Source organism: Heptranchias perlo, chromosome 29, assembly GCF_035084215.1.
Source record: "Heptranchias perlo isolate sHepPer1 chromosome 29, sHepPer1.hap1, whole genome shotgun sequence".
In the NCBI taxonomy this organism is placed as follows: Eukaryota; Metazoa; Chordata; class Chondrichthyes; order Hexanchiformes; family Hexanchidae; genus Heptranchias; species Heptranchias perlo.
This window is the reverse complement of record NC_090353.1, coordinates 28,151,101-28,292,133: the sequence shown is the minus strand read 5'-3', so window position 1 is coordinate 28,292,133 and position 141,033 is coordinate 28,151,101. Positions and strand designations below refer to the sequence as shown.

The 141,033-nt window shown below is 41.3% G+C and overlaps 1 protein-coding gene across 1 annotated transcript; it reads left to right on the top strand.

The window, feature by feature from the left end:
• The first annotated feature begins 25,408 nt into the window (after positions 1 to 25,408).
• On the top strand, positions 25,409 to 132,903 carry hcn2b (hyperpolarization activated cyclic nucleotide-gated potassium channel 2b). Its single transcript, XM_067968719.1, has 8 exons — positions 25,409 to 26,079; positions 39,794 to 40,217; positions 70,332 to 70,493; positions 81,983 to 82,201; positions 118,599 to 118,745; positions 120,316 to 120,556; positions 123,615 to 123,779; positions 131,975 to 132,903. The coding sequence occupies exons 1-8, from the start codon at positions 25,409 to 25,411 to the stop codon at positions 132,901 to 132,903; spliced, it is 2,958 nt and encodes a 985-aa protein (XP_067824820.1).
• The last annotated feature ends 8,130 nt before the right edge of the window (positions 132,904 to 141,033 follow it).

Below are 141,033 nucleotides of genomic sequence, written 5' to 3'. Positions count from 1 at the left end.
AAAGGTTCTCAAATCGCATATCTTATACTATGTTGGGACACCATCACACCAATCAAAAGGTGTCGTTGTTATTCAAACAGGCCAGTCACGGAGAACAGCACGTCCCAGTACACTGGATATACATTGTGTCGATTACACAGGCTGTATATCCAGTGTACTGGGACGTGCTGTTCTCCGTGACTGGCCTGTTTGAATAACAACGACACCTTTTGATTGGTGTAATGCTGTCCCAACATAGTATAAGATATGCGATTTGAGAACCTTTTCACTCATTCATCTGACGAAGGGGATAATCTCCGAAAGCTTGTGATTTTAAAATAAATTTGTTGGACTATAACCTGGTGTTGTAAGATTCCTTACATTTGTCCACCCCAGTCCATCACCGGCATCTCCACATCATGGCTACCATTAACAGAGTAGGTCCTGGCCCGATTCGATCTACCAAAATGCATCACCTCACATTTATCTAAATTAAACTCCATCTGCCATTCATCGGCCCACTGGCCCAATTTATCAAGATCCCGTTGCAATCCTAGATAACCTTCTTCACTGTCCACAACGCCACCAATCTTGGTGTCATCTGCAAACTTACTAACCATGCCTCCTAAATTCTCATCCAAATCATTAATATAAATAACAAATAACAGCAGACCCAGCACCGATCCCTGAGGCACACCGCTGGTCACAGGCCTCCAGTTTGAAAAACAACCCTCTACAACCACCCTCTGTCTTCTGCCGTCAATCCAATTTTGTATCCAATTGGCTACCTCACCTTGGATCCCGTGAGATCTAACCTTATGTAACAACCTACCATGCGGTACCTTATCAAAGGCTTTGCTAAAGTCCATGTAGACCACGTCTACTGCACAGCCCTCATCTATCTTCTTGGTTACCCCTTCAAAAAACTCAATCAAATTTGTGAGACACTTGATCTGACACTCACATCCACCAGCTCAGATACTGACACTGTGCGTCCTTTAGAGGCTAGGTGAGAGGAGAGATCTGCATGTGGTGAGAAACCGGGCATTAGTGTGCAGGAGCTGGGGTGGGGGGAACGAATACCATAGGTGCCAGCTTGGTGGAGGGCGAGGTCACACAATGGTTCTGCTGCCAAGGAGTCAGATGATGACTTCGATGGGCCAGGCTACAGAAGAAGGCTGATGGGCGTACACAACCAAATGCTTGGTGCACTGGAAAGCCAGCCAGAAAGCCTGCACACAATGTCATGGGGCATGGAGGAGTCCAGCTCCAACTTGGCGCAGAGCTTGGAGCCCATCATTACCCACATGGAGCGGTCGGACACCTCCATCAGCACACCTGTGGAATCCACCATGATGCAGCTCCTGGTGACTGTTGTCGCGGCTTCCATTGCAGCACAAACAGCTGCCACTGCAGCACAAACAGATGCCATCAAAGGTCTGCATGCTTCATTTGGAGCTCAGGTTGCTGCTTTGGAAGCTCAGACTGCTGCATTACAGGCTCAGACTGCTGCTATCAAGGTTCTGGGTACCGATGTGGAACGCGGTTTCCAGGGCGTCACAGCACTCCAGCAATCTATTCTCCAGCAAATCACCAGGATTGCTGAGGCGCCACCCCATGCGCGTGGCAGTGGTGCCATGGCAGTCGAACCTGCTGTCTTCTCTCAGGATGACAACATTCCTGCTCCCACCCCTGCCACTCTGCCAGTTCCCTTGCTATTGCTTGTCAGCCAGCCAAGCCAAACTGCTGCAGCCCTTGCCGAGATAGTGCAGTCTGAAGCCGGGCCCTCCCGGCCCAGAGCTGCTCGAGGTCGTCCTCCAAGGCCATCTGCACATTCCTGAATTGAAGGTCAGCAATCTTCCACCACCCATGCTCCAGCCACTGGGAATGCACCTTGCAGGAGCACTAGGAAAGGAAAGGGCACACGAACGATAGGCACTAAAGGAATGCACAAGGGTGAATAGTGTAATGTTGTATACATGATTTCATGTGTTAGTTTATAAATTTGTATTTGAAGTCGCAGTTGGTGGTGGTTTTAATTTATGCGATGAGCTGTGGAAAGAAGCAATGTGTAATCATAAGGAGGACGATTTGATGGTCATGTGGGAGAGGAAAGGTGAGGAATGTAGGACTGTTGTTGACTTCGGAAGTGTCATTGAGGTTACTGATATCGCTCGTGAAAAAGATGAGCACACAGAGCTCTGGCAGACAGGGCCTGTGCACCTTTTTGCCTCCTTGCCTCTTCCTCCACTCCCTCCTCCGTCTCCTCCTCCTCCTCCACCTTCGTCTGCCTCTGGTTCCGGGTCTTGCCAGATAGGCGGTGGCAAGGGCTGTCCTCTCATAATGGCAAGGTTGTGCAGCATGCAGCATACAACGACGAATTTCGACATCCACTTAGCGGAGTACTGCAGGGCTCCTCCGGAACGATCCAGGCAGCCGACCCCTAAGGTGTGCTCAATGACGTTACGTGTGGTCGCATGGCTCTCACTGTAGGCCTGCTCTGCACGTGTGCGTGCGTTCCTAACCTGAGTCTTGAACCACGTCATGAGAGGATAGCCCTTGTCACCTAGTAGCCAGCCTTTGACTTGCCGCGCTGGTTGAAAGATAGGTGGGATGTTGGATTGCCGCATAACGAAGGCATTGTGACTGCTGCCAGGGGAACGGGCACTGACATGCCTGATGCGTTGCGTGTGATCGCACACCAGCTGCACATTGAGGGAGTGGAACCCCTTTCTGTTCATGAAGATGGCCGAGTTGAGATGTGGAGTACACATGGCAATATGCATGCAGTCAATGGCACCCTGCACCATGGGGAAGCCTGCAACGCAAGCAAACCCTCGTGCTCGCTCATAGGTTAGATAGGGCTGGTTTGGGTTCCAGGAAACCCTCAGCTTCTCTCTGTCAAGCGGGAATGTTATGAATCTGTTGCGCAGCTCGTACAGTGCCTCAGTGACCTCCCTTAAGCAGCAGTGCACTGCAAACTGCGAGATGTTGCACATATCACCTGGTTCTAGATGCCATTTTGGGTCCTTAGAGGGCCGTGTAGTGCCTACAAAAAACAGGTGCTACATGGCCTAATTTATAACCCCACGTGTTTAGCTACCCTGGACAACATGTCCAAGGCTTTATCCCAGTTTTCAGCTCCTTGTTATCCCTGTCTGAGGACTGATATAGCTGCAATGTCTGATCGTGCAACCAATTTGGGCTTTATTGCTTTCAGCTCCAAAGTGTCAGGTTGGCTCCATGGTAGGAGTCGGGAGGTTTTGGTTCAAGCCCCATGGTTGGAGTTGAGCATATAATCTAGACTGACATTTTGGTGCAGTACTGAGGAAGTGCTGTCTTTTGGATGTGATGTTAAACTGGGACATTATCTGCCTATTCAAGTGGACATAAAATGTCCCCTGGCACTATGTTGACCTGGAAGTTCTCCTGGCCAACATTTATCTCTCAACCAACACCACCAAAACAGATTAACTGGCCATTAACTTGGGGACCTAGATCTCTGCAAATTGGTTACTTTGTCTACATAACAGCAGTGACTACACTTCAAAAGTAATTAATTGGCTGGAAAGTGCTTCAGGAGGTCCTGAAGACATGAAAGGTACTATATAAATATAAGTTCTTTTTTGTGTGAATGTGAAAGCAAGCAGATAGGGCTGGTTTGGGTTCCAGGAAACCTATGTTTCTAATTGATCTAACTTGCTAATTTGTACCCCAGTACAATTTTACCTGTTTTCTCTGTAGTCTTAGAAACCACCAGGGTAAAGTTAAGGCAATATCCATTCTTGTTTCAGTTGCTTTTGATATGTTGATATGCGATTTTATTAAAGAATGGCCTGATTCTAAGTGCTAATTTTATCTTTCGGCGGTGGTGAAAAATAACAGATTGCCTGCACATTATGCATCCCAGCCGATATTCCTTTCCATTGCCTTCGAGTGGGGTGTATGAGGAGTGGCTAATCCATTACCACCTGTTTTCGCCAGTGCCCAAAAGTTAAAATCAGCCCTAGTCTAACGCAAGAATCCTCATTCAGAAGTGAGCCTTGGAAATGGACAACCTTTGTTTTTCTGAGACTCCTCTTCCTCTTTCAGCTCCAGATTCTTGCCTCAGCTGTCTGGTTGGAACGCAGAGTAATGTTGTGCAGTCTAAACTGTGGGCAGTCCCTGCCTGCAAGATTTGGAGAAAATAGGAAAGAATTAGGATTCTTCAGAATTCTGTTTAATTTTATTTATCATTATGCTGAAAACGTGTTCAGAATAGTAACTTAAAAAAATGATATAAGTAGCAGAAGTGCAGGTATTGATTTCTATCCTGGTGAAGGCAAAAACTACTGATGGGTAATATGACAGCTGGCGTTTATTTTTAGGGTCTCCAAGAGGCCCTAATTTATTCCATGATGTCGCTACCTCCTGTCTTTTGGATATCGGTCTAGGCCTGTGGTAATGAGTCTGCAAGGAAGTCACTAGATAAATAAAAAGAATGAGCTGATGAAACTGTAAAGAGAGCTTCTAGTCACAACTACTTAGTCAACTCCAGTCAAACCAGGACTATAATGAACAGTAAGACATTTTGTTGGCAACATTCCAAATTCTGTGCATTTACTTCTATTTTTAACACTTTCACTATTTTTCTTTGTGTGTGTGTCTGGAGGGGGCTGTAACTTTTTTTGCCAATTTTCTCCCTTCTTTGCTGAAGGTGATGCCTTCTCCTGTGATAATGGTTCAATGAGGGCTGGGCACTCTCCAGCACCTCACCCATTGTGAACCTAGACTGGGAGTGTTGGCAGGGCATTAGATTGACTTGGGGGGTTGGGGGCACATTAGAGCCAAACCCAATCCTGTCCTCATCTGACATCTGCACATGTGTAAGAGTCACCAGATAAGGACCAGGAAAGGGGACCTTGGCTGTTTTTTCCCTTGCTAGCCCAGGGACCGTGAGGTTCCACTGCCATCTAATTAAAATCAGCTAACTCAGCACTGACCAGAGATCAAATCTGGTATCTTCTGGTCTAATTGGCTTGTTTGCTCACCTCTTTTCCCATAGAGCCATTGAGGGAGCTACATCCTTTATGTTAATGATAATTTTCTCTCTCTCCTATTGAGCTCCTCAAGCCACATATTAACTGCATCCAAGTCATCTTTTAAGAAGTGGATGAGAGCGGCCTAGTGATAACTCTTGCTCTGATTTTCCCTTCTCTTGTGGGGAGGTGTCTGACTCTGTTTGACACCTGCCCACAGGGGTGCAGATGAGATTAATATCTTAATCGAGTGACAAGCATAACTCATATCTCACATCTCCATGGCATTACATACTGTGCTACAAATGAAAGCAACCCCTTTATTAAAGGTGTTATGTCATCTTTCAAGATAAATGTTCACCTGCCCAAATTGAGAGTATTCAATACGGTGGTGGCAGGTGAATCTATTATAATTTTGACACATTTTTATATTGATTCAAAGATGTTATTTGAGGTCACAAAAATCATTACCCTTAATTTACTTCCAGGATGATTTTATTCTACATCGTACTTTGGCAAAATGAGGCAGCCATTTAAATTTCATGTTCTATGTTGCCCTACTGATTGAAAATGCAGTAATTTAATCCTGAACAACAGTCTGAAAATTTGCAGACGTTGCAGTTAAAGAATGAACGAGTATAATAGTTCAGTTGGTAAAGGTATCTTGCCCAAATTGAGGGTCTCAGCTTGGAGCTGGCTGTTGAATCTATTGTAATTTTGAGACTATTTTTTAGTTTAGTTTCCAAATGTGATTAAGGTCATCCTTAGGCGAGGCAAAAAAATTATCCAGGCTACTGGTTTCTGGTTGCTATCCAGTGATACTTGCTGGAAAGTATGTGGGTGTTTCGTGAGATCAGGGTCAGCCTGGCTGTGATGCCCACCATGGTAAAATTGTCTGCTGAAATTCAGTATCTAGGGTCACACATGAAGCATGGTCACCTGGTCAAGGTATTGGAGGGTGCCTGGTACCTGTGGAGTCATAGAATCATAGAATGATACAGCACAGAAGGAGGCCAGTCGGCCCATCATGCCTGTGCTGGCCCAATGGAAGAGCTATCCAATTAAGCCTATGCCCCTGCTCTTTCCCCATAGCCCTGCAAATGTTTCCCCAATTCCCTTTTGAAAGTTGCTATTTATTCTGCTTCCACCACTCTTTCAGGCAGTGCAGTCCAGATCATAACAACTCGTTGCGTAAATTTTTTTCCCTCATGTCGCTTCTGGTTCTTTTGCCAATTACCTTAAATCTGTGTCCTGTGGTTACCTTCTGCCACTGGAAACAGTTTCTCCTTATTTACTCTATCAAAACCCTTCATGATTTTGATCACCTCTATCAAATCTCCTTATAACCTTCTCTGCTCTAAGGAGTACATCCCCAGCTTCTCCAGTCTCTGCACATAACTGAAGTCCCTCATCCCTGGTACGATTCTAGTAAATCTCTTCTGCACCCTCTCTAAGACCTTGACATCCTTCCTAAAATGTGGTGCCCAGACTTGGATACAATACTCCAACTGGGGCCTAACCAGTGATTTATAAAGGTTTAGCATAACTTCCTTGCTTTTTTACTCTATGCCTCTATTTATAAAACCAAGAATCCTGCATGCTTTTTAACAGCCTTCTCAACTTATTCTGCCATCTTCAAAGAATTGTGTACAGGTCTCTCTGTTCCTGCACCCCATTTAAAATTGTACCATTTAGCTTATATTGTCTCGCCTCATTCTTCCTACCAAAATTATTTTCGTTAAAATCATGTCTAACAAAATCACCTTAAAACTTGTTCGCTATTTATTTCATGGTTTGCTCATTGGAAAATTCACAAAATCACTTGACTTTTTAAATGACACTGATCTTGCCAGCCAACAGCATGATGGTGGAGGATGTGGACAGATTTAATTTCCATCACTGTCAGTAGTTGGCTGCAGTCTTGACACAGACTGCAGTCTATTTGTCTCACAAATGCTCATTTAAGAAAAACACAGTCCCAACTCCAATGTTTACAGGTCATTACACATATCTACAAAATCTGTGGTTGGGATAAATAAATATAGTATCTTACTCTCTACATATCTTATTTCTAAAATTTGTATTGTGTATGCTTATAGGTAAATCATAGGATAGAAAATTTGAGTGTGGATACGTACTTAAACATGCCTGTGCATCTTAAGTGTACCCAGTAGGAAATTTAATACTGAAGATAAATCTTTTAGAAAGGCTTCTGGTGCATGTGTACTTCGAGTGTCAGCTTGGCTCAACCAGAAGCAGTTGTGCCTCGGAATCAGAAGGTTGTAAAAGGGGCCCCCACACCAAACCTCGAGCATATAATCTAGGCTGATATTTCAGTATGGTACTTAGAGAGTGTTGCATTATCAGAGATACTGTCCTTCAGATCAAACACTGAACTCTGACAGTTCAGGTGGATAATAAAGATCCCATGACACTATTTGAAGAAGAAAAGTGGGCTCTCCAAATATCCTCATTGCCCTCAACCATTACCACTGAAAGAAAAACCAGACTGCTGCTTGTAGTGATGCCCTCTGGATAAAATATCTTGTCATGTGAAAAATGGCTGGTGTGTTTACCCACATAACAGCAACTGTTCACAATATAATTTGTTCTATGAGAATTAAGGTACTATATATAAAAGCACATTTTTTCTTCTGATCAAACAAAGAGGAATTTTTCCTGGCCTCAATTATTTCTAATACACAAATCCAAATGTAGGATTCAGCAAATTGCCGCCCAAATGGCATTAGCAGTGCCATATATCTCTTTAATAATATTATTGTTTGGTTGTAATTGATTAAAGTCAAATTTAGGCCTAATGTTAGAAAATCCTTCTTCAAGCAAAGAGTGATCAACCTTTGAAATTGACTCCTGGTAGGGTAGTGGAGACAAAAAATGGGAGTTATTTTGGAGATAGTTGGATGCTGTGATGGGGGTGTTATGTTTTGGAGTATTATTACTCTATTTTACTTTAGATTTTTTTGCGTTGAGCATTGACCATTCCCATGGACGAGCTTTTGCTCCCAGACAGTACTTTCATTTGTTTGGATAACCAGGTAAATTTGCAGCATGCCCAGAGTTCGAACACATGACAGTTTTTTTCAGCTTACTAATTTCATCATATGCCCTCGTGTGATCTTCCTAGACTTAAGAAGGTGGCAGATTAACAGCACACTAGACCATGACTTAGGCTTTAATTGCCCAAAAAAATTATTAAACATAAGAGAAAGAAACAGTAGCAATGACACAGCATCTCCTCCAGAAAATAGAAAATAACAAATAGCTGAAACTGCTGCACTAAACTCTGGCCCAGAATTTCTTGGAGACTTGCATCATTGGAATGGCACATCTACAGCGTTGGGTCCAATTTACATTGTAACAGTCCCAGGAAATTATTATGTAAGAGAGTTTTGCCGCTATTTATGTCGCAACATAATTTTCTGGGACTTTAGTGTCGATCTGCCAATACCCTCGCTGAATCTGCAATGATTATCATAGCTCCGCCCTCCCCACCCCCAAGTTAGTCAGTGGCGATTGCAAATTTCCTGGATTTATGCCAGTTTTCTCACTGCTCTCACTTAGACTGAAAAATAATGGGACAGGTGAATGCATTTAAATTCATGAGTTCAAAATAATTGATTAAAGTAAAATAAAATCTCTGCTCTTCCTTGATATTTTTAATTCTTAGCTCAAACCCATAAAAACACTTCTTTGTCATTGTCTATGTTGTATGTAGAGTGTGTAAATTGTGTGCACGGTGTGTATATTGTATGGATATAATATATCCAGAGCATGCCTGGCATATGCTTTGCTCAGTTGCTGACCAATTTCAGTGAGGGGTTGCCCCTCCCTATCTCTGTAACCTCCTCCAGCCCTACAACCCTCCAAGATCTCTGCGCTCATCCAATTCTTGCCTCTTGTGCATCCCTGATTTTAATCGCTCCACCATTGGCAACCGTGCCTTCAGCTGCCTTGGCCCTAAGCTCTGGAATTTCCTTCCCAAACCTCTCCACCTCGCTACCTCTCTCTCCTCCTTTAAGACGCTCCTTAAAATCTACCTCTTTGACCAAGCTTTTGGTCACATGTTCTAATATCTCTTTATGTGGCTCGGTGTCAAATTTGTTTGAAAATCATTCCTGTGATGTGCCTTGGGACGTTTTACTATGTTAAATGCTATACTATGCTATATAAATACAAGTTGTAGTTATAGTAGGGGTCCTTAACCTTGCGTTAGGCCTCTCATCAGCATATGCAAGGGGCCTAACATCAGTTTAAGGCACCCTTAGGGTGCTGGACATAGCCCCAGAAATTGGATCTTTGCCCCCATTTCATGTCTAAGAAACAGGCAAAACAAGATCCAATTTTGCTCGAGTTTGTTTAATTTGAGACTTTTCAGGTAGCTTAAATTACTAAAGTCTTCCTTTAAATAAATGGTACGTAGTCCCATGGGGAAGGGGGTGACCAGGTCAGGAGGAAGGGGTGGCAGGGGGAAGGTAGTGGCACTGATCAGAGGGGAAGGGAGGCGAGGTGGCTGGCATCGGCCTGCGTTCTTTGAATGTGGGGTTGGGAGGAGCACTCCTGCTTGCACCCGTCTTCCACATACAGGTAATTTTATTTTATAAACTTACCTTGTTAGTTGCGGCCCAATAGGTAGTCCCTATTAAGGACCGCCGATGAGACCGCATTTTCCTGCCTCAGGGCAAACCAAGCTTGCAGTGGGGGCCTCAAACAGGCGTTGGGCCTGAAAAGGTCCTAATGCCTGTTTCAGGTGTCGGCACTGCCCACTGATTTTCTGGCCTTTACCAATATGACGGGTAGGATTTCCAGCTCGTAATGAGTGTGCGCTTCCTGACTGCCATATTGGAGACTTCAGAGCCTGTTCTGCGTCCGAAAATGGGTGCTGCATGGCAAATTTCTAGGTCCTTGATTTTAAGTTTAGTAGTCTGTAAAAAACGCATTACATTTTTAAAAGACAAACCAAAACTTATTAAGTAATTAACAGATGGCTTATTGATATTATCCTAGGCGTTACATTCTTTTGATGTAAGAGAATATCTCCATCTCTGTGTTTATGAATGAACTATTAATACACATTTTACAGCCTTTTCTTTTAATTGACTTTGGATCATTAATGAGTGGGTAATGATCAGGGCACCATGGATAATTGAAAAGAACTGTAGCTGGAAAACTACCAGAAATAAAAGCAGAAAAAATAGACTTGCATTTATATTGAATCCACTCCGATCTTTCAAAAACATCTTAAAAATGCTTCATTACAAAGGTGTAGGCTAATGCTAAGAATGCACCTTCAGACAATCAGTTTAGTGCCATGTTTTTTAAAGCAGTTCTCCCTGGCTTTCTTTCTGGTTCTTTGCTTTGTGTGGACACCAACCAGAACTCCAAAGTTTGTAAGGGAGAGGAGTTAAAGGCACATTTCTTGCAAGCTTTTACTCAAGTGTATAACAATTGTTATAAAAATGATAATATTCAACATAAATCAAAACTCATAGCACATAGCACATATTTCTCCCCGTTCATTGATATTTCCTGGCAGCTATAAATGTAGGTGTTTTCCTTAGGGCAGATATAGAACTGAGACATATTTCCACAAAAATTCTGTTTTAAAAATTGAACAGCTATAAAGAACTATAATAAAAGGTGCCACCTTTTCCACTCTGTTTTGGTAAATATCTATCTACATAATTTAAAATCTTGAATGTAACATGCATCCACAGCATCACACCTGAAAACATGATCTTTTGGGAAATCACACATCTAAAGCATCACATACCTGTAGGGTAAAAAATTCTGAATGGCTCAAAACATCACATCTATTAAATGATCAAATATCTGAGTGACAAAATAAATATGAATGAATCAGAAAGTAGCAAAATATACAAACGAGGAAGTAGTAAGCAAACGAAAACTAAGCAATCAAATTGGTGAATTGTTTTTCAAACTATAATTGACAAACCAGCAAGTACCATCATTTGACCAGTCAAATTGCTTAATAATTTCTTCAAACTGTTTTCAATCACAATATTCCTTCTTCACTCATGATGGTGCATACAGCTAGAAATAATATTTAAAACATAACAAACACATAAGAAGGTGTGTGTGTGTGTAGGTATGGGGTGGGTGTGTGTTGGACGTGTGTTGGTTGTTTTTTTTTGTTTTGTTTTGTACTCCTGCTCCTACGGGTCCTTCAAGGAAAGTAAAATGGAGTTTTTAAAAACTTACCTCTTCTGGTTTCTTCTGGTCTAGCTCAGTTAAAATTGGGGCAAAAAGCAGGACGTCAGAGGGCAAGTCTCCTGGGCAATTTTAACTGCCTTTCTGCTGGGTGGGCAGCATTAATATCGCCCCATGTGAGTTAGGCATTTGTGTTGTAAATGGGACGATCATTACGACTAGGAGATGCAGCGAACAGCACGTTAACATACTTTTAACAACGATGGCAACAATTTGTATTGATATAGAGCCTCTAATGAAGAAAAAAGTCATTTCCATGGAATGGTAGCATGTGCTTCCTCCTCCCAGTTCCTCCACCTCCTCTGATTTTCCATTTGGACAGACTACAGCTAAGGCGTTGGAAGGCAACGTTGAGGAAGGTGCCACAGCTTCATCCTAAGGAATGGAAGAAAAATCAGAAGATGACTTACCTAATGCTGCTTTCATGTACCTTGAGAGGCCAGTCTTGAGAGGCATTAGCAATGTTCACTACTTAAGATTAAAGAGTGCTTGCCTTATTCAATCATTACAGGATTGCAACTTTTGTTTTCTTCCTGTTGTGATTTATTTACTGTTATTATTTTATTAATAAATGTAGTTGCATCTAATCTACCACCAATCTTAAGTATACAAAAGAGGTAACCTGCAGGAAATGAACAAATGTAAAGTTTGAGGGGGTTAAATTGGATTAGTTCATAAACCGGGCATGGGTACCGTGATCCGTCCCTATGTTTACAAACTGTTGAGTTATGTTAAAACATTAAATAAAGGTTGCGCACCACTAAATCCCACATCCTCCAAGCGGCATGCCAGATCTCACCAATCTGCTGGTCCAAGTTGGTACCAGGCCTGCGAGAGTACGTGCACCAAAGTTCTCTGCTGATGCACTAGGGGCCTTGGTGCAAGTTGTGGACAGAAGGAGAGGCTTCCTATATCCACGTTGGGAGGGGGGTGTGGGGGGCAAGATGCCCTCCAGACATATGCTCAAAAGGCAGTCGGAGGCAGTAGGGGACACAGTCAATGCTAGGTGCATAGCACCACAAACATGGATGCAATGCAGGAAGAAGTTCAATGATTTGACATGGTCAAAGTGAGTGAGGTCAACTGTCAAGTGACATTGCCTATCAACTGCACCATTCGCCACATCCACTGCTCCACACACTACACCCCCCATCACCCACCTCCCAACAAACTCTTTCAATCAGTACTCAACTTTTCCAATCAGATGCTTCTTCTCACCCTCACACATTACCACTGTTGCAAGCCACACACCCACAACTCACAGGCCACACATACTGGCAGCTATTCAACCATGACAAGTAGATCACCCAGTCACACTTCTCACTTTTTTGCTGGAGAAGGTGGTGGATAACAGGAGGCAGCAAGTGGCAGTGGTATTTAGCCCTCGAGCCTGTTCCGCCATTCATTAAGATCATGGTTGATCTGTGACCTAACTCCATATACCCGCCTTGGCCCCATATCCCTTAATATCCTTGGTTCACAGAAATCTATCAACCTCAGATTTAAAATTCACAATTGAGCTAGCATCAACTGCCGTCTGCAGAAGAGCGTTCCAAACTTCTCCCACCCTTTACGTGTAGAAGCGTTTCCTAACTTCATTCCTGCACGTCCTGGCTCTAAATGTTATGCTATGTCCCCTTGTCCTAGTATTCAAGTATAGGAGACCTCCAAAAACAGGTAGAAATGTATCAGCAGCCAGAAGCAATAATCCAGCAACTAACCTGTAAATCCTGCATGGTCCCTTTAAATAGCGCAGGTGGGGGGACCTCCAGGCATTCTAAAATATGTTTAGATGGTTGTGGTTAAGACAGTGCGTTGAGTGGAGCGTTAAGTCCCAAAATTGTGTCTATCACTTTAAATCAGCGTTGCACACTGATCAAACGCATATTCTCCCTACTTTGCATGCTGCCGGCATTCGTTATTTGCACACGTGCTAAACCCTTTATCAAGATGGCACCCGGCGCACATCTGCGTGCGCATCCAAGAAACCATCTTGGATGATCAGGAGACCGTGTAGCGCCTCGGATGCTAGACATCTCAATTTCTAGCCCAAAGTTTAATGTCACTTTATATTAAAAATATGAAACTTTATTTAATATAAAATAATTATAATTTGGAGTAACATTTCAATATAACTTAATTTTAAATATTTAAATATATTACAGAGAAATCAACTCCAATCTGGTCATTCATCTCGTTGCTGTTTATGGGACATTGCTGGTATTAAAAGATTGCTTGTTAGCCTACGTAATAACGATCACTGCACTTCAAAAAGTAATCCATTGTGTGTCAAGCTTTATGACATTTTGATGATGTGACAAGGCGTTCTATAAGATCAAGCATCTCTATCTATCAAACACGTTGGGACAATACGTAAACATCTTACCTCACTAGAAGTGTATTCTTTTACCATTGTTGTAGAGTGTTTAATGTGTCACCTCAGCACTAACTCATACTAGAATCTGTGCTTTGATATAAATCCAAGGGGCTTTTAAATTTTAAGTGTACATACAATATATAAGCACGATAGCCTTAAGAGTGACTGCCAAAACCAAACTTAGATTTGTTCTATACTAAATATATGGAATTTTTGGCATCCTTTTTTTGTACAGCAAGCTCAAATTTGGGAAGAAATTAAGTGAAATTGTCCTGCTTGTGCCAAAATGCTGATAAATGTATTGTGAACTACTGCGGTTTTAGAGAATAAAATCCATGTTCTGAAAATAAGTACGATGAAGCATTCTCAATATTATATTTCTTTGACTTGTCTCATTGTAAAGTCTAACAATTGGCAGTTATGCTCATAGTAAACTCCCTAACCTATGAGACAAGATTTTGAGTTTGTATCAAAAACCCAGGCAATTCCATTCGGAATTTTGCTGGTTCTTAGCTCTACCACTAGATGGTGGAGTTCAGGACTGTGAAAGGTTTCAGTCAGGAATGAGGAAAAGCTCGCCAGAGGTCTTAGGGGCTATTTTTCTCCCATCTATGACCAGGGAATGCTGGGAAACAAAGCAGAGGAAAATGGGGCAGACACCTATTATGCCAGGTCTCTGACCTGTTATAGAACCATAGAACCATAGAAAAGATACAGCACAGAAGGGGGCCATTCAGCCCATCGTGTCTGCACCGGCTCGAAGAACAACCAGGTGCCCATTCTAATCTCACCTTCCAGCACCTGGTCCATAGCCCTGCAACTTACAGCACTTTAGGTGCAGGTCCAGATACTTTTTAAAAGAGTTGATGGTCCCTGCCTCTACCACCAATTCGGGCAGCGAATTTCAAGTTCTTCCTCATGTACCCTCTAATCCTTCCGCCAATCAGCTTAAATCTATGTCCTCTATTTCTTGAACTCTCCGCTAGGGGAAACAGGTACTCCCTGTCAACTCTATCTGGTCCCCTCATAATTTTGTACACCTCAATCAAGTCACCCCTCAGTCTCCTCTGCTCCAAGGAAAACAACCCCAGCCTATCCAATCTCTCCTCATAGCTGCAATTTTCAAGCCCTGGCAACATTCTTGTAAATCTTCTCTGCACTCTCTCCAGAGAAATTACATTATGCTGGCCAGGGATTTCCTGGAGATCTCTTGAGGGCAGCGCAGGGTTGCAGCAGTCACTCTCCAAGCAAGCATTGGCATTCAGATATAATGGTGGGGTGTAATTAGCCCTCCTGCCTCATTTTTGTTGTTGTCAGACAACCAGGTGGGTGCCTATATGGAGGGGCTTTCGGCACTGTGCTTAGCCCCATTTAGATCAGGATGTATGAGGGGGCGGGCAGCAAGAAGACAGAGTTGGGAAACCTTTTCTTTACAGATACTGGTTACCTACTTCAAGTTTGGAGATTTTCTGACTGCTCTTTTTGGACAGGAACCAGAAGGTCCTGCAGCTGGTGGCCTCTTAGGTCTGCAGTAGTAATTGGATTTCCAGGTGTAAGGACCTTTCAGAGGGTGAGTCTGTGCCAGGGGAGTGACTGAATGCAAAAATCCAAACCCTACTAAGTCTTGTAGAAGCATACCTTCTGTCAGTTAAATACACTACAGCATTCAGACTGGCAGTACAGATATCTGTGACCCATGACATCCATGTATTCTGGCTGAAGTAAATTAGAGTGGCAGGGATGTAAAAGAGATTTAAAAAAAGAGAAATGTATCACAAGACTTACAGCTGTATGTTCAGAAAGGAGAGTACTAGAATGTAAATGGTTCCCATGAAGACTGTTGAAGTCATCATCAGCACCCCTTTTAGAAATAGCTTGCATCAAGCTAGCATTAACTTCCTAAAACGTTAAAGTGCATGAGATGGTGGGAATGAGAAAAAGTTTTCAACCTATTCAACCGATCCTGTCATTCAGGTACTTTTTCAGGACCTGCAAATATGTCCTTCATCACTTTCCTCCACCTCCACTCCCTGTTCAATTAGGAATCTGTCCATTTTTTAACATTTATTTTCAAGAGTTTACACTGTAGTGTATTAATCCATTCCGTATTTTAAATCTGACATTAGTGCAGTCTGATCAAGGACTCCAATAATAGGCTGGAGGCAAGAGGAAAGGAACACCTGTCTAAATAGCTGGCTAACTGAGGTGAGAGGTCAGGAGCAAAGGCAATTTGAAGAAGCTGCTCAGTACAGGTGGTGCTGTGATAAGTCTTTAACAATAAGCTTCTGTTATAAACTACACTTCATTAGTGTATATAATTTATGAATGCACTGTAGATTTTGGTTACATGGTGCTTGAGAGAGGAGTGCATTGATACATTAAGGTTTCTTGGTGTGATTGCTTTTGCAGTAGGAGCAATGCAGGTTTATGGGCTGAAGTAGTTTGATTTTTCCTGGACTCTGGAGTTGGGTTGGATTGGGGAATGGAGTTTGAGGGCTCCTGCCTACTAGCAGTATTCTTGGTTAGATGAATGCTTCAACTGAGTTAGTGTATGTCTGTTGATTTTTAATATTTTTTTAAACTAAGGTTGATTATATAATTAGGAGCACTTACTTTTGTGTAGTTCTGGAGAATGATAGAGTAAGGGAGCAGAATTTACATCAGCTGCTGTATTAATTAACTCAGGGTGCTTTGGCTATTTTCTCATTTCAACTGTATTAATTCAGCTCTGCCTCACTAGCAAACCTCAAGTCAGTATCCCTGATAATTTGTAGTCTAACACCAGAAAAAATGACCACAAAAGCTATTGATTGTTTTAAAAACACAACTGATTCACTAATATCCTTCAAGGGAGAGAACCTGCCACCCCTACCCAGTCTGGCATACATGTAACTCAATCCCAAACTATATGGTTGACGCTTGCTTAATGCCCTCTGAAGTGACTTAGCAAGCCACACAGTTGCAAACAATGGCTTGTCAGGAAGAAGGCCTACAGTCACCTTCTCTGGGTAACTAGGGTTAGGCAATAAATGCTGGCATTGCCCATATCGTGAGAACAATTTAAAAAAAAATATTGGTAATATTAACAGCACATACTAATTAAAGAAATATATCTACCCCCCAAATGAGCCAAGAAAAGACAAAAGACTATTAAGATTGATTATAATAGTTTGATTGTTTAAAAAAAACAGTTGCTAAGAAGCAGATTGTTCAGGGAAACAGTGGAGGTGGGTAATGTCATTCACTTTAGACAGATTTGGATAGTTTTTTGGAGAAAGAAATACAAGGGATTGAGTACAAGATGGTATTTGTTTGAACTCTGGGACCAGCCACATGAACTTCAATGGCCTTTTCCGGTCCTGTACATTCCTATTTTCCTATTATAGTGACACTCCATATAAAACATGATTCATACATAAAGATGAGTGATATTTTTCCAAAGTCGTTTTTGCTCTTGTCAGGAGTGTATATTTGACCTGTTAATGTTGATCTATAGCTTTGTACATAGCAACAAATTAGTCTCAAGCCATTTGTTTGCAGGAAAAGAAACTTGAAGGACACAGTAGAGTGTAATAAATGTTAAAAGGAACCATTATTTAACAGCTGAGTTACATATTTGACACATAGGTCCGAGGTGCTTAGTGTGTAGAGGTATACTGAACCTAATCAAACATAGTTGTTTATAAAAAGGAATAGCTTACTCTTTTGTTCCATTCAAACCTGGTCCACGTTGCTCAGTTTTACACTGTGCAGCATATTTACCATATGATCAATCAGGGAAGCCTAAGTTACTCTTAACTGAAAATTAGTGCTGGAGAAATGAATGGGGGAGAAGATTTTGTTTGTTCAAGAAGATTACTACCCAGCAGCACATACTTTTTTTAGACTTGCTGCTGAGTTAATAGCCTGCAATAACGGCCTTATCTCACAGAATTAACATATCTGTTTTACATGCATGTGGTCTTTTTGATCTGCTAGAAAGGTATTTAACCAAATAGCACTGAGAAGTTCTAATAGGAGAGGGGGGACAAAGGCATATTTTCAAATGCCTATTACATCTGACCTAAGGAATGATGGGCATTTCAAAACATCCCCAATAGGACAGAAGGCAAAATGTTGAGAAGTTTGTAAGAAGTATTACACACATAAGAGGCATGCAATTAAGAACTGTTGATCATACACTGGCATTTTAATTGCAGACTGCTTGGTGTAAAAAGACATTAGAGGGGCACAGTACAGTTGAAACTGATGCATCCTATTTGCTTTAACTAAATGAATAACTTTTTACCATCAGTTGTTTTCCTTGAGGGCTTAAAATGAACTAGACTCATGAAAATGTCAAGTGCATGAATTGCAGGAACATATTTCACTGTTTGATTATCATCTTTTAAAAGATACTTGAGTGTTAGAAATATTTTGGCGATCCGCACCTTGTTGTAAACAAGTTGGGGTATGATTTCCACGAGGGCTCCCCTGGTCATCCGCCATAATCTTGGCAGAAGATCCACGGAAACCCCAGAAAAATTGCAGAATATAGAGTGGAAAATCAATCAGGGTTCCTATCCAGCAACCCCTGCTGTAAGTGTGCATTTTGGATGTTGGGTGAGGGCAAGATCGGATTTGGCTCTGAGTTGAGTAATTTGCCAATACTCTCCGTCAAGAGTTACACTTAAATAATGGCTGCTTGGGTGAGGAACTAGATAGCACCCAGTGGCATGGGATCTTATCCTATAAAGGAGGCAACACTTTCAGGAGGGGAGGAGTGGGAAGAAATACATTCTACTCCAACTTCTGATCCAAAGGAGGCATATATACTTATGTTTGTTCTAATGTCCCTGCGACACAACTATGAATCATCTCCTTTACATTACTAAATTCATCTACTTCCTCTATCATTCTCCTAACCTTGATAACTTTCTAGAACCTTTCATCTTTTTGTCAAGCAAACCAAATCCATCAAGTCTAATTTCTCCTCAATGGAAATCACTGTTCATTCCACTTCTCTGCTACTGAATGGCTGGCACTTTAGCTATCCTGGATTTCCTGTTCAAATCCATTCAGTTCAGCTTCTGTCAGAGCATTCAATTCAAAATCCTTGCCCTTGTATATAAGTCGCTCCATGACATTGCGTTACCCTATTCTGCAATTTTTTCCAGCCCTATGTCTCTTCCCAAATGCTCTGTTCCTTTGACTTCAACCTCTTGTGCCCTTCTCATAGCATCAAAACAGATCTAGCCAAAGACATAAATGACATTCCTGTGACTATGACATCGGCCTAGGTGCATTATCCCTCTGAATTACCCTAGACCCTTCTGTTCAGTTATATATGATTGACCATATCATCCTCCCCTAACATCTCTCCTCTCTTGTCCAGTTCCATGGGACTGCTCTTACAGGGATCCATTCCTACCTATCTGAATGCAGCCAGAGTATCTCTTAAAATGCCTTCTTTCCTTCCCCCCACACAATCACCTATGTATTCCGCCCCCAACCCCCACTCTCCAAGGATATATCCTTGAGCCCGCCTCTTCTTTAACGACATGATTTTACTTAGTTATATCATCTACAAGCATGAGGTCAGCATTCACATTTTTGCTGCTAGCTCTCCACCACTTCCCTCAAGTGTCTCTTTGTTGTCAGAATGCTTGCCCAACAGCAAGTCTTGGATGAGTCTAAACTTCCTCCAGGTTAATGTCAAGAAGACACAAAAGAACTAAATAATATTAACACTGATATCTTTGGCTTCCAGCCTTGAGGTGGAAATTTTATGATAGAAGAAGCAATAAAAGCAGGAATCTAGACATCCCATCTCCCATTCTTTCACTTTGTTCCTTTTTGGCATCTTCTAGTCCTTGTGTGTTCCTCTAAAGTTGAGGACATCCTAATGGATTATCTAATAATCCTTGTAATCTGCAACCAAAATATCTGTTATTGATTATGTTGATTACAGTTACACAGTTGACTGAAAAATTAAAGCTTTTCAGTTCCAACTTGATTTTGTTATACAGAGTGCATGGTTCAGAGATTGGTTAACTTTTGTATTTTCAAACCAGATAGCTTGTTACTGTAGTTCCAAAATGTACTTTTCATGTTAACTTATTCAAAATCCACACTGGACTGTAAAGAATAAAATGTTTGTACTAATAAAAAAGAGCCAGGTGGGGCATTTTTCATTCTTACATTGATATATGAACTAGCTGTGTACCTACTTCATACTTGTCCCTTGCCAAAGACTAAATAGTCTTTCAGCAATGGTCCAGTGAGCACTCTAGTGATGCCTATTTTAGATTGAAGATGCTGAATGTTGGACTATTATAGGATGCACATAAAGCTTGCAATAGCCTTAATTTTACAGTCTTTCTTAAATAAGCTGATCAATCACAGAAATATAGCAGTTGAAATTATGGTCATAAACAGTACCACCAACATTAGGTAAACTATTCAGAAAAGTGTTTATGCAAGTGTATACTAAATAATTTTGTGTATAATATTGAACCAAATATTAGTAAACAACATCAGTGAAATTATTCATAGAACCTATGTGAATCTCGTTCACTCTACGAAAGGCACAGTTAAAAAACAGACCGGCATTCCTGTAACACCTTATCTCATGCTTCACATGTAAGGAATTGCTTTGAAGTGCAGTGACTTTTGTTATGTAGATAACACAACTTCAGATTCCACATGTACGCTGACGACACTCAGCTCTACCTAACCACCACCTCTCTCGACCCCTTCACTGTCTCTCATTTGTCACATGGCTTGTCTGGCATGAGCAAAAATTTCCTCCAACTAAATATTGGGAAGACCGAAGCCATTGACTTTGGTCTCCGCCGCAAACTCCGTTCCCTGGCCACTGTCTGAGGCTGAACCAGACTGTTCGCAACCTTGGCGTCCTATTTGACCCTGAGATGAGCTTCCATCAACATATCCACTCCATTACCAAGACTGCCAACTTCCACCTCTGTAACATTGCCTGTCTCCGCCCCTGCCTCAGCTCATCTGCTACTGAAACTCTCGTCCATACCTTTGTTACATGTAGACTTGACTATTCCAGTGCTCTCCTGGCTGGCATCCTATCTTCCACCCTATATAAACTTGAGCTCATCCAAAACACTGCTGCCCGTATCCTAACTTGCACCAAGTCCCGTTCTCCCATCGCTCCTGTGCTCGCTGACCTACATTGGCTCCCAGTCCGGGAACACCTCAATTTTAAAATTCTCATCCTTGTTTTCAAATCCTTCCATGGCCTCACCCCTCCCTATCTCTGTAACCTCCTCCAGCCCTACTACCCTCCGAGATCTCTGCGCTCCTCCAATTCTTGCACATCCCTGATTTTAATCGCTCCACCATTGGTGGCCGTGCCTTCAGCTGCCTAGGCCCTAAGCTGTGGAATTCCCTCCCTAAATCTCTCCACCTCTCCACCACGCTCTCCTTCTTTAAGACGCTCCTTAAAACCTACCTCTTTGACCAAGCTTTTGGTCACCTGTCCTAATACCTCCTTATGTGGCTCGGTGTCAAATTTTGTTTGATAACGCTCCTGTAAAGCGCCTTGAGATGTTTTACTTCGTTAAAGGCGCTATATCAATACAGGTTGTTGTTTTGTTGTTGTTTTTTGTTGTTGTAGACAATCACAGCAGCCATAAAGGAGAACTCTCTGCTCTTCAAATAACACCATGAGATTGTCAACCTCTACCTGAGCATGATGTGGAGATGCCGGTGATGGACTGGGGTTGACAATTGTAAACAATTTTACAACGCCAAGTTATAGTCCAACGATTTTATTTGAAATTTACAAGCTTTCGGAGGCTTCCTCCTTCCTCAGGCCACATTTACCTGAGGAAGGAGGAAGCCTCCGAAAGCTTGTAAATTTCAAATAAAATTGTTGGACTATAACTTGGTGTTGTAAAATTGTTTACAATTGTCTACCTGAGCAGGCAGACAGGGCTTTGGCTTAATGTCTCATTCAAAAGAAAGCGCCTTTAACAATGCAGCACTCCCGCAGTACTACATTCAATTATGTGCTCAATTTATGGAGTGAGATTTGAACCCAGAACCTTCTGACTCAGAGGCAAAAGTGCGATCAACTGAACCAAGCAGATAATCAATAAAGTACACGTAGGATAGATTCTTCCTATTAAACTAATTGAGCCAACAAAATAATTCCATATAACTCATATGCTTCCAATGGATTGTGGTCAAAGAGTTGGTTAATCTTGAGGCCATTTGCAAAGTAGCATAAACTACAACTCTGTCACTCTCATAACATATTGCAAGTAGATACAACTCCAGTGCATGATAGTTTAAAAATAATCTGGCTCTGAATTTCTGCTGGGCCAGAAAGTCCTAAGCCGTACAGGAGTGCAATATGGCCACAGGTTGGCTCTCGAGCAGCCTGCCAGCACCACTTTTCCTCCTCTGCCAGGCACTCATATTGATGTGGGCATCTGGAGGATATATTCAAATTACGTTGCCATGAGTGCTCCAGCAGGGTCATTGGCATCTATTCTGCCGCACTTCCACCAGCTGAGCAAGGCTGTGGAATTTTGTTCCCTCTGTCTTTATCTTTATTGAGGCATCAAGTGGGGCTCACAATTATTTTCTGGAGAACTCAACTTTTCACAGTTAGAAAAATATACTGTAATCACTGTCCATTTGAGTCATGTACAACTAAAAAGGATCTAATAAGTCTAGCCTTGCTTAAGGATTTGAAGGAGCGTTGTCTTCATGACATAAATACTTGGCAATCCTTTTTGTTATTTAACAGTAATAAAGATCCAAAAGAATTATTGCTCATCTTTGGCATGATGGCATCACCCCTAAGTGACATGAAGATGTGTTTCAACATAAATTGTATCACTTTGTTGCAAGTTTATAAAGAAACAAAAACAATTCTAATCATTTTCCTGTAAATTCTAAATATTTTCTTTAAAGTAAAAAAGCAATTATTGGGAAAATAGGTCCAATCTAAGTAACTGACTAGATAAGGTGTAAAAACAGCTCATTCCAGAGTTTCATTAGGGGGGAGATGGTGGTAAAAGTGAGCAATGTTGTGACATTGGAAATAGGGGGTCTTGGTGGTATCTAGGCTGTAGAGTTTGAAGCTCAGCTCAGGATCAAACAGAACACCAAGGTTGCTTCCATAAAGATCAGCCTGAGTGAGCTGCCAGGAAGAGAGATGGAGTCAGGGCTGAGGTCCTGGATTTTTGATGGTTGTTGAACACCATGGTATAAGGACATTCTTGCTCATTCAGGACTTGAAATTGGCTAAGCAAAAGGCAGCATACATATGGTGGAAGAGTCAAGCTTGGTAGCAGAGGGTTCAATCTAGATGTCCTCAGCATATATGTGAAAGCTGACCCCATGCCTATGAATGATGTCACCACAGGGCAGCTTGTAGATGAGTTAGCTGATCTTGGTCAGTGTAGAGATGGAGGCAATTGGGCTCAATGTTTGAGCTACAAAGAACAATTAATGAAATTAGCCAGGATTCCTATTCCTGAGCACTTTTGGAAATTATTAGTGTGTGAAAATCAGGTTGCACTCAGATTGTACTCAGCTGTGATGTCCCCACGGTAAAACAGCCTATTAACATTCACTGTCTAGGCTTACATATGCAGATTGTCCAGTTAGATAAGGTACCAGGGGCTCCTGGCACTCATAGAATCATTCTCCAACACAAGTCACCATCTTCAGGACAAGAGGGAGGAAAGGGGAGGAAATTAGGGGAAAAAAATCAAATTGGTTCACAGTATTGTTGGAAATTCAATAAACCAATTTACAATCAGGTCTCAACTCAAACTGATAAGTATCCAATTCTTATGATTTTTCTACTTCACAGACTGGAAATACCTGATTGAAATATAAGATCTAGCTCAATTTTTGGAAAGAAAATCAAGCCTAAATGTATAAATTTTATCTTAGTTCAAATCCCAATTGGTTCTTGGTATATTTCAATTCAAAAACTGTTTTCTAAACAACATACTATTTTAAAATTGTCATATTAGTTTTGATTATATTCCAAAATTATTTTTGAGTACAGTATTAAATTTTACAGAATATGCTTTATTCTACAATAATGTCCAAAAATTAGATTTGTTATTTTAAAATTATCTTTAATGCAAATTTAGATTTATTAATTTTATTTGTAAAAAAAAATGACGATAAAAATTCCTATTTGATTTGAATCACAGAATTACAAAAGTAATAATTAAGTTCCACAAATATAACTTGCTTTTTAATTTTACTTTACTTGAAAAACATCATGATATTACTATTCTCTAAAATCCAATATATCATAGAACAATGTAAACTCCTTGGACATTCTGACACATCCTATTCCCGTGGCTTTGAAGCACAACATTAACCCTATAGATAAGAGGCATATTTGCATAGATATTGCAAGTCCAATAGTCGATGTGGGCATATAAAATTTATTCTGTGACTATCCAATATGAATTGAAGCCAGAAAGTAGAGTTAAACATAGCAACATGAGAAAGCAAGAAAGCCTCAAAAATGATTAATAGAAGGAAATGAAAATGACTACTGCATTTAGGATTTTTTTGCATTCCAGTGGATGGGATAACCGTGTTGGCTATTAACCTGCAGCAGGTATAACATTTTCCTGGTCTAGTGTAACCAGTAATGTAGAAGTTAGAGAATTACAAAACTAATAAGTAACGCGTCGCCCTGGCTAAGAGTGGAGAGGTCAAGTGGACAGTCAGTCAGTCTGTCACCTGACGCTACTGCAGTGCACATCAACAGGACTGGGCGAGGTCACCCTCAGAGGCATGGAAAAAATATTCGTTTGGAAACGACTATAGCAAATTGTGTAATTTTAAGATAGTTAGTACTTTATATTAATCCTTAAAGTATAATGCTGGATCATTTCAGAAATTGGTTTAATTTTTGATGGGCACAGACTCCAGGAGGATCTATTACATTCACCCAAAGGTGCCTTTGACCTTTGCTGTAGGTGCCCTCCAGCGACTACTTTGTAACTTCACACAGTATGATTTTTAAGTCAAGTTTCTGCTAACCCGTTAAGCTGTCTCCTACCTACGCGATGTCACACTTCTGCCAACTGTTGTAGCCCAAAGGCAGAAACTGCGTTATCCAATTGAGATTTTACCTATGTACTGTGTATGAATTAAAAATTTTAAAAAGGCTGCAGTAACATTACTATTCCAGGTGGATGCACAGTTTTAGCGGCCTCTATAACGTTTGGGTGGCGGCTGGTCACGTTTTTATGAAGCTTTCCTTTCCCTGCCATATTAAGAACTGGAGTTGTGGACTAAACACATACATTGATAAGAAATGTCTAAGCATTACATGTAATTGAAATGTATTTCCTTTTGTAGATGCATTTAAAAGGCAACCAATGTCAAACAGTCGCGCGAGGGCGCTAAATAAATAGTTCTTTGTTTTAAAATATTTTTCTACGGGTAAGCTTAAATTCTCCCATGCAAAGTATTGTAGGTGTTTTACTTTAATTGTACAAGGGCACCATCCGCAAGAATGCCTCAACAATAAATAAAAAGCACAAAAAAATGTCAATGAGTTTTCACATCTAAATATATTTTTAAAAAGGGACATCTTAAGGTGGACGGGGGTTGGTTTCGGGGAGCTCCCTCTTAAAATACACCTTAGTGGGTCGGTTAACCTTCTCCAAAAGGAAGGACTAGGACACCATGTCCCCGGCTCCATGCGCCGTTTAAGTAAAAATGTCACGTACACGAAGCTCAGAACACGTCAAAGCTTACCTCTCCAACCATTTGAGCATCCATGGACAAATTGCGTCCTGCCATGCGAAGAAGGCTGTACAGCCTGCCCCAGCATATAGGTCCCAAAACAAGCATCATGGACGAAGACGACGAGACTGAGGAGGACACCCGCAGCAAAAGCATTAGGATGAAAGCGATGCCATCCCCCCCAGGAGGGGGAGCCGGCCGAGGATATAATAATAATGACAATAAGCAAGGGGAATCGAACCAGGGAGAGGTAGAGACAGTCGTGAGCATGAAATGCAACACGAACGGGGATTGTAGGATGACCCAGGGAAGCCAATCTTCTATCAATAGGGCAGAGCACGAAAGGAGCGAGGAGAAAAAGGCTGCCATGGAGGGAGGAGGAGGTTGCTCCCACAACGAAGAGAAGAAAGAAACCAAAGTGTCTTTCTCTGCGGCGCCCAGCAGAAAATCATCCCAGCTTCAGCAGCAGGAGAGGAATTCTGTCGGCTTCTTGAAATCGGAAGGTGCTGAGCAGATACTGCCCGAGGATGGAGAGCAGGGATCCAGTCAGGCCAGCTTTATGCAGAGGCAGTTTGGGGCCATGCTCCAGCCGGGGGTTAACAAGTTTTCCCTGCGTATGTTTGGGAGTCAAAAGGCTGTGGAAAGGGAACAGGAGAGAGTGAAATCGGCCGGAGCATGGATTATCCACCCTTACAGTGACTTTCGGTGAGTGCTGCAATAGAGGGCACTAGCTCTCAGGTATTAAAAATGATATAAACATATATCTGTATATAAGTCTGTACCAATTGAGTCAGTTGTTACTTGTAATATCGAAGGTCGATGTTTTGACATTAATATGTTCAATAGTTCTTTGGTAACAATCCCCCAATATGGAAATTAAAGAGATTATTTAATAAGCAACCTTTAAACGAAAACCAACCAAAAATCTGGACAGCCCCATCAATACACCCAGTAGTGCTGGAGGTTGTGTGTTTTTTAAGAGTGGATCTGGTTTTGTTCTCTGAAAGACGCCGCAGAGCTGCAATGGACGGGGGTTGTCGTCTATTCCAAAGGAGCAACATTTTTATGCTTCTGCCGAGTTATCAGGCAGTGCAGGTGGTCCCAGCGACAGTAAGATTACTGACTTAACTTCTCGGGAGCCAATATCAGTGAAACAAATCACATATTAAGACTGGGCCATGCTGCAATTGTACAATCGTTTCCTTTCAAAGTATTTATACCTGTTAATAAATGTGCACAAATTATAGTATAATAATAAAAATCGTGCGTAACAAATTAAATATTTGTATGAAGGGATTAAGCACTGTAGATACAATCTGAGGAGGTGACCTAGCGTTTTGTTTTTGGCACGGAAACATTTCCGAGCGTTTGTTGCGTCTATGTCCTTAGGCAGTGTTATCCACATCATCCCGCCCCTTTACAAGATGAGGCATTTTATCACCACTACTTCAGGATGGGGGTGGGAATGACGTGTGTTTGTCTGTTGGGGAAGAAGAAGGTGCTTTCTGTTATCACCATTACAGGCTACTTAAAAAAAAACTTTGTTTTATGCAGTCCTGGTCCCTGCGAACAAAACAATTTACCGGTTTCTAGTCCAATGGGGAAGAAGTAAATCTTTATCAATTCGTGGACTAAGCTTGGAGTTATACTGCAACTCAAACCGGTGTGAGGTGACCCCCTCCCCCCGGAAGATCCTACACCTTACTTTAGAGGTCTCCGAAATTTTACTGTCATTTTTCTATTGCACACAATTTTTTTAAAAAAGCTGTATAAACAATTCTCCCGTGTCCTGGTTCAAAAAATATCGTCTATTTTGATAGATCTCGCTCAAAAGATAAACACATCACCACAAGTTTAAATAGGGTTGCAATCTTTCACTATTTGTGATAATCAATGTCACTCCTAACATGTCCTGGTGTTAAAATTAGACTTTCATTTTCATCTGAAAAAACCCAACACATTATTGTTCACTCTTTCTAGACTTTCTTAGCATAGTTCAATTCTTATTCATATTTTAGTCTATTTACCTAACACTTGTACCTATGAAAGAATGGCTTACTTATGGCTGTTACCACAATTATTAATGATTTCAGACCATGCAATGTCATCAATTTCTCCGCTAATTTAATTGTATTCATTTTGGTACTTTCCTTCCCAACCCCCACTAAAGTATGGTACAAACCAAGTCATGGACTTCTGAGTGGTGAATTAACCAATAAATTGATGAATTTGTGTAATGTTATCCTTTAGACTCAGATTACTTACTTCCCAGCAAAAATCTTTGGGTATTTTCTGTAAACCATCCTTTGTCCTCTTTGGGTCCAGTAATACATATTAAGTATGCTTGTTTCCAGTTGTGAGAATTATTGAAACATTTCACACACCTCATATCCACGACTGTAGTGTCTTGCACATGTTTTGCACAGATATAGGAATTCCGTGAGGATGCTTTTTCTCCCCTTCTTATCTCATTGCTTCTTTCTATTAATAATCTCTAACTCATCCGAGTTATAACATGTAAAATGCTTTCTAGGCTACCATCCTTTTTTTCTTTCCATATGGAGAATATAGAGAAGATTGTGTGGGAATTATATATTCAACAAATACTGTATTCAGTCATTTACAGATTCTCAACAGTTGGTAATTAATTTACCATACTAATTATTTCACAAACTTCATTTGCATTATGCTTTTATAAATGATTCAGTTGTTCGTCTTTTTAAGGCTTAGATGTGTTGCTGGTAGAGCAGTATACCATAGTCTCACTTAGATCTGCTGTAACTCATGCTTCTTTGATGATGATTGAGCTGTGGTCATGTTTGATTGGAAAGCCGGTTTCATAGACTGAGAGAAAGCAAGGGCGATCACATAGAATTGAAGAGGGAGGGTCAACTGGTAATTACCAAGGTATGTCGTCTGAAAACTAATAAGGAAGATTTTATCCCTTTTAGAAGGTTGTCTTTTAGTATAGGATTGAGATGTTTATTCTATATGTTATGTTTGTTTTTGTTTTGATACTCAATAACATCAATTAAATATAATTTATTTGTTGCCATCTCGTTTTGGTAACAATGAGTGTAGGGAACATTCTCAAATATTGAGGGTTATGCAGTGTGTGTGTGTGTGTGTGTGTGTGTGAAAGAGAGAGAGAGAGAGAGGGACAGATGCACGCTGAATGCAACTTTGGGCCCTAGTGAGATCTCAGTGGAGTTGTTGCTGGCATGACATACTGCAGCAATGGGAATATTTTACTAAAGCCACTGAAAAATAATAACTGCTAAGTGTTCAATGTATGTGGTGCGTGATAAATAGTTGCATGGGCGACAAATATGTTATGGCTAATTTGTCATGATTTTGCTTTTCATATAGAATCATAGAAGCATACAGTACAGAAGGCCATTCAGCCCTTTGTGCCTGTGCCAGTTCTTTGAAAGAGTTATCCAATTAGACCCATTCCCCTGCCCTTTCTCCATAGCTCTGTAATTTTTTTCCCTTCAAATATTTATCCAATTCCCTTTTGAAAGTTACTATTGAATCTGCATCCACCTTTCAGGTAGTGCATTCCAAATCACAACAACTCGCTGCATAATTTTTTTTTCCCTCATCACCTTAAATCTGTGTCCTCTAGTTACCAACCCTTCTGCCACTGGAAACAGTTTCTCCTTATTTACTCTATCAAAACCATTCATGATTTTGAACACCTCTATCAAATCTTCCCTTAACCTTTTCTGCTCTATGGAGAACAACCACCAGCTTCTACAGTCTCTCCACATAACTGAAGTCCCTCATCCCTGATACCATGCGAGTAAATCTCTTCTGAACCGTCTCCAAGTCCTTGGCATCCTTCCTAATGTGTGATGCCCAGAATTGAACACAATACTTCAGCTGAGGCCTAACCAGTGTTTTATAAAGGTTTAGCATGACTTCCTTGCTTTTGTACTCTATGCCACTATTAATAAACCCCAGGATCCCATATGCTTTTTTAACAGCCTTCTCAACTTATCCTGCTACCTTTAAAGATTTGTGTACATACACCCCCAGGTCTCTCTGTTCCTGCATCCCCTTTAAAATTGTATCATTTAGTTTATATTGCCTCTCCTCATTCTTCCTACCAAAATGTATCACTTCACACTTCTCTGCGTTAAATTTAATCTGCCATGTGTCTGCCCATTTTAACAGTCTGTCTTTGTCCTATTGAAGTCTGTTACTATCCTCCTCATTGTTTATTACAGTTCCGAGTTTCATGTAATCTGCCAACTTTGATATTATGCCCTGCATACCCAAGTCCAGGTCATCAAAATGAGCAGTGGTCCTAATACCGACCCTGAGGAACACCACTGAAAACTTCCCTCCAGTCTGAGAAACAACCATTCACCACTGCTCTCTGCTTTCTGTCCCTTAGCCAATTTCATATCCTTGCTGCCACTATCCCTTTAATCCCATGGGCTTTAAGAACATAAGAGCATAAGAAATAGGAGCAGGAGTAGGCCATACAGTCCCCTGAGCCTGCTCTGCCATTCAATAAGATCATGACTGTCCTTTGCAGACTCTTTGTGTCCTCCTCACAGCTTATTCTCCCACCGAACTTTGTATCATCAGCAAACTTGGATACATTACACTCGTTCCCTTCATCTAGGTCATTAACACAGATTGTAAATAGCTGAGGCCCAAGCACTGATCCTTGCGGCACCCCACTAGTTACAGCCTGCCAACCTGAAAATGACCCGTTTACCCTACTCTCTGTTTTCTGTCCGTTAACCCAATCCTCTATCCATGCTAATATATTACCCCCAACCCCATGAACCCTTATCTTGCGTAACATGTGGCACCTTATCGAATGTCTTTTGAAAATCCAAATATACTACATCCACTGGTTCCCCTTTTTCTACATTGCTTTAATTTTGCTTACAAGTCTATTACATGGTACTTTGTCAAATGGCTTTTGAAAGTCCATATACATAGCATCGACCACATTACCCTTATCAACCCTCTCCGTTACTTCATCAAAGAACTCAATCAAGTTAGTCAAACATGATTTGCCTTTAACAATATATTTACATTAAATGTGACTATTAAGTGTCTGTGAATCAAAATTGAAAGTTAATCTATTACACTACATTTTTCTAGAATAAAACTGACCACAGAACATCTAAGGGCATAATTGATCACGTACAAAAATGTTGAACAAATGAACAGTTAGTGACATTAAAATTTCAATCACTGTTTTGTATTATATCCTTATTATATTCTATATATTAATTTGTTCAACAGAAACAAAGTAGAACCCTTCTGTAATGAAATTATATGTCACAATAAAATGACGATTGTACTGTAAAGGGAACATGTCAGGTACAAAACTGACATTAAATCAGAATCAGACAGAGATGAACAAGATGAAGAATTACATTCATCTTAATGATTTGGATCCCCACATTTTGATCTTTGTTCAACATAATTCTATGGCACTTCCAAAAATAATTCTAATTTAAGAAAGTGTCCTCAGGAGATTCAACAATGCATTGAGATTAAATGTTTTATTAAAAGCGGCATTTCTTTCTATTATACCAGTAATGAATGTTTCAGCATTTTAATGCTGGTATAGGGGGGCTAAGAGATGATTAAAGATATAGGTGTAAAGTGCAACCCCCTATTCTAGCATAAACACACTGAAGCTCTAATTATCAACATTAATAGATAATGGCTGTTTAGCAATGCATTAATCCCTGTCAACTCATAAATTGTTTCATTTATTTCACTAATGATCTATGAGATACATTCTAGTTTCTAGAATATTGCTAAACAATGAAAGTATTTCACTAGCTTATAAGGAGATTTTGATTAGAACAGTAGCTGTTGCATGCCCAATGAATTGGAATGTTGGAATTTTTCACTGTATCTAATTCTGGTAAAAGGAAATTCAACTATAATATGTAATACTTCACTTGATTAAGAGCAGTATGGTGGCCCGACATGTTAGGGAAGGAATGCATTCTATGACACAGTACTAAGGTCTTCCCCACAATTCCAAATCTCAGGTATGCTACCAGTAAAGACAAGAAGTGCAGGCAAAGTGCTGCAGCAAAGTGAATTGTTAAATTTAAGCAATCATAGCCAGCTTGGTTAGTGAGTCTAAGCATAGAGCCATCTAGAGCATAAGATGAGCAATTACCTATATATAGCCCTAGCCACTATGAAATGCTGGAGAACAGTGATGAAACCGGTAGATACTTATTGTAAATAAAGGTTAAGATGGATTTCCTTTTTTCTGTGTATAGAAAAGTTGTCAACATGCTTATAAAGAACGTTTTGTTGGTTTTAGCACTCAAAGGAAATCTACCCCCATTCTCCTAGAGAATTAATGTGCAAGGGGCAGGACACTTAGAGATGGTTAAGGGAAGATTGTTTTAATAACTTGACTGCACATGTGTGTGCATGTATATAAACACGCACACCAATCAAAGTAAACTTCAAGACCTTCCAACTAATCTATAATCTCACAGAGATCTTAAAACATTCTTCAACCACAATTGCTGTTCAGCATTATGATAATGCTCTTTTATAGTTTGAGCTTAAATCTTATATATAAAGTGTAATAGTACTGATTTAATGCCTGGGTACTATGGGCAATGTATAGTAAATATTCAAACAAAGCCTCTTTTGTCAATATCAGCCTGTGACCAGGAGAACATATTTTAAAACTCCACAGTTGCTATGGCTTTATTTCTCTGTAGATTGGCATGTTTGGTCAGAAGCAGGGTGCCATGTAGCCACAGATTTGTAATTTGAAAAGCTAATACAAATAACATCATAATGGTGCTCCTTCAAATGTGTATACTTTCCACAATTATAGTAAACTATTAGAACAACAACAAATTTCATTTATATAGCACATTTAATGTAGTAAAATGTTCCAAGGCGCTTCACAGGAGTGTTATCAAACAAAATTTGACACCGAGTCACATAGGGAGATATTAGGACAGATAACCAAAAGCTTGGTCAAAGAGGTAGGTTTTAAGGAGCGTTTTAAAGGAGGTAAGAGAGGTAGAGAGGAGGAGTGGGAGGTTGGAGATGGGGTGGCAGTTTGCAAGGACAGGGGGGTCAAGGGCGGGTTTTTTGAGGAGGGGGGTTATGACAGCAGGTTTGCAGGGGAGGAGGACAGTACTTGAGGAGAAGGAACCGTTAACACTATCAGCTATCATGGGGGCCAGGAAGGGAAGTTAGGTGGCTAGCTGTTTGGTGGAAATAGGGTCGATGGGGCAGGAGGTGGACAAGATGAGCTCAGAGAGGGCATAAGAGGAAATAGGACAGAAACAAGAGTTAGATGCGAGTTCAAGGCTAGGACAAGGGGGAACATTGGGGAAGTTGGGCTTGATGGGCTAGGGGAAAGGAGGGAAGAGGCAGAGGCAGCTGAACTGATGGTCTCAATCATGGTGACAAAGAAGTCCATGAGCTCCCCGCACTTGCTGTCGGAGGTGAGGGTGGAGGGGGCAGGGGAGAGGGGTTTAAGAAGATGGTTTGTAGTGGAGAAGCCAGGGATTATTTTTATATTCCAGGATGGTCCTGGAATAGTGAGCAGTTTTGGCAGAGGACAGCACAACCCGATAATGCTTTATGTGGTCCAAGCAGATCTGGTGATTAGTAGCTAAAGCACTTAGCTCCAGCTAGGGCCACATACTCCAGCTGGGGCCTAACCAGTGTTTTATAAAGGTTTAGCATAATTTCCTTGCTTTTGTAGTCTATGCTTCTATTTATAAAGCCAAGGATTCCATATGCTTTTTTAACAGCCTTCTCAACTTGTCCTGCCACATTCAAAGACTTGTGTATTTACACCTCCAGGTCTCTCTGTTCCTTCACCCTCTTTAAAATTGTGCCATTTAGTTTATATTGTATCTTCTCATTCTTACTACTAAAATGAATCACTTCATACTTCCCTGGGTTAAATTTCATCTGCCATGTGTCTGCCTGTTCCATCAGTCTGTCTATGTCCCCCTGAAGTCTGTTACTATCCTCCTCACCGCTTACTACATTTTCCAGTTGTGTATTTGATGCTGAAGCTCGGTGCCTGAAATGAAACGTATTCCATTCCTCAGCGTTAACATTCTTCACCTTGATGAACACGAAATTCGCAAACTATGTATAAAAAAGGTCTCCTTGGAAAGGATAGGGCTTTCCTTCTCCTCTAAGTCACTCTCCTCTGAGTGAAGCTTTTTTTTTTGGTTTTTAATTTATTTTCTGACTAGGTGACAGTCGCCCATCTTCTGGGACAAGTATAAAGTTTCCCACTGTGATAGAAAGACTAAGCAAATGTAAGAGTAAAGGGTATTTAGAATGTATTTTTATTAAAGTGCTTCACCTAGAGACAACCTTGAGACCATTATGCATGTTAACGCGATTTTAGCGTTGTAGGTTATAGCCACATATTGGTTTTCATTTATAGTAGTAGCAGTGAGGCATCTGGGAATTAATTATAATCTTGCCCTCGGTGTTTTATTTGTTTCATTTACACGTTTCATCACAGGAATTGCCTAAGGAATAGTCTAATCTGGCTGGGGGGCTTGGGACTTCCGAATAGCTCTTCAGGTGGGATCTCTTTCTGGTACAGCAGTGCACTGACAGTTGGCGTCTGCTGCAGGAACCTGGGATGTTTGGAGTCTGTACCTACGTGGAGCTGTTTGTGGTGCTGAAACTTGAAGTGCCATCCACTACAAAACTTATCCCTCAGTAGGCTTTTCTCTGCAACGTAAATACTAATACGAATACTGTAGCATCCACTTGGCGATAACAGCTGCAGCTAAGGTCCATAAAGCTGAACAATTCTACTGATAAATTACATTGTACTATTTGAACTGGAGAACTCCATTGCCTGCTGTGTACTTGTCTGACTTTTAAACATAACGGCAATACCAGGGAGTAACTGCAGTGTAATAGTTGCAGGAAATCAATCAAGAAAATTCACATTTGATGTAAATTTGAATATAGGACTCGCAGCTCAAAGCATTGATACTGTGACTGTGTATATTTAATGACTATTTCTATAATGGGGAAAATAATCTAACGCATTTATTTTCTATCGTCTATATACAGTAAAGATGTCCTTTACTGCTCAAGTCTCCTTGCTGTTTTAATCAATGATTTTTTTTTTGTCCTGACGATTAGGCATCGCGACAAAAGAACATTTATGATATAGGATTCAGCGCAACTGGTTTGACCTGAAAGCCCCACATTCGAAGACCAGACACATCATATTTTATAGCTAATTCAAGCCAGCAGAATACAATATCCTTGTGATACATTTCGTTCTTCTGCCGATAGTTATTGGTATTATGTTCTTCGGAAGAAAGCCTGCAGATGTCCTACCAGTCTATCCCTTCTCGGTGAGCTTTACCCGCAGTCAGTCTCTCCTTGAGGCGACCTTGCGGACAAGGAGACACCATCACCTGATCCAGCACAGCTGTAGTAGCTGGAGTACATTGGAGGGTGACCTTAAATCAACGCTGTCAACCACAACCTGTTAAAGATTCATTGCTGCTTTAACCCGGTGATAGGCAGTAGTTCTGTTGTGTGGCATGATTTTCAATATTATATGTATCTTTTAATCATAATTAAGGATATTTCCGTCGGCGTCTCATTACAGTATTTCTGATTGTGGATCTAATAAACGACCTGTGAGTTCTCTCAGTGGGTCCTACTGAATCTATTTTTTTCATGGAAGAATTGATTCGTTCATCTAAACAATGTCATTTTTATTCTTTTCCTCATCATTTCCCCTCACTCTTGTTCATTTACTTTCTTTTATTCAGTTCCCTTTTATCCAGTATACCGTTTACTAATAATTCAAAGTATTTTTGAGCCACAACATTTGAATAATCACAAACATAATTAAGAACATAAATAACTCAGGAAAGTCTAAATTTAGAATTTAAAAAAAATATTTATCAGATAATTTAATTAATGAACTTTGAATTGAGATGAGCACTGATATATTTAATTCTTTATTTTCCCATCAGGTTCCAAACATCCCTATCTCCCTATTTTATATTTTTTTCTCCTTTTCACTTTGATTAACTGTCTCACTTATTAATTATTTTTCTGTTTCCATGATTCTCTTTAATCCTTCTCCATTTTAACTCCATTCATAATTTATCTGCCTTTTATAATTACTATTATTTTTTCCATTGTCGCTGTGATTTGCAGGCCAGTTATATTTGTGTAATGCAAATATGTTTGATTTCACATTGATGCAAAATGCACTGAATAATTTGATGTGAAGTCACCCAAACTGTGTCTAGAAGTCATCTTCAGGAGGTAATCTCACATGATCAGTTTCACACTGGTTGCGGTCTGATTGTAAGTGGTAGAAAATAAAAGTTTTAAGAAGTTCCCTGATGGCCTATTTTTAAAATTAGTTTTAAAATGTTTTAAATGTTAACCAAGAGCCTACAAAGCAGCTGACTCTTTGCTGTCAATTGGCTGAATTAAAGTGACATATACATATACACAAGTGACACATAAGCAGTATAATTTTGGATTACTTGCCTCATATCATTTTTAAATCTTATACCTGTAGTATAACAGTACCCCTTTCTGTCTTTTTTGTGTTGCCCCAGAGATCTCCTGGGTCTGTCTCGAGAATTTTCTGGCTTCTCTCCATTTTTCGGAGCTGGATCCTCACAATATCTTGTCCTGGACACCATAATTTCCTGGTTTTGTTCTCTAAATCCCAGCTTTCGCCCAATATTCTCCTCACTGTGTCTTTATTTTCTGTTGCTGTTCCTCTAAGAGTGCCGTACCTCCCATATCTTTGTCTTAGGTTTGTGCTTTTCTGCCCTGTATGCCCTGCATTAACTCGCTAACATAATCCCACCATGTTGTTGGGATATGATATATACAAATGATGACATTCCCTTTAAACATGCATCAAGATAGATCTCCAGATTACTGCTGTTCAAATCAAGTAGCACAATACCTTTCCTGTTCAAGTCATGTGATTCAGTTGGGGGCAGCCAGCCATCCATTGTTATCAGTCATTCCACCCCACTGGCATTAATAAGATAAAAATATAAAACTGTAAGTAATGTTACTACATATGTTATGTAGTATAACATTTTGCAATGTATGCCACACCAGTAATGCTTTTCAAGTATGAGATAGCAATACACTAAGTTTGCCATCATTGTTTATGATGTCAGCTCAAGCCCTTATATTTTGCTGCCTAATACTGCAAACTGTGTGTTATATGTATGTTAGATGTGCTCACACTTCTAATAGATTACATATACTGTAGAGTTTACCATGCATTTTAACTCTATTAAAAATGGTTGGAGCTGCCAAATTGCTAACAACAGTAAGTTTTACATGGCGTACACTGAGATAAAATTGCAAGGTGGTCTTTGCACAAGCTATGCGAAACTTAATGATACACAATCCACCTGGCAGGGACTGCTAAGTCTTTCATATTTTGTAGTCCTTATATTTTTCAACAAGAAAAGCACCAGCATACCAAATGGATGTAAAGTGTGCAAAAACTTTTCTTAATACTAGTTTTCAACATTTTTTTATTCATTCGTTTGAGAAGAACCTTGCATGCACTTGAGAGGAGGTAATAACATTGTCTGATGGAAGATGAACTATTGTATTTGGAAAATATTTTATGTTTAAATAAAATGATAGATGTATATTGCTTAAAGAGCTAAGAGTATAATAACTACTTGATGAAGTATAATTGGTGCGAGTACAATAACTATGCTTCAGGAGATGAACAATTAATAGGTTGGGGCCTGCAATGTTGATAATGACAGCAGAAAATTGTCCACATTAGACACACTTAGCAGAAACAGTATTCCACAGAAATTTGTGAATTTTGGGTTTCAATAAACCATTGAAGGATATAAACTTAGAAGAGTGTATATTATCTAGAACTTCATTTAAAAACAGTTCACAGCCAAAACATAAAATACATGGTTTCTATCTGTGGGGCTGGTGCTTATGTGATTACATGTATCATTGCAGGTAATAATTCATCTGCTGGCCTGACTGTTCAGAGGTTTGGTAGTTTAATTGATAGTTCACAAAGCCCATGCAAAATATGTTTCATGAGAAATTCCATAAATGTTACTCAGACAGTGTATTTTAACTTGAGCTATGAATTTTATTCTAAAACAAGAATGGGCCAGAAATCACTCCCAAAATAACCATGGAACTCATCAGCGCTCTCAGTTTTTAGTGGTGAATTGAAGAAGCAAGTTCCCGCGTTTGCACATGCGCAGTAAAATGCGAAAATTGTGAATTTGCTCCTAGCGGTTCGCCGGGGATATGGCAGCTTCGAATTAAAGGGCAATCGCACGCTGCAGTCAGATAAATCATTGAAAAAGTGCAAACTTGCTTATCTGCCCAGTGGGAACATAACTAATTATGCCACCAGTTACACTTAAAAATACCAAGTCTAAACCAAGTTTTAAAAGTGCGGTCAGTCTTAATGACTCCCAAACAACTAAAAATTAAATTTTAGAAATGTAGAGTCTCTTATTACTCCTTTTTTTTTTCTTTTTTGGTCATTAAAAAAAATTAAATTAAAAACTGATTTTTAAAAAATTTTCCTTCTGTCTCTTTAATTCAATTATTTCTTTGTTTTTTTATTTAAAAAAATTAAAACTTTTATTTACAATGACATCCAGAATACTAACTTTAAATGAATGAAGTCTGCTTGCCTGCTTGAGCAATGCAGCCTGAATCTGTGGGCGTGACTTCTCTTCCTGACAGATTTTGTGGGCGTGTCTTCTCCTCACAGACGTTTCCAGCCGTGCGGTAACTCACGCTGCGCAGAGGCTGGGTTGATAGCGCACATTTTGTTTAAACTTCAAATTCAAGCAATTGGACGCCACAGAACCCGCAGTAAATATTTTCATTAATTAAATTCGCAGGAGCTGCAGTGAGCATTGCTTTGCCACTCTGTGCGATTTCTGGCTCAATACATTTTAAAAATGATATTCTGCATTTCTTATCGGATTGCGTCTGCTGAAATTATTTTGTGCATGTTTCATGTATAAAGGGGGACGCATGGTATACTGAATTGTACCATAAACCTGAACGTAATAAACTTTTGCACTTACTGGTGTGCCTCAATCCACCTTGTTGCTGTGATTTAGAACTGTTGGTTAGAGACCACCTGGACTATGGGCAGCAACACCTATTCCTCACATCACAAGTAAAAATTTCAATGTACAGCAAGGATTTCTACGCAAAATGGCTGCTCCCAGGATACCAGTAACCAGCACTCTAAAACATAAAAGAAGGTAACGGGGTGACAAGAGAGACCCAGAGAGTAGACACATTTCTCTTCTTAATATTTAGAATAATGGTCCAAATTAATAGAATATGGTCATCCCTGTTGTTTCTCATCTACATAAATGACTGGGATGCATAAACCTGTTGTGAGCTTCTTAAATTTGTAGTTGGAAGGAAGGATACAGTTAAAGTTTTGAAGAAAGACTTCGATTTGTTGTACATTTGGGCAGAAAAGTAGCACATGGGAATAATACTAACAAATGCAAACTATTCCATATTGGAAGAAAGAATGACATCATAGGTATACAACGGAGGGAATTGAATACTTGGACAGGAGACTTTGAAAGGAAACAATGAGTGACATTGCTTTGAATGTCAAGAAAATGTGAAGACACAATTAAGACACATAGTGGTTATGCTGAGATTTTATAATGCACTGTACAGACCTCATTTGGAATATTGTGCACAATTTTGATCACTACAGTTCAAAAGGGACACCCAAGAGAGAGTGCAGAGGAGAGCAACAAGTATGATTCCAAGGGTAAAGGGGGTGAGCTCTGAGGGAAAATTAGAGACCGTAACAGTTCAGAGAGATGAAGGTTAAAGTGTGACTTTATTGAGGTACATAAAGGATTAAATGATAAAGACAAGATAGATCGAATATTACTTTAAGGTCAGTCGGGCCAGTAGAACATGAGCACAAAATTTAAATGAGTGAAAAGCAAATTTAACAAAGTTCTTGGAAAAAAATGTATTTATTCAAAGAGTGATAAAGGTTTGGAACGACGTACCAGGTAAGGTAATGGAATTAAAGTGGAGATCAAAATGCAAGTTAGAGCTAGGTTGGGTTATTTGAAATACTGGAGAGGTGAGCTTGATGGGCCAAATGGCCTTTTCTTGTCCTTGATTTTTTTTAATCTTGTAATAGAATTATAGCATAGGTGAAACATTATAACAATTCATCATTAGTACTATGTGCAGTGTTGAATAAATAATTTTGTTTAACTTGATGTAACTATGTTTCAATGACTCTTTAAGAAATGCCTACAGACTCTCTATTCATAACACTCATATTAAAAGGATGGTAGAAAGGATTTGTTGAGGCTTTTAATTAAATTACTATCTTTCTTTACAGGTTTTACTGGGATTTCACAATGTTGTTGTTTATGGTTGGAAATCTCATAATTATCCCGGTAGGAATCACCTTTTTCAAGGAAGAAACCAGCACTCCATGGATTGTCTTTAATGTCGTGTCTGACACTTTCTTCCTTATGGATTTAGTCCTAAACTTCAGAACTGGAATTGTTATAGAAGATAACACACAGATCATACTGGATCCACAGAGAATTAAGAAGATATATTTAAAAAGCTGGTTTATTGTAGACTTTGTCTCCTCAATCCCCGTGGATTACATATTTTTGATAGTAGAGAGAGGAATCGATTCAGAAGTTTATAAAACTGCCAGAGCGCTACGAATTGTGCGTTTTACAAAAATTCTCAGTCTTTTACGATTATTGAGACTCTCAAGATTGATTAGGTATATCCACCAATGGGAAGAGGTAAGACTATTTTAAAATTAATTTCTTTTACTCATATTCTTTATCATAGTGATTCATCTTTATAGTTGTAGCAATTTAAACATGATGGGGTAGAAATTCAACATCACTACACCAGTTGTACAGGTATTAAACGGGCACGACAATGACAAATTTAGCAATGGGAAGGTCCGCGTCCGATTTGTGTGTGCGCCCGGGCCACGGCTAAATTCGGCAGGACCTTTTTTTTAAGCGGCATTGGTAGCCACCTAGAATGAAGGCATGACCTTATTTCAATATTAAAAATGAGGCTCCTGCACCCATTCCCGAACCCGTTCACAAAATTGGTTTGATGTATGTATCAATTTTTTGTGTTTGTGAATTAATTTGAACACATTTTGCGAGATATTTTTCTATAATAAATCTCAGTGCCGATGAGATAATATGGATGTCCTTCCTACTTAAGTTTGAACATTGGCTTTTGATGAGGGATAGTAATGGTAGAAAAGCTATTTGGAAATAATTTTGATGAATGGCTTCAGGATGTTTAGCAAATTGATCTTGTGAAATTAATCACATTAAGATGATATCATTATCACATGATATATAAGGGATAACACAAAGGCCGAAATGGGCAGTAAGGAAAGTATTTGCATTTATATAGCGACTTTCATGACCTCAGGACATTCCAAAGCGCTTTACAGCCAATTAAGTACTTTTGAAGTGTGGTCACTGTTGTAATGTAGAGAAAAGCGGCAGCCAATTTGTGCACAGCAAGGTCCCACAAATAGCAATGAAATAATGACCAGATAATCTGTTTTAGTGATGTTAGTTGAGGGCTAATATTGGCCAGGACATTAAGAAAAATCCCCTGATCCTCTTCGAATAGTGCCATGGGATCTTTTACGTCCATTTGAGAGGGCAGACGGGACCTCGGTTTAACATCTCAGCTGAAAGACGTATCACATATCCCATTACGTAAGAATTAAAATAACATTGTGAATGCATGCATGAAGATTGTTTTTGTTCAATGAAATTACAATAATGCATTTAAGGGGAACAAGAGGGAGAAAGGAACAGAAGGTTATGCTGATAGGGTTAGATAAAGAGGGGTTGGGAGGAGGCTCGTGTGGAGCATAAACAATGGCATGGACCATTTGGGCCGAATGGCCTGTTTCTGTGCTGTACATTCTACGTAATTCTATGTATAAACATTTTCTTTTACAACATGCTTACAATTTCATTGAATATCAAACAGTGGAAATGTTCACAAATGCATGTACAGTATCACTGCAAATAGTAACTGGAGGCTTTCCTACCCCATAAACCATGAAAACAAAATTCAAGTGGTTTATCAATTTCTTAGTATGCTGCATCCTTGAAACACATTACATCCTGGTGTCACTCTATATAATATTTAGAGGTGTAGTCCAGTTAGGTGGTTTTATTCCATTATTTTTCTCAGCTGTAGGTGCCTGGTTGGAACATGATAGGTGGCAGGCTCCCACAATAAATAGCTGTGATGTAACTTGAACTGATGTCCGATTGTTCCATGTGACTTGAACTCCTGTGATTTGGAGTTTTATTTCATATATTTCATTTATTTTATAGCTTGTTACAGGAGAATTACATACCCTGTAGTATATAACAATTAGTATCTTTATGATGAATATGTAACAAAACTATCCAAACCTGATATCAAATAGAAGAATGGGACTCATTTCCCTATACTTATGTATGCAAAATGTTCAAATAGTGTACTGATCATATAATGTAAGGTAACAGCCTTGGCTCAGTGGTAGCACATTCACCTCTTACTCAGAAGGTTGTGGGTCCAAGGCCTACTCCAGAGCGCATGATGTAGTCTGATACTTCAGTGCAGTACTGATGCCACAAATTCCAGATCTCAACTAGGTGCTCAGGAGTTCATTAGAGGTTAGCTGATTTTCAATATGATTGGATGGAAAATCGGAGGAGGAGTCTCCTTTTGTACACCTTTGAACAGACTCCTGGAGACTGGTTTGTTGCCTGCGCTAGTGGCTGGGAATGGAGTCTAAAAGAGAGGAAGTAAATAAAGTACTTTAAAAAATGAGGATTAAAAATGATAGGATTCATTCCTATGTATAAATCTATAAATGCTAAGAGTGCTCACACTGCACTAGAAGACGAAGATTGAATGTAGTGTAACTGGATTGATAAAGGTTCCTGAAATTCTGCACTTTTAAGCAGGACCGTATTAATTTTATAGAATCATAGAATTTTACAGAAGGAAGCTATTTAACCCATCATACCTGTGCCATTCTCTGAAAGAACTATCCACTTGGTTCACATCCTCTGCCTTGTTCTCATGTCCTATAATTTTTTTCTATTTCAAACACTTATTCAGTTCCCTGGATAGCAGACTAAGTAACTTCACACAAAAGTACAGTAATGTTGCACCATGTAATTTCTAGGTATTGTTTTCAATTGTTTCCTATCATTTTTCTTACCAGATTCATAATGTAATCTCAGATAATAACATTAGCTCTTGCATTCCAATATTAAAAGCATGGTCTTAGCAATAGTACAGACTATATAAAAGTTAAAATAATATTACAGTGAAACAAGTTGGCTGATTATAACAAAAAGTCTTACAAAAAATGTAGCATTCAGTTTGATCTATTTATGGTTCCTTACCTGTTTGACAGTTTAGGAAATACATTTTTATCTCAAAAATATAAGGGTAGAAATCACTATCATTGATGATATTGTACAAATGCTTTGTGTTCTTGTATAAAATTCCTCTTCCTGCTATTTCAATGAAGGGGTTGATCTGTTTATTTTAAATTATTTTATTTTAAATAGATAATGCCCCCATAAAATAATGGACAGAGGAATTTGATACCAGCATTTTTGTATAATAATATTGGCAACAGTAAATTTCTGTCTTATAGTTTTTAAAAATTAAAATTAATATCAAAAAGTAATTATGGGAATATATGTTCAAACACAAAATTTAGCCAACATGAAACTTGTTGTAATTGCAAGTCAGCCTAGTGATTTAGGGGTAGAAGACATATTTATATTTGACTTTGGGATGAGTACATAAAGTTACTCGTGTGTGTAACACATACAAGCTGTGATACCTTTTGCATAGTATGTGGATACAGCTTTGTAAAAAGAAATGATTGCGTGATGGTTGTTTTACTGGATTTTGATGTGAAATCATGAACGATAAACATAAAGTGTAATGTTTTTAAATAAAATGGTGAAGTTTGTACTCATCAAAGTGAGCGATGTTGGAACAGTGAATGGGAACCTTTCTCAATTTGTACATAGAGTATCAGCTGTAGCATCAGTTGGATGCCAAATTAAGGTTCCTCTACACTGCTGCAACAATATGCATTAATCCCAAATTCAGAAGTTTTTCCCTTATTGATATTTCCAGTTCTCACACCAGGTAACCTTGTGACATCTCAGAATATCAGTTTGAGTCAGTTATTGCTTACTTAGGGGCAGTTTTGCACCATGAGCCCAAAAACAAAATTGTCAAAATTTTCTTCAAATGAAACCTTTATAGCTGGCAGGGAGAAGAGACTTACATCTTATCATTCTGGCCTGGATTCAGATCAAGAGGTGAAAAGACATTATAAAGACCCACTGCATCAGCAGTTTATCAAGTTGTCTCTGCATCCTGCCAATCCCTACAAGGCATTGTCAAAGGCACATCGGGTACGGTAGCATAGTGGTTATGTTACTGGACTAGTAATCCAGAGGCCTGGACTAAAATCCAGAGTCATGAGTTCAAATCCCGCCACGGCAGCTGGCGAATTTAAATTCAATTAATTAAATAAATAAATAAATCTGGAATTAAAATACTAGTATTAGTAATGATGGCCATGAAACTACCGGATTGTCGTAAAAACCCATCTGGTTCACTAATGTCCTTCCTTCAGGGAAGGAAACCTGCCGTCCTTACCCGGTCTGGCCAATATGTGACTCCAGACCCACAGCAATGTGGTTGATTCTTAATTGCCCTCTGAAATGGCCTAGCAAGCCACTCAGTTGTAAAATCTCGCTAAAAAAAGTCACAATAAGAATAAAACCGGACGGACCACTAGGCACCGGACACGACAACGGCAAAACACCAAGCCCAGTCGACCCTGCAAGGTCCTTCTTACTAACATCTGGGGACTTGTGCCAAAATTGGGAGAGCTGTCCCACAGACTAGTCAAGCAAACAGCCATACTAACAGAATCATATCTTTCAGCCAATGTCCTCAGACTCTTCCATCACCATCCCTGGGTATGTCCTGTCCCACCGGCAGGACAGACCCACCAGAAGTGGCGGTACAGTGATATACAGTCAGGAGGGAGTGGCCCTGGGAGTCCTCAACATTGACTCCGGACCCCATGAAATCTCATGGCATCAGGTCACACATGGGCAAGGAAACCTCCTGTTGATTACCACCTACCGTCCTCCCTTAGCTGATGAATCAGTCCTCCTCCATGTTGAGCACCACTTGGAGGAAGCACTGAGGGTAGCAAGGGCACAGAATGTACTCTGGGTGGGGGACTTCAATGTCCATCACCAAGAGTGGCTCGGTAGCACCACGACTGGCCGAGTCCTGAAGGACATAGCTGCCAGACTGGGCCTGCGGCAGGTGGTGAGCGAACCAACACGAGGGAAAAACTTACTTGACCTCGTCCTCACCAATCTACCTGTCACAAATGCATCTGTCTATGACAGTATTGGTAGGAGTGACCACCGCACAGTCCTCGTGGAGATGAAGTCCCGTCTTCGTACTGAGGACACCATCCAATGTGTTGGGTGGCACTACCACCGTGCTAATTGGGATAGATTCAGAACAGATCTAGCAGCTCAAAACTGGGCATCCATGAGGCACTGTGCCCCATCAGCAGCAGCAGAATTGTATTCCAGCACAATCTGTAACCTCATGGCCTGGCATATTCCTCACTCTACCATTACCAACAAGCCAGGGGATCAACCCTGGTTCAATGAGGAGTGTAGAAGAGCATGCCAGGAGCAGCACCAGACGTACCTAAAAATGAGGTGCCAACCTGGCTGAAGCTACAACTCAGGACTACATGCATGCTAAAGAGCGGAAGCAACATGCTATAGACAGAGCTAAGCGATTCCACAACCAACGGATCAGATCAAAGCTCTGCAGTCCTGCCACATCCAGTCGTGAATGGTGGTGGACAATTAAACAACTAACGGGAGGAGGAGGCTCTGCAAACATCCCCATCCTCAATGATGGCGGAGTCCAGCACGTGAGTGCAAAAGACAAGGCTGAAGCGTTTGCAACCATCTTCAGCCAGAAGTGCCGAGTGGATGATCCATCTCAGCCTCCTCCCGATATCCTCACCATCACGGAAGCCAGTCTTCGGCCAATTCGATTCACTCCATGTGATATCAAGAAACGGCTGAGTGCACTGGATACAGCAAAGGCTATGGGCCCCGACAACATCCCAGCTGTAGTGCTGAAGACTTGTGCTCCAGAACTAGCTGCGCCTCTAGCCAAGCTGTTCCAGTACAGCTACAACACTGGCATCTACCCGACAATGTGGAAAATTGTCCAGGTATGTCCTGTCCACAAAAAGCAGGACAAATCCAATACGGCCAATTACCGCCCTATCAGTCTACTCTCAATCATCAGCAAAGTGATGGAAGGTATCGTCGACAGTGCTATCAAGCAGCACTTACTCACAAATAACCTGCTCACCGATGCTCAGTTTGGGTTCCGCCAGGAACACTCGGCTCCAGACCTCATTACAGCCTTGGTCCAAACATGGACAAAAGAGCTGAATTTCAGAGGTGAGGTGAGAGTGACTGCCCTTGACATCAAGGCAGCATTTGACCGAGTGTGGCACCAAGGAGCCCTCGTAAAATTGAAGTCAGTGGGAATCAGGGGGAAAACTCTCCAGTGGCTGGAGTCATACCTAGCGCAAAGAGAAGATGGTAGTGGTTGTTGGAGGCCAATCATCTCAGCCCCAGGACGTTGCTGCAGGAGTTCCTCAGGGCAGTGTCCTAGGCCCAACCATCTTCAGCTGCTTCATCAATGACCTTCCCTCCATCATAAGGTCAGAAATGGGGATGTTCGCTGATGACTGCACAGTGTTCAGTTCCATTCTCAACCCCTCAAATAATGAAGCAGTCCGAGCCCGCATGCAGCAAGACCTGGACAACATCCAGGCTTGGGCTGATAAGTGGCAAGTAACATTCGCGCCAGACAAGTGCCAGGCAATGACCATCTCCAACAAGAGAGAGTCTAACCACCTCCCCTTGACATTCAACGGCATTACCATCGCCGAATCCCCCACCATCAACATCCTGGGGGTCACCATTGACCAGAAACTTAACTGGACCAGCCATATAAATACTGTGGCTACGAGAGCAGGTCAGAGGCTGGGTATTCTGCGGCGAGTGACTCACCTCCTGACTCCCCAAAGCCTTTCCACCATCTACAAGGCACAAGTCAGGAGTGTGATGGAATACTCTCCACTTGCCTGGATGAGTGCAGCTCCAACAACACTCAAGAAGCTCGACACCATCCAAGATAAAGCAGCCCGCTTGATTGGCACCCCATCCACCACCCTAAACATTCACTCCCTTCACCACCGGCGCACTGTGGCTGCAGTGTGCACCATCCACAGGATGCACTGCAGCAACTCGCCAAGGCTTCTTCGACGGCACCTCCCAAACCCGCGACCTCTACCACCTAGAAGGTCAAGAGCAGCAGGCGCATGGGAACAACACCACCTGCACGTTCCCCTCCAAGTCACACACCATCCCGACTTGGAAATATATCGCCGTTCCTTCATTGTCACTGGGTCAAAATCCTGGAACTCCCTTCCTAACAGCACTGTGGGAGAACCACCACCACACGGACTGCAGTGGTTCAAGATGGTGGCTCACCACCACCTTCTCGAGGGCAATTAGGGATGGGCAATAAATGCTGGCCTCACCAGCGACGCCCACATCCCATGAACGAATAAAAAAAAAGAAAAAAAAAACTATTTCCCTTTAATACAGAATATTTGAATATCTTTTTAATGCATTGTTTTCTTAATATGTACTAAGAAAAATAAAATTGAAGAAAATGTCATGTAGTGGGATATTTCAGTCACAATACAGTTCATCGTTGAGAGCTATGTATTTATTCAGCTATAAACATAGAAAATAAAATTAAAAGTTGATTATCTGCAGCAATTTAATTTGCCTCCAAATATCACTATTATTTACTGAGCCATAACACAGAATATCATAAACTGTCTTGACATGTGCTGCATACTTTTGGTTATATAAGGTCAATGGCATTTAGTAGTTAAAGTACAATATGAAGTGATCAGATTGGAAGGATCAGAGGATTTGGGAGGACAAATATCAGCAAAACTACCTGATGAAAGATCTTTTCATAAGAACTATTTATGCAGAAAACAACAGTCTCAATCTATACAATGCATAGATCATTGTCATTATTTTTGCTGGAGATAGATATTTATGCAATTACAGCTACTATTTTTTAAAAATGCATGGACATAGCATACTGCATTTAGCATCTAGCTGGTATGAATTTTGAAATGCGATCACTTGGGTTATCTTTAATAGGTGGTTGATCCTCTCTGGTTGTCTGGGACTGCACCATTGGTGCTTTTCATAGACAGTGCTAAGTTCCAGAAGGATGGTATAGTGTCCTTTTACATTCATGCAAAATTTAGCAGTGTCAGTGAGAGATTACTGGACTCCTTTTTACTGTCTCGCCTTCCTCCTCTCTACCTTTTCTGCCTCAGTCTTGTAATGAACCCAGCCATTACCTTCTATTTACCTTATCTTCTCTACCACTCATTTCAACCTTGGTGCGTCCCATCGTATAAGCCTGGCCCTTCACCTGTGTTTCTCAATAAAACAAATGCAAAATAGACCATATCAGTGTCGCCCTTCTCTATTTTGCCGTTGATATAAGGAATGAACTTACATTTTTTCAGTTTCACATCAAATGAAGCTCTCTAGAAATATACTGGACAATAATCATAGCAGTGATTAGTGGATAGACCAGCCAGTGGATTGGTCTAATAGTTTTCTAACAAACATAAGTCACATGCTTGACTCAGTGTTTCAAATGCTGGTTGCTTCAATGAGCCATAGAGATTAGGAAGCTTCCAAGTTCAGTTTATTGTCTGTGTCTAGTTAACCAATTTCAGCTGGGCAGCAGTAGAGATCCTATCATTGGCCTCTGTGACCTTGGGCTGGATTGCTATTATAGAAGATGTGATCATAGAGGTAGGCCAATTGTATTATTGCAACTTGATCAGAATTTAATTTTGAAATTTCAAATTAAATTAGATTGACCTCACTTCTAGACTATATAAATTCCAGGAATTGTAAATTCGGTTGTATTGTACCTTAGTATATAATATTGCCACTTAATTAGGACTTCCTATCATATGACTTCCCAGTAATCTTTAACTGAAAAATGCTCTGTAGTTTTAGCAAACTTATTTATTGATATTCTGCTCCCCCCAATAATGTATATCAAAGGAAAGCAGTGCTTCGGTGGATTTGAATGTTCAAGACATATTTATGTCTTGTCTACCTATAGAAATCTGGAGTTGCAAATGTCAAGGTCTTGCAGTAGTTCATTGGGATCATAATTGATATCATCTTGAACAGATAGAGGAGTGACGGAGTATATTCATTTTTGTTATGCTTTCTTTACCCAGAAGCGATATGGGTAGGTTGTTCCATCTGCCTGAATCAGAGACTATGCTGGCCAAGGTGGGAAGAAAGTTTTATTTTATTGTTGGTCAGTGATTTTGGTGTCTACTGTTACCCCAAATTTGAAACCAAATCCTAACCATGCAAAGGGTTAGGTCTTGTCTGGATGTCTTGTCTGAGGAGCATCCCTCCCATCTTGGAGAGGTTGAGCATAGAATCATAGAATCATACAGCACAGAAGGAGGCTATTCAGCCCATCATCCCTGTGACAGCTCTTTGAAAGAACTATCCAATTAGTCCCACTCCCCTGCACTTTCCCCAAGTTGATGTTGAGCATGTATCCTGAGAGTTGGCCAAACTACTTGATTCTTTCAGAAGATGTTGAGAAGTGAGGTGGAGACGTTAGTTAATAAAGTTAGACGTTATCAGCATGCAGTGATATTTTGTGTTTGGTTCCTCCAACCTCTACTCCATGGACTACTGGGCTCATTCTGATGCTTGCTGTCAGGGGCTGAATTGACACTGCAAAGAGTTTGGGGTGGGGGGAAATAAAGGGTGCACTCATTTAATCCTTCATTGGAGGTAAAATGCAGGATAGCTGAGGACATTGGCACATACTGGATGTGGCATTAGAGGATAGGATTTTAATCCACTTCTGGAATGTATTACCGAAGGCCATTCACCTGAGTACTGGAATTTCCACTCTACCCACTCAAATGCTTTCTATGCATCCAGGGAGCATATTAGAGCAGGTACGTTGGTCTGTTACAGTGATGCACAGTGTTGAATAGGCATCGCGTATTGTTACCTGAATGGCAGACCTGCATGAAGTCTGTTTGGTCAGCATGGACTAGATGAGGACTAAGACTGCACTCTTGTGGTCAGGATCTTGGCTAGTATTTGAAGTTGGTGTTGAGTAGGGATATCGGCCTGTAAGCTGATCAGAGGATAGGGTACATTGAAAGTGTTTGGAAGGGTGGAGGACTAGTCAATGTGATGGAAGGGTTTCAGGCTGAAGGCTCAGGGACCTGGATCAGGTAGAACTTGCCTGGGTAGCCACAGGCCCAGGGATTTTCCTGGATAGGAGTCTTCATAATACACTCAAAGTTAGTGGTGGTAACAGACAAACACTTCACTAATGATTTCTGCTAATCTTCTTGATCTGCTTACTCGCCTTTATTTTCATTCATGTAAATATCCACACCAAAATTTATCCCTCAGCTGTAGTTCTCCAAATATAAATCCTAATAAGTAATAATAAATCTTAAAACCTAATACAGATAGACATAGTCAATTAAGGTGGGTCAGATATATTCAGCTTCAAATAGCCTGCTTATAATTTTGGTTTTATTGAAGTTCTAAGAAGTCTAATTTCTGCACATGAGCAGTATATGGTGGACAAAAAGCACATCTTTACTGCCCTGAAACATTGTGGTTCAAGAAGCAAAACATAATAGTCCCTGAAACTGCAATAAATACACCATAAAATGTGACACATAGAACAGCACCATTACTGCAGCAGAAAGCTTTTATCACCCTGAATCTGCCTTGAATCTAATCCAGAGGTTAAATAAAGCAGAACAGATGATCGTGAAATAAAAATCCTTGTTTATCTTCCTGTCAAACAAGACTGAAAGACTCAGAATAATTAAATGTAGATTTTTATCTGGTGTCTGTATTATTCTAATAACTCCATAATCAACAAATATTATTACTGTGTGCCAGAAACTAGATACTGACATCTGTTATTAACGCCCCTTTTTCAAAAACAAATATCTGATTTATGTGTATTAGCAATTTAACTTCATTTTTCTTGGGTAGACCATTCACTGTTAATGTAATTGGAAGAAAGAAACAACTTGCATTTATATAATGTATTTCATGTCCTCAGGATAGTCCAAAGGACCTTATAGCCAATGAATTACCTTTGAAGTACAGTCACTATTATTTTGTAGGCAAACACGGCAGCCAATTTGCACACAGTAGAGTCCCACAAACAGCAATGGGATGAATGATCAGTTAATTTGTTTTTATTGAGGGATAAATGTTAGCCAGGACACCAGATGAACTTCCTGTTCTTATTCGAATAGTGCCATGAGATCTTTTACATCAATCTGAGAGGGCAGATGGGTCCTTGGTTTAACGTCTCATCCGAAAGACAGTTCCAACAATGCAGAACGCCCTCCTCAATACTGCACTGATGTGTCAACCTAGATTATGTGCTCAAGTCCTGGAGTGGGGCTTGACCTCACTTCTAGCTCAGGCACTGAACCAAGGCTGGCATTTCAGTGCGGAACCCCACAAATTCACTGCTGACATAATTACCAACTTATGTCGGACACTGAGCAGCAGGAATGAGGTGAGTGCACAGTTGGATTCAATGCCAACTCTGTTGACGTGTAGGCCTGGTTTGGTTGTTCATTGGAAATAAAAGTAGTAAGTTTGCTTTTACAGAGTGAACTTTCAACATCAGGACGAGCAGAACCAATTTTACAATGACACTTTCCCTTTATTATTTACAAATAGATCAACTATTAAACCTACAAAGTAAATTACTCTTCTAAACAGCATGTGAAATACAAGGCCTCATTACAGTTCTCATTTTCTGTAATTTTCCACCATGTACTGTACTCGTCATTACAGAGTCTGAATGCGAACTACCTTGACAAATCAAAACTAACTTTATGACAAAAAAAATAACATAAAGGATCTTACAGTCACTGCATCTAAAACAGTTTAGCTAAAGGTGTTGCTCGAGATGAGATTTCTTTTTGAGTTGCTGAAGGGAACCGAAGGAAATAGTTGTGAGGTGCCTTGATATTGAGATCAGACATGTGGATCTGAGTCAGTCAGTCAGTCAGCTAGGCCCAATCCATGGCAATGATTACCTGTTCAAAGTCCTTGGAGAGTTGACAGTGGGAAATTCCTCCCTGTAACAGTACTATACCAATAACAACTTGAACGGGAGCCACAAATCGATTGGGCAAAGAAGAGAAAAGTAAACTTTTATAATCCTGTAAACAACTGAGCAGAAAGGTATTGGGAAAAGAGGAGGGAAGAATGAACAAATAAATAAAATACTTGAATCTTAAGCAAAACCTTTGTGTGATAAGATTTTACATTATGTAATATAAATAACTGAGAACAAGATGCTTTGGGGAGAGAAGAACAAAGTTTTTTGCATTTTAAGCAAGTTTTATAAAGTGAAGTGCATTACAGATATATCTTTGATGCTTGTTTCTTTCAGTATCATTGGCATGTGTCATTTTTTATCTTGTATCAATCATGTGAAATGTTGCTTCCGTATATTTACTGTATTGCAGCAATGGGTGAAGTACTGTCATATTTAGGTTGTTTCAGGACAATCAGAAGCCACAATGTCCCCAGGTCTTGGACTACCTGTGAGCAACAACATGGGAGATCTATTAGTTCCATATATTTATTTTTAAGCTGAAAACTGTGCTAAAGCAATTTTTTTCTAGTTAATTCCAGGATTAGCTTTCCCAATTATAAATCGTTTGTCACGATAATGGGAAGATTTCCTCTGTGTCCTATGTGTAATAAAATTGTAAACTCTTTCTTTATAAAAGGATTTAAAAACTCATCAAAAGTGACACACAGAGGAACTCTTCCCCTCAAGTGTCTGACTCTGTGTAGTAACTAATTTTAAATAATATTAAGGAAAAAAATAACAGGTATCAAAGTATCACACTGCGTTATGAGCAGGATGGGCACAAAAAAAATTCAGAACTTTCAGCAAACGTGTCAACATTTCTTGTTAAAGAAACTAAAAAGAGTGAAAGAGATAGAAGACATTGATACAGACATCATAGACACCTGTTACTGCAGTTCATAAAGGACCCATCACTTGGATAATTTTCAAAATGGCAGGGGAGGGCTTTATAAAGTTTTGGTCTATAAAGCCTGTCACTGTTAGAATCATAGAATGATACAGCACAGAAGGAGGCTATTTGGCCCATCATCCTTTTGATGGCTCTTTGGAAGAGCTATCCAATTAGTCCCACTCTCCTGCTCTTTCCTCATAGCCCTTCAAAAGTTTCCCCTTCATTTATTCAATTCCCTTTGAAAGTTACTACTGAATCTGCATTCACCACCCTTTCAGGCTGTGCATTCCAGATCATAACAACTCACTGCGTAAATTTTTTTTTCCTCACGTTGCCTCTGGTTCTTTTGCCAATTATCTTAAATCTGTGCCCTTTGGTTATCGACCCTTTTAAAAAATTCGTTCATGGGATGTGGGCGTCGCTAGCAAGGTCAGCATTTATTGCCCATCCCTAATTGCCCTTGAGAAGGTGATGGTGAGCCGCCTTCTTGAACCGCTGCAGTCCGTGTAGTGAAGGTTCTCCCACAGTGCTGTTAGGAAGGGAGTTCCAGGATTTTAACCCAGCGACGATAAGGAACGGCGATATATTTCCAAGTCGGGATGGTGTGTGACTTGGAGGGGAACGTGCAGGTGGTGTTGTTCCCATGTGCCTGCTGCCCTTGTCCTTCTAGATGGTAGAGATCGTGGGTTTGGGAGGTGGTGTCAAAGAAGCCTTGGCGAGTTGCTGCAGTGCATCCTGTAGATGATACACACTGCCATTGGAAACAATTTCTCCTTATTTACTGTATCAAAGCCCTTCATGATTTTGAACACTTCTATCAAATCTCCACTTAACCTTCTCAGCTCTAAAAAGAACAATCACAGTTTCTCCAGTCTCTCCACATAACTGAAGTCCCTCATCCTAGGTACCATTCTAATAAATCTCCTCTGCACCCTCTCCAAGGCCTTGACATCCTTCCTAAAATGTGGTACCCAGAATTGGCCACAATACTCCAGTGAAGGCCTAACTAGTGTTTTATAAAGGTTTAGCATAACTTCCTTGCTTTTGTACTCTATGCCTCTATCCCGTAAGCCTTCTCCACTTGTCCTGCCACCTTCAAAGATTTGTGTACATAAATCCTCAGGTCTCCTTGTTCCTGCATCCCCTTTAAAATTGTACCATTTAGTTTACATTGCCTCTCCTTATTCTTCCTACCAAAATTTATCACTTCACACTTCTGTGCGTTAAATTTCATCTGCCATGTGTCTGCCCATTTTACAAGTCTGTCTACATCCTCCTGAAGTCTGTTACTGTCCTCCTCACTGTGTACTACATTTCCAAGTTTCGTGTCATCTGCCAACTTTGAAATGATGCCCTGTATAGCCAAGTCCAGGTCATTAATACATATCAAAAATAGCTCAGACACTAATGCTTTTTTGGCTCCCTAACCACAGTATCCAGAAAAAAACGCCGATAAAAGCACAGTCAAACCAAGAAACAAAAACCTCAAATAATGTAATGTAAAGTGCAATATTTTCTTCAAAAATATGAAGCAAAAGACAACTGTCATTTTTGACCGTGACGGTGGCAACTAGGAGTAGTTGGCACTCTGATCAGGTGCTGAGTCTTGCAGTTTTTATTGTTAAATGTTGCATTTGTGTTTATGTTTCTGAGATAATTTTCTTCACACTTATGTAAATTATGCTTGCGTCCTCATACTCAAAATCGTCTAGTGTGTTTTATATTTATAAGATAAAATTGTATCTTTATTTTGTTTTATTTGAAATAATTGGTGTGATGCTCTTGGCTCTGTGTTTTTGTTTGTGATTTTAGGTGCTATAGTTGTTGCTAGGGAATGGATGGTGTGACAGCAAGAATGTTGCATTGAGCACAGATGGTTAGATATATAACCTCTATCAAACCCATCACGAATGTTCCTTTGTATTCCTAGTAACTGGTTATTTGGTGGTTGTTACTTACTGTCTCAGGCACTGTAGATATAATTTACAACTTCTTATCCGGACTCCACAATGATTTAAAAAAATTGCAGCTGGCGTTCATTCTTAATGATCTTGAAGTCACATTGTGTTAACATTAGTGTACAAACAATAATTTTCTTTACTATTTTAACGGAGGTGTTAAACCTGTTTAAAATAATTGGGTTAATGCCTCTATTAAAATTGTGCACAACAGAATTTCATAAGCTTGCATTCAGCATGTATATGCTAATATTTGGCATAGTTGCATTTTCAAGGTTAATGAAAATATCAGGGCCAATTATGGGATCGGCTAAGAGAGGGGCTTATTATCAGGTGAGCAGGCCTTAGCCCTGCTCTCACCCATAGTGCACAAAGCATCATTTTGTGAGCAGGCCACAATTTAGGAGCAGTGGGCAATCACAGTGCTCATGAGAAATTTGTAGTACTTAATTCAAAGCTGCAGTTGGCATCATTTTATGCTGATTGGAAGGTCATTCAGCCATTTTGGATAAAACATAAAATAGGCGAACCATTAATAGCTGTAGAATTTTACAGCAGTATTCAATTCATTCAGTTTTATTTGCATTATTTTTGTGGCATTTATTGCTGATTTGGATTGTAATCTACTTTTTGCATTTTTTGGAGTTTACATCAACTCCTTATTTTCCATCTACGGCTTGTTGGCAGCCCCGATTTAAATAGCCACAACTGCAATTCTCGAGATAGAAATGCACACGCAGCTGAATTCCCATCTGAGAAGGAGGAAGATCTAGAACTGAGGTGACATAACAGAGAGGTGGGTTTACATCCAGGGTGGTTTTGTCACACCTGTCTTTAGCCGGCCATATCTACAGACCAATTCCTACCTAGACATGTCTGAAAAAATCTGTTTCACTACTTATAATTCACTACAACAGCAATTTATATAGCGCCTTTGACGTAGTAAAACATCCCAAGGCGCTTCACAGGAGCGATTATCAAAGAAATTTTGACACCGAGCCACATAAGGAGATATTAGCACAGGTGACCAAAAGCTTGGTCAAAGAGGTAGGCTTTAAGCAGCGTCTCAAAGGAGGGAGGCAATCACAGAACTATCTCCTTTAACCATCCTTCAGGCAAGTTCCACAACAGAGATAGCTCTGCCAGTGGCTGTCCAGTTTACTTCAATGCTACTGGATTCTCTCGAGCAACAGTAAGGGATATGTGTCAGATTTTGCAACCATTGATGCATCAAGCAGGTGACAGATGTCTTGCCTGCTAGGGCTAACTCCTTCATCCATTTTCCCCATTTGAAAGCTGGCAACAACACAAGAGATTACTGCACTTTTCCCCAAAATGCAGGCTGGTATTCATAGCACATATTTAGTCCTATGGGTCCCCACCTCCAATCCTGCAGAACAGAAAGGGGCAACAGTCCATTAATGGACACTGAGACAAAGCCTGAAGGCATATCTGCAAATTGGAAAGACCTTCACTTGCCCAATGCTCAACCAGCTATGCCATATGTGCCCAATAAAGTGGACCAATATGGCCCTATGCCCTCTGCCTTACATCAAACTACTGTGGATAGCAATCAATTGCTCTGCCCTACCCCAGTTGAAATTTCAGGACACAGTTCAAATAAATCCATTTTATTTTCTCTAATATTGTGAGGTGCATGTGTCCTCATAGCCTCTTATCCTGGTGCTTCTCCATTGTGAAAATGTGAACGTCCAGAATATTTCTTGCACATCTGCATCCGTGACCTGTGGACATGGGAGGCTGCATTGACTCCCGTCACCCCAGCCCCCAATTCCAGTTAAGCATGTTGAATCTCAGCTCCAAAGAGCCCAACCTTCCTTTTGTAGCATCTCCTGGAGTAGCACCTCCCAAAGGAGCAGTCCTGCTTCTGACCCTCCTTGCTACCTTACTCCAGTAATGCCTGGAAATGGACAGATCACCTGTAGTTGCAAGCAGCAGTCTTCAGCAGATGTTCTGCCCTGTGACCTAGGTACATTTCCTGTGTAACAATCAATTTGCCCAAGGGTATTATAGAAATGAATAAACTGAGGGGACCCTATGAAATAGCATGAGGTCAGCCACGCATGTTACTTGTGTGCATGATGTACTGGAATCCAACCAACAGTGCGATGTCTCTGTCATTGGCAGTTGCCATTCAGACTGCATTTAACGTATGAAAGTGTTTCCTATAGTGGTGCTGTACAGCATTTACTGCAATTTTATTCCAAAACAATGTAATATTAACATTATTTTTACTGGATATACTGTAATATTTTTTATTAAAACTATTAAATCCAGCACATCACATCTTAAATATGTATGTGACATTAGTCTGATTAGCCACTGTCTGATCAGTTAACATGCTGATTTGCTGAAATATCTGATTGTCAATAGACAGGTAGGAAAAAGTACCATTCCCAATCAGGAACTAGCTACTACCACAAAACCAACCAACCAACAATTCTAATGCCTGAAAAAAAATCTTTCCCAGAACTTTAAGCCATCTTGCCTCTCCACAAAACATACTCTATTCAGCCACAAGTAATATTTGAAACATTGTTACAAAGTTCTCCAGGTTTATGCTTTTTGAAGTCACTGGGGAAATAGTTATTGGGCAATAATGAAAAATATCATCTTACACTTATCACCTAGTTTGCCAATCATGCTGTGTGTTATAGTCCAAAGGTATAACAAATATAAGATAGCAGGTGGCTGGCCGTGACAAAACAATATCATAAACCATGTAGTTTAGAAACAAATGAACTCCATCAATTATTGCTTAATCTCATTGTCAGTCACTTGGTTTTTTCCATATATATATATATATATATATATAGTCCACAGTATTTTTGGCAGAATTTTTTTTTATTATGAGTGGATGTCCTGAGCATGGTAGAGATTCTGTAGCATTAGCAAACTGGACATAAAGGTGTGGATAATTTTGGACCTGGAGGTACAAGGTATCTCAGGACAGATGCTACAGTGACATCTGCTTTTGTGTTTCTAGCAGGTTACAAGAAAATATAACACACTATCATATCAATATCTTTTGGTTTTGACTTTACATCCATTGTGTTCTGTACAACCTTCATTTAATTTTACTATTTCCAAACTTGGCATATATAGTCAAAAGTACTCCTGGAAAGTAGAACTGGTCTTTTGTGACCATTCACAAGTTTTGTAAATGGCTCTAATTAAAGATATATTTGTATTATTAAAAGTGTGCATCTTGCTTTTTGGGTACAATAATTAATTCAGGCAAAGGATAAGTTTGGTGCCGATTAGAAAGAAAGAACATAGCACCTTTCACATCCTCACGATGTTCCAAAGTGCTTTACAGCCAATAAATTACTGTTGAAGTGTGGTCACTGTTGAAATGTAGACAAACATAGCAATGGAAAGATCCCACAAATGACAATGAAATAGATTGTCATTACTACTTTTAGTTGAGTTGGTCAAGAGATGGTCAATGTTGGCTAGGACAACTCCACCGCTCAAATAGTGTTATGGATCTTTTATGCCTACCTGCCTAGATAGACGGGGCCTTTGGTTTAACATCTCATCTGAAAGACAACACCTCCAACAGTTTAGTGCTCCCTAACGCTTCAGCCTAGATTACATGCTGAAGTCCCTGCAGGAGGTTTGAACCCATATCTTCTGACTGAGAAGTAAGAGTGCTACCACTGAGCCAAGGCTGATACTTCATTAACTGCAACAGCACGTTAGTGCAATCGGCCACACCCCATACATGGATGTAAACAGAACATAACCGACCAGGAGTGTGGGCATGTCAGATTTCTGTCTTTGTAGGAGTTTGTCAGATGCAGGAAGCTGCCATATACTTCAGGCAGGAACTTAATTGTAATAGCTAATGAAATGGATATGACATCACTTAGACATCCACCCAACTTCCCAAAGTGTACACCAGATGTGCACTGTTGCATCAATTCGTACATGTGAAAAGAAGTGTTCAAGATTGTGAGCTGTTACGATGTATGAGGCAATGGTTTAAAGGGACAAATTGTAATTATAGTTAATGGTTTTCAACGATCAGTTATAAGTCTTTTGTACTGTTTGTCCTATAAATTAGAACAATGGCCTTCCCCATGGGAATCCTACGATATTATTGTCAACAAAAATTTTGATTCTTTCAGCCTAGGTTTCCCTCCGTGGTGGTAATTCCGCAAGAACTGTAGCGGGTGGGTTTTGCACTTGCCCATGGCTCCCGATACTGGCCCAGTTAGATTTTCCTGAATCGGTTAATTGAAAACAGTTGGGCAGGCTCCCAGGGGGATTTCTAGCTGTGACAGGAAGCCTGACAGTTGGGGGGTGGAAATGGGGAAGAAATGCCACTATTGCAGGCAACGGTGGAGCATGGCAAGCTGTTTCCAGGTAGCTGAAGTAGTCTTTGAAATTTGCAGAAGGTTTGTGTCTAGTACACTGGCTGAGTGTAGTCAATCACCCTATGATCGATTGCACTAGTGTTGAGGATCATTTAAAATTCAAACCCCACCCCCCCCACATTGTTCTTTGAATATTTGGGCAGATGAATTCAGAGTCCGCAGTCACCTATCAAGGTCCAGTGCCAACCTGGTATAAAGACTGACTCCCTCCCCCCCACCTTTCCCCTGTACCGTCGGAAAACAGGTGATAAAGGGAAGGAAAACTTAGCCCCTTTAAGTGACTGCATTCAATGAAATTGTTCGAACAACCCTTGTAAGTAGTCCTCTAACATGTGATTTCTGCTGCTCCCTCAGATCAGCAGCCCAGTATGGGCTGGGATCTCACAGCTGGAAATTCCAGTGGGATCAGCCTTCCTCAAATCTGGGTACAAAATACACCACACACATCTCTTGTCCTGGCCAGGCACAGAGCCCAAAATGGGCCTTACTCATTTTTCCGCACATTGTTTTGAGCCATTTAGATTTGAGAGTGAAAACATAGGTGTTATCTTAATACCAGTTTGTCGGTACAGTGCCATTAATACTATAACATTTATGCTTTAAGAATTCCATCCTGTATTGAGCATGTAAAATTCCCATGTTATTATTCTGGTACAAAATGCACTCATCCACATGTCATTACAACTGGTATAATAGCATCATTTTGTTCGGCGCAGTGTAAAATCCAGCTCCAGTGTGAGAGTAGTGTTTGGTTTTCATCTGTGATAGATAACTTGAGACAAGGAGAATCCAGCTCTATAATTGTCCAGCTAGATACCCAGAGGCCTGTGGTAGTACAAATGCTGCCTTGTTTGGACTATTTCCAATCCAGTACAAATAATAATGTGCCAGTTAACAGATACATCCACTGGTTACTGGAGTGAGACTGGTAGGGTGCTCCATCCATTTGGAACACTTAATAATAGTCAGCAAGAGATGACCTTCATTTTCTTATTCAGTAGGTTGGATTTTAAAGCAGCAGCCTAGAAATTCTTGCCAGTGAAAGTACTTTCCCCAGCAGCAACTGCTCCAGTGGGAGGGGGGCATTATATGTGAATTCCTAAACTCCATTGGCTTCCCATCTACTTCAGGCCCCAGGCTTTTTCCTGATGTTAGCCAGTGAGGTGCTCTGTGAGCAGGAGTTTCATTATAAGAACATAAGAAATAGGAGCAGGAGTAGGCCATACGGCCCCTCAAGCCAGCTCTGCCATTTAATAAGATCATGGCTGATCTTCGACCTCAACTCCACTTTCCCACCTGATCCCCATACCCCTTCATTCCCCTAGAGTCCAAAAATCTACCTATCTCAGCCTTGAATATACTCAATGACTTAGCATCCACAATCCTCTGGGGTAGAGAATTCCAAAGATTCACAACCCTCTGAGTGAAGAAATTCCTCCTCATCTCAGTCTTAAATGGCCGGCCCCTTATCCTGAGACTGTGCCCCCTAGTTCTAGACTCTCCAGCCAGGGGAAACAGCCTCACCTACGCTGTCAAGCCCTCTCAGAATCTTGTATGTTTCAATGAGATCACCTCCCATTCTTCTAAACTCCAGAGAGTATAGGCCCATCCTACTCAATCATTACCAAGCCAAATAAGTGAAAAATTAGTTAAACCATAATTTTCCTGATTTCCTGTTGTTCCAAACTAGCGTTACAGGCCAATAACATTATCACCTGTCAGGAAGGGATCCCTTACAGCTACACTGTTAACTGACTTTTGCCACCATGTGGTGCTGACTTAATCTGAGCCACTGGGAGTGCCAGCTGGATGTTTGTCCAGGCCTACAAAAACAGAGGAGCAAAGTCTGTTATAATGCTGGCTGCAACACATTCATTAAACAGTGCTTACATGTAACATACTGTGTGTGATGGTTTGGGGCTTGAGCTTCCCTACATAAGTGAATGTGAATGTGAGTGTCAGTGAGTGAGTAGGGGGATAAAAGGTAACAAGAGCAGGACAGTATTACCCCAGAGTTTGTTGGAGGCCTCAGGCTTCACACTCACCCAATTCCTATATTACTGTCATGGTCTTTGATGTTCAAAGGGGTTGAAGGGTTTTAAATTGCAATGGGGTCTCCCGCCATTTGAGTCTTTTCCTTTAAAAGAAGTAGTCTTGAGATGTTGCATGTTTCAAGAGCATATACACTGATACACAGTTACCCATCCTGCAGCTTTCATGTGCATGTGTAATTGGGCATGTATCTAGGTTGTGTTAGAAGGAGTTGTTTTGCGAAGCCCCTTTAAGATCCAAAAGCTAAAAGAATTTGAGTTCTAAATTGCAGCATGAATCTATACCATGTATGGCAAGCATTCAAAGAGCTATAAGGTTTGAGTGCTTTGTATAGGTAAGCAGCAAAAGAGTATGAGGAAAATGCTATGTGTCATTGATTCATTGAGTAGCTATTTAGTATAGGAAACTTACCTTGGCACCTTTCCTGAGGTCCACTACCTTTTTCCTCATTTGTATTTGGATCCAATGGATGTTGCAGACAGCATTCATCCTGTCAGCTATCTGCTGCCAAGCATTTTGAATGACTTCTATGGGGAAGGAGCACTTGATTGCATAACAGGACAGTCCTACATTGTCTCACTTCACCTCAAGGGCAGCATCCATAAATCTTGACGTGCAGTGTCAGGAAACTTTGATTTGACTGCAGTCATTCACCTTTCATCCCCATAGCTTGTGGGCAAGAGAATGCAGCCCTTTAAATAGCTGCAGCAGTAATATAGAAATTCTTCTTAGTTGCCTGAGTTTTTTTTTATTAGTTCATGGGATGTGGGCGTCGCTGGCGAGGCCAGCATTTATTGCCCATCCCTAATTGCCCTTGAGAAGGTGGTGGTGAGCCACCTTCTTGAACCGCTGCAGTCCGTGTGGTGACGGTTCTCCCACAGTGCTGTTAGGAAGGGAGTTCCAGGATTTTGACCCAGCGACGATGAAGGAACGGCGATATATTTCCAAGTCGGGATGGTGTGTGACTTGGAGGGGAACGTGCAGGGGGTGTTGTTCCCATGTGCCTGCTGCTCTTGTCCTTCTAGGTGGTAGAGGTCGCGGGTTTGGGAGGTGCTGTCGAAGAAGCCTTGGCGAGTTGCTGCAGTGCATCCTGTGGATGGTACACACTGCAGCCACAGTGCGCCTGTGGTGAAGGGAGTGAATGTTAAGGGTGGTGGATGGTGTGCCAATCAAGCGGGCTGCTTTATCTTGGATGGTGTCGAGCTTCTTGAGTGTTGTTGGAGCTGCACTCATCCAAGCAAGTGGAGAGTATTCCATCACACTCCTGACTTGTGCCTTGTAGATGGTGGAAAGGCTTCGGGGAGTCAGGAGGTGAGTCACTCGCCGTAGAATACCCAGCCTCTGACCTGCTCTTGTAGCCACAGTATTTATATGGCTGGTCCAGTTAAGTTTCTGGTCAATGGTGACCCCCAGGATGTTGATGGTGGGGGATTCGGCGATGGTAATGCCATTGAATGTCAAGGGGAGGTGCTTAGACTCTCTCTTGTTGGAGATGGTCATTGCCTGGCACTTGTCTGGCGCAAATGTTACTTGCCACTTATCAGCCCAAGCCTGGATGTTGTCCAGGTCTTGCTGCATGCGGGCTCGGACTGCTTCATTATTTGAGGGGTTGTGAATGGAACTGAACACTGTGCAATCATCAGCGAACATCCCCATTTCTGACCTTATGATGGAGGGAAGGTCATTGATGAAGCAGCTGAAGATGGTTGGGCCTAGGACACTGCCCTGAGGAACTCCTGCAGCAATGCCCTGGGGCTGAGATGATTGGCCTCCAACAACCACTACCATCTTCCTTTGCGCTAGGTATGACTCCAGCCACTGGAGAGTTTTCCCCCTGATTCCCATTGACTTCAATTTTACTAGGGCTCCTTGGTGCCACATTCGGTCAAATGCTGCCTTGATGTCAAGGGCAGTCAATCTCACCTCACCTCTGGAATTCAGCTCTTTTGTCCATGTTTGGACCAAGGCTGTAATGAGGTCTGGAGCCGAGTGGTCCTGGCGGAACCCAAACTGAGCATCGGTGAGCAGGTTATTTGTGAGTAAGTGCTGCTTGATAGCACTGTCGACGACACCTTCCATCACTTTACTGATGATTGAGAGTAGACTGATGGGCTGTTAATTGACCGGATTGGATTTGTCCTGCTTTTTGTGGACAGGACATACCTGGGCAATTTTCCACACTATCGGGTAGATGCCAGTATTGTAGCTGTACTGGAACAGCTTGGCTAGAGGCGCAGCTAGTTCTGGAGCACAAGTCTTCAGCACTACAGCTGGGATGTTGTCGGGGCCCATAGCCTTTGCTGTATCCAGTGCACTCAGCTGTTTCTTGATATCACGTGGAGTGAATCGAATTGGCTGAAGACTGGCTTCTGTGATGGTGGGGATAGCGGGAGGAGGCCGAGATGGATCATCCACTCGGCACTTCTGGCTGAAGATGGTTGCAAACGCTTCAGCCTTGTCTTTTGCACTCACGTGCTGGACTCCGCCATCATTGAGGATGGGGATGTTTGCAGAGCCTCCTCCTCCCGTTAGTTGTTTAATTGTCCACTACCATTCACGACTGGATGTGGCAGGACTGCAGAGCTTTGATCTGATCCGTTGTTTGTGGAATCGCTTAGCTCTGTCTATAGCATGTTGCTTCCGCTGTTTAGCACGTATGTAGTCCTGAGTTGTAGCTTCACCAGGTTGGCACCTCATTTTTAGGTACGTCTGGTGCTGCTCTTGGCATGCTCTTCTACACTCCTCATTGAACCAGGGTTGATCTCCTGGCTTGTTGGTAATGATAGAGTGAGGAATATGCCGGGCCATGAGGTTACAGATTGTGCTGGAATACAAATCTGCTGCTGCTGATGGCCCACAGCGCCTCATGGATGCCCAGTTTTGAGCTGCCAGATCTGTTCTGAATCTATCCCATTTAGCAGGGTGGTAGTGCCACACAACACGTTGGATGGTCTCCTCAGTGCGAAGACGGGACTTCATCTCCACAAGGACTGTGCGGTGGTCACTCCTACCAATACTGTCATAGACAGATGCATTTGCGACAGGTAGATTGGTGAGGACGAGGTCAAGTAAGTTTTTCCCTCGTGTTGGTTCGCTCACCACCTGCCGCAGGCCCAATCTGGCAGCTATGTCCTTCAGGACTCGGCCAGCTCGGTCAGTAGTGGTGCTACCGAGCCACTCTTGGTGATGGACATTGAAGTCCCCCATCCAGAGTACGTTTTGTGCCCTTGCTACCCTCAGTGCTTCCTCCAAGTGGTGCTCAACATGGAGGAGGACTGATTCATCAGCTGAGGGAGGACGGTAGGTGGTAATCAGCAGGAGGTTTCCTCGCCCATGTTTGACCTGATGCCATGAGATTTCATGGGGTCCAGAGTCAATGTTGAGGACTCCCAGGGCCACTCCCTCCTGACTGTATATCACTGTACCGCCACCTCTGGTGGGTCAGGACATACCCAGGGATGGTGATGGAAGAGTCTGGGACGTTGGCTGTAAGGTATGATTCTGTGAGTATGGCTGTGTCAGGCTGTTGCTTGACTAGTTTGTGGGACAGCTCTCCCAATTTTGGCACCAGTCCCCAGATGTTAGTAAGGAGGACCTTGCAGGGTCGACTGGGCTTGGTGTTTTGCCATTGTCGTGTGCGGTGCCTAGTGGTCCGATGCCGGGTGGTCCGTCCGGTTTTATTCTTATTATGACTTTTTGTAGCGAGATTTTACAACTGAGTCGCTTGCTAGGCCATTTCAGAGGGCAATTAAGAATCAACCACATTGCTGTGGGTCTGGAGTCATATATAGGCCAGACCGGGTAAGGACGGCAGGTTTCCTTCCCTAAAGGCTATTAGTGAACCAGATGGGTTTTTACGACAGTTTCATGGCCACCATTACTGATACTAGTATTTTAATTCCAGATTTTTATTTAATTAATTGAATTTAATTAATTAATTGAATTTAAATTCACCAGCTGCCATGGCGGGATTTGAACTCATGACTCTGGATTTTAGTCCAGGCTTCCGGATTACTCGTCCAGTAACATAACCACTGTGCTACTGTACCCAAACCCAGTACCGTGCATGTGGGAGCTCGACATGAATGGAAAAGTGTGCAAGTGCTAAACATTAGGCTAGAACAACCATGCAATAAAAGTCAGCAACCTTCCCAATCAAATTATACTCCAACAGAAACTTCTACTCTAGAGATTCTGGATATGAATATTATTACAGCCTGGCTAACCGCCCCCCTCCAAAAATTGTGACTTATTCTCTGTAAATTTTTATGTGCATCTGGCATTTTTGAAGTAATGGTTTAAGTGTGAAAGATTAGTGCCATTTTTTGAAGTATTTTAAATCATTAGTCAATCTCCTGTGGTGCTGTACATCGGCTGTCAAGACCAACTGCAATATTCAGCTCAAGCAAGCCAACAGTGTAGGGGAGGGGAGGAGAGAGTGTGGGAATAAGGAGAGGAGTAGGAGGATGAGGAAGGAGATGGGAGACAGGGACGGGTACAGGAGAAGGGACTGGGGCAGGACAGCGGGAGGGAGAAGTGGAGGGAGACAGAGTAGGAGGAGAATGGATAAGGAGTGGGCAGTGAGATGGGAAGAGGTGTCGGGGATGGGAAGAGGGATGGGGGAGCAAAGGTAGGGAAACTACTTCAGCGGGGACAAGGACTAGGGCTGGTGAACTATCTGAGGGGAAGAGGTGGCAAACTCTCGGTGGAGCTGGCCAAGAATCTCTCACAGTGGAGTGGGAGGTGTTGAGGCTGACACACTCTCAGTGGGTGGGGGAGAGGGGTGGGGGAGGGATGGTGAGGCACTGCCAAACATTTTGAGAGTGTGATGGGGCTGGCAAGCTCTCTCAATGGGTAAGGAGAGACTCTCTCAGTGGGCTTTCTGAGAAAACTGCAGGATGGCTCTGCCATTTGTATTTTCTCACATGGCAGGTAAGCACAGGCCAGTGGGATGCTGGAACATATTCCAGTGAAAATGCGACATTGAGATTTCACAGTAAAATGCTCAAAATTGCAAGTCTGTGCCAGTTCTTTGCTAGAGCAATTTAAAACTACTCCCACTACCCTCCTCACTCTCTGCAGCCATGTAACTTCTTCTGCTTCAAATGTTTATCAATTTTCCCCTTAAAAGAAGCAATGGTCTCTGCCTCAAATATTCCCTGTGGCAATGCATATCCGCTCCAACAATTCTCTGTAAAGAAACAGCAATATAGCAACAATGTCAAAAAAAAATTGGCCTAGTCTGACAATCAAATTTTTAATACAATGGGCTAGATTTTAACTTCGGCCACCAGGCATAATGGGGCAGCAAATGCCCAAAAATGGTTTACCTCAGCGTTTAGACCGTCCCTTCAGCTGTGCCATTCTCAAAAGGGCCTTCCACTAGACAGCCTGTTTCAGGCATTAGGCCTCCATAAATCTATGCAAATCAGGGTCCTATGACTCCAATTACAATTTTGATGGAAAACTGGGCGCAGGGTGCACCCAATTTTAACGGGAGGCACAGCGGAAGAGGCCCACACTGCACCTATCTTCCTGCCGGCCGGGTCAGCCTCCAGGTTGCCTGACTGATATTGCGCCAGCCCAATGCCGCCAAGCTGCAATGGGCACCCGTTTGGTGCCCACAGCTTGCCAGTGGCATGGTAGTGAGGCCCGACCCTCAAAATGTACCTGATCTCCTGCCAGCAGGATCGGGCAGCCAGCCGGTGAGCTCTGCCAGTCGACAACATGATAATCCATGAAATCCACTGGAGTAGATTTTAACTATGAGGAAACCCTAACTCAAATAATACCTGAACAAATCGCTAGATTAGCCATAAAATTTGCATGTAAACTGAGTCACTGATGCTATTCTGTCAATTTAGATGTTATACAGGAATTATCTTTTTTTAAAAGAATTTATGTGATGACAGAAAAAAATAAATAAAAGTGGTGGAGTGACTAGATTTTTCCAGTTGATATCTGATCTTTATTCTATATACGAAATATCTATTAATAATTAAAATCAGTAAGTGGGTCACTGCATTCCATGCAATATCAGGTAATAACATTTGTTTGATCAGGTGGAATTGCTGCTGGTGATGACTTAGATTATTCCAGAGGTGAGGTGAGAGTGACTGCCCTTGACATCAAGGCAGCATTTGACCGAGTGTGGCACCAAGGAGCCCTAGTAAAATTGAAGTCAATGGGAATCAGGGGGAAAACTCTCCAGTGGCTGGAGTCATACCTAGCACAAAGGAAGATGGTAGTGGTTGTTGGAGGCCAATCATCTCAGCCCCAGGGCATTGCTGCAGGAGTTCCTCAGGGCAGTGTCCTAGGCCCAACCATCTTCAGCTGCTTCATCAATGACCTTCCCTCCATCATAAGGTCAGAAATGGGGATGTTCGCTGATGACTGCACAGTGTTCAGTTCCATTCGCAACCCCTCAGATAATGAAGCAGTCCGAGCCTGCATGCAGCAAGACCTGGACAACATCCAGGCTTGGGCTGATAAGTGGCAAGTAACATTCGTGCCAGATAAGTGCCAGGCAATGACCATCTCCAACAAGAGAGAGTCTAACCACCTCCCCTTGACATTCAATGGCATTACCATCGCCGAATCCCCCACCATCAACATCCTGGGGGTCACCATTGACCAGAAACTTAACTGGACCAGCCATATAAATACTGTGGCTACGAGAGCAGGTCAGAGGCTGGGTATTCTGCGGCGAGTGACTCACCTCCTGACTCCCCGAAGCCTTTCCACCATCTACAAGGCACAAGTCAGGAGTGTGATGGAATACTCTCCACTTGCCTGGATGAGTGCAGCTCCAACAACACTCAAGAAGCTCGACACCATCCAAGATAAAGCAGCCCGCTTGATTGGCACCCCATCCACCACCCTAAACATTCACTCCCTTCACCACCGGCGCACTGTGGCTGCAGTGTGCACCATCCACAGGATGCACTGCAGCAACTCGCCAAGGCTTCTTCGACAGCACCTCCCAAACCCGCGACCTCTACCACCTAGAAGGACAAGGGCAGCAGGCGCATGGGAACAACACCACCTGCACGTTCCCCTCCAAGTCACACACCATCCCGACTTGGAAATATATCGCCGTTCCTTCATTGTCGCTGGGTCAAAATCCTGGAACTCCCTTCCTAACAGCACTGTGGGAGAACCGTCACCACACGGACTGCAGCGGTTCAAGAAGGCGGCTCACCACCACCTTCTTGAGGGCAATTAGGGATGGGCAATAAATGCCGGCCTTGCCAGCGACGCCCACATCCCGTGAACGAATTAAAAAAAAAAAAAATTCAGATTACTTTTTTCAGGTACTAGGATATACTCCTGCTTCATTCCTAGATTGGTTACTCTTACTCAATTGAATAAGTTATCTTTGTTTAATGAACGAGCTCTCTCTCATAAGTTGCTATAATTTCAAATCTGCATAGTTGGATTGACGTCGGGAACAAAAAATAAGAAAATGGTACAAATGATTGAAAAATAGCCATGTTCATTTTAAAATTGAAACAGTCATGAACTGTTTTTTTTAATGGATTCTATCATACAAAGTATATTACAGCAAGGAGTTTGTTGGAAACCATATCCGGAGACTCAAAGGCAATGTGAACAAACTGGTGGCAGTTAAACTGTAGAGCAAAATATCTGCAAATAAACAATTTATGGAAGTAATAAAAACAGAAAATGCTGGAGAAGCTCAGCAAGTCAGGCAGCATCTGTAGAGAAAGAAACAGTTAACGGTTCAGGTCAAAGACCTTTTGTCAGAACTGGAAGATGTTGAAAGAGTTAAAGTTTTTAAGCAAATACAGAGCCAGGGAAAGGTGGGGAGGGAGGGGAGGAAAGAACAAAAGGGAAGGTCGATGATAGGGTAGAGGGCAAGAGAGATTAAAGGACAAAAGGGAAGCCTCTTCCACTGTTCCAATGAAGCTCAACATAAACTCGAGGAACAGCACCTCATCTTTCGTTTAGGCACTTTATAACCTTCTGGACATTGATTTCAATATCTTCAGATCATAACCACTGCTCCCATTTTATCGGTCTGCTAGTGCTGGTAATGGTTCCGCTGCTGCCATTTACAGCTACTCCTGACCAACCTTTTGTTTCTTAATCTGTCCCATTACCACCTTCCTTGCCTTGCACCATCATCCCTTTTGTCATTTAATCACTCGTGCCCTCTACCCTATCACTGACCTTCCCTTTTGTTCTCTCATCCCCCACTCCCCTCCCCACCTTTCCCTGGCTCGGTACTTGTTTAAAAACTTTAACTCTTTCAACATCTTCCAGTTCTGACGAAAGGTCTTCGACCTGAAACGTTAACTCTGTTTCTTTCTCTACAGATGCTGCCTGACTTGCTGAGCTTCTCCAGCATTTTCTTTTTTTATTTCAGATTTCCAGCATCTGCAGTATTTTGCTTTTAATTTATAGAGGTAGCTTTATTCAACGAAATGAGTTTAGGTTACACAAGAAATAACCAGAGACAAAGCTGTGCATAAGAGTCTAGTAGAGTTAAGCAGGTTGTGAAATTATCCATTATATGAAATTAAACCTGTATCAGTATATATAGTATACAGTTAGACAAATGTGGTCCAAAAAAGTTGAACTAATTGCTTTCTTGTCCATTCTGAAAGTGCCATGGTTATTTTAAATGACATTTAGAGAATAAAGTGATATTTAGATATAACTTTATCGCAACTTACAATTACCATTGAAATAAGCATAATAGATTAATGTTAGTTTTGCATAAGCCATAAATTATAGATAAAAGAATTGCATTTCTCAAGTTCTAATTTAAAATGTGGTATGTATATATTGATTAATGCCACTTTGCTTCATTGATTCTAATATGATCAAGTAAATATGCATAGCATCTGCACTTGATAGCTTGAATAACGTAAGGACATCTGAATTTGTTAGGCTCATTGAATGGTAATGATTATTTCCAAGAATAACAGAGTTTAGAGCACCCTTTAATTTAAGCAGTTAAACAATTGCAGGGCTCCGTTGATAAATACCAGCCATTAAGGCTAGTTATCTTATTGATGCCAGTTGTGTAATTTTTCACATTTGCATTCCACTTTCCAATTATCCGTGTTTATATAAATGGTCTGGAACATGAAAGCAAGGACTATAATTATAACTTTTTTTTCCTCTTGCCAAAAGATCTTTCATATGACCTATGACCTTGCCAGTGCAGTGATGAGAATATTTAATCTTATTGGAATGATGCTCCTCTTGTGTCACTGGGATGGATGCCTACAGTTTCTTGTGCCATTGCTTCAAGACTTTCCGAATGATTGTTGGGTGTCTTTAAATAATATGGTGGTAAGTACTGAATCAGCATTCTATAATATAAGCCATCATTTCCTAATCTTGGGTCATCTTTATCATTGTCACCAAGCATTTTGTTTCTGCTACTTTAATGCAATATATTTGCCAACATGACAAAAAGCATGTTAAGATCTATATAGGCTGGTGCAAGAGAATTAACATGAAATATAAAATCTTTGACAAAGTATTTCCATTCTTGCAGCATTTCAGCTATGATCCATATTAATTAAAGTTCCAAAGTCCATAAATGCCATTTAATCTGGCAAAATCAATTTGACCATTGTCTAAAATTATGGCATTGTACTTTAATAACTTACATAAGTTGGGGGTGTGGCCTTTATATGAGGTAATAAATAATTTTTTCCCAGGAGTGCTTATATTTTGGTGTGATTTTTATTGAGGGATGACCTATTTGTGCATTAACATAGTAATTAATTAATACTTAAAAGGAAAATGTAACTTCTTAGACACAATTTTTCCACTCATATTTAGTACAAGCACTTTTGTAAATACAAGAATGGTTCAATTATTTTAAAGGTCATATCACAGTTACCGTAAGGTGCCTGGATGCAGTTTAACATTATGGATGGAAGTTAATTGCTTTACCATTAAAAATGTTTTGATATGTTCTTTTCTTTCTCATTAGAATGAAATATTGAATTAAAGGAATGATGTACAAATATTGTCAAATTAACTAGTATATGGAATTCCTGTTCCAATCATAATATTTCTTGGCAATATAGTTTTAAATGTATCAAGACTAAACTGTATCTCAAATAGAAATGATTAATTGTATTAACATTCATTGAAAAATCATTTTATTTCTATGCAGGATTTTGTTTTGAAAGTGTTTATTTATTTTCACAGTCAAATTCCAATTATTATAAATGATGGAACTCTACAACATTCAAGTTGGAAATAACAAAACATTATTATGACTGAGTGTGTTGTTGCAATTTACAGTGCAGTGTAGTTCATATCTATCACTGAACTTAATATGAAGTGATACATCTTGGAAGTAAGAATGGGGAAAGGAAATACACATCAAATGATAAGATTTGAAATGAAGTAGAGGAGTAGCAGGACCTTCATGTTTAAATACAGGCCATTACAAGTAGCAGTGCAAATAAATAAGGTCACAAAAAAAGACAAATAAAATCTTTGGGTTTGTATCTAGAGGCATTGAATGCAAAAGCAAAAAAGTGATGTTAAACTTAGGTCATTGTATACAGTTATGGCCATGCCATTTAAGATTTAAGATTTAAAACCAATGGAAAAGGTAAAGAGTAGATTCACTATGATGTTACCAAGGTTGCATTGTTACAAGAGGGACTTGAGAAGCTAAGGCTTTTCTCACTGGAGCTGAGAGGATTAAGGGGCCACCTGATAGAGGTTTTCAAGATTATAAAGGGCTCTGATAAGTAAATAGTGATAAATTGTTAACACTAGTCCATGAGATGGTATTGGGGGGCACAAATTTAAGATAATCACAGAAGGAATTAAAGAGAATTTACAGTACACGGTTAAAGCAAAGTCCATAAAATCTTTTAAAAAGAGAATTAGATAGTTACTTGAGAAAGAGGAATATTAAAGGGTATGGCAGGAGAGTGGGATTTAAACTAGGTGAACTAAAAACAGAAAATGATGGAGAAGTTCAGCAAATCAGGTAGCATCTGTGGAGAAAGAAACAGAGTTAACATTTCAGGTCGATGACCTTTAGTCAGTACTGGGGTTGAGCTTCGACCTGAAATGTTAACTCTGTTTCATTCTCCACAGATGCTGCCTCACTTGCTGAGCTTCTCCAGCATTTTCTGATTTTATTTCAGATTTCCAGCATCTGCAATATTTTGCTTTTGATTTTAAACTAGGTGACTTGTATGGAGAGAAACACTGGCACGGATCTGAGGGTCAAAAGGCCTGTTTCTGTGCTGCATATTCTATGATTCTATGATCAATGTACTATATTTTGTTCTGAGTTTATCTAGTCTCACTTTTTCAGACAGCCTTCTTTAAGTACCTCACCAACATATCCTATCTTACTTCTATTTAAATGAGTTCCTTGTTCCCAATATAATCATATTAATAAGAGTTGTTCACTTGTTTCATCATTTTCTCAAGAATAGAATGTGCATGTGGGGAGGAGGTTAATGTTTCATACATCTCTATATCTATTTGTAATATAATAACAGTGCTGCATATGCGAGCATTTCATGTCCTTCATGTGTCACACTTTTCTGTCACACTTAATTATAGACAAATTTATTCTTGACGAATTTCTTACAGCTGATAGGCTAATTTCTTCCAACAACCTTTAATTTGGATGTCCATCAAAAAAAGATACCTTATTAAAACACGAATCGGAATGCCTGTAGCTTATGACTTAAAAAATAACTTTAGCAGTCACGCTGCTAGAATTGTTAGCATTTTCTTTAGGGTATGCTTTGAAGAGATGAATAAAAATAATGCTGAGAATGTTTAACTCTCCATAACTAAAGTAATTTGAAAATTATCATTTGCAAAGGTTATTCAACATCACCCTAGCTACACCTCAGACTTTACATAACATTACATTATTTTATCAAGAAATTTGTCTCCTATGATACAGGCACAGTGAACTGAAAGGACTCCCTCTGCGCCCTAAATTCCATGATTCCTATACATCACAAATTCTGTCTGCTCTATTTTGCTTTTACAATAGAATTTCCATGATCTGCCATAATGAAGAGGACCTCAGGTAGATAATGGAAACTGGCAGATAATTGAGAATCCCATATTTTGGCCTAACCTGTGTGGAACACCAATTACCCTATGCATAAGAATGAAGGCGAGTACAACACAAATAACAACAGAAACATAAGGCTGAATTTTGAGGCGCCCTGCCTGCACAAACAGGGCAGCCGTGCCCTGTAAATCGCGGGGAAAGATTTATCGTCCCGTTCCCGCGTTGCTGTGGCTGCGACAATCCTCCCCTGAGGCCTATCGCTGGACGGCTGGAGCGCCCCCGAGTCTGGCAGTAGGCCCATTTGAAGTGCAAATCAGGGTCCTATGACAGGACGGAGCCTGCGCCTTGTACGCTCCATCCAGTATCAGCTGGCAGTCTAGACGAAGATGATCCTATTGGTAAGTTTGTGTTTATTTTTGTGGGGCCGGGAGGATCAGGAGTGCCTTGGGTCTCCAAGGGTCCCCGGCTGCGGCCTCCTGCTGCTAGTGTTTCCTCCCACCCACTGGCCAGGCCATCCATTTGGCTGGCTGCTGGGCGGGAGGCGGAGCTACAAGATGCAAATGATGCCCGGGCGTTAAGATCAGCAGGACCTCCGCGTCCCCGTCCTTGCCGGGTTCTTCGGCCCTTATTGTCCTCCCCGCACCCACCCCACCTCCCCCGTGACTATCAGGGCCAGTGTTACTTGCACATGCTGCATAGTGGTCCTGCAATGGGACCATACCCTGTCTCTTGTGATCTGTACACTTCTGTTTAGTTGAAACTCCCCTCTGTGAAAACATAAAACAATGATTTGATTTTTTTCCAAAAATGCATCAAAATAAAATCCCATTTAATGGTGATGCTTAACTCCTCTCAGAGATCATATCCATTTGTCACATATGTGCTGCTCTGTCACCCACCCATTACTGGATGGTGCTAGCAATAATTTATATTTATTTTACTTCTTTGCCTAAACAATATTGGCTTTATTTTTTCTCAGTAATTATAATTAAGTCATCTCTTTTCAACTTAAAGAGATATGTAAGTGTCTTTTATCTATGGAGATGAAATATGCTGCAATGAGCAGCCAGAACTGTTGATGTGAGGTCCACCAGACATTCACCTATCCATGCAGATATAGTCGTACCTGTTAGTTGTTTGATGTCCTTCAGTGCATTCATGCAAATAGTTGCATCAGCAGATAAACAAAAGGAATATCTCCAAGTACACAAAGTAAAAAAAAAACTAATACATTGTCCTGTATTATTTGGGACAGCTGAGACAATCTCCATTCAAGCATTAACTGAATAGCTGTTCACTGAATCTTATGTTAATGCAGTGGTAATATTATGTCAGTTATGCACTTATTATAAAGAACAATAAGTGTGTCTATCCGATGAGTTGTTCTGAATAAAACTCATCAGTCCTTTATTTCAGGGCCTGTAATCAAGCACAATAGGGCACATAGGTATAATTTTATTCCTAGTTCCAAACCCACATCTTATTACAAGTTCTTGCAGGACTAAGCATCAACTACCAGTGCTTGTCTAAGCACTAAAGAAACTGTCACACCATGATAGTTTTAAGAGCTGACACTGGAGCCCACTCACAGGTTCAGTGGAATGGTTGTGAGATGGCTAGTAGGAAAATCCAATAAAATCTTACCTTCATATTGTTTAGTGGTTAAAATTTATGACAGTTCAACTACAACTGCTTGCATTTATACTGTGCCTTTAACGTAGGAAAATATGCCAAGGTGCTTTACAGAAGCGTAATCAATCTGGTTCAACAATCGGCAAAAGGCCAAAATCACTTGAAGGCAGTATATTGTTTCATTATGCACATGGGTAAGACCATGGACTCATAGAAATGCATTAAGCGTTTAAAAATCTAGTTCAAAGAGTCTCATTTCAAGGCATTTGTTTTTATTCACTGTCTAAGTGTAATACATGGGGGATGAAAATCATCTTAGGTGCTAACGCAAAACAGGCGATGGCCTATTGGCAGCTTATTTTACACTTCTCCCAATATTCGTTTCTATTGACTACAATGGAAGTAAATATCGGCCAAAGTGTAAAATGAGCTGCCGATTTGCTATCGCCCGTTTTGCTTTAGCACCCAAGGTGAATTCCCCCCCATATTGTTCTAGTGGTGACCCAGGATTTCTATGCTATTTAAAGAATATAAAAAGGATTTAATATATTTTGAGTTATCGTTAGTTTTTTAACATTTAAAGTTAATTACTCAGGTTTCAGTGAAAGCAGTTATACTTATGCATATTAGTTTTAGAATATAAGTAGAAGTGTATAATGATATAATGATCCTAGAAATAAAGGGTATTTTTCCTCATTTCTGTCTCCAGTGTCATCTTTTCCCCTTTCCATATAGATTTTTTTCAATCCCATTTCATAGATAGATTGGATACTTTTTACAGGTTGTAGTGTTCAATCACATATGTTACTTTTTGTCCTGTGGGTTCACCCGTCCTTGCTACATTCAAGTAGAAGGAGGTCTCACTTCTGCCAAATGTAAAAGAGAAATGGTTTCCTTCACATAAATGTTGCATTTACATCCATTTCATTCAGAATAATTCATAAATTAAATGCGATGCAAAGAGGGCTTATTGCACATAGCAGTAGTGTTGGAGAAAATCATCACTGTTAGCACATGATGCCGCCACACATATCAATATGTTATGTACACTCATTTCCTATTGTGAATTCTTTCAGATATTTAAAAAAAAGACAACTTGAATCATTCTATCAGCATCATTAAGATGGCCCAATCTAACTTACAGTGCTCAGAATTTGTGACATGATTTAATTTAATTGGCCTTTTCCACTTCCCAGCAATTGACTCAACTGAAGTTTTTAATCCACTTGCATAAAATGCTCACTGCTGTGTTGAACACACATTGAAATTAAAGCTGGCATAAAACTGCACAAAGAAACTTTAATTCTTGGAGTACCATTTTCTGCATAAGTGGGAATTAAAATGACCTAGAGTCCAAGTATGAGGCCGTCTAAAAACCTTTACCATTTATTCACTGTCTCTGAGCACATCTCTCAAAAAGTTTTTTGAAGTGATGTTTTATTGAAATTATTAATGCTTGCTAAATATTAAACCATTGGGGTATTTAAGTAAAGCAGGACATAAAGGGTCATTTTCAACTTGGATTGAAATTAGGTATAATGGGGGGAAAAATTCGATAGGGCCCATTTTCAGGTGTAGACAGTGTGATCTGCTTTTATCCCGCGCCTGATGGCCCCTACACGGGCAGCACATGAATTTCGAGCTGCCTGCTACTTACCACGATATCTCCGTGGCCTCTCAGCAGCGCGGGTAGCGCTGGCTGTATGGAGAATGAGGAAGTCGGAAATGGGGCGTGCTCAGCGCAAGTCATCAGCAGCCTGCACATCTTAAAGGTACTGGTGCACATTTTAAATGGGACATGCACAGTTCACTAGGAGGAAGAAAAGATGGTCGCAAAGATGGCAGGACCAGCGCGAGAGAGGGCCCCATGCTTCTTGGATGATGCTCTGGAGGCCCCGGTGGAAGGAGTGGACGAAAGGAGGGCCAACATGTACCCCAGGGTGGCAGGAGACCCTTCAGACTGCAGCTCCACAGGCATTGGCAGGCTGCGGCCCAGGAAGTGAACGCCAGGAGCATAGCACCACCCACGTGAGTGCAGTGCCGAAAGCAGCTCAATGATTTGACACGAGTGGTCAAGGTGAGTGAATGCAAGTGTCAAGTGGCATATCCTACCAACTGCTCCATGCAACACACCCCCTGTCACCCAACAAACACTGCCCATCCATATGCAATGCTGCACTCTGCATGCTGCATCTCACCCACACATGGTACCACATTGCAGGCCATACAACCACCACCCACAGGTCACAGACACTGGCAGCTGTTTGACCATGACCAGCACATCACCCACACACCTTGCAGGATACTCACTGACACACTGTCCTCCATCTTGCAGGAGAAGGTGGCGTATAACAGCCGGCAGCAGGAGGGACCTGAGGGTTGATGGGGATGTTTACATGTCCACACCCCTCCTAGAGGAGACAGTGCTTCGGATCATTGGGTGGGCTGTGGCTGCAGCCGTGACAACATGCCACGCTGGATGTCCCGATGAAGGGGGTCTCTGCATATCTAATGTTCCTTCTCCTTTCCCACATCTCCTTCCTCCTATAATCTTTTCTGACTCACGTGCTGCAGATCCTGTCAGCACACACGTCTTATTTGCTCCTCTCCCCGCTCCACAACTCAATCTGTTTCCCTTTGTCATTGCAGATACCCAAGAACACGTGGTGGCACTGTCCGAGGAGGGGGAGGAGGAGGAGGACACTGAAGCCACAGCATCACTCGATCTGACTCTCACTTCCACCAGTTCGGAGACTGACACTGCGCATCGTTTAGAGGCTAGTTTAAAAGAGGGATTTGCACATGGTGAGACACCAGGCACAAGTGTATAGGAGCTGGGGCAGGGGGAATGGATACCACCGGTGCCAGCTCGCCGGAGGGCGAGGTCGCTCACTAGTTTTGCTGCAGAAGAGTCAGATGAGGACTTCGATGGGCCAGGCTACAGAAGACATCTGATGGACGTACACCACCATATGATTGGGACACTGAAAAGCCTGCCAGAAAACCTGCACACAATGACAAGGGCCATGCAGGAGTCCAGCTCCAACTTGGCACAGGGCTTTGCGCAGAGCTTGGAGCCCATCCTTTCCAACATGGAACAGGTGGTCACCTCCATCAGCACACCTGTAGAACCCACCATGATGCAGAGTCTGAGGGCCGATGTGGCGGCTTCCATTGGAGCACAAACCAATGTCATCAAAGGTCTGCAAGCTATGGCTGTTGCTCAGTCTGCTTCTATGGAAGCTCAGGCTGTTGCTATCATGGCTCTAGGGACCATTGTGGTGCGGGACTTCCAGGGCATCACAGCACTCCAGCAATCCATTCTCCAGATGATTAGCAGGATTGCTGAGGCGCCGCCCTGGTAGAGTGGCAGTGGCACCATGGCAGTCGGACCTGCTGTCCTCTCTCAGGATGACAGCATTCCTGCTCCCTCCGCTGCTGCTCCACTGGTGCCCTTGTTATTGCCTATCGGCCAGCCAGGCCAGACTGCTGCAGCCCATGCTGAGATGGTGCAGTCTGAAGACGGGCCCTCCAGGCCCAGAGCTGCTCGAGGTCGTCCTCCAAGGCCATCTGGATGTTCCTCCATTGAAGGCCAGCAGCCTCCCACCACCCAGGCTCCAGCCACTGGGGAAGCACCTCGTAGGAGCACTGGGATAGGTAAAGGCACATGAACAACAGGCACTAAGGGAATGCACAAGGGTGAATAGTTCTGTTCTGTTTGCATAATTTCATTTATTCATTGATAAATGTGACTTCGAATTTGCATTTGGTGGTGAGTTTTATTTGTGTGATGAGCTGAGGGGGAAACAATGTGCAGTCAGACGGAGGGCGATTTGATTGTCTTGTGGGAACGGAAAGGTGGGGAGTTGGGGGATGTAGTTGATATTATTGATAGCGGACACAGATGAGGCGAGCATGCAGAGCCCTTGCAGACAAGGTGTGTGGTCCCTGTTGCACCCTTGCATCTTCCTCCACTTCCTCTTCCGGCTCCTCCCCCTCCTCCTCCTCAACCTCTTCCTCCTCCTGCTACACGTCTGGGTCAGGTTCTTCTCCGATCATTGGTGGCAAAGGCTGGTCCCTCATGATGGCGAGGTGGTGCTGCATGCAGCATACCACCATGAATCTGCCCACCCATTCAGCGGAGTACTGCAGGGCTCCTCCAGACCGGTCAAGGCAGCGGAAGTGTTGTTTGAGGAGGCCTATGGTGTGCTCCACGATGTTGCGTGCGGCAGCATGGCTCTAATTATAGGCCAGCTGTGCACGTGCGCATGGGTTCCTGACCAGAGTTATGAGCCACAGCGTGAGGGGATAGCCCTTGTCACCCAGTAGCCAGCCTTTGACTTGCCGAGCCGGGTGAAAGATAGCTGGCACGTTGGACTGCCACATGACAAAGGCGTCATGACTGCTCCCAGGGTAGCGGGCATTGACCTCCATGATTCGATACGTTTGGTCGCACACCAGCTGCACGTTGAGGGAGTGGAAACCCTTTCAGTTGACGAAGACGGTCAAGTTGATATGTGGGGCAATGCAGGGCAATGTGCGTGCAGTCAATGGCACCCTGCACCATGGGGAAGCCAGCAATGCGAGCGAACTCCCACACTCGCTTGTTCTGCTTGTCTCTGTCAAGAGGAAAGGTGATGAACCTGTTCCTCATCTGGTACAATGCGTCTGTGACCTCCCTTATGCAGCAGTGCACTGCATACTGAGATGTTGCACATGTCACCAGCAGAGGCCTAGAATGTTCCTGAGCTGTAGAAATTCAGCGCCACGGTGACCTTCACAGCCACAGGCAATGCTGTCCTCGCCCTGCTCTGAGGCTGCAGTTGTGGCCGCACCAGTTGACAGATCTCGGTCACAGCTTCCTTGGTGAACCTCAGGCGTCGGATGCAATCCTCCTCGGTCATGTTGAGGTAAGAGAATTCACAGATTGACCTGCTGTGTGTGGCCTCTCTGCATGCTCCCAGTCCTGCTCCTCAATGCCCAGCAGGAGCCCTAGCAGACCACCCATGGTTGCCAGGAATGTTGTTCAACCATGGTTGTAACTTTCCGAACTGTAAGGCAGTACCTGCCAAACTACTCTCAAATGTAATCTAGGAGCTCTCAGTAAGTATAGGGAGCTTCACAAAACACTTCTTATTCCACCAGCAGCCAGAAGCAATAATCCAGCAAGTAACCTGCATGGTCCCTTTAAATGGTGTTGGTGGGGGGTCCTCCAGGCACTTTAAGACACGTTCAGGTGTGCATGGTTCAGACAGTATGTTGAGTTGAGCGTTAAGGTCCGAAATGGTGTCTCTCACTTTAATCAGCGTTACGCACTGATTGTATGCATTTCCTCTTTACTTTATATGCTTCCGGCGTTCGGTATTTGCACATGCACTAACTTCTATACCAAGATGGCGTCCGAAGCACGTCATGCTGGAAACATGCGTGCGCAGCCAAGACGCCATCTGGAATGTTCGAGAGCCGTGTAGCGCCGAAACAACGGGCGCTACACGGCCCAATTTAGCGCCCAATGTTTTTCTGAAAATAATGTTTTCGGATTTAAAGCTTTCAAGAGCTATAATTTCACAAAAAATATTGAACCTGAGTAATTCCAAGATATTTTTTTTAAATGCCAGGGTGCTCCTGGCCAGGATATCTGGTGAGAACTGTGTTCAGACACTGTGAAATATGTGTTAAAGTGACCTTTGGGAGGTATTTCTACATTAAAGATACTATATAAATGCAAGTTGTTGTTGTTTAGATGGCTTCAAAATTCCTCGGAACCAATTTTTAAAAAAACCTTTAATTCACTGTCTCTGCCTATAGCTTGACTGGCTCAACTTTCCAAGGAACCAGGTAGGGGAGGGTGGTTGTGATGTCAGAACTGGTGGCCTTGATGTTGGAAGGTCGTGATGTTAGGCTGCGGGATGTTGGAGGAGGTGTGATGTCAAATGGTGGTGATGACTCAAGGCATGGAGGCCTAGGGCCATTGCAGGTGAGTGAAGGCCCAAGGCTGAAAGTGGGATGGCAGCAGTAATGGCAGTATCAGGGAAGGTGGATGGCCTGAGGCCTGTGGAGGCAGGTAGCCAAAGGTTGAATGCTAAGGTCTGAAGCAGGCAGCCTGAAATTTCACCCCAAGCTTCTGCCACTCCTGTGCCCACTTCAGTTTGTTTTTTAATGCTTATGGTGTATTTACTGTCAGATCAATGGTGGGAAATGTAAAGAGAGGGAAACAGGCCCGGTGGAGGGGGTAGTTGTGGTAGGAGGCGGGAGTAGATGAGGCCTGAAGGAGCAGGGTGCAGAGTTGGAAAATGCAGCAGCCAAGGCCCAAAGGGGCTAGCAATTAGTGGCTGACGTCCTATCCTCAAGGCTGGGGATAGGGGAGGGGCAGTGTGGAACGGCAGCTAAGAGGACAGGTAAGGAGAGGTGGCCGTGGCTTGGATCAACAGTGAGAACACATGGGGAAGGCAAGAACAGGTAGATGGCTGCATCAGGGAGTGGGAGGGTATCAGACCAAGCTCATGAAGCAAGTGGAGGTGCAGTAGACTGCATAACATAGCCTCAGAACAACAGAAAGTTAAGTATAATGGTAAGTATACACACCTGGCAGCTTAAGACTATCTCCTAGGCATGATACCCAAACATGATGGAAATAGTATGACATGACTGTTCAGTAAGCACAGGAAGTGTTACTATATGTAAAATGTTGAATCTTTTATGGATAGAAATGTATTGCAACATATGGTTATTTTGAAATCTAAAAATGCATTGGTTCACAAAACAAATGCTATTCATCTGTTTATATCTAATTGTGTACAATTCCCCTCTTCAAGGTTTCACTTACTCCTCTCACCCTTCCTCATTTCATTCTTGCTCTTAACCCTTTCCCCCTGCTCCTGCTCCTTGACCTCAACCCCCTGTCCCATTCCCCATCACCCTCACGCCCCCAAAAGTTTTGAATTGTTACAATATGTCAGGTTCAAATAACAATGCCCTTTTTTAAAATTGACCTTTTTAAATTTTCAAATATTAAAGAGTTCAAATAAAAGCAGAGGTATGGCAGATTAATATGGAACAGGAAACAATGTACTTAACTAATGTTTTTAAATACTTTGCTGATTTTACCTTGTTTTTCTTTATACAACAGAATGATTCCTGGAGTGAGCTCTATTCTTTTGCACTGTTTAAGGCAATGAGCCACATGCTCTGCATAGGCTATGGTCGCCAAGCTCCAGAAAGCATGTCAGACATCTGGCTAACAATGCTAAGTATGATAGTGGGTGCCACCTGCTATGCCATGTTTATTGGTCATGCGACTGCCCTGATCCAGTCTTTGGATTCATCGCGCCGTCAGTACCAAGAAAAGGTAGGATACTTATATAAACAATTTCAACGAGTGGTAATGCCTGCAGTGACTTAATATTGTCTACTAGATGTTGGGATCAGTGCTATTCACAATGAAGGAACATTAATCATAACACAAATTTCATCAAGGATGTCGTGCGTGTAACAAACCCTATAAGAGTGTGCCATTAGTTTCTATTAATCTTCAGCTTGCCGCAGTATCTTGTGTCTCTCTGAAAGCCTCAGCAATGCATAGGATACTGATAAGTACAAAATGGTGTCCACTTTCAAAAAGGCCAACAACACAGACCCGGGCAACTATAGGTCCACCAGTCTCAAATCCATGAAATGATGGAACTGATTATTAGGAGTAAATTTGTAGATTACTTGTATGATAACCTAATAAACAGCAGCCAATGAGAATTCACAGGGGGAAGATCTTGCCTGACCTTTTTTTTTCAGGAAGTGACATGTTAAATAAAAGCCCTACAATGTAAAAGGCACCTAGGCTTCCAAATGGTCTTTGATACACTTCTGCATGAAAGCCAGTTACTTGAGCTTAAACTGTTTGAGATTCAGGGTAGAATTTGGGAATGGATAAGAAAGTGGCTGAAGGTTAGGCAGTAAGTACTTGTTAGAGGTGTTTTGTTGGAATTGAGGAGGTGCTGAAAGGATTGGTGTTGCGACCTTACTGTTTTCTAATTTACATTAGTGTCTTGGATTCAGAAGTTCGATGCAAGGTGGTCAAATTCACAAACAATACCAAAGTGGGGGAGGGGAGCAATCTGAGGAGGCAATCAGGGGCCTGCAAAATGAGTTAGGTAAAATATGTAAGTGGTAGATGAAATTCAAATCAGACAAGTGTAAAGTATTGCACATGGGAAAAAATGGGCAATGTAAGTACTCCATGAATGGGATCGAAACAGATAAGGGTGAAGTTGAAAGAGTTGTAGAGATGTGGACTGTGGTCAGCATGTCCAGTAGGGAGCAGCAACCAATAGATCAAATACAACATTTAACTATGCAGCTAAGACACTGGAGTATGAGTCAGGGAAATGGTACACTGGTCAGTCCCCACTTTTCCAGTTAAGATTGTCCCATATCCATATTCCATGCATTTCTTAAGTGGTTGTTGCTCATCAAGTTTGTTGAAATAAAGATGGAGTAGAAAAAGGAGATGAAAAACCTCCCCAGTGGTCGTATTGGTAAGGGCATTGCCAGTATAATGTCAAGCCGTACAGACCAGAGAGTCCCAGGTTTTATTGTGCTGAGCTGTTTGTTAATCGCAGTTGGGTGCAACAATTAGCCTCAGCACTCCTAAGCTAGAAAGGGTGAAAAATCTGCCAAGGTTCTTGCTGCTAATAGCCAATGACCATTACTAGAAAGTGTGTTTGTGTGTGTGTGTGTGTGTGTGTGTGTGTTGGAGGGGATATAAGATCGTGCTTGGCTGTGATGCCCTCCATGGCCAAATGTCATGGGTGGACTCAAGGGTTCTTTCTGAAAACCTGACTGGCAGGCAGTCCGGTAGTAAATAAGATTAGTCAGAGAGACCAGAGATTGAGAGAAACAAAACTTAGAGCACAGGGCTATTGGTGGATATGGCAACTTTGCCCAGGAAATGTGCCCTCAGCAGAGGAGGACAAATTAAAAAAAGGAAAATGAAGGGAAGCTTAATATTTTTTAATACAGTTTTGTTATAATTTCAAAATTGCTGAATCACAGTCTAAGGTAAAATCATTATCCAACATATTTTTTCTAACTGAGGCATTCACCCTATGTCATTGTATCTGCCCTTCACTGAAGCCAAGATTACAGCTCCAGTCTCTTACACACTTCAGTGGTTTAATTGTACTGTGATGTCATGAATGGCTGCCAAAATGCACAGCAAACAGCTGAACCTAATTCGTGATCACATTTCAGTTAATTCAATGAACTGCACAAGAACAGAACTCTAAAAAATAATTGAATTTTGGTGCCAATTTTTTAAATGGAAAATAGAACTGATGAAAAGTGAAGAAGGAGGATTGAGGGTCCTAGATGTCACCCAGTTGTGTTTAATATTGATTTTCTTCTCAGCATTGGTTTCTTTAATGAAAAATGTTATTTAAAAGAGAATTTATAAAATGCGCAAATAAATTCAATCAGTTGTGTATTTGTTCTGGAGTTACATAATAACATAGCTTTTCAAACTGCAGTCCTGGCTTAGAAAGTCCTCAGAGATCCCAGGGCATTCCAGAGATCAAATTTCTGTATTGACTTGCTAAGGTGTCAACTTTAACTTAGTGGTAACACTCTTAGCCTCTGCAACAAAAGGTTGTGCATTCAAGCCCCACTCCAGAGACTTGAGCACATAACTCAGGCTGATGCTTCACTGCAGTAGTGAGGGAGTGCTGCACCATCAGATGTACTGTCTTTCGGATGAGACGTTAAACTGAGGCCCCATCTGTCCTCCAAGTAAAAGATCCCGTAGTACTATTTGAAGAAGAGCAAAGATGTTGTCCTAGCAAATCCCATAACCAACATCACTAAATCAGATTATCTGGTCATTTATCTCATTGCTGTTTGTGGGACCTTGCTGTGTACAAATTGGCTGCTACATTTCCCTATATTTCAAAAAAGTACTTCATTGACTATAAAGTGCTGAGGGATGATCTGAAGTGCTATATAAATGCAAGTTTTTTGTAACACTTTATTTCTTTTGCTCTATATTTGGTCAGCTAACATTGTCATTCTGAAATTAGGATGGTGTGGTGGGGGGATCCTAAGGAGTGTGCTGATATTTGGAGGAGTCGTCCACAAACAGAAGTTTCAGGAACTAATGTAACACAAAACAACCCTTAAAGGACAAGTCACAACATTTTCTGTGCTAGAGTCCCAGCTTATTCAGCAGTGAGGGGTTAATCTTATTCAGAGAAGTGCAAATGTTAAGATTTTGTAAAGTATCACCCAGGTTTGCTACGTGTTAAGACAATTTAGATGTGACTATTAATGTGAATTTCCAATCCTGATTGATTAGATTTGTCTAAGGCCATCCTTTAGTGACTGGATTAAATGAATAATTCTCCACATAATCTTAATAGAATAACTGTAGAATGATGTCAGCTCTCTAAATAAAAGCACTATTAAAAGAGCGAAATCCTGTGTGGTTGTAACTGTGCCTTAAAGATGCAATGTCCCTTATCCTCAGTAGATTTACATAAATGTTAAGAAATGGGATAGAGTGGACTATGCAAGTTATTCTGCAGCAGCTCATGATCTACAAAGTCCTTTTTTGTGGAACAAACTAAGGTTTCCATTGTATACACACATTGTATATTCAGTCTTATAACAGGTACAGAAAGTAACTCCTTAAAATAAAATAAATGAGCGTGATTTTGGGCATTGAGCCCCAATGCTCAATGGAAAACCATAGGTTTCATCTCCCACGCTATTTAGTTCCTAACCTCAGTTACACTGAGCTGGGAAATGCTGGGTAGTGACACTAGCTTCAAGTTAGATGGTAGGGGGAGAACTGGAAAGAAATACCTTGCCTGGGTAATATCTGGCATCTCCTAGAGCCCAGTCAAGGGAAAGACTGGTGCAGTCTGGGAGCAGGCTGTCCACACATTCTTGGCAACAAAGATTTGAGTCCAAGAGAATTACAGGGAGGTAGTAAATTACATGAAAATAATATAATTTTATAATATTTACTTTTAATGAGGATTATTAAAAGTGGGTCTTATAGGATTTATATTATGTATTAATAGGATTTATTTATTGGTTTAATAGGGCTGTGGGTGTAGTTTGTGATTGGTACAGAGTTATGGGGAGAGCAGAGAGCAGTGGGATTAGTTTGGGATTGACACAGGGCTATGGAAAGAGGGCGGGGAAGTGGGATTAGTTTGGATTGATATAGGACTATGGAGCGAGTGTGATGTGGTGGGATTCATTTGGGATTGATACAGCGCTGGAGGAGCATGCGGGTCGGAGAGTTTAATTTTGGATTGATCTGGCAAAGATGTGATGGGCCGAATGGCCTCCTGCACTGTAAAGTTCGGTGGAAAGTAATTTAATACTAACCACTATGTAATGTGAGCTGCCCTTTCATTTCAGAGGCCACTGTCTACCAACTCAAAAATCCCTTTAAAGCAGTTAAAGCGGCTAATGCCATAAAACACCTGAATAAGTTCTTTTGTGACACTAGTCAGAGAATGAGAAATAGCACAGTTCACAGTGTTAGCATAATGTGTGGTAAATATTAGATCACAGTCATGTCATGAACACTTTTTAGTATTAGGATGTATTAAAATGCTTGTTATGCGATGGATTCCCACAAAATAAATGTGCGTTATTTACACTTCTGCGATTTTGTCAATTTCAAAGACTAGGCTTAATGTCAGTGATCTTTGTGCCCTTACGCTGTTATGAAATCAAGGTAAGTAAATATACTACTCCAATACCATTTAAAAACCTAAATTAAAGATGACTGATTGCACGAATGCCAAATAAAGTTAGGGGCCTAGAAATTCGATTGTGCAGCATGCAGGACCCAATATGTTGCATGGATTGCACACGCTCATTCTGTACTGGATGTGCGCCATATGCCATCTTGGTTAGTCATCTAGTTTTATGAGTCGCAGAGAAGCATACCACGGAGCTTCGGGGGCCATGTATAAAGTTTAAATCCATGTTGCCATTAATTTGCATATGTCTCAAGTTACTGATACTAACAGATTTGGCATCCTGATTTAGGATTCATGCGCCAATGAAGCACCAGCTCTACCTCCTTGACCACAAAATTCAAACAGGACAAGCGTGCAAATAAGAAATATAAACACAAATAGGACTGAGTTCCCTGGGCTTCGAGGACTGGATTGCCAAGGATTGGCTGTATTCCATTAAACCACCAGGAACCTGGCACAGGGATGGCCCTCCCATCTGCCAATGAACCCAGACTGGCCCTTTAGTGCCAGTCACTCCCTTCCTGTTAGTGGCATTAAGCAGCGCATTTTTTTCTTGGGCTTCCAAAATTAAATCAAGTACGGAGAAAGAAATACAAGGAAAAGGATCTTCTACGTATGAGTATTGTTCTGAGGGGAGGGCGTTTCAGTTCAAATTGGAGGCAAAAAATTCTGATTTTTAAAAATAACTGAAATTTGGCCAATTCAAATAATGTTTGATTCAGAATGTGGTTGTTGCAATCATTGAAGCATGATCTTAACTGGAAGTTAACAAGTATTTAATTGGAAACGACATAATGCAAATTTAACCAAATGGACTTAATTTAAGAATCCTACCGTCAATAATTTTTTAAGAAATCAGTACATGCACAGTGGCACTCTGAATTTTGGAGGAAACAGGATGTGTGTGTGTGTGTGTGTGTGGTGTAGTGCAAACTGGCTAGTGCAATTGCAGAGCCTGTATCTGATATTCACTTACTCACACTGGGCCAGATAGGGATACAAAGGAAAATAGACCCCTTAGTGTACTGCATTGAATTGCATTCCTCCTTACCTGACATTTGTTTGTCATTTTTAAAGGTTGCTTATCTGGAAGGTTCAGAATTGTATTGCGAATGAATGCATTAGCCTCATCCAGAGCTGAATGCTATAAAATCTTGTTGATCCATTGACTTGCTGGGCATAATTTAATCACATCATTTTGTGTGGCTTGAGTACATTACATGCACAGTAATGACTAGCTAGGAGTTTGCTACAATTATGTAGCTCACACAAAGCATTTTGATATTGACTGTAACAGTTAAGTGGGAGCAGTTTATGCAAACATCAAAACCCTGGAAATGTAATACAATCTAAGAGTCCCTCTCAGACAGGCTTCCTCTGATATAATTTAGACGCAGAAATCCTGTTGAATTAATTGCAGGCTATTTCTGAATGCATTTATAGTAACAATGTCACAGCTGCTAATACCCTTGTGTGAATGTCATTGTCTGCCTATGGCATAGAGTACTGACAAAAAATGCCAACACAGGCAGATGCTGTCAGCATAAAAATGGTCTACAGTTCCACAGAAAATGAAAACAGCATACCTTATCATTAACAGCAGAAAATAGGGGTGGTTTCAACAATGTCATCTAATCTGCATCTAGCCAGATGATAGTTAGAAACTGCTCTTTCACCGTTCTCACACTTTATGATGTCATCTGAATTCCTTGACCAGCTTGTTGCCCGAATGGCACGTATATGCTAACCTAGAAAACTAGCAATAACTGAGCAACTGCTTCAAATGAGATGACACAGCTCCAAAAAAGCTGACTGCTCAAAAGCATTTCTGAAATACAGGACAATGACTTGTGAAGCAAGCCGTTAGACTGAGTGCAGTGGGACATAACTTTGTCATAACCTAAGCTGTAGGTAAACCCAAAATTCCACCAATTTTATTACAGTACACAAATACAGTTAGCTGCAGTAGTAATTTAGGAACTACAGAAGGGGGTGTGAGTGGTGAAGGCATGAGGTTTATTTTCTATGGGGACATGCTCCCTGGGAGCATTTTTTATTTTTGACTCCTGATTTGGTGTATTCATTGACATTTTGGAGCTTACGGTAATTCTTAGTGTGAATCTCAGTAGCATCTTTAAAATGGAATAAAAAGCATTATTACTCCAACATTGGTCCCTATTTTGTTTCCAAGCCCGAGTAATTCCACAAGTATAATGACAGAAATTCTCAAATAAAGCCAACTAATAAACTCACACTAAAACATCTATCCTATCACAAAAATGCAGCTGCAACTAATATAGAAATAAAATAAGCCTTCAAGTAAGAAAACTTCCAAAAAAAAGACAATAGCCCGGCATGCCCCAGAAAGTTCCTTTTAGAAGCTGTATGTTAACAGTTTATTTGTTATACAATCTAATCCTGTTAATTCAAAGTCATTTTTTTGCCTGAAAAAATTCAAATAACCCAGAAGTTCAAATTAAACAATTGTAATAAAAGAACACAGGAGGCATTTTTGCACAATTTCAATTTGAATTTAGATAATTTGATTGAAACAACTTCAAATTAGAGTGATAGACTGTATATAACCTCTTTAGGGACAAGGACTAAATACACGTACCCTGTAATTGCGACTCTCAGAAACCATCCGCTTATTTCAAATTTTTCTGCCTCTAGTGCACAACAAACAATGGGAGGAAAATGGCATCAGATTGATTCCCAGTCCTGCTCTCCAACTAATTTGGCTCTGACAAGCTCTAATACCCGCTTCTGAATTACCTGATTGGTTGACAATAATATCTTCCAATCCAAGTGAAAAATGCTGATTTTTCTTGTGAAACACCAACAGATTAACACATGGATTTAAACTTGGATGTTAGCTCAAAATACTCATGGTTGGCATATATGCTGGCATTGGGCTACACGATTAACTGAGTCTGGGCTAAGACAGTTCTGCTGTTGAAAACATAATTCCATGTAATCACCATCTTGGGTTAAAACAAGAGAGATGTGGTCTTCCCTGCCCTGCTTGAGCAAAGGAGTGGAACTACATGTATTGGGAACTAGCTGCAGCTTTGAAGAGAAGCTGCAGGGAATGCAGTATGTTTTCTTCACCCCTGTTTCCTGAAGATATCCTCCTACCCTGCTTAGAAGAATGTTCATATCACGTTAACTATGTAGTACTCAAAATTTGGCTACTTTTATTTCTTTAAATACTTTTTGCCAGTAGAAATTTATACAAAGCTTTGTGTCACCCTTCTGAGACCATATTGTTTTGTGGTGTGAAATATAGGCCTGCTGCTATTGAGAGATCACATCCAATTTGTAATTCAATTCAGTCGCTGGTTTGTATTTATATATAGATTGAGTAAGAAAGATCACAAAGCAATCACTGCATTGAGCTATGATCTGTTAGACATCAGTTTAGTGAGGCAGGTGGTGATTAAACTACTCAGGTCTCATTACTGTCTAGTTGCAGCAATATTTTTCTGAAATGCTCGGCAGGAAATGGGTGAAGATGGAAATCTTAGTGAATAACTGTATGAGCCAAACAACCCTTGGGTGAATTATTGTATGTTGCTGGCAATGCATTTGGTTATACTTATTTATGCTGACAGAAATTTATTTTTGAGCAGATTATTGTTTTTTCATTGTTGACCTGGCTCACTCATACAGTGCTTACAGAATTGTTTCTGTTTGATGGATATATAAAATATTTAGTTGTACGTTGTCTAAAATGGGTGAGTAATTCTTAGTGCAATACCCTATTTGTATGTCCTCAAAGTTATACTGTGTGCGTGGATGTCAATTTGTTTTTGATTGACTCTGTTTCTTCATGTGCTACAATTTGCAATGTTTTACATCAGCAGTGTTTTTAAAGGAAATACAGTTAAAAATGAAGTTTCATCTAAGAAAATATTTTTAACCATTGCAAAAAGTTGAATGGGATGTCTGGAGTTTTTTATGGTATAGACTTACTGTATCATATAAGTGGAGAATTTTAGGTTACGGTTATACAGCAGTCAGACTGATGTTGTACATTACTGCTGGTGAAAGGCAGCAAGTGGAAACACCAAACTGTGGTAAATTCTTCTAAGTACATGCATTTTACCTCCACCAAAAGCCTTGTTGCTGGTGGTGCTAAATTCAGACAATCAATTGATTATGGCGTTATTAGGTTGCCAGGAACTGAAGCCTTTTTACTGGGTTCTTATCAATCGTAAGACATTATGCTCAGATTAAGTGAACAACAAGTGAGGTTGAGGGATGAATGTTGGCCAGAACACTGTGTTCTTCTTCAATATTCACCTGAACCACTGCAACAGGCAGATACAAATTTGATTTAATATCTTGGGGATAATTTTAACTTAACCCGCTCGTAGGAAATTGACAGGGTTGGTCCGGCCACCTGTTTTACACTGCGTCTGAATTTACTTTCCATTGAAGTCAATCAGGCGGCGATCCAATCCCGTCAATTTCCTGCCAGGAGGGTTAGGTTAAAATTACCCCCTTTGTCTGAAGGACGGCACCTCAGATAATGCAGCAGTCCCTCAGTACTGCACTGGAGTGTCAGCCTAGATTATGTAGGACTTGGTGACCAATTTGTTACTAGACTTGCATTTCTCGGCAAAAATCTTAAATACAGAACAGTTCATGTACTTCGCAAGCTGTACAGAAATACAGAGCTCTAAGTTCATTCTTACGTAAAATATATATTGAACAATAACGCAGTAACATCCTATATACAAGGAACTGTTCATTATTTGAAAATGGTACAGCATGTGTAAGGAAGAATGTTTTATTTTAATTGTCCTTATAGATTACAACAGAGCAAAAACTATTTTGTGGTGCAACTGGTGTAGGACCACGATTTATATATTTAAGCAGCCCACCCCCCCCCCCCACCCCGCCAAAAACAGATGGGCATGATGCTTGCCCATTTACAGGCCCACCTGTAAATTGCATCAGACAGGCCTTGGGCATCAATGGGATGACTGAGGTGCTGCCACCTCCCCATGCTGATTTGCAACTGCCAGCTGCACATTCAGCAGGAAGCTGCACAACTGGTGTTAGCTATGGGGCCATCAGTTGAGTAGCTGCATTGGGAATGCTCTCTTTTCCATCAATACTGAGGCATTCTAGGGGTGCGCAGCAGGTAGGTCAGCATCTAAAAGGGAAAGATTGATGAACATTTTCTTTTGGTTTCCACTGAAAGGGTCCCTAACCTATCTTTTGTTCAGATGTTGAGCGTAGATTTTCAAAATATTCCATTTTTTATTTCAGAAGCCCAGTATTCAGGACTTTTCTTTTTATCTCTACAAGTAGGCACCCTAGCTGAGTGGCAATGTGTTCTTAAGCAGTACAAATGTTTCTGCCATTGGCGTTCAGGATTGGAAAGGATAGTAATCATAGAGTCATAGGGCTCGATTTTTGCGTCGGGTTACCTGCGGGTTTCCAGCGGGGGGGCCCCGAAAATCCCGATATCTGGTCACGTGACCGGATCGCGCCGAAATCCCGCCCACTTCCGGGTACCGCGCTGACGTGCGGGGCTGCGCGCGCAAGCCCCGCTGGTGGGAATCCCGCAGGCAATTAAAGCCAGCGGGGTTCCACTTGAGAGTACTTACCTTGCTTGTTGAGGTCAGTTAATGAGCTGAAACAGCTGTCAAAAGAGGAAGTGTGGGATTTTGGGTTCAAGGCAGTGAGTTTCCCACACTGGGGGAAACAGTCTCTCTCCAACCAGGCGTGTTGCAGCCAGCAGCCTGTGGCAGGTGCCAAGGTGCACTCCACGGGGGAGAGCCCTCACCCATGCAGGAGGCCACCGCGTCACATAGGGCAACCCCTGCCCTCCACCACCCCTCGCCAAGCCAGAGGACAGACCGACATGAAACCGCAGCCCTAGTGCGAGGAACCACCCACCCACCCTGCACAACCCCTCAGACCAACACCTGCCAGATGGGTGGTGCGTGGACACCCTCGGAGGACGAACAGCATGACCAGCCCCAGCAGCCTCGCAGTCCACGCCGTCCGCCGCAGAGACGTGGAGCCCCCCAACACGGTGTTGTTGCACGCCCACCTGCACAGCAGGAGGGAGGGCTACCGCAGGGAGAGACGCATCGCAGAGGGCACTACCCTCGCCACAGGGTCCAGAGACCGAGGCGCAGCTCCCCGGACCTCTCCGAGCAGCAGTGCACACGGAGGCGCAGATTCGCTCGACATGTAGTCGTGGAGATCTGCAGGCTCTTTCATGCCGAGCTGCTCCTGGCTGGCCCCAGCACCAACTGCTTACCTGTCGCTGTCAAAGTCACCACTGCCCTCCACAACTTCTCCTCCGCATCCTTCCAGGGTGCAGCCGGCTACACCGCCGATGTCTCTCAGTTGTCTGCGCGGAAGAGCCCTGAAAATACACCTGCACCTACTCTGCAGTAACACGATGGGTGGCATCAGTGGTGGGTCCTCATAGTGATACCCAGGAGTGGGCATTATTGGACACAACGGACAGGATTCGCGGAGACATGGCAGTGGTGGTGTCAATATAATGTGTGCTGTTTGTTGCTCTGAAATTCAATATAGGTAACACCCAGGACAAACCCTCAAACACCCTTGTGCACCCCCTTCATGCTCACGACACGTTTTGCCTTACGCTGCCTACTGCACATATGTGATGCATGCCCTGTGGCTGCAGCACAGGTGGTGGCAGGTTGAGTGAGGCTGGCCGTGAGGGAGATGCACGAGAGGTTGAGTATGGGATGGAGCAATGAGATTGTATGAGGATTGGGTTGCGTGTTAGTGGCAGGATGAGTACTGGCAAGGTGAGTAGGTGGAGGTAAGATGAGGATGGGGTTTGAGTGGGTATGAAGGGTGATGTGACAGAGTAGTGTTGGCGGTGCCGAAGGAGATGTGGGGTGGGGGCAGTGTTGTGGCAGACGGAGTGTAGGGGAAAGACTTCGTGTTCTCACTGTGGCTGACCTACTGAGGTCATTGCAGCGCCTCCTGCACTGTATGCAGGTGGGCGATATGTTGGTGGCGCAGGTGACCCCCTCTGCCACCTCGAGCCAGGCCTTCTTGGTGGCGGAGGCGGGCCGCTTCCTCCCGCCCACCGGGGGGAAGATCTGTGTCCTCCCCCTCCTCCTCACCCCATCTGATGATACCTGGGGTGAGGCATCATTAAACTGGGAGCAGCCTTCCCCCTGGGCTGCTCCATGCTGCAATTTGTCCCATTGGTTGCAGCATCTGTCAGTGGAGGACTGCCCCTTTAACTAGAGAGCCTCCAGCTGACAGATCGTACTGCGCATGCGCAGCCCGCCCGACGCGCAGACCAGCGCCGTGGACCCCGGAGGAGCAGGTAATTGATTCCTATTAGTGGGTTGCCTGCTACGATCGCGTGGGCAACCCACTAATTCCGCCGAGCGTGTTGACCACGCTCCCGGAGGACCACCCGCTGGGAACCCGCAGGCCTGCTAAATTCGAGCCCATAGAGTCATAGAGTTATACAGCACGGATAGAGGCCCTTCGGCCCATCGTGTCCGCCCCGGCCATCAAGCCCTGTCTACTCTAATCCCATATTCCAGCATTTGGTCCGTAGCCTTGTATGCTATGGCATTTCAAGTGCTCATCCAAATGCTTCTTGAATGTTGTGAGGGTTCCTGCCTCCACAACCCTTTCAGGCAGTGAGTTCCAGACTCCAACCACCCTCTGGGTGAAAAGGTTCTTTCTCAAATCCCCTCTAAACCTCCCGCCTTTTACCTTGAATCTATGTCCCCTTGTTGTAGAACCCTCAACGAAGGGAAAAAGCTCCTTAGTATCTGTGCCCCTCATAATTTTGTACACCTCAATCATGTCCCCCCTCAGCCTCCTCTGCTCCAAGGAAAACAAACCCAATCTTCCCAGTCTCTCTTCATAGCTGAAGCGCTCCAGCCCTGGTAACATCCTGGTGAATCTCCTCTGCACCCTCTCCAAAGCGATCATATCCTTCCTGTAGTGTGGCGACCAGAACTGCACACAGTACTCCAGCTGTGGCCTAACCAGTGTTTTATACAGCTCCATCATAACCTCCTTGCTCTTATATTCTATGCCTCGGCTAATAAAGGCAAGTATCCCATATGCCTTCTTTACCACCTTATCTACCTGTTCCGCCGCCTTCAGGGATCTGTGAACTTGCACACCAAGATCCCTCTGACCCTCTGTCTTGCCTAGGGTCCTCCCATTCATTGTGTATTCCTGTGTGCAATTCGCATGGAGCCACTGTATCCTATATGTAACAGAAGGTGAGTTCTTTTGATCCCTGCTGAGCTCCTTGTTGAGGGCGAAGTCGTGAAATGAGGCAGAATTATTTTAACATTATATAATTAGATAGCGGACTGCTTTGTATTAAAAGTACTCCCCACACTTACTTTTTCCGTTAACCAAACTGTAAAATTGTTCTTCCAAGGTAATTGCTTTGCTTTGCTTACATCTGGCAGAAAGCGTGGTGTTTTCAGAATGGTGTGAAGCTGCCATCATATTCCATCACTTCTCTTGAAATCACTGTTAGAATCCGTGATTTTGGCTCATTGCTGAGCTGCTTGTTAATTGGTCCAAGATGTTGATGTACGTTCCAGATAATTATGCTATGTGCATTCTCTGCCCCTGAAAATCATCAATTCTGTGCAAGTCATAGAATCGTGGATAGAATTATAGAATGGTTACAGCACAGAAGGAGGCCATTTGGCCTGTCGAGCCCATGCCAGTTCTCTGCAAGAGCAATCCAGCTAGTCTCACTCCCCGCCCTTTCCCCTTAGCCCTGCAAATTTTTTTCCCTTCAAGTACTTATCCAATTCCCTTTTGGAAGCCACGATTGAATCTGCCTCCACCACCCCCTCAGGCAGTGCATTCCAAATCATAACCACTCGCTGTGTAAAAAAGTTTTTCCTCATGTCGCCTTTGGTTCTTTTGCCAATCACCTTAAATCTGTGTCCTCTGGTTCTTGACCCTTCTGCCAATGGGAACAGTTTCTCTCTATCTACTTTGTCTGGACCCTTCATGATTTTGAAGTCAGTGCAAAGCTTTCCTCTGGCCATTTGTCTTCATGACGCATCAGTGTAAAACGTTCAATGCAGTTAGCCTGTCAGGCACAGAATATGCCATCTGCCTTTTTCTTGCAATTGAATATTTTCTCTCAATTACAGTGACCTATGAATTGATGCAGAATTCATCAAACAAGAATGTGCTGAACAAGTTAAGAAATATATATATTCAGCATAACTGCTATGTCCTTGTTATGAGATTAGTCAGCTTATTTGAAGAAATAACCTGTAGGGTAGAACTATTACGTCCTACCTAGGCCGGACATTTATTCTGATGTATAAGGCACAGTAGTCTCTCATGCATGAATCAGCATGTCTGTGCAACTTAGAATAATTTTCCCCTACTGAACACATTGCTCATTTTCTCACATATATCCATTAAGCCCTGCCATAAATAAAGAGAATCACAACTAATTTACAGCTCAGCTCCCTGAAAGATGAAATAAAGAAATCTACCAAGAAGGCAGACTTTTTTTTTTCCAAATGGACTAAATTCGCAAACAGGAGTGAAATCCCCAGTTCCACAAAAATCTACGTACTTCTGAATTACATACAGTATCTGTGTAGGAGTGCATCATCATTTCAGACCTTATCATTCTGTTACCTTAAACTGATTTGATGATTAAAAATATTTTTCTGCTATATCATTAATTTGTGCCATGCTTGGAGCTGATGTTCTAGCCACTTCAATAGGAAAAAGAGAAGAATGATTTAAGCTAGTAGACTTGTACAAAAAGCTAATGGAATGTTGGCCTTTATCTCAAGGGAGCTGGATTACAAAGGGAAGGAAGTTATGCTTCAGTTGTATAGAGGCTTGGTCAGACTGCATCTGGAGTACTGCATTCTATTTTGGGCACCATACCTCAGGAAGGATATATTGGCCTTGGAGGAGGTGCAATCCAGAATGATACCAGGGCTTAAAGGGCTAAATTATGAGGACAGGTTGCATAAACTTGGCTTGTATTTCCTTGAGTATGGAATATTGAGGGGTGATCTGATCAAGGTGTTTAAAATGATAAAAGGATTCAGTAGGGGAATCAAGGGGACATAATCCTAAAATTAGAGCTTGGCCATTTAGGAGGGAAATCAGGAGGCACTTTTTCACACAATGGGTAGTAGAAATCTGGAATTCTCTGCCCCAATAGGCTGTTGGCGCTAGGTCAATTGGAGCTTTCAAGACTGAGATAGATAGATTTTGTTAGGTAAGGGTATCAAGGACCTAAGACGGGTAAATGGAGTTGAGGTACAGCTCAGCCATGATCTAATTGAATGGGGGAACAGGCTTGAGGGGCTGAATTGCCTACCCCTGTTCCTATGTTCCTATGAATTTATATACACTCTATCCCTCTTAATTCTGAGTTGCTTAATTCAAATTTTCTATTAATTCATATTTTTCAGCATTAAATTCCTACTTTGCTGTGTTATTTACATTGTTTAGTTTAAATTTTTAATGCAAAATGACTGAATTATCAGGAGTAGTCTGCAGTTCCTCAAAAGCATCTCCAGCACAGGATTCGACAGGCCAAATGGCCTCCTTCTGTGCTGTAACCATTCTATGATTCTATCTACGATTCTATGACTTGCACAAAATAGTGCCGTGGGAACTTTTACGTCCACCTGTGAGGGAAAACGGGATCTCGGTTTAATGGATTACTTTAGAAGTGCAGTGACTTATGCTATGTGGGTAAATGCAGCAGCCATTTTGCACACAGCAAGATCTCACAAGTAGCAATGAAATGAAGCAATTATTCTGTTTTTAGAGACATGGTGGAGTAATATTAACCAGGGCACTAAGAACTCCCTGCTCGTCTTTGAATAGTGCCATTAGATATTTACTGTCCACCTGACCAGGCAGACAAGGCCTCAATTTAATGTCTCATCTTAAGGACAACACCTGCAAGAATACAACACTCCCTCAGTCCTGCAATGGATTAGGCCTAGATTATGTGGTCATATCCTGAAATGGTACCAGCTGAGCCAAACTAGCAAAGAGGTTCAAAATAGCTTTGCCAATACACTGTTTATCTTGTAGATGCTGCAACATCACAGCTGAGTAAATTCATTTAATTTTTTCCCTCCTGAAATTGCATGCGGCACCATCTCATTCTTCCAGCACTTCAGCCAAGTGGCCATTCTTCACTTATGAGTTTAGGCAACAAGTGTCAGCAGCTTAGTCACCACCGAGAGTTTCTCGGCCAAGCCAGTCCTGTCCTCAACTGGCATCCACACTTTACACTTGCCAATAGAAGTCTCTCGATAACAAACAGAAAGGAAAACCCTAGTTGATTTTGCCCCTCTCTGAATAGATGATCTGCGGCCAATTGTAAAAGAAAGACTTGCATTCATATAGCACTTTTCATGATCTCAGGATGTCCCAAAGTGCTTTACAGCCAATTAAGTACTTTTGAAGTACTGCTGTAATGTAGAAAATGTGACAATCAATTTGCGCACAGCAAGGTCCCACAAACAGCAATGTGATAATGACCAGATAATCTATTTTTTTTAGTGATGTTGGTTGAGGGTAAATATTGGCCAGGATGCCCCTGCTCTTCTTCGAAATAGTGCCGTGGGATCTTTTATGTCCACCTGTGAGGGAAAATGGACCTCGGTTTAACATCTCATCCGAAAGACGGCACCTCCGACAGTGCAGCACTCCCTTAATACTGCACTGAAGTATCAGCCTAGATTATGTGCTCAAGTCTCTGGAGTGGGACTTCTAACTCAGAGGCGAGAGTGCTGTCAGCTGAGCCACGGCTGACACTGTAATTATAGTATTCTACCCGCTTCCCCAACTGAGATTAGCTAACCCACCACAGATTGAGAATATAAACTAGCACCGCCTGGTCATTATGTCTAAGTACCAAATTACTTGGTGCCTTTACGCAATAAGCCATCGGGAAAGCTTCCATTTATGTTTTAACAGTTTGTTCTTGCATGAATGACGTTTCATATCATGTGTGCACAGAATACATTCATATGCAAGACTATTAAGGAGAGATTGTTTGCAGTTTAGCTCCAGAGAATTTAACTCTGATTGAAGTGGTGGGCTGCATAGTCCAACGTGTTTTGCATTCTAAAATAGCCGAGGCACTGCCAGGTCAGGTGTTAAGTGCATTTGGTATACAAGAATACTTACAACTGAGACACTGAAAATAGCTGCTATTCCTACAGCACAAAGTACTTTGCTTAATTTACTTCAGTATTCCCTAGAGTAAAATAAAAATGATTAGTAGATGTTTTTGTCCTTTTCACCTTGGTAGGTGACCCACCATTGTTTGGTGTGTCCTTGCTGCATGTGATATATATCACACTTGCATAGTAGCTGATAGCAGTGCAGTCCCCTATCTTTTGCCTGAATCTTTCGCAATGTAACAATTCCAAATGCATGCACCTGTATTTAAATGGTTGAAATACATACCTAATGATTCATAGAATGGAGATTAAATCCAAATGGAGAATAAAGCTGTTGAAATATATTTTTTGCTATACTCTATTGTAAGTACAGAATTTCTTCCACACTTTCCAGAGCACAGATATATGTGTTTGTCAATTGGTATCTAGAAGAATGAATTGAAATATAATTTATTGTTGCATATTATGCTTCCAAAGTAACAGCAGCTTTTGAATCAACTGAAAATTTTTTATCACGTCTTTTTCCAAAATGGTGCAAGAATGTCACCACAATATTCAATGTTCGTACATATTATTGTAAACAGACATACTGAAAGAATAAATACGCAACACTTCAATGAATCTGAGTATATGAGGAATTAAGTAACTTGAGTAACAAGACTTTGGACGCTCTAATTTTGTCACAGCGGCAAAAGGCTCCTCCCTCATCAGAATTGATGGGGAGCCAGCCATCCATATGACTGCGATTTTTAGGAATTTCTGAGCTATACTAGAAGTTGTTTTCTGTGTTTTTCAGACCATTGAATTGGAAGTAATACATCCTGGAGAACAAGCGTCAGTGTTCTTAAAGTGTAAATTAGGAGAAATTTTATTTTTTGATATTTTTACTTTCATTTGACTCTGTACCTTTTTCAATTAAACATTGAATACAGTGCTGCCTCTCTGAAGGTTAGGGTCAGATCCATCTGAGTTAGTATTATGCAACTGTCTTTTTTGAATTAAACGATAAGACACGTGCATCGATTTCATACTTTATAAATTTATATTTGTATTTTAATCATCAATTGTACATCTGGACAGGCCTTACCAAATGAGAAGAATAATTTATATTTATACAAAGCACTTCACAGCCAATGAACTATTTTGAAGTATAGTATTGTTAATTTGTAGGCAAATGCAGCAACTAATTTGTGCACAGCAAGGTCTCGCAAACAGCAATGAGATAAATATCCCAGTTACTCTACTTTCGGTGATATTGTTTGAAGAAATAATTGTTGGCCGAGTCACCAGGAATATCCACGTGGTCTCTGTTTAACATCCCATCCAAATGACAGCACTTCTGGCAATACAACTCCCTCCATACGACATAAAGCATGAGAATCAATTCTATGCTCAACTCCCTGGAGTGGGGTTTGAATCCACAACTGTCAGACTCAGAGCCAAGCTGACTCTATGTTATTAATGATGTAGTTATCAAAAGATATAAGCCCTGGTCAAGTTTTATATTAAGAAAATTAGAGTAAAATGGAACTTCTCCAAGTGATATTTCTTTTCAACGTTGTAAATAGGGTAAGATGAAGTAGGGTGGGAGGAGGCTCATGTGGAGCATAAACACTGGCATAGACCAGATGGACTGAATGGCCTGTTTCTGTGCTGTACATTCTATGTAATTCTATGTAAAACATGTTGACATATTTGTTAAAATTATCGAATTTACTTAATCATTTTGCATCATCTTAATTTTTGATGAAAGACATCTAAAATGTGAAAACCTTTAATTTTGCTATCTCTAAAATATTAATCAAAACATTTTAGGCCTGATTTGGCCCGTTCAGGAAATATTAAATTGAGGCTGCTAGGATGTAGGGAGTAGATTTACACTCCTTATAGCTACTTGCTGGGGGAAAAATTGGATCAGGGTCCATTCTGAGCGCTGCGCTACCACCCCACGTCGAACAGACCCTCCGCAGGCAGCGCGTGAAATTCGTGATGCCTGCTTCTTACCCTGAAATTTCCGTGCAGCAAGCGCAGCCCTCGCTGCTGAGAGGCTGCACGGAGAATGAGGAAGTTGAAAATGGGACGTGGCCAGCGCACGTCATCAGCTGCCTGCACTACTTAAAGGTGCAGGCACATTTCTAATGGCAGATACACAGCCAAGGAGTAGAAGGGAGAATGGCATCACAAGTAGCTGCACTGACGAGAGTGGGCACCAAGATTCTCGGATGATGCTCTGGAGGCCGTGATGGAAGGGGTGGACCAGAGGAGGGCAGCATTATACCCGCAGGGTGGCCGGAGACCGTCTAGACTACAGCTGCGTAGGCATTGGCAGGCCATGGCACAGGAGGTGAATGCGAGGAGCATTGCAGCATGCACGTGGGTGCAGGACCACAAGAAATTTAATGACTTGACATGAGTGGTCAAGGTGAGTGAATGCAAGTGTCAAGTGGCACATCCTATCAACTGCACCAATACTTCATACACGACACCTCCCATCACCCACCCACCCACCAACAAACGCTGTCATCCATACGCAATGCTGCATCTCACACGCACATAATACCACACTTGCAGGCCACACAACCACCACTCAAGTCACACAAACTGGCAGCTATTCGACCATGACAGGCACATCACCCACACACCTTGCAGGACACTCACTGACACACTGTCCTCTGTCTTGCAGGAGAAGGTGGCGTATAACACCCGCCAGCAAGAGGGACCTGAGGCTGGACGAGCACGTCTACACGTCCTCACCCCCCACTAAAGAAGACGGTGCTGCAGATCATTGGGTGGGCCGTCGCTGCAGCTGTTACAACGTGCCACGCTGGAGGTCCCAGTCAAAGGGGGGGGTCTCTGCATATCTAATGATGCTTCTCCTTTTCCACATCTCCCTCCTCCCATAATCTTTTCTGACTCATGTGCTGTCCACGCTGCCAGCACGCACCTCTTACTTGCTCTTCTCCCCAATCCACAAATCAACCTATTTCCCTTTGTCATTGCAGATACCCAAGAACACGTGGCAGCACCCGAGGAGGAGGAGGAGGAGGACACTGAAGCCACAACGTCACTCGATCTGACACTTGCTTCCACCAGCTCAGAGACTGACGCTGCGCATCCTTTAACGGTTAGATTAGAGGAGAGATCTGCACATGGTGAGACACTGAGCACAAGTGCGCTGAGCCAGGGCAGAGGGAACGGATACCACAGGAGCCAACTCGCCAGAGGGCGAGGTCACTCACTAGTTCTGCTGCAGAGGAGTCAGATGAGGACTTTGATGGGCCAGGCTACAGAAGATGATTGATGGGCGTACACCAACAAATGCTTGGGGCACTGGAAAACCTGCCAGAAAGCCTGCGCATAATGAGAAGGGGCATGGAGGAGTCCAGCTCCAACTTGGCCCAGGGCTTTGCTCAGAGCTTGGAGCCCATCCTTTCCAACATGGAACGGGTGGTCACCTCCATCAGCGCACCTGTGGAACCCACCATGATGCAGCGTCTGATGACTGATGTCACAGCATTCATTGCAGCACAAACATCTGCCATCCAAGGTCTGACTGCTGCATTGGAAGCTCAGACTGCTGCTATCATGGCTCTGGAGACCACTGTGGAACGGGGCTTCCAGGGCACCACAGCACTCCAGCAATCCGTTCTCCAGCTGATCACCAGGATTGCTGAGCCGTCACCCCGGGAGAGTGGCAGTGGCACCATGGCAGTCGGACCTGCTGTCCTCTCTCAGGACGACAGCCTTCCTGCTCCCACCACTGCCACTCCGCCAGAGTCCCTGTTGTTGCCTGTCGGCCAGCCAGGCCAGACTGCTGCAGCCCATGCTGAGATGGTGCAGTCTGAAGCCGAGCCCTCCAGGCTCAGAGCTACTCGAGGTCTTCCTCCAAGGCCATCTGGACTTTCCTCCATTGAAAGCCAGCAGCCTTCCACCACCCATGCTCCAGCCACTGGGGAAGCACCTCGTAGGAGCACTAAGATAGGTAAAGGTATACGGACAACAAGCACTAAGGGAATGCACAAGGGTGAATAGTTCTGTTATGTTTGCATATTTTCATTTATTAATCCATAAATGAGAGTTTGATTTTTGCGTTTGGTGGTGGTTTTTATTCATGCAATGAGCTGAGAGGGACACCAATGTGTAATGTGATGGAGGGCAATTTGATTGTCTTGTGGGAGGGGAAAGGTCGGGAATGTAGAACTGTTGGTGAGTTGGGGGATGTAGTTCCAATTATTGATACGGGGCACGGATCAGGCGAGCACGCAGAGCCCTTGCAGACAAGGCGTGTGGTTCCTGCTGCACCCTTGGGTCTTCCTCCACCCCCTCTTCCGGCTCCACCCCCTCCTCCTGCTCCTCCTCAGCCTTTTCCTCCTCCTGCACCTCCACCTCTTCCTCCTCAGCCTCCTCCTCCTCCACCTCTGGCTCAGGATCTTCTGCAGCCATTGGTGGCAAAGGTTAGTCCCTCATGATGGCGAGGTTGTGCAGCATGCAGCAGACCACCACGAATCTGCCCACCCGCTCAGGGGAGTACTGCAGGGCTCCTCCAGGCCGGTCTAGGCAGCGGAAGTGTTGTTTGAGGAGGCCTATGGTGTGCTCCACGATGTTGCGTGTGGCAGCATGTCTCTCATTATAGGCCTGCTGTGCACGTGTGCGTGGATTCCTGACCGGTGTCATGAGCCACATCGTGAGGGGATAGACCTTGTCGCCCGCTAGCCAGCCTTTGACTTGCCAAGTCGGACTACTCTCAGGGTAGCGGGCATCGCCCTCCAAGATGCGATGTGTGTGGTCGCACACCAGCTGCATGTTGAGGCAGTGGAAGCCCTTCCAGTTGACGAAGACAGCCGAGTTGATGTGTGGGACACGCAGGGCAATATGTGTGCAGTTCATGGCACCCTGCACCATGGGAAAGCCAGCAATGCGGGCGAACCCCCCTGCTTGCTCGTTCTGATTGTCTTTGTCAAGAGGAAAGGTGATGAACCAGTTCCTCGTGTGGTACTGTGCATCTGTGACCTCCCTTATGTAGCAGTGCACTGCATACTGAGATGTTGCACATGTTGCCAGTGGAGGCCTGAAATGCTCCTGAGCCATAGAAATTCAGCGCCACGGTGACCTTCACAGCCACAGGCAATGCTGTCCTCGCCCTGCTCTGAGGCTGCAGTTGTGGCCGCACCAGTCGACAGATCTCAGTGACAGCTTCCTTGGTGAACCTCAGGCGTCGGATGCAATCCTCCTTGGTCATGTTTAGGTAAGAGAATTGATTCTTGAAGGCCCTCATTGGGTAGGGCCTCCTGCTCAGTGCCCTGTGCCTCCTCGTGCTCCGTCTCCTCGCAGCTTGACCTGCTGGGCCTGGCCTCTCTGCATGCTCCCAGTCATGCTCAATGCCCAACGGGAGCCCATGGTTGCCAGGTATGTTGTTCCACCAGGGTTGTAGTTTCCCAACCCATAAGGCAATACCTGCCAAAGCACTCTCAAAAGTAGTGTAGGAACTCTGAATAAGAATAGGAGCTTCAAAAAACACTTCCTACTCCTCCAGCAGCCAGAAGCAACAATCCAGCAACTAACCTGCAACACCTGCATGGCCCTTAATAAGTGCCGGTGGGGGGTCCTTCAGGCACTGTTAGAAATGTTTAGATGGTCGGGGATAAGACTGTGCCTTGAGTTGAGCGTTAAGGTCCAAAATTGTGTGTATCACTTTAAATCAGCGTTGCACACTGATTGCAGCCATTTTCTCCCTACTGTACATGCTTCCAGCGTTCGGGGTTAGCGCATGCGCTAACTCCTATACCAAGGTGGCGTCTGGCGCACGTCACGCGCTACACAGCCCAGTTTAGCACCCCCTGCGTTCTCAATATCAATAGCTATCTGAGGATGGGGGAAATGCTGAGTGTTTAACTGGCAATTTCCCATAGGCAGGGAAAGGAAATACATATTTGCATCTTCCCAGTTTACTCTTTCATATCTCCCAGCAACTTGGTTACACAGCAACACTGGTATAGGGCTGGGAGTAATTGGCATGCCCACTGAGCATGAAATAATATATTGGAAGGGCAAAATAGGCAACAACATAAATAAAATATAGGTCATCAGAATAAAATGACATTTAATTATGGTGGCAATTAGTTACTTCTAAAAATATTTTGAAATAAATATTTGAAGCAGAGGAAGGAGTACAGGGTGATGGGATTAGTTCTGGATTATTCTGGCAAAGAGCAGACATAAACATGATGGGCCGTATGGCCTACTTCTGTGCTGTAAACCTCTATGTTAGTGACTATTTGTGCTCATTGGAGTGAAGGATGCCAGTGAGTCTGGGCTGGATTCTAACCCAGGGATCAGAGGTTCCAATCCACTGTGCCAGCCAGTCCATAGAAGGATGGTCACTTTACTCCTCACCAGGACATATGGCTGGGGTTTTCCACTTCTGTGCTCCCCAGCCTGGAACTTTCTGTCCATTCTCTTTAATGGTCAGAAAATCAAGGGCCACGGAGTTTGACTCCCAGAGGTACAAATCTCTTCAGTGTGCTTGCCTTTGTTCACTGAATCTAACCAGTTCTGAATCAGACACTGGATGGTACCAAGATATACGACAATGGAGAGAGAGTTATTTACGTCAATTGTTTCACCCCACGGAATAATTTCTCCAGGCATTAAACGTGGAGCAATATTAATGATTGCCATGGAGACATCAGTGATCTGGATAGAAGACTGTGAATGAAATTAATTCTCAATAGGAGAAGTCCAAGTTTTTTTTTTGTTAATTAACCCAATACATTTATTATATTTGCATTTAGGTTATAAGACAGATTTCTTTTAAAAAAAGCAAACAAAAATGAAATCATCTACCTTTCCAATTGAGTGACGAAAACACCATTACTGGGAAATTTCTGCAGCTTAGCAGAATAAGAATGAGAATTAATGCAAATTTATTATGAATTTTGTGCTATATATTTACATTCACTTGAAACTGCAGTGAGACTGCCAAATAAAGAATGAAGAAAAGAAAGACTTGCATTTAAATAGCATCTTTCATGACCTCAGGGCATCCCAAAGCGCTTTACAGCCAAAGAAATACTTTTTGAAATGTAGTCACTATTGTAATGTAGGAAACGCAGCAGCCAATTTGCACACTGCAAGATCACACGAACAGCAATAAGATAATGAACGGATATTCTGTTTTAGTGATATTGACTGAGGGATAAATATTACATCAGGACACCAGGGAGAACTAGGTAGGAAAATATGTCCATCCCTCTGGACTAGACTGGATACTTACCCTTGAGTCCAGGAGTAAAAGGATGATACCTTAACTCACAATGCCACCCAACCCATCTTGGTTGTACTTCTAAAAACCTTAAATTCAGTTCCACTATTTGAAACAATTGGGCTCAAGATCACAATCTTGTACGTTGTCATTTTCAGATCTCATAACCTGAAGAAGCCCTCATCCATGCCTTTGTTACCTCCAGACTGGACTATTCCAATGCTCTCCTGGTTGGCCCCCCATCTTCCACCCTCCATAAACTTGAGCCCATCCAAAACTCTGCTGCCCATATACTAACTCGCACCAAGTCCCGTTCTCCCATCACCCCTGTGCTCGCTGACTTACAATGGCTCCCGGTCCAGGAATGCCTCGATTTTAAAATTCTCATCCTTGTTTTCAAATCCCTCCATGGCCTTGCCCCTCCCTATCTCTATAACCTCCTCCAACCCTACAATCCTCCAAAATCTCTGCGCTCCTCCAATTCTTGCCTCTTGTGCATCCCTAATTTTCAGCGCTCCACCATTGGCGGCAGAGCCTTCAGCTGCCTAGGCCCTAAGCTCTGAAATTCCCTCCCTAAACCTCTCCGCCTCTCTACCTCTCTCCTCTTTTATGACGCTCCTTAAATCCTACCTCTTTGACCAAGCTTTTGGTCACCTGTCCTAATACCTCCTTATGTGGCTTGGTGCCAAATTTTGTCTGATTACGCTCATGTGAAGCACCTTGGGATGTTTCACTATGTTAAAGGCGCTATATAAATGCAAGTTGTTGTTGTTGTTGAAGCAGATAATACACTCAAATTTAAACAAGACAGTTCAGGAATCCTGAGGATTTCAAACTGTATGTGAATGTACCGGAATATAGTTTGAATTTCAGTCGTCTTTATTTCAGCAAACTTGCCAAATCGTATTACAGAACCATGGTACCATGGTATAGTGTAACTCCTAATACAGCAAATTCTTGCTATAGCAAATGAAATATATTTTTTGGAAGCTTTCTACTGTCATTATAAAAATAAACTTTAATTTCAGCAGCATTCTTTTGTATTTCATATATTAGTTTCGTGCTAGCAAAGTGTATCTTATTGTAAGGCCCGTGTAATTTTTTTTCTGACAAATTGTTAAAATGACGTTTATTGTGTGAGAATCACATCCTGAAAGCTAATTTTATCATATTTATTGAAAAGCTGGAGCAGTTGCTATCACGAGGAAACAGTAAAACTGCGCCAGACATCTGATGTGTCAGAAATGAGGCTTCAAAGTATTAGTGAAGTTATTGTGTCAAGAACATGACAACGAATCTAACACCCCACTTGCCACTAATTCCAGTGGATTGCAATACTAGTTCAGAGTAATTCCTCATATAGGGGAAGATATCGGGTGGGGGGTTTGGCAGAGGTGAAATATGACCCGTTTTCAGCTGCATAACTGATGGTACACATGCAGCGTGTGCCCGAACCGGGAGCCTGAGGCTTGCCTGAAATTGGGCCTCATTTTAATAGTTGCGGCGAACGGCCGTCGCCTGTCACACCTCCAGAAGCAGCTCCCCACGTTTCCACAAACCGATTTGGGCCACTTGCCTCACCGGCAGTGGCCCTCAAGTAAGCCCCAGGGTGGGGGGGGGGGAGGGGAAGGAAAATGGGAGCGGGGATCATGGGTGTCAGAGACCTTCAGGAATACTCTGCATCGTGCTCTTCCTGGCTCTACATTTATTTTAAAATTACTTTTTGTTGGCGGTCGCTTGTTACGTGCATCTTGTTCCGACCACTGCTGCACTGAAGGCTGCTCAATTTCAGGAAGGGGCCCTAAAACAGGCGTTAGGCCCCTCAATAACATATACACGGGGCCCAATGCCTGTTTTAGATGCCCACCAGGTACATCTGAGAAATCACCTGACCCAATATAGCCCCCCAAAATTGGTCCTTTTTGCCCCTTTTTCTGCCTGGGGTCATTTCTACCTCATCCTCTGTGCACTAGATGTAATGAAATCATAAGCACATTTATTAGGAATATGCTTATGATTTTGCAACACCTAGCAGAGAGGAAATCTTTTTCATTAATTCTGGAGAGTATCCATGCTAAAACAAAGCAAGAGAAATTATTAAAAATTGATTGACGTTTTAAATGAGCATTGCGACTTTAACATATATGCAGGATTGTCAATATCCTGCCAAAACTCTGAAGAAGGGAGTTGACAGATTTTTTTTAACATTAATGATGGTCGGCCTGCTACCTTACATTTTCTCAACCCTGCATCCGGCTTGATCTTGCCAGTCTGAAGCCGCAGATGTCCCCCCTCAGGCAGCCTCACTTCCCTTGCCTCTTGCTACTCCCCATGAGTGCTTCCAGTCTCTTTTCTCCCAAGCCTCAGACCTCCCATTTTCACCCTGACCCAGCACCAGGCCTTCTTGCCATCCTGCGCTCAGCACCTCTACCCCTGTCCTCAAGCATGGACCAGCCTCTGTTTCATTCCCTAGGCATAGGTCTGCTTGGCTTTTGGCATACCTCAAACACTGCTAGTCTCCGACTCCTCACGTTCTCCTACTCTGTTCCAGATACAAGCTACCATTCCCCCGCTCCCTTCCAAGTTGTTCACTCTTGAACCCTTCCTCCCACCCTGTGCCCTAATTTCTCTCTCGCCTATGCATGTTGCAGCAGGTGTGTGAAAGACACCAACTACTATTTGCTTTTATGCTGTTCCCTTGGAGCGGTTCAGGAAAGGAGGCATTAGCACCAAGAGCAGGATGGGAATGGATGAAAGGCTTTTCTGACCCTGAGGTGAGATTGCTACCACTGAGCCACAGCTGGCACCTCATTATTATCATTACTAATTTACTGGCATTACTTATAAAACATCTGCAATATTGTTTTACATTTGAAGACTTTGATTTTGCATGCTATTTTGAAACTGGAAGATTTTCTTCTCAAAGTGGAAACTTTGGCAAGGGCTATGAGGAAAGAGCAAGGGAATGGGACTGATTGGATAGCTCTTTCAAAGAGCTGGCACAGGCACGATGGGCCAAATGGCCACTTCCTGTGCTGTACCTACTATGATACTATGATTCTTAAATACATCAGCTTCTATTGTTTTTCTCTTATACACATTACTGGGGGAACAGTATTTAGAAAAGTACCAAATAGGCAGTTTCACCACAGCTGTAGAATATTGCACATCATCAGTTCTGTTTCTCAAAGTTGGTCTTTCGATGAGGCTGATTTTTGAGTCTGCTTAGCCTCCTCTTCACCAGTTCATAGGATATAATTGATTGGAAAATTGGGTAACGAACCATAATGCTGGATGTCTTCCCCTTTGTCCTGATGTGCATTTTTGATGTGCTGGAAACAGGCAGGAGCTTTATTAAAATATTCAAATGACAAGGGGGTAATGTAATAATGGCTCCTGTGTGTTTTTTTGTCTGGTGCAATATCACGATTATAATCACAACACTGTGTGATGAGCATCCAGGGTTGGCAAGGGATATCTGCAGGTAAGCTCATTTAAAGGGCATAGTAAGAAGATTAAATGATCAGTTTTAATTCTGCACCATTTTTTCCCTATATTTTTTCTTTCTGCTGCCACTTAGGCTTTCATGAGAATTTGTGGATATTTCTGTGCTGGTCTTTTTTTTTCGATAGTACCATTAATGCCCCTAGAGCATTTCCCAGTGAGAATGCCCATACAAGTTCGTTTTTTGAAAGGGAAGAGAAATAAACCAACAGAGGGTTGCCAAGCAGGTCAGTCTGCATCAGAGAACTTCTATGCCTATTCTGGTACCCTCACACCTGCACCTACAGACAGAGGTGCACATGCTTCTCTTTGGCAGAAGATTAGCAAATGTAGAGGCTCCAATTCTCGAGACAGGGTGCAACAGCAGGCATGATGACATAGATATGTGTGAGGGCATTACGCTAGATGGTTATTTAGAAGCACCCCAATCATAGCAGGTCATGTTTTCAGTTGTATGAAAGAAAGCATGCCAGGGTAATCGACAGCCATCATTGCATGGTTGGCTGCATCTGCCAAGATGCTAACCATATCTGCAAGTATTGTTGCACCTACCTTGGTTAGTGTTTGGGCAACTGTCTTCATAGGCTCTGGTTCAGCAGAGAGCCAACTGCAGAACTTACTACAAGGACACCTGCAGCTAACATCCAATGTGGGGTTGGCACAGCCAGTAACAGTAATGAACAGTTGTGTGCTCTGACCTTCTTCCTATGGGGGCAGTATCATGAAGTGGCAAAAGTGGGCAACTCTCCTCACAACCACCTCATGTTGTGCCATCTTTACATCAGCAGCCAACAAGCAGGGCAATGGGTGCTGGGCTTCTCTGTTACTTGTCTGCAGGCTCATGCGTGTACATTGGGTCCCCTTTCCCTTCATGTATGCCTGTCATTTTTTAGCCTTCTCTTCCTTCAGCCTTGGCAAAGGCTGCCAATGGGTTGAGATGCCTTTTGAGCCCTCCCAAAGGCTGTATGAGCTTATGTTCCTCTATTCTGCAACTTCCCTATAATTATCCACATTCACCCGCACATAATGTTCTGCTCCTACTAGTCTGATCGCTGCACCTCCCCGAATCTGCACCACACGCTGTGAATAATTATGCAAATGCTCTGACCCAGGGAAATTGAGTGTCATTAGCACAATAACATTCTTGTGAGATTTGCAGCATTCTTGTGTGGCTCGGTGCTGTGGAAGAGCAGAGGGATTTAGGGTAAGGCTTTCAGAACATTAAAGGCAGCCCCTCATGTTAAGAACATGAGAAATAGGAGCAGGAGTAGGCCATATGGCTCCTCGAGCCTGCACCGCCATTCGGTAGGACCGTGGCTGATCTTCAAACCCTCAATTCCACTTTCCCACCTGATCCCAATATGCCTTGATTCCCTTAGAGTCCAAAAATCTATCGATCTCCGCCTTGAATCTACTCAACGACTGAGCATGCACAGCCCTCTGGGCTAGAGAATTCCTAAGATTCACAACCCTCTGAGTGAAAAAAATTCTCCTTATCTCAGTCCTAAATGGCCAACCCCTTATCCTGAGACTAGGCCCCCTAGTTCTTGACTCTCCAGCCAGGGGAAACAGCCTCTCAGCATCTACCCTGTCAAGTCCTCTTAGAATCTTATATGTTTCAATGAGATCATCCCCCATTCTTCTAAACCCCAGAAAGTATAGGCCCATTCTACTCAATCTCTCCTCATGGGACAACCTTCTCATCCCAGGAATCAATCTAGTGAACCTTCATTGCATCGCCTCTAAGGCAAGTATATCCTTCCTTAGTTATGGAGACCAAAACTGTACACAATACTCCAGGTGTGGCCTCACCAAAGCCCTATACAATTGCAGTAAGATTTCCTTAGTCTTGTACTCCAACCCTCTTGCAATAAAGGCCAACATGCCATTTGCCTTCCTAATTGCTTGCTGTACCTGCATGTTAACTTTCTGTGTTTCGTGTACAAGGACATCTTTATCCTTCTGAACACCACATTTAATAGCTTCTCACCGTTTATAAGGTCATAACCACGTTGATAAGGTCATTATAAAAAGGTTAATGGAACTCTAGGTTTTATCACAAGAAGTATAAAATATAAAAGCCAAGAGGTAATAATGAGCCTAGATAAAACCTTAATAAGACCTCAATTAGAATACTGTCCACACTATAGGAAGGATATTGAGGCTTTAGAGAGGGTACAATGCAGATTCACTAGGATGCTGCCTGGTATGAGGGAATACGAATATGAAGAAAGACTTGAAAAATTATTTTTTTTCCTCGTGAGAGCAATGCAGATATATGGGATAATATGATAGAAGCATTTAAAATTATGAAAGGACAGGTTAGATAGAAGCAGACTGTTTTCAGTAGCTGAGGTGTATATACCGAGGGGGCCATGGATATAAAGTTACATGTATGAGATTTCAAACAGGGCAAGAGAAGCTTCTTTACATAACGAGTTGTGAGGCTGTGGAATTCACTTCCTGGGTTAGTGGTTGATGCAGAAACAATGTCAATATTACAGATTAGGTCGGATAGGTGGATGAAGGTAAAGAGGATATAAGGATATGGGAACAGGGCGAGTAAATGTGATGAGGACTACTTTCTCGAATGAAGGGTAAAGAGCAACATGGTTGGGCCACTTGGCCTGTTTCTGTGTTGTAACTTCTATGTATTTAAGGCTTGGACTTCCTTTTCAGGAAAACTGAGTCTTGTAGGTAAATTTGGATTTTCATGGAGATACCCCATGTTAGTTTTGCCCTCTCCACAGGTAGATTACAAAACTTTTTTTTTAATCAGCCATCTCTATTAAGTGGCTATTTAGGTACTTGGGAAGTGTAAAAGGAGTGGGTTTTTTTGTGCTTCACAATTGGCTGCTTTCTGTTGCTCCTGGCAGTGAATTTGTGTTTCACAAAAATGTCCACGGCAAAATTGCACAGATCATCCATGTGGATTTGGGTTTGTTAAATTATGTAAAGAAGGACTTCTAATGCTTTATTTGCAAAATAGAGGAGGAAAATATGCACTATGGGATTAAATCACTCAATGCTTGGTGGCTGATCATTCAGTTCATGACACGTGCATTTTCTATTGAAGAATAATCACATTATCCATTAGCGAAATATGTTGCAACTTGGCTAGGGATGAGAAAACTGATATAAATTCAGAGGTTGTTTGGTGTTATCAAAACCCATCAAACCAAGGAATGAACTGAACCACTAAGATTCATTTCTCAATACAGTGGTACTCAATGACAGTAATAAATCAATTTGTCAAGTAACTCCATAGTGACAGTCACTTATTCAGGACAATAACAGCCGTCTATTTTCTTTGTGCTGTTACAGCATCTACTTTATATTGTGTGCTGATTTCTTGTTGTTGGGCACTCAGAGGACTTCACCAGTGAAGCATATACTTTAGGGTGAGCAAGTATGCTGATGGGACTCTATGCAATATTGGCAGCAGTCCAAAAATGCAACATGGTCATTGGGATATCCACCTCCCCGAAATTATCTACTTAAAAACCTTATCACCCCTAATGTAATTTTTGTCCAGGCACCGCTGTTTATCAGGCTAAATCTCCAGAGGCATTATTTGAAGGAAACTATATCAGCACAGGTATAGTTGTTAGTGAAATAATATCAGTTAATACATCCCAATCACACAGAATAATACAATCTACAAATCCTTTGGCAGCTGCTATATATTAAAAAAAATCAAGCATGATTAAATAGAGGTTACCATGTAGATTCTGGTGTGATGAATAAATCCAATCAGTGCAACACAGCTGCAGTCTCTAGTGTGGTGTTGAATGTATACAATGGACAAATAATTAACTTCCATTCTTTTTTAAAAATTGAAAACATCCTTCAATAAAGCAAAAATTAATTGATTGAACCCCACAGCTTGTGGTGATTATGCAGTTGAGGCAGAATTGCAGCATGAAGGATTATGAGTAATGGGTTTGAAAGTGGCTGATGGTGAGATTCTTTTTGATTAATTTTTATTATTTCTTAGGTTGTGAAAAAAAAAGCCCAAAGATTATGCTATGTAATATTAGTGTATAAACACTTAACAGGTTCAATAATTTGTTTACTATTTTAAGGGTGACATTTTATAATGCATTCCAAGTGATTGGGGGGAAGGGTAGAATCTTGTTTATTCATGTGTATTGATGTGTATCTGAGATAAAACACAAAAGGGTTAACTTAAAGAAGGGAAATCCCAGCAGGATTGTGCCATCATTCAAGTAAAGAAAGGAAGTCTATATAAGAATTTCTTCATTTAGGAACAGTACATAAAAAGGAGCCATTTATATCAATTTGACCTGTTGCAGAAATGTTGGAAAAGAAGAAAAGCTGTTAGTTGGTTTAATATTTTCTTACATTTTTGATTATTGATTTTTAGTATTAAAAAACCACCCTCTAGCCCAATAAATTGGTCTTTTAGTTTGATTTTCATTGGTGAGATCCATTTTGTTCACTGGAGTGTATTATAATTTGTATTCATTTTGTTCTGAATATTATATTTTGTACTTCTAAAACATGTAGGAATCATGGAAATAATTATCACATTATTTAATATTTCTGACTTTTGGTTTACTGGGATATTTTTTATGAGTCTTTTTGTTTGGTTTTCATCGTGTGATCTATGAAATAACTGCAATAGCAAATTAAACATGTTTTTAATCACACTCAGCTCACGCCTACGTTTAATGGAGTTAGGTAGATAGAGATGGAGCTTAAAGAAAAATAACAAATGCTGAAACAACACAGACTATCCGTCACAACTGGTCAGATTTGGACTGGCAGTGCCTAATCCTCCCTGTGACAACTTAACTTCTAGGCTAAAGTTTTATTTACAAAGTTAGGTGCACTTGAGTGTTTTAATGCTGATGTGTTTGTTTTTCCCCCCTGTTTGTTTGGATGGGGAAGAGTGACAGCAGCAGTAAGGTACTTGGTCCTGTTGTGCACCTCACAATAGATGAAACTTGTCATGTAGAAAAGTGGTAGCGCCAAGGCACGATCACATGACTGCTGCGGCTAAAGGTATTGGGGGTCATTTTCATTTAACCCACCCAACGGGAAACCGACAGGATTGGATCAGCCGCCCGTTTCACATCCCTCCTGATTTTACTTTGAATTGATGTCAAGGGACAGTAAAATCAGGCGGGGTGTAAAATGGGCGTCTGATCCGATCCCGTCAGTTTGCCAGCAGGAGGGAGGGGTGGAGTTAGGTTAAAATGACCTGCATTGTTTAAACAAATACATAGTACATCATCAGAACATGTCAACCCTCCAAACCTGAACAGTGTAGGGTAGATTTTCTGTACTCAAGCTTGCAGTATGGAGCTTCGCTTGCTGGGAGCACATATGTGGATGCTGCTGGATTTTCCGTCTATTAATTTTAATGGATGGAACATCCTGCATGGCTTGCTAACCTCAGTGTCCAAATACTCCTTATGCACTTTTGGTGGATGAAGCTCTGTGCCAAGTGTACAAATTCATAAAATCTACCTTTACATACAGAGCAATGTATAATATGCTGAGTAGCTCAATATCAGTACTCCTTGTTGGAAATGATATCTTACAAGGATCAAACGCTTTTACGGATAATGAAGTCAGACTGCATAATGCTGTTGTTTAAGTTTTGCTTTTTTATACCCTTGTTATGCTAGCCTGGGCCTCATGAGACACATTAATTAATGTCACCTTCACTAATACCAGCCAGGTAATGCTGACTGTGCGCAGCTGTGTGCTGTGTCTTCCTCCAAAACTCAGACTGCCACGGTGCAGACACATTGATGCCCCGTCGGGCACTGCATTCATGGTGCGGTGCTCTGAATATTTCACAGGAAACTTAAGTATGTAGTGCATGAGACCAGAATAGCCTATCTGCAAGCAGATTATATTTATTTATCAGTACCTCATGCAGTGATCTGCAGGGTCAGATTTGCACTGGCAGGCAGCTCCAGTGTGAGCCCTGGATCATTCTGTTGGCTCTTGATAGAACTGACAACAGCTCTCCAACTCCAGACCACTAATTTGGCTCCGTCTCATACAGGCAGCACAACCAAAGCAAATTCAGATTCAGTAGCTGTGTGCTATCATACATACTGCAGAATTAAGATCAGCACAATAGTTGTAGCATAACAAGGGTGTCGCATTCGAAATTTTTTAACCATTTTTCCACAGAGAGGATTTGGAAAAAAGAGTTACTTTTAATGACAGGTTTTTCAAAGCATGGGGTATTCAGACAATTTTTCTTAAAAGCTGGCAGTTTGGGTAGTTAAGATGCTAATGGTTTTACTTTGATGTTGTTTCCTTATAGAGATAAATAACAAGCAATTTGTTAGCTCATCTCATTAATTGATAAACACCTCACACCCATTGTATTGGAAAGGCTTTGATCTGTAATCATGGCTGTGAACAGCGAGCGATATAAGACAGGGATAGGGACACAAGCAGGCAATGAAGCTCTTTGATAAAGGATGCTGCGCAGGAAGTTAGAGTTTTAAAGAGAAAGTTGTGAAGACTTTCGCCGAGACTAAGAGGTCAGAAATGCTAGGGGATTGCTAGAAGTTATCTTGTTTTAAGTCAAGTAAGGTGATTCAGTGATGAGAGGAAGCATAGAGTGTTCTTTATATTCTATCATTATGCGAAGATAAGTTGTGCTGCTTGAATTAATTGATTTCAATCGTAACAGCTGTACTGTATGTTCGCCTTACTGCGAAAAAAAGCAACTTATGAATTCATATCAAACCTTGTCTGACCAAGTGATTGCTTGGTCCACCTTCAGAGGGATTGAAGAAGCATTTGTGTGACAGGCATGATTGTCAAGGTGGTGCTATTATTACATTCATCGGTTACACAATCTTGCAAGTAGATATTGGGCAGTGTGCGTCAACCATAAATGTAAGACACTCAGACCAATAATGCCATTGAACCTGAATAGGTACCTACGGCAATGGAAATGCAAATCGGGTGGTTTCTATAATGGGCGGCAAATCCACAACATCAGTTTTACACCCGGGACAGTAAGTTGTAAATTTACCCTGTGATCTCTACTGGGGTATTGTGCTCATCAAGGTGAGGGACGTTAGTGCTGGGGTATTCAGCTCTTCCCTTTTTAAGCATCCTGCGTCAGCATCAATCACTCCCTCACATCAGTATAGCACAAGCAGATGCAGAGTAAAGCTCCCTCTACTCTGCCTTAACAATGTGTTTCAGCCCCAACCTGAGATGAGCTAATACTGCACTCGTGTGACATTTTTTTCATTTCTCATACCAGCCATCCCGTGGCCTGAGTGAAAGTGCTAATTACTGCCAAGTTAGGGAGTGTTGTGGTGTAGATCCATATCCACCAGGTATTGAATTCAGACTGACCAAATTCATTTTACATGAGACCATTACAGACAGCAGACAGACTAGATGTTCATCTTATCAGCCAGGTCCCAGAGGTGAAAAGGCCAGCATCTAACCAATTGTACCATCAAGTTCACCAATTGGGATTCTGTAGTCATGGCTGCACCATATCTCCAAGGAAACAGCTGTATATCCTTCCTGCTTCTGTCAAAATGAAAACATATTGATGTGTATTCTTTTCTCTTGGGGGAATGATACCATTTGCATGTTGGTGGAATAATATCCCTTCCTATTTAGAGCTGCATAGGATTATTGATAGACATACAAATGGTTATAAAGATGCAGTCGATGATGCTCTGTACCTTGGGAAAATGAATAATTTGCTAAATGTCTAGCTGCTTCTGGTGATGCAGGTGCCTGCTGAAGCACAGATGGGTGGTAAAATAGGCTTTCAGTTACCTCAACACAGCAGTGAAAATTTCTTATAGCAGTGGTTCGTGATCTCACTCAAGTTGGCTCCTCCTGGCCCCACACCAATATTGCGATCACTGCCGGCCTGTATTCACCCCCCTCCCGTTAACATTCTCCCCACCAAGAATAGAGCTTCGGTCTGATTTTCAGGATAATTGTATTTCAGCCAGTACAATAACATTGTATTATTTATGTATGTGTCTCAAAATGCATGTATCACTATATATTTGTATTGCTGGGTAATTAAAGCCCCTGGTTTGAAGAAAGAAGTGCTGGTTTGAATTTGGCTGGATATGCACTAAGCCACCAAAAGGGATTCTTCGAATTCACTCCTCCTCTAGACAGTAATGAGAAAACAGGCCAGTTGCGCATTAACAATGGGATGTACCTGGGCAGGGAAAAAAAAGAGAGGTTACATCTTTAATTTACTATTATAATAACAGATGGCTAAGATAGAACAATATAAATCTTAATTTGGTGTGATTGCAGGATATTGTTAATGCAACCAAAATAGTAAAAATAATGGAATTATACAGACTCGGAAAGTTACCCTCTTTGTATCCATTATTTTATGAGATTATCTGAAGATGGTAACATTGTCACATTGGTAATATTCTGTCACCATTTGAAAAATATAACAACAATAGAGATAGGATAGGTGTAAAAGTTTAATTGGAATTGGGCTGTGGTAAATTACAGGAGCCTAAGGTTTATTGTTGTGCAACATGTTTCAGAGATGTAGTAGTGGACTTATTGTTGACTCCTGCAGTCCAGAAATAATTTTCAACATAAAGCATGAAATATTTGATTTATAACAGAAGCTTTGAAAATGAGCTCCAGTACACAAATACATAATACGCCTGAGGTGAATTATTGCAAATACAAGTGCTTAAGTATGGCTGTGTTCACGACCTTCTATTCTGCCTGTGATAACCCATTACATGCATTAGAGTATTATAGTTTAGCATAAATATTGAATTATGACCTGGATTTATATTCTCCAAGGTATTAGCAAGTGAGTTGTTTATTACATACCCGTTGACTGCAAATTATTTCTGTCATAAAGTCATCTTTGTTCCCGATTTTAAACATGCCTGTCCCCAGTAAGATTGTTTCATGCTCAGTAATTTTACTTTTCCAATTAGCACTGTTTTCTACTTGACTGAAACTATGCTGTATCCAATGACAGGCTTTCTTTCTGTACAGTACAAGCAAGTGGAGCAGTACATGTCTTTTCACAAGTTACCTGCTGACTTCCGGCAAAAGATTCATGACTATTATGAACATCGTTACCAGGGAAAAATGTTTGATGAGGACAATATACTGGAAGAGCTAAATGAACCACTTAGAGAAGTAAGTTGAAATTTATAAGCACCTGCATGTTATGTATTTTAATTTCATAAACCATTTATGGGCGAGTTCACTATCTTAATTTGTTAGGACATTCAAGTCAATATTGAGACTAATCTGCAAATATCATAGCACCAGATGCTAGCATGAGGCAATGCTGCTGTTCATTTGAACAGCTGACAGTCAGGAGTGTTCAAAGATAGCACTTGTGACAATTTAACAAGATGTGCAAACAGTCCCTGGGGTCTCCAGCTCTCCGTCACCTCCCACGATGTAGTACTCTTTTCACCTGTGCTGGAAGGATGAAAGGCTGACTGAACACTGCCAGATTCTGAGCAGGACCCTTTGGTTCCGAATCCAACACTGCATTTAAAAATAAGAAGAAAATAACAGCAACAAACTGCAATAAGAGATGAAAAGTCGCAATTGCTGGAAGCCAGAAAATGGTGGAAATGCACTGCAGGTTGATCAACTGTTTTGAACCAAACAGTTAACCTATTTTTCTCTTTAGATGCTTATTGACTTGCTGTATATTTCCACTAATTTCTATATTTAGCTACAAGTTATTCAAGTTTCAGTATTAGAGTGGGCAAATCTTCATTATTGCACAGAAAATAAGATGCATTGGGTTGAATAACATATTAAATGATTTTTTTAAAATACCAACCTCAATGAATTCACCTGAAGTCACCTCAGTAACTCTATATAGGTTTAGTTGCTATAGAGAAAAAGAACAGATGAAGATACACACTATTTGTATGATAATATATGTTGCTATTGTTATTCATAGTGGTACTTAAGCTTGGTGTGAAAATATTCAGACATGTTTGCAGCTTAAACTCCGAAACGCTGAAGCTAGACAAACCAAAATTTTGGTTGCCGTGTGGTGCAATGCATGGTCATACCAAATCGCAAAGCCAAGGAGTTGACGTGGTTTTCCATCAACAGTGTTCTACATGGCAAGCTCCTGATCTCTGCTTGACCACCAGGTTGGAGACAAAAGCGTGGATTTTAACTCGCTGGTGGGAGCCGCAGAACTTCCTGCCCGAGACTCTCTGTGCGAAGCCTGACCGATTTTAACAGAAATCAACTCCTGCATATGCACGAATTTTAAAGTGGCAAAAACTCTGAAAAACACAGAGAAAACAAGGGCTACAGATTGTTCGTGGCTGAACGAGAACTGGGCCATGCGCTCAAAAAAAAACTTTCGTTGCCTGGTTTCAATTAAATAAAAGTGATGGCTATTAAAAGAATGGACTATCCTGCTGATAAATAGATGGGTTGCAACCATGTGTGTAGACTTTTGTCTGCTAACCTGTTAGCCAGCATAACTATCTCCAAGGCAACATAGACTAATCAGGATGGTTGCTGGGCGTGGAGACCAGTGCCTCCTCAGAGAATAGCAGCGCAAATTAACTAGAACGGGGAATAGATTTTTTGACCGTGGGAAAATTCTCCACGTGTTCGTGTTATTTCAGTGGAATGTCAAGCACAAGATCTTTTAATGTAATTATTACCATTCTAATGCTGAGACCATCAAGACTGACCATACTTTTTTTATTTTAAAATCCAGGAAATAGTGAATTTTAACTGCCGGAAACTGGTAGCCACTATGCCACTTTTTGCCAATGCGGATCCGAATTTTGTGACTGCCATGCTGACCAAGCTGAAGTTTGAAGTGTTCCAGCCAGGAGATTACATAATCCGCGAGGGGACAATAGGAAAAAAGATGTATTTTATCCAGCACGGGGTGGTTAGTGTCCACACAAAGGGCAACAAGGAAATGAAACTGTCAGATGGCTCATACTTTGGAGGTTTGTGCCTGAGTTCAAATCAAGTTCATTTAGGACTGTCAAATGAAGTACATGTAATGGTTCTGGTAATGTAGTGTTGTGGCACTAGTCACATGCAAAGTGTGAACTTGTGTTTCCACAGTCAGTATTCCACTGTTGCACAATGATTAAGTCACATAAATGGTGCTGATTCCATAATTCATCCATGTTTGCATCACTTCCACTGCTCCCATCTCAGGATGCAAATTTGGGCCAATTAGAGCAGAAGCTGACTGCAGAGTCAGGTGACACTGGAACCTAGTGGCTGCAGGATCAGGGGTTGTAAGCTGATGAATGCTAAGTCAAATGTGCCTAATATCAATTGTTAAGGAGAAATTTTCATCATGCAGCACAGAAATGGATGAATTTCATTCAAGAAAACAGGGCAATCACATCATACGTTAGCACCCCTTTGGAATTTTACTTTTACATTTCTAGAACAAAATATATCCCCCAAAACATGAATTTACCAGGCAATATAGAGACCTATGTAATGGTTTCTTTGTCCCTACTCAACAGGAACAAAAATGGCTATTGAAACTTCCTTAAGCTACAATGGGTTAGGTTTCCATCTGAACCACCTGTGTGTTGAGCGTTGCCTGAGTGGAGCACAGAAAGGAACATCTGGCGGGGAGGTTTTGCACGACCCCAACAGAACCCATTGGATATTCCATTCTGCGCCCAGGCAGTAAAGAGGAAAATCTCCCCCCATTGGTTAATGGTAAAGACCAAATAGCGGCATTTCTTTTTCTGATGGATTTTGAACTGGCTGGTCCAGTGACAGTACTAAACCTGGCAAAAATGCAAAACAACAAATATCAAATGATAAGACACCAATTGCATTCATAGAAACCGGTGTTTGTGTGACTTACTGAAATAAAACAATGCCAATTTTGGCACTTGAAAATTGTGAATGTAACTAAAGTAAACTGTGTCCCAAATGCGGTTGACAGTAAACGGTGTGATTAGGTGACCATTGTAGGGTATATTAATATATTTGAACGGCATTTGAATAAATTAAATAGATAGGCTAAAAAAGTATGGATGGAATTTGCATCGAGTCTACAGTACAGAAACAGGCCATTCGGCCCAACTGGTCTATGCCGGCATTTATGCTCCACCCGAGCCTCCTCCCACCCCTCTTCATGCAACCCTATAGCATACCCTTCAATTCCTTTCTCCCTTGTGTGCTTATCTAGCTTTACCTTAAATGGATCTATGCTATTTGCTGCAACTACTCCTTGTGGTAGAGCATTCCACATGCTAACCACTCTCTCGGTAAAGAAGTTTTTCCTGAATTCCCTATTGGATTTATTAGTGACTATCTTATACTTATGACCTCTAATTTTGGACTCCCCCCACAAGTGGAAACATTTTCTCTACGTCTACCCTATCAAATCCTTTCATTTTCCTGAGACCTCCACCAGGACAATCTTCAGCCTTATCTTTTTTAATATAAATAAATATGAAATAATGGACAAACAGGAAACAAAAACATAATGGATACATGTTCATTGGTAATGGTGGTAAAATGGGATAATTACCCATTATTCACTGAAAGTATCTAATCAGTGCAAGGCCATTGATAAATGACTTAACCAAGTGCTGCAATGCATCTTGGGGACTATTGAGTATAGTTGAATAGGTTATTTTGCTGTAGAGCTGGGAGAAGCTCTTGATCTTCATGGCTCCACATCAAGGTAAGTATAAAAAAGTATAATTTTGGTAGTGCCCTCCAACAGTCCCTTTAAGGACTACTAGTTAAACACCATGTATGATCAGAGCAGGCTCACCACCTGCTCCGCACTGCACTGCTGAATTTCCTAGCCTATACTTAACTCCAGTCTCCCACTATGTGGTTGACTTTTTATGAGCTCAGTTACAAACAAAGTTGGCCATGAAAATGCTTTTGGGCCATTTCAGTTGATCTTTAACAGATGATTCTTAATTTTAACCAATTTCGTTTTAAGGGTTTTCTTTGCATCAGTAATGAGACCCACCTCAATTTGTTGCTCAAGTTTTTTTTCACTGGGAGTGAGGCTCAGTGCACTTTAAGGTTTGCTGGAGTCCTTCTCAAGTCAGGAGCCCTTTGTGACTGCAGGTGCTTTAAACCTGTTCTGCCCAAAGTGCTTTCAAAATAATTGTTTTGTCAACTCATTCAACCTGAAAGTATCGGTTATGACCAAAATATTTTCTTTGAATTCATGTATTTTAAATCAACAGATATAATTAGTTTTAAACAGCTGCATTAGTGTTTCAGTACTATGTTGATTAGCGTATGTGTAGTAGCAGACGTACTGACTAAATCATTTCTCAAGGGATTAACTCTCTGGCCCTTTGAATATCTTTGAGCATTTGAGGTGAAATAAAATAAAACAACCTAATAAGAAATTTTCCTTTCCTATATCTACCAGTGCTGAAAAAAAACAAACAATTATTTCACAAGGATAGAAAATCTCATCAAAGCTAGTAAATTTTTTGATCACCAAAAAAGATTCAGTTTTGTCACAATGGTGCCACAAGCACTAGACCCATTACTTCTGGAAAGTTGTTATTGATGGGTTAAGAGAGGGAAAAGTAACAAAAAAGCACTGTCTGTATTTGGGCTGAACCTGCATACAACCAGGGCATCACGTTGAAACTGAAATGCAGCTAAACTTCCTGTAGAATTCCTTTTCCTTTATCAAAATCACAATGCCAGCAGTAATTAACAGTCATTCAAAGACAATGCTACAATTACAAAAAATTTACTGATGTGGAGATGCCGGTGATGGACTGGGGTTGACAATTGTAAACAATTTTACAACACCAAGTTATAGTCCAGCAATTTTATTTTAAATTCACAAGCTTTCGGAGGCTTCCTCCTTCGTCAGGTGAATTTAAAATAAAATTGCTGGACTATAACTTGGTGTTGTAAAATTGTTTACAAGAAATTTACTGTTGCACCTTTTTCATAACACAAAGCTGGGCAATGAATGGGTTATGGTATTGAGCAAGCTACAACTGTGCTCAACTTTTAATTCTCTGTTCTAACTTGCAGAAATTTGTTTGTTGACAAGAGGCAGACGAACTGCCAGTGTGCGTGCAGATACCTATTGTCGTCTGTACTCTCTCTCTGTGGATCACTTTAACGAGGTGCTAGAAGAATACCCCATGATGCGAAGAGCTTTTGAGACTGTTGCCATCGACAGACTGGATAGAATAGGTATGATATGGTATCCTTAAGACTATTAAGCATCTCTCTCTCTCTTATCTTCTAAACATAATTCTCCCTGAAGATACAGAATATGTTTTTATACAGTAGTGAAAGAAAAGTCATCACATGGTGCAGTTGGCTATATATTCCTAGCTATGCCCTTCAAAATTCGAGGTATCCTAGCAACAGACTGTCTTGTCACAGATAAATTAAACTTCTCTACAAGGAAATAATCCTCTTATACCACATCATTTTTCAATAAATTATTGAATTTATATACATTATGAAGTATTGTATAACATTGAGTATTATTCCGCATGATAGAAGCACCATGTAATTACTTTGGTACTGAATATTTTGCCATTTAAAGCAATATGAATTGCTGATAAATTGAAAACTCAATTATTAGTATAAGTACTTTTCATAGAAATATAAGATGGTATGGGAAACTGAATAGTTATATTCACTGATTAGACAAAGACAGTCTTATACAAGGTTAGTTTTTGTAGCCTATTTCATTACTAACCTGCTCTCTAAATCTCTGCACTCGTTTTTGATGGTGAAGAATGAACTAGGCAAAATTTTTACTTTACAAAGGAAGGTGATTTTATTTGGCATGGGTTGCATTCACTTAAATAAATTAGTTTGCACACAAAAGACCATTAACAGGGTTTTCAATATAATATTATTGCTGTCTTATACTTAATGGAAAAAATGACAGAACCATACAGGATGAAATCATGCTCTGTTATATTAGCATTTGAGTGCTTTAATGAGGTGATGTTAGCTTGGTTCAGCACTCCAGCTCCACTCCATATTTGGACACATAATCAAGGCTAATGAGTACAGAAGGAGTGCTGCATTGTCTGAAGTACCATCTTTCAGATGAGATGTTAAACTTCGGTCCTGCCTACCTGTTCAGGTGGACGGAAAAGACCCCATGCTATTATTTGAAGAAAAGCAGTGAATTCTCCCAGTGTCCTGACCAACATTCCTCCCTCAACTGAAAATAGACTAACTGGGCATTTTTTTCTTTTCTGGGACCTTGTTGTGCACAAATTGGCTCCACATAACAACAGTGACTGTACTTCAATAAAAGTAATTCATTGGCTGCTGAAATGCTTTGGGACATCCTGAGGACATGAAAGGCACTATATAAATAACCTGCATACTAATACCTTGGCTAAAACAGCAAAGGTATTTCATATATATTTGTTAATATGTTCAAATGCTAATATTGCATAGTATGATTTCACACTTTTATAGGCTTACAATAAATCTAATTTATAATAGTATCCTACCTGATTAGGATATGGTGAGAATCTTTGCCAATTTATTTGATTGACTCTTGCCAGTGTAACACATTCAACAATTGCCTCCAAATTCCTATTTGTTAACTTATCAGTTCACATGTTCTTTGGCTTTTATATAGCTGTTTCAAGAGTTATTGCCCATTTTTCCGGATCTTCCGCAGTTCTGTGCATTTAAAAAAAAAATTGCATTCCTACACAACCTGCACCATGTACTGACACACATAAAATGGTGTGTGTCAGTACAGAAAAAAATCCAGAATCATTGACTGGTTATGGATCATATTTTTATATTGTGGGAACTGTTATCTATAATTTTGAACCTATTGCTCTTCTAATCATTATACCAAGAATGTATGAATTTGTGCACTGCCATTATTTTCTTTACTATAAGATATCGTTGTACTTAGCAACGCTTGTTATATCCAAATGCTGCTTTTCTGCTGGGGAAGGGGACATATAGTTCAGCGAAATGAAGCAGGACTTTATCTGGCTTGTGGGTTGAAATATGTCGGTGCCTGTTAGACTGCTGTGAAGACAAAGCCAATGCCTAGCAACCACGGTGAGCATGGGACCGTGGAGAGCAGCAGCTGCAGGTGCTAAGACCCACACAATCAAATTGATTTCCTTAAGCCAGAATTGAGTTGTTGGTTCCCAAGAGTAACTTCCAAAACAACAGCAGAAGCAAAACGTAGTCTTTATTTACTGGCAGCAGCCATCGTTTCTCGTTCATTATTCATTTCAGAGATCATTTCCACATTTCATGGTGGCCTTTATTATTTTCTTTTACATTTACCAAATGCAATGAAACAATTTATAAAATTAATTTTAAATGATTTATTAAATAGAGGCCAGCAAAAGTCTTTGAGTGTAACATGAGACTCCAGCAGCTTTGAGGTGTCTGTATGATTATAATTCACTTTCACAGTCAACCCCACCCCGAATATATTTTCAGTATTTTTTTTAATTAATGGTCCTTTTTTAACAATTCTGAACATTTTCTATTCAAAATTTCCAGCTAGAATACATTTTTTTATTTACCACTAACCACAATCACAAATGTACCACATTTTCCAAAACTTCAGCATAAATAATGGGCTTATCATTGGACCTAAAAATAAGTGTTGAAACAATAAGTTACTTTAAGGTGTGGAATAAATAAAATTGAAATAACAATAAAACTTATGCAAAATACAATTTAAGAAAAAAATCAGAGAGGGTCAGGTGTTGTCATGGTCACTCTCTCTATCCCAGTGTTCCTTCGAGAAGGACTGAGATGAGAACCAATCATTCTCCACAGGAGACATCATTTCACATGGGCCATCTAAATGGAACACAGACCAGAAGCATTTCCAGATCAGCTAGTCTTGGGCTGTGGCTGTGTCATGGGCTGGGAATGAGAGTCATTTCTGAATAGCAACATTAGGCGTGGTGTTTGAAATGAGACAAAAAAAAAGTCTTACAATTCATACAGCTCTCCTTCAATGCCTTTCATACAGACTGATGACAAAGCAGGAAAGTGAAAATGGTCCGAATGGACCCTGAATAGGCAAGAAATTTAGCCTAAATAGCCATTCCTACTTTATGATCTTCTGCCATAATTTTTAATATTTTCTCCATGACATTTGTCATAATTTTCTTCATTTTCTCAATATTTCTGTCAGGTTATAAGTTTCTATGTGGCAGTCATGAAGGGCACAATATAGGATCCTCTTTTTTTGTTTGATAGTACCTGCCAACATATTGATGGTAAAAGAGGAAGTAGCTGCTTCAGGATATATTGCAAATTAAGCAAACAACAATCATGTGAAAAGTAATGTAAAAAGGTAACAAGCAGGTGTCTCTGTGACACAAAATGGTAGGATGATATGTTTCACTTTTCTGCAAATCAAGCTGTCAGTCCCAGCATGCTATCCAAGTAAGGTGCCAATAAGAGAGGCATGACATTTCCCTTCATGGAGTTGAAGACAGAGGGAGAACATAAAATAATTTTTAATCTAAGGTTGGGAAAGGAAATAAAACATTAACACATTTTCCAATGTATTTAAATGCCTTCACATTATCACTGTATTTCTGAAATTGTGTAGAATAAAGATGAACATCAAACCTAAACTGGGCAAAAATTCAGATATTCAAAAAGGTGAAATTCAGACTAATTTAGTTTCAGATTTGTCTGTTCCTTTAAGACCAAATAGTAGCATGCATGTGCAGAGAGGCAAAATGACCTGCAAACATGCAACACTATTTTGTGTTATGATAAAAAATCTTTGCATGCTGAGTAACTGTAATTGCCTGGGAATGTCTACAAAAAGGTATGTGTCATTTTATTTAGAAGGTTTACAAATCTGCAAAGGATGTACAAAAAATTGATAGAGGGAGAAAATACAATATGAGAGTAAACTGGCAAAAAATATAAAAACAGACTGTAAGAGCTTCTACAAGTATGTAAAAAGGAAGAGAGTAGCAAAAGTAAACGTGGGTCCCTTAGAGGCTGAGACAGGAGAAATTATATTGGGGAATAAGGAAATGGCAGAGACGTTGAACAAATATTTTGTATCTGTTTTCACAGTAGAGGACACAAAAAACATACCAGAAATAGTGGGGAACGAAGCGACTAACAAGAGTGAGGAACTTAAAGTAATTAATATTAGTAAAGAAAAAGTACTGAAGAAATTAATGGGACCAAAATCCAACAACTCCCTTGGACCTGATGGCCTACATCTTAGGGTTCTAAAAGAGGTGGCTACAGAGAAAGTAGATGCATTGGTTGTGATCTTCCAAAATTCCCTAGATTCTCAAATGGTCTCTGTGGATTGGAAGGTAGCAAATGTAACACTGCTATTCAAAAAGGAGGGAGGGAGAAAACAGGGAACTACAGGCCAGTTAGCCTGACCTCAGTAGTCAGGAAAATACTGGAATCCATTATTGAGGCTGTAGTAATGGGGCACCTAGAGAATCATAATATGATTAGGCAGAGTCAACATGGATTTATGAAAGTGAAATTGAGTTTGACAAATTTATTGGAGCTTTTTGAGGATGTAACTAGCAGGGTAGCTAAAGGGGAACCAGTGGATGTAGTATATTTGGATTTTCAAAAGGCATTCGATAAGGTGCCACATAAAAGGTTGTTACACAAGATAAGGGCTCATAGGGTTGGGTGTAATATATTAGCATGGATAGAGGATTGGTTAGCGGACTGAAAACAGACAGTAGGAATAAACTAGTCATTTTCAGGTTGGTAGTCTGTAACTAGTGGGGTAGTCTGTAACTAATGGGGGAGTCTACAACTAGTGGGGTAGTCTATAACTAGGATCGGTGCTTGGGCCTCAGCTATTTACAATCTATATTAATGACTTGGATGAAGGGTCCGAGTGTAATGTATCCAAGTTTGCTGATGATACAAAGCTAGGTGGGAAAGTAAGCTGTGAGGAGGATACAAAGAGTCTGCAAACAGATATGTACAAGTTAAGTGAGTGGGCAAGAAGGTGGCAGATGGAGTATAATGTGGGGAAATGTGAGGTTTTTCATTTTGGTAGGAAGAATAGAAAAACAGAATGTTTTTAAATAGTGAGAAACTATTAAATGTTGGTGTTCAGAGAGATTTGCGTGTCCTTGTACATGAAAGACAAAAAATTAACATGCAGGTACAGCAAGCAATTAGGAAGGCAAACGATATGTTGGCCTTTATTGCAAGGAGGTTGGAGAACGAGTAAGGCAGTCTTGCTGCCACACCTGGAGTACTGTGTACAGTTTTGGTCTCCTTACATAAGGAAGGATATACTTGCCTTCGAGGCGGTGTAACAAAGGTTCACCAGATTGATTCCTGGGATGAGAGGAGAGATTAAGTAGAATGGGCCAATACTCTCTGGAGTTTAGAAGAATGAGAGGTGACCTCATTGAAACATATAAGATTCTTAGAGGGCTTGACAGGGTGGATGCCAAGAGGCTGTTTCCCCTGGCTGGAGAATCTAGAATGAAGAGGAATAGTCTCAGGATAAGAGGTTGGCCATTTAGGACTGAAATGAGGAGGAATTTCTTCACTCAGAGGGTTGTGAATCTTTGGAATTCTCTACTCCAGAGGGCTGTGGATGCTTAGTTGTTGAGTGTATTCAAGGCGGAGATCGATTGGTTTTTGGACTCTAAGGGAATCAAGTGATATGGGGATTGGGTGGGAAAGTGGAGTTGAGGTTGAAGATCAGCCATGATCTTATTGAATGGCGGAGTAGGCTCGAGGGACCATATTGCCTAGTCCTGCTCCTATTTCTTATGTTCTTATTAGTTTGAGTCTCTAATGATTGATTGGGGTATTTTAACCAGTTTTCATGGGAAGGGGTTGGAGCGTATCCATTTTCCTTGGTGGTTTGATAAGAGATGCTGGAAGTAGACCTGAAACCATAGACGCCTGGTGATGGGATTGCTCATGATCCCTAATTGGCTAATGAGATGAAGGGGACTCCAAACTCTTGGCAGTCTTGTGACAATACATGTCCAGATCATTGGAGATACATATGTGCATATGTTTTTATATATATACAAGATCAGTTAGCACTTGCATTATAAATTTCTATGCCAAAATCCATAATGGAAACTACCTACTGTGTAAACTGGTCGCATTGTTATTACATCCTCCCACCAATAGTGGTGCTGAAGCACTTCGGTTTTGTGTTTCCCAGATCCTCAGCATATGCTGCAGACACACTCCAATGCTTCAACCAAATCTACTCCTCTGCTTCCCAAATTGCTGTAAGTTTTGTCAAAATATTAAATAAAAATATGGACAGAGTGTTTGACTTCAAAATTATGCCTGCACACCCTGGTCCAATTATTCCCCACCCATTAAACCTGCTTTACCTGGAGATGACACTTAGTCTCGACTCCCCATGTGCAATACCATGGGAGATTGTCTAATATATATACTTTAATCTCCTGTGATGTTACACACTGGGAGAAGTGAGGTTGGAGGGTGCAGGATAATTGCACCAGAACATGCAGACGTAATCCAGTCCCATTTTACAGTCATACAATCTGACCTTATCTTTATGTAATACTTTGATTGAATATTATTATTTACAGTTAAATAATGAAACTTACGGCAATTTGGGAATCAGGGAGGTAGATTTGGTTGGAGTGTAGGAGTTTCTGTGCAGTACGTGCTGAGGAGCGAGGAGATGCACAGTGCCACTACTTTATTAGTTTTTGTTTGTGTCCAACTAACTTTGAAAATTTCTATGGCAATTTTTTAGCTGCAGGATCTACATATTCATGTCCGAATAATTCAGTGAACGCCTGAAAAATAGAATCTTGCAGTCAAGTCACTGCTGTCAGAAACTGTGTATGAGATGGCTATATTTATAAAGATGCCATTATCACTTTTTGTTAAGGCTGCCCTGAATAATTCCAATTGTAGTCAAAGTTCTGTTTGAACTATTCCGTTACCTTTTACCATATTTATGCAATGATGTATCGATTAATAATAACTGAAAAATTAAAATTGGTTAGCTCACTGACCTTTCACCTCTGGAACCTGGGTTTGAATCCAGCCCGTACTAACTGGATGAATGTTTCCTCTATCTGTATGGGCCCTATGTGAATTAAGTTTGGGCAGTCTTATCCCTGCCACTAGTAGGCATGGGCCCACAGCAGAAAATTGCCCTTAATTTGGCACTAATTAATACTGAATTGGCAATCTTATTCAGAGAGGCCAAGGGATGACGAGTGTAAATCAGATCAGCCATGATCTGGTTGAATGGTGGAACATGCTTGAGCAGCTGATGGCCGACTCCTGTTCCGATGTGTGGGAAATTGAAAAATGTCACACTGGTGCAACAGAACTGTTCTTTGGAGATTCGTTGAAGTACATTGTTCTGGCAACTGACTTTGTTGTAGGTGACCTGGGGAGTGCTTATAAATGCTAATCAAGGTCTTATGCCAGTACCAGATGTGAGTGGCCGAATGGTGGTCCTTCCAACCTTAAAGGGACCACTGGAGGCCAGTGCCAAAAAAGCCCAGAAATGTTTTGGGGGGTGGGTGGGGACATTTGTGGGACCAAGAGGGGTGGGAATGTTCCTCCTGGCCCCACAGCTACTGTGGCCTGCAACCTCATGTGGTGCACCTTTCTGCTTTTACTAATCAGTTCCGGTTCAGCTCACCCGTAGAGCAGCAGGGTTTCCTGCAGCCTCCTTTGCCCACCACCCTCCCTCCCCCCCCCCCCCCCCCCAAACCACAATGCAGAACTCAATGCTATTTCAGGCAGCTTGGCCAAAATATGATGATGAGGCCCAAACCTGAAAATGGTTCGGGCATTCCATCGCCAGCATCAGGCAGGTATGCAACCGCTCTGCCGACTTCACACCAATTTTGGATGGAATTTGAAATTTCCCTCCAACCTATATTTTCCTAGAAGTCTACACAAGTCTATCTGAATGTTCTGGCATCAGCAGTATTCAGTTTAATTTAAATCATAGAATCATAGAATGATACAGCGCAGAAGGAGGCCATTCAGCCCATCGTGCCTGTGCCGGCTCTTTGAAAGAGCTATCCAATTAGTCTCACTCCCCTGTCCTTTCCCCATAGCCCTGCAATTTTTTTCCCTTCAATTATTTATCCAAATCCCTTTTGAAAGTTATTTGAATCTGTTTCTATCATCCTTTCCTGTAGTGCATTCCGTATCATAAGAACTGCTGCTTAAAAAAAATTCTCCTCATTTCCCCCCTGTCAATTACCTTAAATCTGTGTCCTCTGGTTACTTATCCTTCTTCCACTGGAAACAGTTTCTCCTTATGTACTCTTTCAAAACCCTTCATGATTTTGAACACCTCTATTAAAATAATATTGATAAGAAAGCTTTTAGCTTCATTAAACTGTTCTAACATGTAATTTGTTAATTCTCCACAGGAAAGAAAAATTCTATTTTGCTGCACAAAGTCCAGCATGATTTAAACTCTGGTGTCTTCAACAACCGTGAGAATGAAATTATACAGGAGATTGTGAAGTATGATAGAGAGATGGCTCAGCAAGTGGAACTTCAGAGGCCTCTTGCCATGTCTCACACTCCTCCATTTCAAGGAGGCTCCATGTTCAATTCCCAAGGCCAACTTGCTAACAATTCGGCAATTGCTACTCTCCAACAGGCTGTAGCAATGAGTTTCTGTCCTCCATCTACAGGCCTTTTCATTGGGTCTGTCGGTGTGCAATCACCCAGGACAGTCAGGCGGTTGCAGCCTGTTCAGAGTGCAGCAAGTCCACTTTCAGTGTCCCCTGGTCAACAATCACAGACACAGCAACAAGTGGCTTCTATTTCATCAAGTCCTTATCCTTCTGCTGTCTCCAGTCCTCCAAACCAAAGCCCATTAACAAACCGAACTTTCCAATATGGATCACAGGCTCAATCGGGCTCGCAGCTGTCACTAACGCAGCAAACTGCATCCAGCCCTTCCCAGCGTCCCGCGGCTCATAAGAGTACACAGGCATTGCATACTAGCAGTTTATCCCAAGAGGCAAGACTACTGTCTGCTTCACAACCCTCCTTGCCTCATAATATTTCCCAGACAGTAACCTCCAGTCCACCGCAATCAACCAGAGAATCAACATCATCAGTAGGGGGTCAGATGTCTGTGCAGCCAAGCACAGGAGGTCTCCAAGGATCAATCCGAGGACCTGTCCCACCAAGGATGGCTCTGACCCACCAAATGTCCACAGGTGCGATATTTCAAGCACCAGGGATGGCCACTGCACAACAGGACTCGAGTGTTCCCAAGAAAGATTCTGTTGTATGTGTTACAGATACGGACATAGGCAAATCAAGGCTTTCCTCCAACTTGTGACATTTGGGGCATTGTGCTCTTTTGTGGTAAATGAGAAGAAGTTTATAGTTCAAGAAGAGTTAATAGCTGGTTTTGTGATCCAAAAAAGAATTGCTGCTGGTTACTGCACATCTTAAATTAATTGCACATTCTGCCCTGAATTACCATCGTACAGAAGTTCCAAATTTGTGCAAGAGTTCAAATGGAGATGTACATAAGCTCAGCATTCTTTAATATAGTTATCAGCTTTTATTTCTATTAACAATTTGTCTGTGATAGATGCATTAGGAGTATTTAAATGCAATATGTGATTTTTTTCAGAAAGAGATCTTATTATGGTGTTTGGTGTGATGGTGTTGCTGCCTTATGTAATGTTATATAATTAGACGTCAATGGTTACCCCAATACATACAAATTAATGTCTTAAGAAATTACTGCTATACCATAAAACAGCAAAACAACCAACTTTTAATCTCCATTTCTTTCAGCTGTCTATGTTAGAAAACATTTTTATTTTAATATTAAAAAAACGAGGAATGTTTCCACTATGGTTTTCCTTGAGATGTAGCAGAAAAATACAATAATGGCAATCTACTGATGTATCCCAGGCTGTAGGAAACCAACTACTGATTTTCTGTTGAATCTTTTGAATATATTTAGTAACTTGATAGTTGATGGATTCCTATTTAATTAAAAACATTGTCTAGTGTTACTGTAAATGGAAATGATTAATTACTGGAACTGGGCACTGAAACATAGATTATGTATACACCATTAGGACCAAAAGTGTTTTACATGAAACTACATAGAAAGTTGCACTGGTGGATTTCAAATTGCATTATGCACTCTACAAGCCACCAATATTTTCCTTATTGAATTAGTGCATGATGTAAGAACATCGTCCAACAGTTCGTTCAGGGGGTGTTAACCTAACCGATTCAAGCAGTTGTCTAACGTAAGGGTGGTATAATGATCAAGTTTTAACAATAACTTGATATCTTCCCTTACCTAATCGTGCAATAGTAACAACTGAACTATTTAGTTGCGTCATCCTTTTTGTACATATTAGTCGAATTGCACACATCACTGCAATAAGAGTTTTGACTAAATTCACAAATACTTCCCATGAAGCTTGTGACTGACATCACAAAGTTTGTACAACATTGTCACCTATTCTAAACAGAGCTACATTTAAATGCAGAGCACAAGCTGCGATTGTGGGTGCTATTACTTCAAATACCCAGCATTTGGAGCTATTGCAAAAGTTAGGTTGTCCAGTGTAGCTCATTTAAGATAATTTCTGGTAAGACCCACACTTGTTTGACCAACTGTTTTCTTTGACAAAATGAACGTCATTGTAGTTAACCCTTCGAAGTCTGCAATTACACCAAATTACATCAATTACAATTTTAGGGTGTATTTTACTAATTTAAAAAATCTGTATTAACAAATCTAGATGTTTCTCTAGTTGTGCTCCATTACATTCTTATAGATATTACATAACAAAGTGGAAGTATTTTTTAAAAAACTGGGAAGATCTTTCAATACTTCAAGAGCTCATGAAGTTCAGAATCAAATGCATTTTCTGAAAGGAAAATAGAACAACTTCCTTCCAATAGATAACACTATGAAATTAAACCTTTCTGGGAAGTATTTAGATATTTCTGGTTTCTGATGAGTGCTTTACTACACTGAGAAATTGTAGCTTATAATCTTGCTGAGCTATTCATGGCCTTTATTAAGAATGTAGCTGTATTTTTTATTAAAAATAATGATCATGTTAGCTTATCTCTGACAACTGAAAGAGTCTATAATCATTGCAACCATATCTTTAATGTAGAACAAAGTAATTGGTAGGTACTTTTGTTGAATGTATAAATGAAAATGGGCAAAGATTGCCCAATATCTGAAAATTACAAATAAGCTTCAACCATCATTCCTCCCTTAGAATGGCATATTGTTGGTCGCATAAGTACTCCACCGTATAATAGATTTTAGCAGCCTTGATCCAATAAATGTGAAAGATTAGAGCTTTTTCTGGTGCTTTCCTATAGTACTAGGAATTGATAGTCTTTCACAAATTGTGCAGTAAAGCAATGTCATTATGGTGCTGTCGTCAGTAATCTATAATATGTTGCCACCTGTCTTGTTATTAGTTATAAGCAGTGTTATATTAAAAATACAATACCATTCATTCACAGTTCTCAACAATGTGATCTGGCCTGGGATAAAACCTTAAGAAATTATTGTTAAATCAATGTGTGTGACATGGAAGAATGTATGATATTGCACTGTAGGTGATGAAAGGAATCCTTATTTAGAGGCTCAAAACTGTATATTTTATTGTAATTATTCATACGTTCTCGGAGTGTAAAACAGCTCCATTAATGGAGGAGTCAATTTGCGGTGAAATCAATGACGTAAGTTCTTGTCTCAAGAAAATTCATAATGAAATAGCTCTCCATTATTACTGAATTCATAATTTCTAATGTTTGTAAATTAGCCAGTCTCCAATTGCACCGGTAATGAACATACACATTCAGTTAATTTCAATATTTTGCACAATACAATTTCTGATTCTATCATTAACAAATCTGAGAACTATATAATAAAGATTTAAGAATAATTTCCAAGCCAGATTAAATGGTTTTCTTAATTTGTAAAATGTTAGGAGTTGTATTTTGACCAGTTTGATTTATTTTATGTAGGAAAAGTAATTCTGTTTTACATATGGGAAAACAAACATACCATTGCCATTCTTATCCAAGCTTAGAATGGCAGTGTACAAATTGACTTTTTAGTTGCTCCCAGAATACTGAATTCTTGACTGCATATATGCATGATCACTATTGCCATATTCCACACATTGAATTTTGCTTCATAACCACAGCACGTGCATATCAACACTTTCTCTGTAAGAGAACATTTCTATTTATTTTTATTTTCAGGATGAGTGATTAAATGCTTTGAGGTGCAAATACCCCAAATTGGTGACTTCTTTTTTGATATCGCTATAGAAATTCTGATCTTAAGTTTATGCAGTCAAATCTACTTATATGCAAATATGTCAAAAGCAAATTCCTCACCTAAATAAATAGCAGGTACATGTTAATCTTACATTCATTGTTTCACGAGGACAGGCTTTTCACCACCTATAGCAACTCCTTTGCCTTACACTGCTAGACCATGTATAGCACCATATATGCACTTCAGGTACGTAAGAGAATAGAGATTTTATTAAGTGTTTAAATTGGCAGTGTATTTCCTGCAACAATTTTTTTCATTTTTGCAGGATTTGTGTCCGACATTGTGCTTTCTCTGTGCGTGCAGTGATTTACTAATATGTAATTGCATAACGTTCAATATTAAAGCCTGCTCAGGAGTTGCACTGATATCCAGTAAATTTAATACATTCAATCTCATAGAGAAGAATGCAGGTGTGGACACCAAGAAACTTGCAGAATCTTTATTGAATGTTTGTATTGAATAGAATATCTTTTCTTGCACTCATTATGTTGGCCATACAGGTGTCCAATATTATGTACACTATATCAAGTAGTTAACTGCTCTGTAACATAAATTGTAAGAAAGTTTGAAAGAGTTATCCTATCTATGTTAGAATTTGCCTATAGTGTAATAATGCAACAATATTTCTTCAATGTTGTATGTTTCCACTGTAAAATAATGTACAGACTAAACTTAAGTTCCTTCGGTTCCAACAAATTACACATTTTATGCTTAGCTTTCCAGCCAATGGAAGAAAATGAGAAAATAAGCAATGTGGAGTGTTTATATTCCCAAATGCAGGTAATTTCTTGCTGCATTTATAAAATTTCAAGTTTTCATGTTGCTTTTGAATGTTAATGAAGTTTTCCTGTTATTTCTGTGATTAAGTAGACTAAGCTAGTGCCTGGCAAAATCAGAATTGGACAAAAAATGCATTGAAGCCTCATGTTAGTGTGTGAAAGATCATTTAACGAAATTGTTCTCAAATATTATCAATAAGATAGACTAATCAATGCAGTGAATCTATTTTGCAGCAAAGTTGTCTCTTTTCTTATGTATATTGTGATTTATGTTTCCAAAGAGATACAAGTTGAACCAGTCGTATGTCTTGACTTAACTGAAGCCCACCTGGGCTACATTTCTTACTGGCAGCTGTTTTAACTAGATTATACTTGTTTAACAAATCAGAACTTGGTCCAATGTTTGTATGCATGTTCCATTCCTTTATTTTTGCTACATTGTGTTTCATAGAGCCACATTTTGCTAAAGTGTACAATTTGTATTGTTTCCATCTCTGTGTAACAGTTCTCATGCATTATGCCTGGGAAAAAGGTAAATAAGGCAGATTCATAAAGGTGTCTAGATTTTTTAAAAATAAGCCTTGAAATTACAGTGGGGATAATGTGTTCATCTGAAGTTCCCATCTCCACTAATTTAATAGTGATGTTGACATAAATTTATTTTAAATATTTGTACCTATTATCCCACAGTGTAATTTCAAGGCCTATATTAATCACATATGCTCATACAATAGCTCATATATACATTTGTGAGGTATTACATTTTGGTAGGAAGAATAAGGGGGCCACATACTGCTTGGACAATAAGAGTCGAAATGAGGTAGAAGAACAGAGGGATCTGGGCGTACAGATACACTTCACTAAAAGTGACGCAGGTTAATAAGGCCATAAAAAAAGCAAACCAAGCACTGGGGTTCATTTCTAAAGGAATAGAGTTGAAAAGCAGAGAATGTTATGTTAAATTTGTACAGAACCTTGGTTAGACCACACTTGGAGTACTGTGAACAGTTCTGGTCTCCATATTATAAAAAGGATATAGAGACACTGGAGAAGGTGCAAAAAAGATTTACTAGGATGATACCAGAACTGAGAGGTTATACCTATCAGGAAAGATTGAGCAGACTGAGGCTCTTTTCTCCAGGAAAGAGAAGACTGAGTGGTGATCTGATAGAGGTTTTTAAGATTATGAAAGGGTTTGATAGGGTAAACGTAGAGAAAATGTTTCCACTTGTGGGGGAGTCCAAAACTAGAGGTCATAAATATAAGTTAGTCACTAATAAAGCCAATAGGGAATTCAGGAGAAACTTCTTTACCCAGAGAATGGTTAGAATGTGGAATTCGCTACCACAAGGAGTAGTTGAGGCGATTAGCATGGATGCATTTAAGGGGAAGCTAGATAAACACATGAGGGAGAAAGGAATAGAAGGATATGCTGATAGAGTTAGATGAAATAGGAAGGGAGGAGGTTCGTGTGGAGCATAAACACCGGCACAGACCAGTTGAGCCGAATGGCCTGCTTCTGTGCTATACATTCCATGTAATTATACAGCAGATTTGAGTCAATGTAACATACTTTCATCTCCCATCAATACAACAACAACTTGCATTTACATAGTGCATTTAATGTAGTAAAATGACCCAAGCCATTTCACAAGAGCGTTATCAGACATAATTTGACGCTGAGCCATATAAAGAGATATTAGGACAGATGACTGGAAGCTTGATCAAAGAGGTAGGTTTCGAGGAGCAGAGAGAAGTAGAAAGGGAATTCCTGAGCTTAGGGCCTGGCAGCTGAAGGCACGGCCGCCAATGGTGAATCAAAAGAAATCGGGGCTGCCCAAAACGCCAGAATTGGAGCAGGCAGAGAATTGTAGGGCTGGAGGAGGTTACAGAGATAGGGAGGGATGAGGCTATGGAGAGATTTGAACACAAGGATGAGAATTTTTAAATTGAGGCATTGCCGGACTGGGAGCGAATGTAGATTAGCAAGCACAGGGGTGATGGGTGAGCAGGACCTGATGCGAGTCAGGATATGGGCAGCAGAGTTTTGGATGAGCTCAAATTTACAAAGGGTGAAAGATGGGAGGCCAGCAAGGAGAGCAATGGAATAGTCGAGTCTGGAGGTAACAAAGGCATGGATAAGGGCTTCAGCAGCGGATGGGCTGAGGCAGGGGCAGAGATGGGTGATGTTACAGAGGTGGAAGTGGACTGAAGATCATATTTCAACCTCCTTTATATTCCAGTTTGTTTTGGGGAGTAGGGGGAGATGGTCAAAGACTGCCAAATAATAGATGTAAAAATGATTCATGCATTAAGAGTGCACTGCACTATTTTTGCTTTTAAAAGGGGAAATTTTCATTCATGGTCCTTTCTAGAATTTGGTAATTATGGACAATTATAAAATTTACTCAATATCATTGAAAATGTATTTAATTAGCCAGTATTATTTAACATTGGAGTTCATAGAATCATATAGCACAGAAGGAGGCCATTCAGCCCATCATGTCTGGGCCAGCTCTTTGAAAGAGCTATTCAATTAGTCCTACTACCATAGCCTTGCAATTTTTTCCCCTTCAAGTATTTACTAATTCCCTTTTGAAAGTTACTATTGAATCTGCTTCCACCACCCTTTCAGGCATTGCTTCCCAGATCACAACAATTCGCTGCGTAAAAAAAATTCTCCTCATTTCCCCTCTGGTTCTTTTGCCAATTACCTTAAATCTGTGTCCTCTGCTTACTGACCCTCCTGCCTTGGAAACAGTTTCTTCTTATTTACTCTATCAAAACCTTTCATAATTTTGAGCACCGTTATTAGGACACCCCTTAACCTTTGCTCTAAGGAGAACAATCCCAGCTTCTCTTGTCTGTCCACATTATTGAAGTCCCTCATCCCTGGTATCATTCTAGTAAATCTCCTCTGTACACTCTCCAAGGATTTGACATCCTTCCCAAAGTGTGGTGCCCAGAATTGGACGCAATACTCCAGCTGAGGCCTATCCAGTGATTTATAAAGGTTTAGCAAAACTTCCTTGCTTTTGTACTCTTATGCCTCTATTTATAAAGTCCGGGATCCTGTATTCTTCTTTAACAGCCTTATCAACTTTTCCTGCCACCTTCAAAGATTTGTGTATGTGGATCTCCAGGTCTTTCTATTCCTGTACCCCTTTAAAACCGTACCATTTCGTTTATATTGCCTCTCCTCATTCTTCCTATCAAAATGCATCACTTCTCTGCATTAAATTTCTTCTACCACAGGTCTGCCCATTTCACCAGTCTTTCTATGTTCTCCTGAAGTCTGTTACTATCCTCCTCACTGTTTACTACATTTCTGAATTTTGTATCATCTGCAAACTTTGAAATTATGCCCTTTATACCCAAGTCCAGGTCATTAATATGTATCAAAAAAAGCAATGGTCCTAATACCGACCCCTGGGGAACATCACTGTATACTTCCCTCCGGTCTGATAAACAACCGTTCACCACTACTCTCTGCTTTCTGTCTCTTAGCCAATTACTTATCCACACTGCCACTGGCCCTTTAATCCCATAGGTTATCCAAAATGATGGACCGAATGGACTTTTCTCATTCCTGACTTTTCTGATGTTCTTATTTTTGCCATTGCTGTGAAGCAATGCTCTTTTAAAACAATGGTGTCAGTAGAATTTTGGAACTGAGAGGGACCTGACAGCCAGACCTTTTCCTTAATTTGTACAGTCCCATAACTACTAAGATGAGTTGTGTTGTTTACGGACCGTGCGACCAAATCTGCCATACTTGTAGGATGATATGGAGATGCCGGTGATGGACTGGGGTGGACAAATGTAAGGAATCTTACAACACCAGGTTATAGTCCAACAAATTTATTTTAAAATCACAAGCTTTCGGAGATTATCTGACGAAGGAGATAATCTCCGAAAGCTTGTGATTTTAAAATAAATTTGTTGGACTATAACCTGGTGTTGTAAGATTCCTTATACTTGTAGGAGCTATGGCTTAAAGTGTGGGAGCAATGTTTTCCCCTCTGAAACTGCCTTACTTCTACATTAAAAAGATGCCTCAGTAGTTTTAGTAGTAGCATAGTTAACTGGATTGTCTGAAATCTTCCCTTAAGTCTTGTACACATAGTATCTACACTTATTGGATAGTTTAACCAATTTTTGACTGAACTGCTAAATGCAGCATCGTATGACAGCAAACTCCATGAGCAAAGAATTGATAAGGCCAGTCCCCATTCTACAAACTCACATTAATGCCTGCTTACTGTACAGTGGAATTTACAGCAAACCCTGGAAATTGTCCGCTCAGTCTATCCTGCCATCCCGACTGAAGAAAGAAATGTAATGT

Bases quoted from the DNA above. Each gene is read 5' to 3' on its own strand.
- hcn2b (XM_067968719.1), top strand. From the start codon at position 25,409: ATGGACAAATTGCGTCCTGCCATGCGAAGAAGGCTGTACAGCCTGCCC. The intron at 70,494-81,982 runs GTAAGTACTGAA...TTTATACAACAG, and splicing joins TGTCTTTAAATAATATGGTG to AATGATTCCTGGAGTGAGCT. The intron at 82,202-118,598 runs GTAGGATACTTA...CTTTCTGTACAG, and splicing joins GCCGTCAGTACCAAGAAAAG to TACAAGCAAGTGGAGCAGTA.